The sequence below is a fragment of the Melospiza melodia genome, chromosome 19 (genome assembly GCF_035770615.1).
Source record: "Melospiza melodia melodia isolate bMelMel2 chromosome 19, bMelMel2.pri, whole genome shotgun sequence".
Classification (NCBI taxonomy): Eukaryota; Metazoa; Chordata; class Aves; order Passeriformes; family Passerellidae; genus Melospiza; species Melospiza melodia.
Window position 1 is genome coordinate 13699023 of NC_086212.1, and position 129992 is coordinate 13829014.

At 47.2% G+C, this 129992-nt stretch overlaps 7 protein-coding genes across 10 annotated transcripts; 2 read left to right on the forward strand and 5 right to left on the reverse strand.

The window, feature by feature from the left end:
* Positions 1–21335: 21335 nt before the first annotated feature.
* RTF2 (replication termination factor 2) lies at positions 21336–46089 on the reverse strand. The gene is made up of 9 exons (XM_063172609.1): positions 45976–46089; positions 44626–44720; positions 43753–43846; positions 42953–43092; positions 41762–41840; positions 27888–28001; positions 24467–24521; positions 24284–24376; positions 21336–22509 (listed from the first exon to the last, which is right to left on the reverse strand). Exons 1-9 carry the CDS (start codon positions 46042–46044, stop codon positions 22328–22330), a joined length of 921 nt encoding a protein of 306 aa, XP_063028679.1. The 5' UTR covers positions 46045–46089; the 3' UTR covers positions 21336–22327.
* LOC134427086 (beta-1,3-galactosyl-O-glycosyl-glycoprotein beta-1,6-N-acetylglucosaminyltransferase 7-like) lies at positions 31698–39338 on the forward strand. The gene is made up of 6 exons (XM_063172608.1): positions 31698–32000; positions 34477–34783; positions 35285–35377; positions 36053–37083; positions 37499–37594; positions 38329–39338. The coding sequence occupies exons 4-6, from the start codon at positions 36108–36110 to the stop codon at positions 38553–38555; spliced, it is 1299 nt and encodes a 432-aa protein (XP_063028678.1). The 5' UTR covers positions 31698–32000; positions 34477–34783; positions 35285–35377; positions 36053–36107; the 3' UTR covers positions 38556–39338.
* A 1081-nt stretch (positions 46090–47170) lies between the features above and the next one.
* CASS4 (Cas scaffold protein family member 4) lies at positions 47171–68058 on the reverse strand. Of its 3 annotated transcripts, XR_010030044.1 has the most exons (7): positions 67748–68058; positions 56835–57242; positions 53237–53341; positions 52033–52179; positions 50221–51540; positions 48130–48796; positions 47171–48080 (listed from the first exon to the last, which is right to left on the reverse strand). XR_010030044.1 is itself a non-coding variant. In XM_063172014.1 (6 exons), the coding sequence occupies exons 1-6, from the start codon at positions 67790–67792 to the stop codon at positions 48383–48385; spliced, it is 2439 nt and encodes an 812-aa protein (XP_063028084.1). In that variant the 5' UTR covers positions 67793–68058; the 3' UTR covers positions 47171–48382. The 3 variants fall into 3 exon arrangements, 2 of the variants coding, with proteins under 2 accessions (XP_063028084.1, XP_063028085.1); XM_063172014.1 differs by having other exon boundaries at positions 47171–48796; XM_063172015.1 differs by lacking the exon at positions 67748–68058 and adding an exon at positions 64147–64264 and having other exon boundaries at positions 47171–48796.
* Positions 68059–69164: 1106 nt separating this feature from the next.
* On the reverse strand, positions 69165–78814 carry CSTF1 (cleavage stimulation factor subunit 1). The gene is made up of 7 exons (XM_063172610.1): positions 78503–78814; positions 77529–77690; positions 76646–76841; positions 75008–75285; positions 73731–73928; positions 72847–73237; positions 69165–70573 (listed from the first exon to the last, which is right to left on the reverse strand). Exons 1-7 carry the CDS (start codon positions 78620–78622, stop codon positions 70314–70316), a joined length of 1605 nt encoding a protein of 534 aa, XP_063028680.1. The 5' UTR covers positions 78623–78814; the 3' UTR covers positions 69165–70313.
* Positions 78815–79616: 802 nt separating this feature from the next.
* Positions 79617–84648, forward strand: AURKA (aurora kinase A). 2 transcript variants are annotated; one of them, XM_063172611.1, is made up of 8 exons: positions 79617–79796; positions 80459–80750; positions 81239–81314; positions 81925–82116; positions 82343–82481; positions 82818–82966; positions 83504–83678; positions 83970–84648. In XM_063172611.1, exons 1-8 carry the CDS (start codon positions 79743–79745, stop codon positions 84153–84155), a joined length of 1263 nt encoding a protein of 420 aa, XP_063028681.1. In that variant the 5' UTR covers positions 79617–79742; the 3' UTR covers positions 84156–84648. The 2 variants fall into 2 exon arrangements, with proteins under 2 accessions (XP_063028681.1, XP_063028682.1); XM_063172612.1 differs by having other exon boundaries at positions 80459–80738.
* Positions 84649–85062: 414 nt separating this feature from the next.
* On the reverse strand, positions 85063–91056 carry FAM210B (family with sequence similarity 210 member B). The gene is made up of 3 exons (XM_063172614.1): positions 90928–91056; positions 88965–89137; positions 85063–87504 (listed from the first exon to the last, which is right to left on the reverse strand). Exons 1-3 carry the CDS (start codon positions 91054–91056, stop codon positions 87288–87290), a joined length of 519 nt encoding a protein of 172 aa, XP_063028684.1. The 3' UTR covers positions 85063–87287.
* A 32949-nt stretch (positions 91057–124005) lies between these two features.
* On the reverse strand, positions 124006–125209 carry MC3R (melanocortin 3 receptor). The gene has a single exon (XM_063172016.1). It carries the CDS (start codon positions 125182–125184, stop codon positions 124093–124095), a length of 1092 nt encoding a protein of 363 aa, XP_063028086.1. The 5' UTR covers positions 125185–125209; the 3' UTR covers positions 124006–124092.
* Positions 125210–129992: the final 4783 nt, after the last annotated feature.

Consider the following 129992-nt stretch of genomic DNA (forward strand, 5'->3'; position numbering starts at 1 on the left):
TGTCCGGATTGTCGCCTGGGCTCCTGCCGAGCTGCACAAAGGCGGGGGCTGCCCCGCGGCCCCGGGACACTGCGCGGCTTGGGGCGCAGATTGGGGACAGGACCCCCGCCCGCAGCCCAGGGCCGGGGCAGCTCCGGGGGGCTCAGGGGGTCCCCGGCACCGGGGCCGCGGTACGAACGTGCCAGGGGATGCTCCGCAGCACAGCCATGGCCAGCGGAGGGAGCATCCCCACCGCACCCCGTGCCGCTGTCCTCCCGTCCCCAGCCCAGGCACCGAGACCCAGCCCGGCCGGAGCACAGCCCGCACGTTCCCAGGCTTTTCCCCCGCTGTTCCGCCGTTTCTCCTCCCTTCGGGGCGCTCCGGGCGTGCGGGGGGCGGTGTCTGAGCATCCCTGGAATCCCCGCCTGCCGGGAGCCTCTCCTCGCCCTGGCCGTGCCCCCCCGGCCGCAGAGCCCCGGGCGGCTCCCCCGAGGCTGCCGCGGCCCGGAATGGCAGCCCGGGGGCCCCGGGCACCGGCCCCGCTGCCAGCCGTGCCCAAGGGCGGCCTGGACGGGGCTCGCAGCGAGCTGGGCTGCCGGGAGGGGCCCCTGCCCAGGGCACGGGGCTGGAGCTGCGCCGTCTGCCAGGTCCCTCCCAGACAAACCATTCTGTGATTCCGTGAGTCCGTGATTCCGTGATTCTGTCGTTCTGTGAGTCCGTCATTCTGTCATTCCGTCATTCTGTGAGTCCGCACCGGTGTGGGAGGCGCAGTCTGCACCATCAGGGCTGTGGGTGGGCTGGGTCCCCCCAAAGTGAAGGTGATGGGGAGTGGAGAGGGGCTGCACTGCAGGAATGAATCTCTGCCCAGCTCCCAGCCTCAGCTTCCAGCCCTCACCTCTGCAGGGAGTGAGAAGTGCCCACACTTTCTTCATTTCCCCCCAAACCTATCAATTTGCTTCATAAACACCATCCCAGCTGTGTTTTCCTCCTGCTCCCTCCCTCTGGAGCTGGAGGAGCAGAGTGCCCTGGCCATGGTGTGCCCTGAGCCTGCAGCCCAGAGGGTGTTTGGCAATTCCTGGGCAGCAGGGACAGGCTCTGGCAGCAGGCACGGCTGGGCCCGGGGTGAGATGCTCCCTGGCATGTGGCAGGGGCTCTGCAGCCATGGGCAGCTGCCTGGGGCTCCTGCAGAGGAGTTCCTCTGGCTTTTGTGCACCAGAAGTTCTGTCAGGCTGGGTGGTTTGAGGCAGGAGGGGGACACCTGGCAGAGAGAGGGTTCCCAGGAGCCTGCCTGCAGCCACAGCAGGGCACAGGGCACAGGAACAGCCAGATCCCAGCCCAGCCCTGGCCCTGAGGCGGGGCATGAGCACAAATGTGACAGCAGCTGCATTTACCCTGCTCTGCTCATTCATAGAACAAGGATGACAATCCCAGCAGTGGCCAGAGCTGGATTCAGCTCTGGTGGAAGCAGGAGAGGAGTGGGGGCTGTGGTCCCTGATCCCATGTCTGCCCAATGACCCCGAGATGCCTCCTCAGGGCTCTGATCCTTCCATTCTGGAGAGATGCTCTGATTTTTTTAAATTCCCTCCTTTTTAGGTCCATCAGGAGCTGTTAGCCAGTGTTGCTCCAAAGGCTGTCATTGCTGGACTCTGTGTAACCAAATCCAGCTCCCCTTGCAGGGAACAGGCTCTAATTAAAAGATAAAAAACCCCAAACAGCCAAAGCACCACAATGCTAAAAGTGAAATCAGGACTCATATATTTAGTTAGGCTGTTTCCTGTAAGTAAAAAACATAAACAGGCTCTTGGCTCAATAGACACAATTCATATTGTAAAAAATAAAGGTTGGTGATGATGTTTCATGCAAACAGTGGCTGGGGCACACTGCTGATGTTTGGGGAAGGTTCCTCTGTGGACAGAGATGGGCACCAGGTACAAAGGGTCCTTTCCATCCCTGCCTTCGAGGGCTCCTGCAGCCCGTGCACTGCCAGGGCATCCATCAAGCATGTAAAATATAACTTTTAAAACATTCTCCATGTACATCCACAGACACACACAGACATGGGAGGAAAATTGCCCAAACGCCTCCCAAGGTGACTTTGGGCACAATATAAAGTAGAGATGCAGACAGTCCCTGTGCAGGAGGGAAGGAATTTCCAAATAAGTTTCCTTATTTCTTGTTACCTTTAACTGCTCAGGGGTGATGAAAGAAGGGAACTGACCTTGATGCCAGGACAATGGGCCGTGTGAGTTGAAGCTGAGGATTTTCCCTGCAGGCAATTTAAGTAAAGAAAACGTATTCAGTTACTCTCTGACTTCCATGGTCCAGTTTCTTGAAAATTCCTAATCCCTCTAAATGGCCATTTTTTCCTGGAGCTCTCCATCAAACTCAGCTGCACAAAATCTGAACTGCATCACAAATGGGGGACAAGCTCTCTCAAGTTGATTTTGGTCACTCTAGCCAATGCATGCAGGGGCTGAGTGGTTCTTTAACAGATTTATTTTTTCCATGTAAAATGATTTCTGACAATTCCTGTACACTAGTGCTGCAGAGGCACAGAGGGGATACCCCAAGGTGAAAAAATTCCCATTGGTTTGAAGGCTCTTATCCACGTCCAGGTGATTTCATGCAGGTGGGGCTGCAGAGGGACACAGGTTTGGGATGTCCACGTGATTTTTCTTCTGTTAAACCCCCACAAAACAGAGGCAAGATGGCTCAGGGTGCTTCAGTTCCAATGTGAATTCAGGCAGCATCTCAGGCATCTGCATTTCTGGGTTTCCTGGGATTTAGGAGCCACAGTCCAGATACCACCAGGGAACAAGTACAAGCAGCTTTAAATCTCTTCCTCCTCCTACAAAAATCCAACACTGGAAAGCCCTAAGTCAGTATAAATTCACTGTACCAATGGAAATGTATGGAAAATGAAGCTGGCAGTGACTTGCAGCAGTTTAATGCTGTGTGAGATGTCTCTTGCCCACCCCATTGCAGCCTGACCTGGTCTGTCCCCCTGTCCCCAAAACCAATGCACAGAAGCTCCAAAGCTGACTCCAGCCCTGTGCTTTGAGTGGCTCGGCAGGAAGGCAGCCCTGATCCAAATTGGGATTGTTAGGGAAGCTGGGTGTCCAGAGAGCTGGGATTAGCAATGCTGGGAGCCTTGGACAGCAGCTGAGGGAAGGAAGCCTTGGGGACGTGAGAAGAGCTGCTCTGGGGCACGGGGAGCTGTGCTTTGGAATGAGGGGGAATTTGGAGGGCAGGGAAGGTGGATCTTGCACTGAGAGCTGCACTGGTGTGAGGTGGATGGTGCCTTTGAGAGCCAGCCCTGGTGCTGAGACAGGAACCAGGTCACCCCTTCCTTGTGGTGCTGCATTAGAATGGAAAACAATCACAGCAGCGAAACAAAACCAGCTCAGCCCCAGGGATGCAAATGCAGCGGCAGACACGGCTCCAAGCAGGTCAGGCTGCACCCATGCAAATGCTGGGGCAGCCCAGAGCTCAGCCAGGCAGCCAGGAGGGAACAGGGGGGCTCAGGGTGACCCCAGCCCAGCCCGGGATCTGGGGAGCCTGGCACAGAGTCCTGGGATGGGATGGGGTGGGATGGGGTGGGGTGGGATGGGATGGATGGGATGGGATGGGATGGGATGGTATGGGATGGGATGGGATGGGATGGGGTGGGATGGGATGGGATGGGATGGGATGGGATGGGATGGGATGGGATGGGATGGGATGGGATGGGGTGGGATGGGGTGGGATGGATGGGATGGGATGGGATGGGATGGATGGGATGGGATGGGATGGGATGGGATGGGATGAATGGTTCTCCCTGTGCCCGTGGGGAGCTGTGCCAGCAGAGCAGAGCCATAAAGGCTGCTCTGCCCTGTGCAGACACAGAACAGCCCAGCTGAAGTGCTCGTCCTTCAGTGGGGCTCAGCCTGGCTGCCTCCTGCCAAGGAATCCTCACTCCTTCTGCCGGGCTGGGCTGGGATCTGCTCACAGAACTGGCACTGAGCTGGGCACCAGGGTTGCTCCCTGCTCCCAAATCCCTGCGGTGCTCCCAAATCACCATGGTGCTCCCTGCTGGGAAAAGGAGTCGAGGCTGCTCCCTGTTCCCGAATCACAGTCACCTCCTCTGCCCCAGACATCAACAAAGCCATCACGATGGCCAGGGAAATAAGGCCCTGTGTGAGGGTCCTCCAGGGCACCAGCAATGCCCAGGCTCCCTGTCCATGCTCAGGAATGCCCAGGCTCCCTGTCCATGCCCAGGGCACCAGGAATGCCCAGGCTCCCTGTCCATGCCCAGGGACATGGGCTCCATGCCCTCTGCCCGTGGCTCATTCCAGCACAGTCAGCCCGACCTCTCCATGCCCTCAGTGCCTTCTGGAGCCCAAAGCTGGCCCTGCTTAATAACACAGGGGTGTGGATGGTCACAGGGAGGCTTCCCAGTGCATGGAGGGAGGGATGAGTTCACACCTTGCTGCCACAGCTTTTGCCCAGTGCTGGTTTCCTGGGATGATGAGTGGAAGAGCCTCATGCTGTTGATTGTCTGAATAAAACTGCACAAACTGGGAGGGGAAGAGTTTGAGCACTCTCCTTTTAAAATCCTGAGCCCTCCCTCCCTAAAATCCCCCCTCAGGCTCTCAGGAGAGCGTGCTGTGCCCATGGTCAGCGGCGAGGATCCCGTCTGCACACAAGCAGGGGAGGAGAATGCACATCTCCAGCAGCCCCAGAGTGAGAACGTGCCACGCTCTGCCTGCCCTCAGCAGCCCTGCCCTGCCCACACACGCAGGAGCACCACCAGCCCTCCTGGGCTGAGCTGTTCCCTCGTGCAGAGCAGGGCAGCAGGAAGCAGGCACACATAAAGCGTTTCTGTGAGCTACAAACCTGCAGCTCACCCTGCCCTGAGCCCTGAGCCGGGAGCTGCGGAGCCCCGGACGCGCTGGGACACCCAGGAGCTGTGTCAGGGCCTCTGCAGCTGCGTCAGCTCCCCCTGAGCTGTGTCCCCAGCCCTGGCACACCCAGCCAGCCCTGAGCAGGCCCAGGGACAGCGCTGCCCCTGCAGATGTGCCCAGAGCACCTCGCCCAGCACCCAGGCGATGCTGACTCCCGGCGCGGCCTCATCCCCTCCCCGGGACATGGAAAACTCTGGGTGGAGGCTGGGACATCCCCAGTGAATGCTGGAAACAGAAAAGGAGGGCTTGCAAACACTCTGGAATGGAGATCCCATCAAAGGAAATGCGATGGAAGGGGAAAAAAAAATTGGTAAATTTTGTGACTACAAGAAAGCGGACTACGAGTGGACCGGGATTACATGAGGTGCATGCAAAGGATCAAAAGAGGCCAAAACCAACCTCAGAGATGGTGCAAAAGCAGGGGAAAAAATCAAGGAGGAAGGAAAAAAAAACCAAGGACACAACTTTGAGGGGAAGAGATGAGGGACACGGTGTGGATACTTTAAAAAATAATAAAAAAATCTTGGCCAAAGTGAAAGCCATCAAAAGGCACGGGAAGCCATCAAGTGCAGGGACATGGACCAAAGCTTGCCCAATTGAAATTGCAAGATTTCGTTTCCCTTCCCGAAAGGAAATTTCATATTTCTTCCTTTCAGGCAGGGAAATGAAATGCTGGAATGGGCAGGAGGAGGCTCTGGGCAGGCTCCCCACACACACCAGGCTGGGACAGCCCTGCAGGCTGCAGTCTCAGCACAGCCTCTCCCTGCACCCTGCAATTGCTGCTCCTTGTAATTTTCCCCGAGCTGGTGCCATTGCAAATGCCATCCTTATCTCCCTAAGTACAGATCCTCTCCCCAGCCATGTCACACAGCAATTTGTTACATAAGCTCATTAAGTTTTTTAATGTATCTATGTTAATGGGCACATAAATATGGAAATCTTAATTTCAGGCCTGTCTCTGAAAAGCATTAGCTGGGAAACTGGTCTGAGGAAAAGCAAACAGGGCCCAGGGACAGCCAGGGATTTATCCAGGGTTTGGTGGATGGAGCAGGAGATGTTCTCTGTCACCTGTGACCCTCCAAAAGCTCATTCTCAACAGAGACCCTGCAGTTGCTTTGTGTTCCTCCCACCCTCAGCAATGCTGCAGTGGCAGGTTGGATTTATCTCTGTGATTTTTCTCTCTTATCACAGGGGCACTATTAGCACAAATAAAAGGACTCTGGCTCTCCAAAGCAAACAGAGATGTTGGCTGCAGCCCAGGGATCCCCAGTGAGCAACTGCAGCCTGCAGAGTGGCTCAGCAGAATCCCATCCACGTTCATTTTCTGCACCATTTACAGTAGTAAATACCATTTCAGGTGTATTCCTGTTTGGCTCCACACCTTCAATTTGGCAATTTAACACGGGAGAACATTTCCACACCTCGTGATCCTTCCCTGCAAGGATCCTGGCAGGACAGGAGCTCCCAGGCCAGGCTGTGCTCTCTGCATTCATCCCACAGCCCCTGGGACACGCACCAAGCACTCAGGGCCTGCAGGTGAAGCTCACTTTAATCAACGACACGGATTTGCTGCCCCAGAGTGACTCCCTCACTGCCAGGAGATGCCAAACCCTGTCTGGAGGCACCCAGGGCCAGGTGAGCCATTCCCTGCCTGCCTGGTTCAGTGCTGTGATGGTTTTTGGGGGCCAGCTGGGGTGTGCACAGTGCTGTGATGGTTTTGGGGGCCAGCTGGGTGTGCACAGTGCTGTGATGGTTTTTGGGGGCCAGCTGGGGTGTGCACAGTGCTGTGATGGTTTTTGGGGCCAGCTGGGGTGTGCACAGTGCTGTGATGGTTTTTGGGGCCAGCTGGGGTGTGCACAGTGCTGTGATGGTTTTAGGGGCCAGCTGGGTGTGCACAGTGCTGTGATGGTTTTTGGGGGCCAGCTGGGTGTGCACAGTGCTGTGATGGTTTTAGGGGCCAGCTGGGGTGTGCACAGTGCTGTGATGGTTTTTGGGGCCAGCTGGGGTGTGCACAGTGTGTCGATGGTTTTTGGGGGCCAGCTGGGTGTGCACAGTGTGTCGATGGTTTTTGGGGGCCAGCTGGGTGTGCACAGTGCTGTGATGGTTTTAGGGGCCAGCTGGGGTGTGCACAGTGTGTCGATGGTTACAGGGGCCAGCTGGGTGTGCACAGTGCTGTGATGGTTTTAGGGGCCAGCTGGGGTGTGCACAGTGTGTCGATGGTTACAGGGGCCAGCTGGGGTGTGCACAGTGTGTCGATGGTTTTTGGGGCCAGCTGGGTGTGCACAGTGCTGTGATGGTTTTAGGGGCCAGCTGGGTGTGCACAGTGTGTCGATGGTTTTAGGGGCCAGCTGGGTGTGCACAGTGTGTCGATGGTTTTTGGGGCCAGCTGGGTGTGCACAGTGTGTCGATGGTTTTTGGGGGCCAGCTGGGTGTGCACAGTGTGTCACAGCGTGTGCCCCCCCAGCAGGGATGAACCCAGGTGTCCCTGCACCCCTGGGCTGCTGGATGGGGAGCAGTGCCCACATTCACTGGCACTGCCCACGGCCTCAGGCTGCCCTTTCCTGGGGCACCAACAGAGCCAAAAGGGACCGGGAATTTCTCCTTTTCCTTCTTTCCCTTCTCTTTCTCAGCTCCTGGGTCACTCCATGCCTTTTCTGCTGGGTCAGTGACTGGAAGTGGCTCCAGGGGGCTGCCATGGGCACCAGGTGCCCATCAGGGGCAGTTTCTGCTTTGCTCTTCCTGCACATCAAATTCACTTCCCTCTCCCACCGCTCTCCCTGCCAGGCAGAGATAGAGCCCATTCCCAGGCACTGTGTTTGGGAAAATACAAATACGAATTTCCTCGTGGCACAGCTGGGATGGAGGCACCTCTCCCGGGCCTGGCCGTTGCCCACGCTGGAAACAAAAATGCTGGAAACAGAAAAGAAGGAGTTGCAAACACTCTGGAATGGAGTTCCCGTCAAAGGAGATGCAATTGAAGGGAAAAAAAATAAAGAAAATTGGGAAATTTTGTGACTACAAGGAAATTTTGTGACTGCCCGGTTTCTCAGGGAAATGCCGAGTGCTCCGCAGCCCCCAGCCCTGCAGAGGGCACCCGATGTCATTGTCACCTTTGTGAAATATTGCAATTGCTAATAATTGGGCAATAATGACCAATGGGAAGGGCATTTCCCGGCTGGTAACTGCAGACTGCGGGCCTGGAAGGTCGCTATCAGTCACCCAGGAGTTACTGAAGGATGGAGGAGGAGAGAAACAGACCAAAAAGAGCAAAATCCTCATTTTTAAAGCGCTTTTCCATTGCCCTGCCCAGCAGGGAGGGAGGGCAGGCGCCCCAGGGCTGCTCTGCCCCTGCCCCTCTCTCCCAGTTCCTCCCATTTCCCAATTAATCCCCGTGCTCATGAAGAAACAGGACATTAAATACGCAAGGATTAGCTCATTTTTTAATATCTGGCCAAAAGGTGAAGCTGCAATTAGCAATAATGGGGCCCGTGTGCTCTGATCCCTGCCCACTTTGAGGGGAAGGTTCACACCCACTCTGCTCCCAAACCGGGACATTTCCCCCATTTCACACCCCGGTGGGGCTGGCTCTGCTCTCCCGGGCAGGTGACTACATTTCAGTGGCTCTCAGTTAATTAAACTGCTGTGAATTGCTGCCTTTCCTCGGGGCTGACCCTGCAGAGCCCCGTGGGTGTGTTTGTGCAGGGGAGCAGCTTGGTTAGGGAGACACAGAGCTTCTCCGCTTTGGTTAGGGACACACAGACACACAGCACAGACATACAGAGCTCCTGCACCTTGGTTATGGACACACAGACACACAGAGCTCCTGCACCTTGGTTAGGGACAGACAGAGCTCCTGCACCTTGGTTATGGACACACAGACACACAGAGCTCCTGCACCTCTGCTTGGGGACACACAGAGCTCCTGCACCTTGGTTATGGACACACAGAGCTCCTGCACCTCTGGTTATGGACACACAGACACACAGAGCTCCTGCACCTTGGTTATGGACACACAGAGCTCCTGCACCTCTGGTTATGGACACACAGACACACAGAGCTCCTGCACCTCTGCTTGGGGACACACAGAGCTCCTGCACCTCTTGTTATGGACACACAGACACACAGAGCTCCTGAACCTTGGTTAGGGACAGACAGAGATCCTGCACCTTGGTTATGGACACACAGAGCTCCTGCACCTTGGTTATGGACACACAGACACACAGAGCTCCTGCACCTCCTCAGCCCAGCCCTGGGGCCACCTCCGAGGGACAATCAGGGACAAAAATTCACATCCCGTGCCCTAATTCCCCACTGAGGGCCTGGCAAGGGCAACCTGCTCTAAATACAGGCAAAGGAGAGGCAGGAGGGAGAAAAGGAGCTGCCAAACAGACATGGGAGGGGATGGGGTGGGATGGGATGGATGGGATGGATGGGATGGGGTGGGATGGGATGGGATGGGATGGGATGGGATGGGATGGGATGGGATGGGATGGGATGGGATGGGATGGGATGGGATGGGATGGGATGGGGTGGCATCCCTCTCTCTTTCCCTGGCAGGGAGGATGCTGGTGCTTGGATTTTTAACAAAACCCCAATTTTCACCCGAGTCCCCAGCTCAGATAACAGCAAAGGGTCAGAAGGCTGACATTGAGGGGACCCTCCCTTCCCCCTATAAATCATGGAATCACAGAAGGTTTGGTTGGAAGGGATCTTAAAGCTCCTCTCATTCCAGCCCTGCCATGGGCTGGGACACCTTCCACCAGACCAGGCTGCTCCAAGCTGGCCTTGGACACTGCCAGGGATATCTATGATCTATTATCTAATCTATCTATCTATCTATCTATCTATCTATCTATCTATCTATCTATCTATCTATCTATCTATCTATCTATCTATCCATCCATCCATCCATCCATCCATCCATCCATCCATCCATCCATCCATCCATCCATCCATCCATCTATCTATCTATCTATCTATCTATCTATCTATCTATCTATCTATCTATCTATCTATCTATCTGTCTATCTATCTATCTATCTTTTCAATTCCTTATGGTTGTATACCTTGGTAAAAAGCATAAAAATAAGAGAAATCAGAAAATGCAGATGAGAAGGTGCACAATTGTCAAAGGCGGATTTTGCTCTCCTAAAGGGGTGTCCGGAAATATTCTCCAGTCCAGGATCACAGCTCTGAGATGTCTCCAGAGCAGCAGGAGATCACACACAAAAAGCAGATTTCGTGGTCAAGGTTGGCTTTTGGCTAAAGGAAAAGTGATAAAATTGCAGAGGAAATGCCACTTGCAGAGCTTTGAACATTCAGCCTTTTTTGAGAACACAAATGAGCAGAAAGCTCCCAGTTTGCAGGCTGTTTCGCTGCCCTGTGCTTGGCACACCTGCAGGCAGGCAGGGACTGCTGCCCCTGGCTGGGAGCTGCGGGCAGAGCTGGGCAGCACAGGAATCCCATCCTCACACCCTCGGCAGGGTGGAATTCTCCCTCTGGGGAGAAGATGACAGCAGCCAGAGGGAATATGGCAAAATGAACCATTCAAGCGCACAGATTGTTTTTTTTTAATGCAATATTTCCTATTCCCTTGGCCCAAGGGATGCTCTGAGCATCCCTGTCTGACCGTGAGTGCATCCAAACGATGCCAGCTCACCTCACCTGGATGCAGGCACGGGGCAGGGTGTTCCTCCCCTCCCCTGTCCAGCTTCTCCCATTCCCAGAAAAAGCAGGAAAGTCCTGTTACCCTGTCTGGATAACCCTGATTATTTAATGTTCAAACCAATCATGATGGGCCCACAGGAGCCACGAGAGGCTTTCCTGGAACTCCTCTTGGGGACCAAACCCTGCTCATTTCCCCCCAGGTGGAACCCTGCCCTCGGTGGGGCGTTAAACCAGCAGCACCAGTGGCACAATGACAGGACCTGTTATTCCCCAGTGCGAGGAGGTTTTCCCACTCTTCACCAGGAGCAGGAACCCATTAGGAATCATACAAAGCAGGATTTATGTGCAGCCTAGATTGATGAGCCATGTTATGCTACCTTTCAAAAAAAATCCCAGAGCAGTCCACACCCAGCACAAATCAGGGGAATAAAGGCTTTTAGCAGACAGTCTGCGAATTCCTTAAAAAAATATTCCATCCCGCCCGTACAAAAGGTCGGCGAGGAATTTACAAACGGTCCTAATCCCCCCCTAATCCTTTAAAACACCGAGCTGTGATCACAGATGCTGCTTGGTGATTATGTGTCTTCAAGGGCTTGTTTGGATACTTATTTAAGAGATACCAACTCACTTTCGTCATGGAGAGATTCACCGTGGCTTGGCGTGTTTTTGCAGCACATTTTTGTGAGGAAGAACCCAAGAGAAACTCCAGGTCTGCTGGGAAAGGGCAGCCACCCCCTCCTGGTGCCGCTGGCTCAGCTTTTGGGGACAACCAGAGCTCAACAGAGCTCAAACCCATGGGGGATGCGAGGGCAGAATCCTCTCCTTCCTCCCACCCTCAGCTGCTGCTTCCTTGAAAGTGGGGAGAGCAATGGCTCATCTCATCTAAAAAAACACTTAAAGACTCATTCTAAAAAATATTTCAAGATTCGTTCTAAAAAATATTTCAAGACTCATCTCATACTAAAAAATATTTCAAGATTCGTTCTAAAAAAATATTTCAAGACTCATTCTAAAAAATATAAGACTCATTCTAAAAAATACCTCAAGACTCATCTCATTTTAAAAAATACTTCAAGACTCATCTCATACTAAAAAATATTTCGATACTCATCTCATACTAAAAAAATATTTCAAGACTCATTCTAAAACAATATTTCGATACGCATCTCATTCTAAAAAATATTTCAATACTCATCTCATTCTAAAAAACACTTCAAGACTCATCTCATTCTAAAACAATATTTCAAGACTCATCTCATTCTAACAAATATTTCAAGACTCATTCTAAAAAAACACCTCAATACTCATCTCATTCCAAAAAACACTTCAAGACCCATCTCATTCTAAAAAATACCTCAAGACTCATCCCATTCTAACAAATATTTCAAGACCCATTCTCAAAAAGCTCCTCCATTCCTCCCCAGCAGCAGCTGCAGAGGAGGCACAGTGTGTGATTGCTCTGGTGGTGCCTTCAGCGAGCTCCTAATGCAGACTTTGGCTGCTTTGGGTTGTGTGTGTGATATTTCTGTGTGCGCAGATAACCAAGGCAGAGCCGACTTTTGACTGCTCATATGTGTTTAATTAGAGTTGCATTTTTAATCCTTTTAATTTGTATCTCTTTCTTAATAACCTCAGCTTGGCAAGGGTTGAAAAGGAAAGAAGTGTCATTTGAATATTGGGTAAAACCTGGTAGCAGCTGAGCAGATTGTTTAGCAAAAAGGTTTCAGAATGTTCTTTAAAGACTGTGGGTAGCAGTTGTAGCTAAGCCGAGGTTTGCATCCTTTGGGAATAATTTCAGAGCAGCTTAATAAAAATCCTCTGGAGATCAATATATCATCCAAGGTATGGGGTGTTTAGCAAGTGTTATCTGTCTGTAATCTCCAGGCAGGTAAGATCACAGCAACTTCGATTTTTGCAGCCCGGTTCTGAAATCTCAATGCAATCACGCCATAAATGCATATTTAACTTTTGCACCAAAGGAGAAAAAGTCATTGCAGAGTTCTGCAATTGCTGCTGATGAAAGGAAACATGCTCAGAGGTTAAAAATCCCATGGGAATGCTCCAAGCTGAACGAGTGAAAACACTTTCAATAATCTCTGAGTCTTGAACCCAGCTCTGATGGGGAGGAATGAACTCATTTCACAAGCACTTGCTTCTTTGCTTCAGATAAATCTGAAATTTTATCTCAGGAAAAAACTCCCCCTCTCATTAAATACAGGATAACCTGAAAAGAAGAACAGATAAAATCAGCAAATACAGTTGCAGATGCTACCATGAATTTTACCCAACACTGTGGATGGATCTCAACTCTGAGATAGCCCAGACTCCTCAGGCAGGTGATTTCTGCTTTAGAAGAAAAAAGGCAAAGAGATCATGTGAAAAAATAACATAAAAGCACTGTGACACTTTGGGTGTCTTATGTGGCATAATCTCCTTCTTGGCAGTTTTGCGGTAACACTAAAATCCAGTATTTTGGTGTAAAAAATGGTCAGTACTCTGGGCAGTGTCTGTGCCCCTCAAATGCAGGATTTGCTGGGTTTGCTGTTTCTGACCAGCTGCTAACAGAGGCCAGCTCTCAGCATCTCCCACTTTGATTCCTCAGCCTCCTCCCAGCGCATCTGAGGGAGCAGCACACAGTGAACAAAAGTTTATTTTTCTTTGCTATCATGCACAGGCTGTTTGCAAAGGGCCCGTGAAGGCCTGAGCTGCTGGAGCTGGCTGGAGAGTGCACATTTCCAAAAAGGCCAAGTGTTAAAGCAGGAGCTTCATTTGTGCTCTGGCAGAACACAGCATCCTCATCCTCATCCTCAGGACAGCTCCCAGCACCAGGAGCTCACAAAGCACCTCATGTTCCATTTCTGAAGACAAGAGATAACTCAGGGAGGAGGAAGGAGATAACTCAGTTCCCAGCCAATGACCAGAACTGTCACCTCTCCCTGAGCGGCCCCAATCCTGCAGGAATTCTCTGCTCCCTGCCAATCCTGCAGGAATTCTCTCTGCTCCCTGCCAATCCACCCAGCATTTCTCCCCTGCGTGTGCCCCTGCCCACACTGCAGCCCAGCCAAGGCAAGTCCCTGCAGGAAGCTCTGCAGCTGTGGATATCTGCAGGAAGGGATCTCTGCTTTGCTCTGCCTGCTCCAGTTTTGCCCTGCATTGCTGTGGCCACCCGGCTCTGGGAGGTTTTGAAGTCAATAATGGTTGCTCTGGTCAAGGCTCTTGCCCAGCGCTGTGGCTGAGGGGATGTTCCATGCTGGGGGTTGAGTGAGGCTTCCCAGAAGGCTCCAGAGTTCTCAGACACAATTGCAGAGTTGTGTTCATTCCTTTTGTCCGTGCCATTGCTGGGCTGCTCTCATGTGGGTCATTTTGTGACTGGGAACCAGGGATAACCCTGTGATGGTGACAGGGGTGACGTGCCACCAGCCCTGCAGAGCACTCAGAACCCACCACAGCAGTGAGGGCTGAGTGGGAGCAGAGTGTTTTATTCCACCCTGCAGGAAAAACTCACTGATGTGACACTGGGAATGCAGCTGTTGAGGGGAGCCTCTGCTCAAAGAGCTGGGTTGGATTTTCACATTTTCACATTTTCACTTTTTCACATTTTCACATTTTCACACCAGACTGCTCCTGCTGATGGATATCCTGCCCTGGGAGGTGGCAGGGGGTGTGATGCCATCTGATGTCCTCGTGTTGGGTGCGCAGTAAAATGTGACAGACACAAAATGGCCCCTTGGGGGGCTCACGGGGGTGTCCTGCCTTTCTGGGGAGGGTTTCTCTGGTCCTGCTGGAGTGGAACAGCCGAGGATTCCATTGCTGGGGCTGTTTGAAGGGCAGCAGTCACGCCCAGCACAGCTGCAGGTGCATTCCCAAGGGGAGCACCCAGAGCAAGGCAGGGATGCCCTGGGGCCAGGACCTGCCCCTGTCCTTTCTGCCATCACCCTTCCCACTGCACCCCCAAACTCTGCAGCCCTGCTGGGGACTCAAACCCTGGGAACCCCTGCCTGCCTTGAATTTACCTCCTGTCAATAATTTCTGACTGATGTTGAAGCCATCCTGAGCCACCTCTCAGTGAGGGTGTGCTGGCACCTGTGAGGAGGGATCAGGAGGGGATGGCGCTGATTAACTCACCCAGCACTAATTAACTCACCCAGCCAGCAGCGCCAGCACACTTCTCCTTAATGTTTCAGTTATTTTTTTAAACCAGGATGGTGCCACCTCTGTTTGGCCAGAGCTCAAACACCAAGGGAGGATTGGAGCACAATTAATCAGCCTGAACCGAACCCAATGGGAACACAAGGAATGTGACAAGAGCAGAGCAAGTGCCACCCAAATTCATGGCCTGAAATCTCCTCCAGTGCCAGCAGCTCCCCTGGGTGCCAACCCATCCTTGTGCCATCTTCTCCCCAAATCCTGCCCTGCCTTTGATATGTTAATCCTGCATAAAGCAAATTCTCCCATTAGAATAAAGTCCGTTCTGGTCTGCCTGCAATCTGCATGATCCAGTTCAAAGTTAAATTAAAAATCCCAACCTGTGTGAATGTTGCAATCGCATGATGAAATCTGTAACTCTATTTTTAATGTCTTAATGCTGAACGAGGCAAGGCGACTGCTGCATGGCATTTGCTTTACACTTTTTGGGATTCTCATGCACTCATTAAATATTCACTCTGCAGCCTTTGCATTTCCAGTACTGCAGGACCCTAAAATAGAAGACAAGTTTTTCTTTCCCTCTTTTGTTTCTGAAATTCCAACTTGACTCCAAGATTTCTCCAAATCAAACGTGAAGCACTAAACACTGCAAGGAGAAAATGTTTCAAATTAATACAGATGCCAGAAAATAGGATTTAAATCCTAAACATGCAGCTATTTACATTGTTTTTAGGAGGTGACAGAGCAAAATGTTTGATTTCGTTTCAACTTTAAGATATATGCAATGTTAATTCTCTGAGTAGCTTGTTTTTATTAAGAAAATATTTGAACATTGCTGGAACAATTCTCCCAAATCATCATCTTACAGAACATTTCTTGGGGGAGCAGTTTGTGCTTTTCATTCTGATCTGGGACGGAAACAAGCTCTGAGAGACAGGAATTTTCTGTGTAACAAACTCTTTATTTTCTGACCGACTGACTTTGCAAAATCAGTGTACGAAGCAGTGAAATGAATCCTGCTGCTGTCAGCTGGGAGCTCGGGCTCTGCCTCTCCCTCTGTGCCACCTCTTTGTCACCATTGATGTCCCCGCTGGGATGAACTCCTCGGTATGAGGTGTGTACAAACATCGGGTGTGTGAAACAGCCGAGGGAGCAGGGAGGGAGGGCAGAGGCGATGGCTTTGCCCCGCAATCCCGGCTTTTCCCAGCAGAGCGGCTCCTGCAGCGCCGCCCGTGCCCCGGAGCCGCGGGGCAGCGGCACAGCCCGAGGGGGCAAAGGGGAGATTGGGAACCGCTCGGGATGCCCGAGGCTGGGAAGGGACGGGCATGGACAGGGCGGGGATGGACAGCCCTGCCGATCTGTTCTCCTGCCCCTCTTTGTCCCCTCTCTCGTCCCTCTCTGTCCCCCCCCGTCCCCCGTCTGTCCCCTCTATCCCGCTTTGTCCTTCTGTCTCCCATTCCCTCTCTGTCCCGTCTCTACCCCCTCTCTGTCCCCTCCTATCCCCCTCTATGTCCCCCCTATCCCCTCTCTCTCCCTCCTGTCCTCTCTGTCCCCTCTCTGTTCCCTCTCTGTCGCCCCCTGTGATTCTCTGTCCCCTCTCTCCCCTCTGTCCCTCCCTCCCCTCTCTGTCCCCGCTATCCCCTCCTGTCCCCTTCTATCCCCTCTCTATTCCCCCTGTCCCCTCTCTGTCCCCTGTCCTCTCTCTCTCCCCCCATCCCCCATCTATCCCCTCTCTGTCCCCTCCCTGTCCCCCCCTATCCCCCCCGATCCCCTCTCCATTCCCGCTGTCCCTCTGTCTGTCCCTCTGTCTGTCCCTCTGTCTGTCCCCTCTCTGTCCCTCTGTCTGTCCCCTCTCTGTCCGTCCCTCTGTCTGTCCCTCTGTCCGTCCCCTCTCTGTCCCTCTGTCCGTCCCTCTGTCTGTCCCCTCTCTGTCCCTCTGTCTGTCCCCTCTCTGCCCGCCCCTCTGTCTGTCCCCTCTCTGTCTGTCCCCTCTCTGTCCCTCTGTCCGTCCCTCTGTCCGTCCCTCTGTCCGTCCCTCTGTCTGTCCCTCTGTCTGTCCCCTCTCTGTCCGCCCCTCTGTCTGTCCCTCTCTCTGTCCCTCTGTCTGTCCCTCTGTCTGTCCCCTCTCTGTCCCGGGGCGCTCCCGGCGCTGCCGTGCCCGAGCCGCTGCCGCCCCCTCGTGGCCGCCTCCGGGAAGAGCAGCCCGGCCTCGGCCCGCGGGCTGATTTTGGCTCCGGACTCCTTAAACAAAACAAAATAAACCCAAAAAAGTCTCGAAGAAACTCAATCCACGCCCGTGCTCAGCCATTCCTCCGGGATCGATGCATCCCACAGCATTGCGGGATGCTCCAGGCGCCTGCTCCTGCTGCGGATCCCGCATTGCCCGGGCTGCATCCCCAGGAGCGCCCCTCACTCATTTACTGTGCTCGTTCGCAGGGAGCTGGGGAAAAGGTGTGTGCGGCACTCAAACTTGGTCTGTTCAGTGAAATTCCAGCTTTTTTTGGGGATTTTGCCCACTGGAGCGCCGGCTGGCGCTGTCCATGGAGCCTCCCCGCTGCATCCATTGGGACCAGAGCGCTGGGATGGGTTTAATGATTCCTAAAGCAATGGGAACATGCAAACCGAATGAGCTTGGGGCAGCTGAAACCTCAGTGGGGGAGTAAAGGGCTGCAGTTTAAGAGATCCAAGCAGCCCAGGCCGGCCACTGCTGACAGCAATTCAGATTGGGCTGCACTGAATGAAACAACAGCGCTTGTTCAAATACTAGGAAAGACAAGGGGGAAAAAAAGCTCTTGGAGAGAGAAATCCTGCAGTGCTGGATGAGCTCCACGGGCTGACTAATGCGGAGCTCTGTCCCAGGAGTGAGCAGCACCAAATACCTGAGGAAGGTGCGAGGCGTGGACACCTCACCTGCCCCGGGACACTGGAATGGGTCAGGGCAGCACCATCAGCGTGTAAGAACTGGGTAATCTAACGTGAAACACCAGAGCTCAACTCCATCCAAGTGAGCAGACAATGCTGTTTGAACGGCCGGCTCCTCAATTTTGTTAATTGAATTTATTGGTGCCAGGCAGCGAAGAGGAGCTCAGAGCCAAAGTTCAGCGCTGGGCTCACTAAAATTCCAAGTGCTGCCATTGGGAATGGGTGTTCCCAGCAGCTGGGGCAGGCAGGCAGCAGCTGGAGGTGGCACCGGCCGTGCAGGGCAATCCAGGGCTGACAGGAGCATTTATTCGCAGGTATTGTGGTTGGCCTGGCCAGCGCTAATAACCATTGCCATTCACAAGCATGAAAGAGTCAAGTATTCCCACCCCCCTGCTGCCATTTGAAAAGTATCTGACCTAATTATTACTATCCCTGTTGTGTAAATTCAGCACTTTGTCAGTCTGAATAAATGTACATTAGCCTTAACATGAGTGAAACAAGTTTAAACAATGAAGGCAGCTTTGTAAAGCTCCCTGCTTTTTAACTTATTTGACACCACACTAAAGAGCCCATTTAGACTAAAGAGTTCAGCACATTTTGGGACCCATTAAATGCCCAGGTTGAGACTAGATATTCTCCTTTTTCTTTTTTTAATTTGTCCTCCCCGGTTGCTAAAGTCAGCAGAATTGAGCAATAAGCTGCTTTGCATTTCTTTAGCTTTGTAGGCAAGTTGCAGAAAGCTGCACCCATCCCGGCCAGCACAGGGCAAACCTCACTTATCACTGAGACCAAGGCATTCCTTGGAATTAGTTTTAATTAAAAGAAATTGCTCTTAATTAAAAAAAAAAAAAAAAAAAAAAAAAAAGAAAAAAAGAAAGAGGAAACTCATAGCACAAAAATGTGATATTCATGACTGCTAGGAAAACTTAGACTGTCAAATTGTTTCTATTTTAGGCTAACAACATAGAATTCAGAGTCAGGTCAGCCTTGCAGAGCATTATGGAATTATTATGGTTGGAAAAGAGCTCCAGGACCATCCAGTCCCAGCTGTGCCTGATCCCCACCTTGTCCCCAGCCCAGAGCTCTGGGTGCCACCCCCAGGGATGGATGGGCACCCCAAACCCCCCATGGCAGTTCCAAGGCCTTTCCATGGGGAAATTCCTGCTGATAGAGGAGTGACAAACTCCAAATCTACCCTGACTCCAGCCCTTGTCACATTGAGGACATGACCTGGAACAAGGAGAAAATTTAGCCAGTCTTGGCTGCAGGACAAATGGAGATCAGCCCCAAGGGAGCAAAAGGGGCTGAAAAACCAGAGGATCATCACCCTCGTCATTCCCTGTTCCCTGCCCTCCTCCATCACTGAGGACATTTCTGAGGGCAGCAGAAAGAAAGAGACAAAAGAGACAAAAGAAACAAGGGGAAAACTGGGTGGAAAAAGCAGCAGAGCTGAACACATCTGCAAGGGGAAGGGGTTTATCCAGCAGCGAGCCCCTGAGTTTTGAGAAAACCTCTCGGAGATCCCACACAAAGGCTGGGCTCTGCTGGATGTGTCACAAAGAGCTGGCAGGGAAACATTTTCAAGAGAATTTCATTTTACTCAAAGCCACAACGAAACCGGTTCTTTCCCAAATGAGATCTGTGGTCAGTCTGTAAATTGAATTCTGTCACTGACCTGTAAGAGATCCTTGGATCCACAAGAAGTTCAGTGCTTGACAAAGCCACAGCTCTGACGTGGGCAGCAGCTCCTCCCCAGGATCTGGGCTCTGGGATGGATATTCACATTAAAACCCTGGTTTACAGGCAGAGCTGCAGAGGGGTTTGGATTCCATCCCTCTTACTCATTTTGAAGCTTGGTTTTAAGAGAAAAAACCCAACTCAATTATAATTTCTAGCTGTCAGGAAGGAATTCCATCAGCTCCATCCTCCAGAAGGAAATCCACACTGTCTAGCAGTAATCAGTTCCATTTGTGACCCTCCCAACAAAACCCTTTTTGTCTGTGATTTGTATTCAGCTTAGGACACGCTGATTTCAGCCCCTCTGTGGATTGTAATGTCTAAACAGCCTTTTTATTTTTAAATGCAACCAAGAAACGATTTGGCAGGGTCTGAATCTGAAGCAGAATCTCCCAAGTGCACTGGGGTCTGGGCTCACACAAGGCAGGACACTCACAGACAACTCTGTTTGTTCAGTTCAGCTAAGAATAGGACATTAGTAAGAAATATTTTAATCTAACAGGCATCATGTTTTGAAGGGAATTTTCAGCTTTCTTGGCCAATTTGAGTGGCATGTGATGATCTCATGGTGTGGCAGCTGGAGAACAAATGAAGCTGCAGCTCTGACCACTGAGGATGGGCTGGGTGTGGGAACTCCCAAACACAGTTTTGGGATTCAGAGGCAGCAAAGTGGAAAGAACTGAGGCAGCTCCAGGATGCTGATTCAGGACACAGAACCTTCCCCTTGTGCATACCTGGGTCAGCTTTCACCACCAGAGTGAGAAGGAATTTGCTGCATTTCAATCCCATCCCCAAATTCCACACCAAAACAGCCCCCAGTTATACAACTGGCACTAACTGGATTTTTTTTTAGATTTTCAGAAGGGAGGCCAAGGCTTGAGCAGCATGGAAACAAAACTGCCCCATGAATTCCCCAGCAGTGCCCCATGGATGCAGTGCTGCCATGTGGCACCTCACAAAACACAGATTTCACATTCTGAGGCTTCTGCAGTCTTCAACTTTCACCAGCATTCAAATTCACCTACATTAAAAGAAAATTAAATTGCCCTCTCCAACAAAGAGCAAACCACAACAAAGCAAACATCCTGCAGCAAACTATTCCCTTGAATCCATTAAAAATTGCCAAGTCAACGTTCCAGAGCCCATCCTGGGCTGCCAACAGCACCAGTGGCACTCTGGGCTCCTGTCTGCCACCAGCTGTGGCAAGAACTGCATCACAGACCAGAAATATTTCATATTCCAACCAGATTTCATATTCCACATGCCAACAATACATCACATTCCTTCCCAGCTGGAGCTCTGTAAAGGGAAGGAAAAGCCCCCACTGCAAACACCTCCAGAAACCATAAATGGTGTAAGGTGGGCATGGGGGAATATTGGACACAGCCCTGGCAGAGGGACAGAGCTGATGGACCCAGGGGTACAGGAAGAATCAGGCAGGAATTTGTTCTAATGAGAAAATCAGAAGAAAAAGAGTTTCTGTTATGGCCCAGTGGGCAGGAAAACCTGGGACCAACAGCTTGCCTGATTTATCACTAACAAAGACAAATAAACTGAATATTATGTTTCTCTGTGTATTTTTAGCAAAGTATTAACTACATCAAAAGCATTAAACTAATTCCCTTTAGGATTTATAACTGCTGGAAGTAAAAGAAAAGTGCAGTCCTATAAAACACAAATAGGATTTTAACATGTGTTGTCAAACAGAATTAAACTGCAAATAAAAACCCTACTGTGGGACACCTTTAGTGCAGAAATTTCATTATCTGTAAGCAACAAATAATAAAGGACCATAATGAAAAGAATACAGAACAAGAACAAAGCTGATCCCCAGCCATGCATACAAAATGTGCCTGAGTGCTTCCTGGAAGCTCCAGCAAACCTCAAACTGTTTGATGTGCTCACATCTCTGGGAAACAAAAAATTCTTATTACCACCATAGAAACTCTGCAGCAAACCAATTTTTAATTATACCTATCAAAATAATAATAAAATCCCAGCAGTTTCATTCAAGCTGTTTGAATCATGGAGACCACCTATGCAAATATCAACAGAGCATTTGAATCTCCAGGTAACTACTGCCAATTATACATGGGGACACTTTTAAAATTATATTACAAAGATAATTAATCATTTTCACACACAAAGGTAACAAGGTAATATCATGCAGCGGTTTTTAAAGCCTCCTACTTTCTGCATTTCTATTCTGGTTAGTTTGTGCCAGGATTAGAAAAGCAGATTTCAATTTTAAAAGAGGGAGAGAGGAAAGTGAAGAAGTTCCAGCCTTCCCTCTGGTCATTCCATGTGGGTATTATGGGATTCAGACATTAGCAAGGGAATATTCTGCTGCTAGAAACAGGCTACAACAAAGTGGACAAGGACGTTGCACAAACATTTTCATGACTGTGCTCTCATCTACTCTGTCAAAGGTAAATTATTTGAAAAAATCTGCAGAAGCTTTTAGAAATATAAAGTTCTACTGAGGGCCCAGTTGGCTTGACAAAAAAAAAAAAAAAACAACATTAACGACATTATTTCTATTTTTGCTGTCAGAAAGTTACAGAGGGCTTGAATTCTGTAGTAATACACTGAAAGCTGTAATTACACAATTATTTTGTGGCACAAATCAACAGAGGAGGAGAGCAGGAACTTCTCCTCTCCTCCTCCTGAGGACACTGTGAGGATAACATCCAGCTGGGAGGAGAAAAGGAGAATTTTTGTGCAAAAATTCCAACATTTCAGAATGAAATCTGCTGCTACAACGTGGATTCTGCTGGTCTGCTTATATTCACCAGAAGCTGCAGCTGCAGACACAGGTTCTCCAGCTATGGCCAGGTTTGTAATCAACTCACAAAGAGGAATTGCAGCACAAAAGTTCTGCACAGAGGGAGCCATGGGGAAGGAGGGAAGGAGCCAGGGTGCTCCCCATTGTTTCAGAAATAGTAAGCTGTGTGAGTAACCCAGTTGGAACACTCCTCCTTGGAACGCTTCGCTGAGCTGTGAGTTGTAAAAATAGATTTGTAAGCCTCAGACTTGTCCTCGCTGTCTGCAATGGATCTCTTGGTGCTGCTGGAAGCTTTACTGACTTTTCCTGGGACTGCTGGGTTTCCATTCTCTGAGGGGAAAAAGGAACACAGTGAAGCATGACAGCTTACAATGGACAAAGGTGGTTCAATAAAGATGAAAAACGGTGTTTGAAAATTTAAATATATGCATTTTTCAGCTCTCTCATAAATATTTCCCGTAACTGGATGCAACAGCTTTTAGAATTCACACTCAAAATAGATTTAGAAATTTGAGAGAGGAATTCTGCAAATCTCTTGCACTGCAATTCAGAACTGACAACATTTATTCCTCCAAGTGAAAAATGCCCGATGAGCTCTGGTGTTTAGCAACATGAAAGCCCCCACAGCCTGCAGTACTGTTTGGAAATCAGCTCCCAAATGCCAAAAACTGAGCTTGTGCCACACCTTTCCCCAGGGAACCCCTCTGCTCCCTTCATTCTCTGCAAAGTTATGGCCAACAACAATGCTCAGCATCAGGAGATGTCTGCAGTGGGGAAATGCCCATCCCCTGCTCCTCAGACCATTTCTCTCAGTGTATTTTATCTCCTGCTACATAAAAATCCTTTTTTTTTTTTACTATTTCATCTCCCAAGTTGAATGGATGGTGTTTGAAAAAGCCAAGTCTCTGGTGCAGAGAAATGAATGCAGAAATTCAACATCCTGAGTCAAAGTAAGGCACAGGGGTTCCCAAGAATTGGGTGTGCAACCCTAAATCCTCACAGAATTAATCCCAAATGCTCACAGAATTGGGTGTGCAACCCCAAATCCTCACAGAATTGGGTGTGCAACCCCAAAATTGTGTGTGCCACCTCAAATCCTCAAAGAATTGGATGTGCAACCCAAATCCTCACAGAATTGTGTGTGCAACCCAAATTCTCACAGAATTGGGTATGCAACCCCAAATCCTCACAGAATTGTGTGTGTAACCCCAAAATTTTGTGTGCAACCCTAAATCCTCACAGAAATGAGTGTGCAACCCCAAAATTGTGTGTGCAACCCCAAATCCTCACAGTTTTGTGGGTGCTATGCCAAATCCTCACAGAATTGTGTGCCACCCCAAATCCTGACAGAACTGAGTGTGCAATCCCAACAGAAACAGTTTCAAAAAGCACTTTTTTTTTTTTACACCCTCAGAAAATAAAAACTTCATTAATATTATTAAAATTACAACATCCAGGAGCAATTCTCATCAGCTGGGATGAAATATTTTTACAAGTCTCTCCTGTATAAAAGCAGACAGTAGAGGGCAGGTCAGGCATTGCTGATGGAATTTCAGCTTCTCCCAGTTTATCTGCAGATCATCATTCTCAGATTCTTCCAATTATTCTGATTTTTTAAGGTACAGGGTTTAATTCTTCCCACAGAAACCTCAGACTTTAAAGATGTACCTATTCTGTTTGAAAATATCAGTCTGGGGACATTAAACAGCAGAATAAATAAATATTAAATAAAGAGAAGGCACCATTCTTTGGATTTAAGGCTGCTGTAGGTTCATCAGTTCATCCTAAAGTTCTATTCCAGTGTTCCCAAGGTCCCACAGCAAATCAGCAGGTAAAACAGAGGATTAGAAGTTAAATAATCAGGGTTTTTTAACAAAATTCATTCAAATAAAATGCCATACCATAGTTTTTGATCAACTGTACATCAGGAAACTGCAAATTCTCCCCCACTACATCACAGCCAGGAAAACAGACACAGCAAACCCAAGAGTGTGTAAATAAGAATTTCTAATTTCATTAAGTCAAGTTCCCAACTTAAAGCAATATTAGAATGACATAAACAAGCAAATCTGGCCCCATTTTCACATCAGGATTAATCACCAACCTGAACTTTTGGTGAAGATTATCTGCCTGCTTTCCCCAGAGCTGGAATTGACACAATCCTTTCCACTCTTAGCTTTTGAAGGACCTGGAGAATCTAAAAAAATAAATAAATTTTAAAAAACAGAAAAATGAAATCCTGACAGCTTCAGGACTCAGAAGGTGAGACAGAATTTGAGAATATTACCTGCAGAGGGCTCTTGCTGAGAAGCTGCTGCTGCTGTCTTGCCTTTCTTTGATTTCTGAAACAACACAAGCAGAAATCTGTACAGACTGAAAGGAGATAAAACTCCCAATTCATATTTGATACACACACAATTGAATTCACAACATTTTTATTTCTTACCCAGTAGAACTCTTACTTCCACATTTTTTTGTATTATTTCTACATGGAAAAAATAATGATCTTGAGAACCCTGCAGTTACATTAAAGAAAACTATGCAGGACAAAATTGGATTTGTCTGGATTTAATATTTTGGGTTGCATACTTTGAAAAGGGGGGTGTGTTATTTCATTAAATGATCATCAGAACCCACCCAGCAGCACAATAAATTGCACAACATTAATAAGACACAATTAATTGTAATAAATAAAGATGGTTTTCAATAAAAATGTCGGAAGAATCTGGAATCTTGTATCCACTCAATTTTGTTTAGTCCATAAAAAATTCCTCCTGGGCACCTGCCAATAACTGAACCCTCTGCTGCAGGATTGTTTGGGAAGAAAAGATGCAAATAGTTAATCTAACTATTTAAAAAGCATCTGTGCAGCAGATTTTCCAAATTAATTTATGTTTGTACAGATTAAGAAACAGAAAAAACAAGAAGAATCCCATTACTGGCTTTGATTACATAAAAAGATGCATTATAACAGTCATTAGCATTATTCTCACTGGACACATTCTGAATTGTGAACATGTTGTAAGACACCTGCACAAACTCAAAGAAAATAAATATATTGAATTCTGTTCTAAAGCTCAGGAGAGCCCCTGCTGTGGAGCAGAGGAGCAAATGCCACAGCCAGTGTTGCTGCAAGGCTGCCCCAGGAGGGGGTGGCAGAGGATCAGGGCTGGGCTGGGGGCAGCTCCAGGAACGCTTTGGGTGGGCAGGACCCCAAAGCTCATCCCAGCCAACCTTCCCCAGACAGAGCAGTCCTGTCCACTCTGCCCTCCAGGCTCCTGGGAAACCCCAGTGACATCTTCAGACATCTTCTCATGAAAAATCCTTTCCTTAGGACATTGATTAAACATTGATTATCTGCTGCTGTGGAATGCAACAGGTGCATCTGGGATTGGTCTCATGTTGGATGTTTCTAATTAATGGCCAGTCACAGTCAGCTGGGTTGGACAGAGAGCCAAGCCACAAACCTTTGTTATCATTCCTTTCTATTCTATTCTTAGCTTAGCCAGCCTTCTGATGAAACCTTTTCTTCTATTCCTTTAGTAAAGTTTTAATGTAATATATATCATAAAATAATAAATCAGCCTTCTGAAACATGGAGTCAGATCCTCGTCTCTTCCCTCATCCAAAAACCCCTGTGAACATGGTCACAGTGCAGGGGACTCCCACCTTTTCTAGGGGTGGATTCACCAAGAAAAGTCATTTCCCAGATGTTTGTAACTCCATGGATGCATAAATTCACCATGCAGAACACAGACTGGAGAGATTTCAGTATGGGCACAGTGACAGCTGAGCTTGAATCATTTTTATCCTGATCCCAGCTGCATCTTCCTGAGGCTTTGTCTCATGGGGATAAAGAAAAGGGGTTTGTGCTTCCTGCCCCAAACAGGGAAGGGAAGGGAAGGGAAGGGAAGGGAAGGGAAGGGAAGGGAAGGGAAGGGAAGGGAAGGGAAGGGAAGGGAAGGGAAGGGAAGGGAAGGGAAGGGAAGGGAAGGGAAGGGAAGGGAAGGGAAGGGAAGGGAAGGGAAGGGAAGGGAAGGGAAGGGAAGGGAAGGGAAGGGATCTGGATAACAGCACCAGGACAGTGGGAATTGTGCTGCCACAGGCACTGGGGCTCCCAGGCTCAGAAGTGCAGGGACAGCAGAGCTGGTTCCAGCTGCAGGGACCAGCTGGGGCACCAAGGTCACCACCTGAGGCTGAGAGATTTGCAAATCCTGTCCTGTAATTCTCCACCAACCAAACAAATCCCATTTGCATGTTCCTCCAGGGCACACAGAGCCCCAGGAGCAGGGCACGGTGTCCTTTGTGCTGTCACCCTAAAGCCACAGCTGCCCTGCACACTCAGGCACTTTGCTGGGCAGAAATTGTGGGCAGCATCACCTCCCAGATTATTCAATATTATTTGCTCCAAAGCTGCAGGTGCTTTGTTAGGGCCCTGTTCCTAAAGAAAACCGAGTGCCACCAACCACTCACTCATCTGCTGAGATCTGCAACAGTCTAGCAGCAAATTATAAATTGATTTTTCACCCCAAACTTTTAACTACCAAGCACTGAGGGGAAAAAAAAAGAAAAAACCCTCTGAACAGACACCATGAGATTATCACTTTTATGCCAGAAGTCATCAGACATGAGATGCACAGACTGTGAAAAACAGGAAGCAGAGCAGCAGGATTTTTATGGAAAAGCATCCTTTTGATGTATTGCCCAGGCCCAGAGATGCTGCACTGGCACAGATGAATACAGCCCCTGTGATGAGGAGGAATCATATGCTCCCCAGCAAGTAAACAAGCATTTGTTTGAAAACAAACCAGGGAAATATTTGCATGGCAAAATCAAGGGATGAAACCTCCATCTCAAGTCTCAGAGGCTGAAAGCATCAGATTTATGATTTATGATTTATGTTCCTGAGATCCAGCTAAGCCTGAGCACCCTGAACTGAGTCAGCACCAAAGGTTTGCTTGCTCTGGCATCCTCCAGGGAGTTCAGGGAAAACAGCAGTGCTGACAAATCCCCAAATGCAGAAGTGCCACTGACAAGCACAGAACAGCTCCCAGCTCACAGGGCAGAGCTGAAGGATTTCATTTCCACTGCATTTTACCTGGGCAGACAGCAAAATGCAAAGGCATGAACAGCACGGTGGGAATTAGGGCAGCAGTGATTGCTGAGGACTCTGAGAACCACAAAACATCCTCAATTTCCACACTCTTACAGCACCAGCCCAGGAATGCACAGACCCCAACATCCTGGTTCTGACAGAGGCCAATAAGAACCATCTTATTTTATAAGATCAAAAAACTGATGCTGTCATCAGGAACCGCCACAAGAAATACAGGAATGATGTAGCTCATTACTAGAATGAATTCATTCCAAGAAAACCACAAAATATTGTTCCATTTTACCCCTTTTGAGTGCACAAGGCACTTCCTGCTGGTCAGGAGAAAGTTTAGGATGTACAACTTCGAGATGTTATTGGTCAAATACACACAAGAAACCCCACTGCTTTCCAAAGTAGTGTCTGAATACAGCACAGCTCATGGAGTAAAGTCCTCCATCTTTATAAAGATCAGCAAATCTAAGAGCAGATTCACTGCAGACAAGAATTCTTTTCATTTTATAATAAATTATAATTATATAATAAATGTAATTATATAAAATATATAAATCTAATTAGATAATAAATAATAATAAATAATGTATAAAAATCTCACCTTTTCCAATTTACTTTTAAGTCTTCTTTCCTCCATCCTTTTCTTCAGAATTTCCACATCCTCTTTATTACCATTAAGGACAATCACATCTTCCTCTTGAAAGGGAACACCACACTTCATGAAAGAAAAGAAAGGACAAAATCACATATTTCTTTTTCTGTCTCCTATAAACAACAGTCTGAACTAATTATTTTATTTGTGTATTTTCTTTTCATGGTTTCCTTGTTTTACTGGCACAGATGTACTTGAAAGTATTCCTAATTAATATTGACTCAATTTACTGAACCCCACAGCTAAAACCCAAAAGTACCTTCTGATTTTTAGTTATGAGTGTATCTGATTAAGACCTGGATGCCATTCTGCTCTTGAATGTGTCTTTCACCTTAGTGAGATAAGAAACAACAATTGATGGGAGCAAAGGTGTTATTCCTCCACATGTGGAACAGACAGCAAATTTTTCTCTTCAACTGGTAGACAGAAAAACATGAAGGGTTTTTTATTTGGGTTTGTTTGGTTGTTTTAATTTTACTGTGGGAATAAAAAGGAGTCATAAAGGCAGAATAATTCATTACCCTTGCCTTGCTGCCTCACTGGATTGTATCACAGAGACCATACCCTTATCTGATTTATCAAACACTCCCAAGTTTCCAACTACTTTCATAAATTAATCTGGATAATGGCTGTAATGTGCTCTGTGTACCTCCACATGTTTCATGGTTGAAGGCACAAATGTTTTCCTGTGCACATTTGCAATAATTTGATGTACCAGCCCATTGACCATGATGTTTTCTTGTCTAAGATCTCAATTTGCCTTTTTTTTTTGTTTATTTGTTTTTGTTTTGGGGGGTTTTTTTTGTTGGTTTTTTGGGGTTGTTTGTTTGTTTTTGGGTTTTTGTTTTTTGCTTGGTTGGTTGGTTGGTTTTGGGTTTTTGTTTTTTTTTGTTATCTTGTTAAATGCTTTCTATTAATCTGCAAGATTAATTTATAATCCTACCTCTGCCATTACTCTCCTTTTTCTAAATGAAGGTTTAGAAAGGTTACTCCTGTATTTGCAGGAGGAATTAAACAAATGAAAGGACATGTGGGCAGGACTTTGCTCAAGTGCTGAGCACAGCTTCAAACACGAACCTGAGACTGAGAGGAGCACCAGGGTTAGAGAGAGGCACAGCAGGCAGGAAGAGGAGAAGTCACACCCAGGAAAGGGGGGAGTAGCTCACATTTCTCCATTTCTGCTCAAGGAGAAATCCCAACCTGGGGTGATCTCACACTTGGGAGTGAGAAGAAAAAAAAATCAAGAATTTCAGTCCAAAATCAAGAAATTGATTGTCAAAATTGAAAGTCAAATCAAGAATTGACGAAATTGAAAGTCAAAATCAAGAATTTCAGTCCAAAATCAAGAAATTGATTGTCAAAATTGAAAGTCAAATCAAGAATTGACGTAACTGAAAGTCAAAATCAAGAATTTCAGTCTTCATTCTGTGACAGGAGCTGGCAGCTGACTTGACTCTAAAGAAGCCCCACAAATTCCTTTTCTAGGGTGGTTTCCTAACACAGCATTTTTCAAACATATTTTGTCAGCAGACTAATTCCATTAAATGTTGCATTTTTAAAAGAGCAACCAAATTCAGGTTCCCTTCTGGAAAACACAGGCTGAATTGTTCAAAACTGAAAAGTATTTACAAGAAACAAGGAAATGAGGACAGTGTTCTTTCCATTCCCCGAAAAAAAAAAAAAAATTTGCCATGACAACATTGGATTATGTCAGAGACCATACCCTTCCAAACATCTTAATGAGATAAAAAGCAGAAAGAAGTTTCAGTTCTGCAAATTCAGATGTTTCTTCCTTCAGATTAATTAATTAAGGTCTTGGGGCAGATGTTTCTTTTATGATATCACAGGGTCTCCTCTGCTGTGCCTTGTTTATCTTGGGCCTTTAAATATAGATGAAGATACTTGCTGAGTTTTTAGCACCTTGAATAGTGGACATTCCTAAATTACATTAAAGTATAAAATACAAGATTTTTAAAGTACTAATGAACTCTTAATTTAAGATGACTTTCTGAATTCTAGAGTTTACAGTTTCAGCTGCCTAAGACAAAAGTTGTACATTATTTCTTGCTGTAAACTACATGGACACATTTATTTTTTTATGGCATCTAAAATGCAGTTCTGTACATGACTACTCCAGTCTAAATGTAACACAAATAAGCAACAGATAAAAAAACAGATAAAAACACAAATAAAAAAACAAATATGTTTTCATACCTAAATATTTACACCAGTGTTACAGCCTGGTGTCTTCAGAGAAACCTAAAGGCTCTTTCCCACATTTTAACAGTGAATTCCTGCAGTTCTCCTGAACATAACCATTACCAGGAAATGCAAAATTCCCACCAGGACATGGGACATGGATGGCCACAACCTGAGCGTCCCTCTTCAAACGGGGACATTTAGGAGGAGGATTGATCATCTCACTGTTCATCTCCCAGCCACACAAGCTCATGTATTAAAAATTATTCTTGCTTGCCACATTTAACTAAAACTTGTTTTAAGAGAGAGAAATTTCCAGAGGTTTAGCCATTAAAAGTTCAGGAGCGTAAGATTTGCTGAACATGTTTTTTTTTAAAATGTCACCTAAGCCAGACATGCAATGGGTCAGGGAGCAAAGGACAAGTTGGGAGCAGTGGAAATTTCCCACTTAGTCATTCACAGAATGTGAACTTCCACTCAGGAGCTGCAGCATTTACTTCCAAACCAGCTCAAGAAAAATCCTCATTTTACAGAGTTTATCTTAAAATCAGTGATAATTTTGTACCTGTCGCACCTGCAGCTGTGCCTGAACTTTGAGGTTTTCTCTGTTTATTTCAGACCAACATGCTATTTTTATCAGAATGTTTCCTCCCAATCCCAGCACATATAAGCTCAACTTTCCACTTATTAAAGAACCTTTAAAAGGCTGTAACAGCAAACTGTGTGTGTGTGAAGGATGGTTCAAAGAAATCTGCTCCACACCTTTCTGGCACCAGAGAACACATAGGGTCAACACCTCCTACTGTATTTCTGCCTGGGGTTCATTTTACACAGACTTTTGAAATTTTACAATTCGGGGGTCTGCCCTTGTTTGTTTGCTAATCTAAAAATTAGAGTTTGAAGGGCTGGGGTCTTACAGAACTTGTGGTTTCTTTATCTGAGTGTTCCAAGCATGGCACACGGCTCTATCACACACATTTACCACACACACCTCCCTTTACTGCTACAACACTTACATTCTGTTTATTTACATTCTGTGATTTATAATTATTATGTCCTTCTGCCTCCCATCCATTACCAATCTATTTTTCTAGCCTTTTGTATCAGCTCTTCTCATTTTCCTGGCCCAGCAGGGCTGGTCCTTTGCTGACAGAAGCATTGAGCCACAGCACTCACACCTAAACCTGCTCCTTATCTCCTGACCCACCAGGGTCTGCACAAGGGCCAGCAGTTCCATCCAAACCCTTTTTTTCTTATCTCAGGGCTTGATCCCCGTTTTGCAGAGGCTGTTACATTTATAAGAGGCACTCACGCTGAATTCTTTCGCTGACTTACACTTTAATTCTTTCTAACTCCCGCTAAGCCGCTTCTCCCAAGTGAGGTCTGTGCTTCCAGGAGATATTTCTCTTTTCACCAGAGATCCTTTTCAAGGAGATTTATTCTCTTTTCAGCCGCCAGCCCCTGCGAATGCCGGGCAGCAGAACCGGAAAGTTTCGGCAGGCGAAGAGTTAAGGTCAGGAGGAGGAGGAGGAGGAGGAGGAAGAGGAGGAGGCAGCTGCCAGTGCTGCAGCCGCAGCTCGGGGGGCTCAGGTGGGACGAGGGGGCACACACGGCGTTGTTCCTGCTCCTGGGTGATATTCCCAGCCCCGGGCGATATTCCCAGCTCCTGGATAACATTCCCAGCCCCGGGCGATACTCCCAGCCCGGCTCCGGCTGTTGTGCGGGAAGGCAGCAGCGTTCCCGGACAGCACTGCGGGATGGAGCGCTCCGTTAATGGTTAATTGCCCTGCTGAAGGACAATGAGCCCCCAAATCATCTTTTTTATTATTGTAATTATTATTATGCTGCCGTCTCCTGGACCAGGTAAGGCTGCATCTCTTTCTTCTCGCTTTTTCCTTATGTAAAGTGGTCATTTTACTGAGAAAACGCTGCGCCAAGCTTTACACTTCCTTTCCTTCTTTACGAAGGATGGAGGTCATTAGTGCTAATTGTATTCTAAAAATCACAGTATTTATGCAACTTATTATTTTTACAGCTCTAGAACTTAAGGGTTTAAGTAGCCTGCATTGTTTTTGTTTTAAATTACTGTGAGGTCAAATACACAAGGGGAAAAAAACATAACAGGAAAAGAGGAAAAATAGCAAAGACAAACACTAAAACTTCATAAATTGGCTGTATATGCAAATTACGGAGTGTTTTTAAATAATTATTTAAATAACTGGGTTTGATGGAGAACTGTTTTTACTCAATGCATCTCAAAGTCCAGAAGCAGACTCCATGTTCTGACCCCCTTTTAAACAAAAAGCAATGGGAAAAACGTTTAAAAGAACTGATTTTAACATTTTAAAAAGGATTGAATTAGTCTTCTCTTGTTTATAAAATGTCTACATTAATACCTGTGTAAATACCTTTCAAACAAAAAAAATCAGCTGTAAAAAAGTTGAAATAAGTATTTAATGCAGTATTTAATGCTTTTTCAGCATTTCATTAGTAGATGAAGCATTCCCAAGTCATTTGTCTCACTAAATTACAAGGTCATACGAAGCAAACTTGATCTAAACTTTAATATTAGGCAAAAGCAAAGAGCACAGAGAAACCAGAATGTTTCAAGGTGCAGTGATGCAGTCCTAAATGCAATGGCAAAAAGCAAATGGAGTTGTTACCACAAAAGGCACAGTGTGTGCTAATGGGGTCTCCATTTCACAGCCTTTTCCAGTCATCATCATAATTCCCCTTTCCTCTAGAGTTTACTTTGTTAATTGAGATGGAGTATCTTAGGCTTACAGCAATTTTCTGTAAAGCCATGTCCTTAAAAGCATCCACAAAGGTGCTTGGAAATCTCTGCTGTTTTTTCTGTTATTCCAAGAATGTCACACACTACTTGCAGGAGTTTTAAAAATTCATACAACTCTAGATTTAGAAAACCTGTGCACAAGGTAGGAAATGCTGAGTTTCAGAGACATTCTGCTAACAGAAAATCCTTGTCATGGCACTCTTACATAATGAGACTCAAGGGCAAGACAGTCCCAGCAGGGTCATCGTGGACAGTGGACATTCCCAACAGGATCTCTTGCTCCTCAAGGGCAGCAGGAAATTTGGGATAAAAATCCTTCAAGCAGATAGGGCTGAGAGAATGCTGCTAAACAACAAATTTCATATCCAGTGGCACTGACAGCTGCAATTCCAGCTCTAAGTCTGGTACCAAAAAGCTTTCATTCCATAATATCCTCCCGAGGCTGAAAGATGTCAAATGCTCTCGCAGTTCCCCATAAACATGTTAACACTGGAGAGGAATTGCTGCCTCTTACCTGATTATGGGCTGTTTGTGTATTTTTATGCTGCCATAAAAATACAGTTTCTAGATGTCACACAGTCCAGTAGGAAAAAATCCATGGTAAGCACTTAACAGCCTGAAAAGCCCCAGAAGCTATTACTTGCAGGGTAATAAAAATTCAGGGGTATGAAACAAGCAGCTTACAGCTTGGCTCTCTGGAATTACACTTTGCAACCTGTCCAAAATGTATTTAAGGAAAAAAACCTCCCAAGCACCCTCATTCTGGACAGGTTCAGAGAATATTCCAAGTTGGAAGGGACCCACGAGGATCACTGAGTTCAACCCCCAAGTAAATGATCTGTACAGTGATGAACCCGCAGTCTTGGTGTTATTTTATATTTAATCAGGTATAAAATCCTAAATATTTTTACATCTGCCTGCTGTTTTTAGTGTAATTCTTATATTCAGAATGAACCTTCCCTGTGACACCACAGAGATCTCATGACATTCACTAATTCAGAGGAATCTCAATGTTCCTCCTGCCAATTATTCCCTCAGAATAAAGAGTTTATCCAAGTCCAGCTCTGTTAGAACCCTAGCTGCTGAGAATTTTAAACTTTCTGTACTACCAGACACTAACCCCCAAGAGAACACTACATTTAACCTGAAGCCATAAAAAAGCTTCCAAAATTAAATAACAGAACTAAGATTCTAAGTGTGTCGTTTGAATAGAAGTGTGCAATATCACATAATAGAAAACCTAAAATTTAAAGGTTTAGAATGTAGTAATATATATATAAAGCAAAATAGAAGTTTTAGAGCAGAAGGTAATCCTTCTTCACATTCTTCTTTACCTTCTTCTTCATAAGTTTAAGTAATATTGTGTAATGATGGTAATTAGGGCTCCACAGAAATCAGTGTTTCCCCAAATCCAGCCCCTGGGTATGAACATCATGGTCCTCAAGAAACCCCTCTGGGCTCTGGCACAGAGAGGGTTCTGTGAAAATCAAATTAATGGATTTAATGTCATTTTTTAATGCAGAAATGCTGCTTTTCCCCTTGCAGTGGCATCCCTGCTCTCCTGCTTTCTGCACAGCATCCAGAGGTTGCCCCGGACCTGATTTGCTGCAGCGTTTTGCTCGGGTGGATGGATGGAAGGCTCCCATCAAGGTTGTTTACCCAGTAAATGGATCCCTGAGGAGCTGCAAGGCTGAAATCCCCTCCTGGGAGCTGCCTGCCTCCTGTTTTGCTTTGAGCTGCCTAAAGAGCATCCCAGGATGGTGGAGGAGCCCTGCACCTAACAGGCAGCTCTGCTCCCTGGAACGTCAGTGGGAAGGAGGCACCATTCCAGCATGAAATCCAGGGCATACCAGTAAGGAGGAAAAGATAAATACATTCCTTCCCAACAGCCTAACAAGATCTTAAAAATGTGGGAATATGGAGGATCCCTTCCCTGGCTTCAATTTGTTTGCTTGATGCTTTTTGAATTTCATGTCTCATTGGTGCTTTAATTACAATGCCCTCTTTATTTTCAAGCTTTTAAAGGACATACTGAATGTTTTATTAAAAAAAAGTATTTTCCACTTCTTTCTAATGAAAACCTCGAGCCTTCTAACCACAGCAGCATTCTTCTAATGAAGCTATCTTTATAAAAATCTATTTTTCTCTGTTTCTGTTTAAAGCCAAATACTTCATGATTTTGATAGCTGCAACATGTAAAATATTTCAAGGTGACATGCAAATTTTGTTTAAAAAATCATTGAATGAAAGAAGAGAAAATTAATTACCTTTAAAATAAATTTAAAATGTTTAAAAAATTAAGTATTGAGCTCAATGGGAATTGATGCACCTTCTCCTTGGTATCTTTCTCTAGAATTTTGTGCTTCAAGGATAAAGCCTTCATGTAATTGCTGTGGGATTCAGGACTGCTGCACTCTCATTCTTCTGACTGTTCAACAAGGCAAAGGTAAGGAAAAACCACATTGGAAAAACTCCTGTGCTAATAGTGCTGCAAATTGGTTATCTCAGAATGCCAGTACTGGCATTGTGTCCCTATCTCAGGGTATGCACAAATACCAAAAATAAGAAATGAGTGTTGTCCCCTTGTTCAGTTTTCCAAAGCTCAAATACAAAGATGTCAGAGGAAAAAAAAATAAAAATCTCAGAGTCAGAAACATTAGCTGCCTTTATAAGGATAAAACCCAGTGTATTTTCTGGATTACGTTTTAGCCTCTTCCTTCTGTTTATTTAATAAATTTTCTGTTGATTTAATTTACTGAATTCTGATCCTCTGGCAGAACTTCAAGTTTCCCAGGCCTTGAGGAAATCTCAGCAGCAGCTGCTCCTGAACACTCAGAGCTCACTTCTGAGCACAGGGATCTCCCACCTGAGGGGCTCAGACCCTGGTCAAGCAGTGAAGAATTCAAAGCCATTTTGGGTCCTTTTGTACCATTTTGAGATCATTTTGTCCTGGAAAGAAAAAATTCCTGCCTTGTGGCTCTGCATTCCCAGGGCTGAGTGCTGAGTGGGCACACACAGTTCCTCCTGGTCACAATCCCAACATTTATAAATGCAGCACAAACGTGGCATCTCTTTAAAAAAATAAACAGGTTCTTTCCCTCTTTCTCACTTTTCCTTTCAGATGATCTGAATGTTTAATTGGACTATGATAAGAAGACAGGAGCTGGAAGTAAAAGATGAACCCACTTCATGCAAAGAAATCCAGATTTTTAGTGTGTGTTGCTGCCTGTATGTCCATCTACACCTTCATTTACCTTACGGTTCCACTTTATGACGAGTCAGATGAGCAAAAATTCCAGGTCAAAAGAGCAGAGTGTGGTTTTTACCCCGATGAACTTTGCTCTGCTCTTTTTGTGGGGAAACCTGCAGCCTCTAAAATTGGAAACTTTTGTCAGAAGTCCTACCAGCCCAAAGCCCTGAGCTGCATTCAGACTTCCTGCAGCTGCTCCACAGTGCTGAAGACTTTGCATTTTATCACCAGCCCACTGTCAGAGGAAGAAGGAAATTTCTCCTTGGCATACATTATTACAATTCACAAGGAGCTGGAAATGTTTGTGAGGCTGCTAAGAGCTATTTATATGCCTCAGAATATTTACTGCATCCACATTGATGAAAAGTCACCCAGAGGTTATAAAACTGCTGTACAGAACATCGTTAACTGCTTTGAAAATATTTTCATTTCCTCCAAAAGAGAACACGTTGTTTATGCAGGGTTTTCAAGATTACAAGCTGACATTAATTGCATGAGAGACCTCGTTAACTCCAAAGTTCAGTGGAATTATGTTATTAATCTGTGTGGGCAAGATTACCCCCTGAAAACAAATAAAGAAATCATAGAATATATAAAAACCAAGTGGAATGGTAAGAACATCACTCCTGGGATAGTGCAGCCCCTGCATGTGAAGCACAGGACAGAGGTCAGCTACAGGGAGTTTGTGCACTCAGGAGTGCCCTACGTGTACCCAGCAAAGGTCAGGAAGGCTCAGCCCCCACACAACCTCACCATCTATTTTGGCAGTGCCTATTACATCCTCAGCAGGGCCTTTGTGCAGTTCACCCTGAGTGATGCCCGGGCTAAAGCTCTGCTGGAGTGGTCCAGGGACACCTACAGCCCTGATGAGCACTACTGGGTCACCCTCAATCGATTACCTGGTAAGAGTTGGCTATTTGTGCTGCAAATAAACCCAGCAGGGCAGGGAGAGGCTGTGAGCTCGGAGCTGAACAGCTCTGAAATGCAGAAATAAAATAATTTCTTCAGCTTTGCTGCTGCCCTTTAGAAAAGTCATCTCTGGTGGCTGAGAAACAAAGCTTGATTGCAGGAAATGGCTATGGCAGTGCAGAGCAGGATTTGGGAAAATGCTAGTTAAAAAGAAGTTTTTTGCTGCATGAAAGCTTTTGCTCTAAAGAAATTTTAAAAAGCAGTAATACTGAGAATGATACCTGTTCTTATGACATAAATATCTGCAAATAAATAGTTAATGTGACTGCAGTTAAGAAATGTCCAGCAGTGAAAATTTTCCCTGTAAGAAGTAGAAAAGAATCTTATCAGAGCCTTTTGTTTTGAAAGATGCTCCAGGGGCTACACCCAATGCAGGCTGGGACGGAGACCTAAGAGCCATTAAATGGAAAGATCAAGAAGGGCTCTCACACAAAGGCTGCAAAGGTAACGTCAGTTTTGATCATTAACTTAAATTTCATTCACTGGTGAGCATTAATTGTTTACATATTATTTAAAGCAGCTGTTAAATGTGCCTCAGTGGTCATATATAATTGATTTTGGAAGTGTTAAATAAAACAAGGCACCCTATAAATTACTACACTATATCCAATTGAAGAGATTTTAGATAAATGTTATATTAATATATGTTAGTTGCATATTTTATATATTTTGAGATGAGCACAGTATCCATACACTGACAACCCTTCTTTCAGCCCCTAATTACCAATGCACTAATTTGACTGATCAGGTCTCAGTGGAGGGGCTTTACCTGACAAGGATGTTTGTCAGGAACTTTCATCAATATTAGCTTGAATCCCTTCAATTTGAGCAACAATAGGACAGAATAGTGCTGGCCACATGGAAAGCATGCAGAAATAATTAAAATCCCCAAGTGTGCAAGCTGAGCCCGGGTGTGATTGAGCAGGGAATCCCAGCAGGAGCTCAGAACATCTGATGCCCACCTACAAGATTTTATTGAGCAGAGCAACATGGCAGGGAAGCAGCTGGAGGTAACAAACATCTATTTATGTAAAACATAAACATTCTAAATGTCTTTATAAATTGTGGCATTATCCTCCAGCTCCATTTCTATGGAGAAATCCAAAAAAACGCTTTTTAAAAAACGCTTCCGCTCATCTTCCCGCTGCTGGCACACCTCTTCCAATTTATCTCTGCAGGTCATTACGTCAGAGACATCTGCATTTATGGCCTGGGGGACCTGCAGTGGATTATTGAGTCCCCCCACCTGTTTGCCAACAAGTTTGAGGCTGGCAGCAACCCGCTGGCCCTGGAGTGCCTGGAGCGGCGGCTGCGGCTGAAGGCGCTGCGCCAGGCTCGGGTGCCCATCGAGCAGCACTGGCGCCTGCAGGAGCACAGCCCCTTCAACATGCAGCTGGATGTGTGAGCCAGCCCCTCACAGCACGCCCTGGGCAGCAGACAGCAGGAAATGTGGATGTGCACAGCCACAGCTCTGTGCATCGAGGGTAAAGCACAGTCCTGCACATAAATGGGTTTATTTATTCTGGTAGCGATGGGTTCGTTCCCAAAGAATGCCTGAATTCAAAGGGGGAAGTTCATAATTCATTAAGTGACTTGTTCAGCTGGAAAATTAATATTCCTCGTGTTCACAGCCAAAGCATGAAAATAATAAAATGGAAGCAGTGACTGAACAAAGATAAAATACGGAGAAATAACAGATTAAAGTCTTGGCCACTGCACGTCTCGTGAAATGTTTTGAATAATGAAGTTGATGTTAAAATTTCAGAGCTTGTACATAAGTGACAAGCAGCTTGTGACACAGCCCATGCCACTGGGGGGTGAGGGGTTGTTTTTGTTTCCTATGGCCAGCCACATCCCTAATTTCATTTTGTAGCATGGCAACATCACTGCTGCCCTTCCAGGCTTTGCTCCTGATGACAGAAGGATCCTGCAGCACATGTTTATCTCCAAGTCTCTGTTCTGAGTCTCTGCAGGAGTTTAGGGCAAGGAGACAGGGAGGATTTGAGGCCAGGGATTACAGGAAAACTGAGCAAAAAGCCATTTTTCAAATGTTTTTCCATCCCAGTGTACCTGACTGAGAGAAGCAAAGAGCCTGCAGCAAGTGCAGTAACACCTGGACAACTCACTTGATTAAAAACTGCAGATTATTAATAAAAATGAAATAAATAAATAATAAAAATTTAAATGGGGCAATTTCAATGCAATCTTCAATATGCACCCAAACCATCCCTGAGTTTTTACAAGAAAACTGGCCTATTTTGATTGAGCCTATTCCCAAAAAAATCAAATGACCCAACAACAGGACATGCAAGTTCCTTGTTCCAAACTTATTCCCAGATTGCTGGAACTTTACTCCTCATTTTCCCACACTAGTTTATTGGAAACATCATTTCTGCAAATGAACTTTAACCTAAAGAAAGGCCAGCTGGTCCCTATTTATTTACAAACTCAACCCAAAGGCCTGTGCTGGGTTTCATGGATAATCCAGGACTTATCCTGAGGCTAAATATTGCTGAAGATAGTTTTTTTATGGAGGGAAAAAAAACTAAAAAAGAAAAGGAAAATAAAAGCCAGGCACATGTTCATGCTGAGCTTGTTGAGAGTCTCTCTCCAAACCATGACTGAAGCTAATGGGTGTCTGGCATGTACTAATCACAGCAATATTCATAATTAATTTCTCTCCAGTCCACTGTGGGGCACTGCCAGCATTTATCTACTCCATGATGTCTTTTACAATGAGAATGGAAGGTTCCTCATTGCCATCAGTGCAGCAAATCCAGTCTCCAGCTTTCACCCCTGGCACCACCACACAGAAAAATTGTTGTGCATCACTTGCAAATTGAATTAAAATGAAAAGTTCAATAGCCAGGCACTGTGTATCATGGGCTCCTTTTGCAGAAACTGGACCAGGCAAAAAACCTGCACAAAAAGGCCTCTGAAAATACAGTTTTGGTATGACTTGGAATTTCTTTGCAGCATGACCTTCTTTGCTTAAAGGATTTTGGATTTGAAACAAAATTTTAGGAAAATCATCATTAAACCATTCTCAAGTAATAAGAAATAATATTCACCTCATTATTGTGATTACATGACCACATCACCTTGAAACACATGGAAAGCCTTCACACATGAATTCTGTGTTATTAAGAGTTTCTCAATCAGACCTCAGCAAATATTTGTTAATTTGGTGCCCTAGGAGCAGAAAGTTCCAAAGTGACCCAGGAACCACTGCTGCACACCCAGCTCTGCATCTGACAGCCATGGGCATAAATTCAGAAAAGCTTCATATCTAAATTAAACCTGGGGTTAAGTGTTTGGTATGGCACAGAGCTGAATATTTAGGGCACTAGTTCAAGTTTGTGTTTACTTGACTGTGAAAACAAGTCCAGAATAAACTTTGGAGTGATCCAAGAAAGTACATTTTAAATGTAATCTTTGATTACATTTTTGGAAGTTGAATGTAACTCTCAAAGTGACCCCCAGAAGGACTCCAGCACCAATCCCAGAACCTCATTCCTGTCCCCACACACTTCTAACATATTTTACATGCACAGGAACTTCTTTATCAATTATTTCTAGAAGAATCTTTCTGAATATTATGAAGAATTTCCAGTTGCATGCTAAATACTCATTACTGAAAAAATGCCAGGAAAAAATATGTGAGATTCATTTGGTTTTTATAAAATTACCAGACTGGCCAAACCATGGGCAAAACATCTCACTCCTGCATTTTATGCTCTGGTTACACCCATCCATCAACAAAAATTTAGATGCAAACAAAAAAACCTCATTAAAAATAAATGAATATCTGCCAAGAGGAAACAAAGCCATTAAGACAGAACAAAATGAGCACTGAAAGCAGCAATATGAGACTAAACCTTACAAAATTCAACAAATTGCCAAGACAAAAGTGTTTCTCTCCCAAGTCTTGTTTAATATAAATATACTCCATGTTTTATACAATATCAGGGCGTTCACAGAAATTAAATAACTGCCCAATCTTGCTGATAATGAAAGCAGTGATAGGAAAAAAGGGTATTTGCTCATTTTCTCATTGTCCTTAGCTACAAAAAAAACCCCTGTACAATGAGATCAGCTATGTGAAATTAGATCAGTATTTTCTACAATAATTTACAGAACTGCTGAGAATTCTACAAAGTTGGCCCCACCCAAAAATAAAAAAAAGCAATGCCCAGTGTCCTCAAAAATACAAAACATAACCTGAACATACAACCAGTTTAACCATAGAACAGGTACTGAGAAAACACAAGTAATGTGCATTCAGGAAGAAAAAATTACCAAACAAAACCCCCAAAACCAAACCAATCGCCCTTTAAAAAAACTGAAATTAGTATCAAATATTGGGAAAAAAAAAAGTAGTAACTGCACAATATAACTCTGAGAACAAAAATACTGATTTTTATAATTATTTAGAATATTTTTTTAATTTAAAAGGCCATGTAGAAATACTTAAGGCAATCATGGAACAGAACTTTCACAAGTTCCATTTCAACTTGCATACTGAGATTAAAAACTCCCTTTTTAGAGCAGTGAATGCAATTGTATAAACACACACATGGCCCAGCTGCTTCCACAGCTGGCAAAACTCACCTTGTGACAAACTTCTGCTTTAATTTCCTTGAGAGCACGCTCAGAGAACACACAGCCACAGTTCCTCAGGAAGCAAAACCTGCCAACAAAAGACAACACACAATAATTTTGGGGGAATTAAGCGAAATCTGTGCAGTGCTAGCAGGTCACAGCCCACCTTCGTTACAAGTTCTTGCACCTAATCAAACTACCAGCATAGCTAAGTGGGTAATTAATTTATTATTAATTTGCACAATGTAAAAAATGAATGAAAAATACTGGCTACATTAAACCACAATAGGTATTTTGGTTTTTTATCTTGTGTATCTCCTGGCTAATCCCTCTCTGGAGAAGAAATTCTTTGCAACCATTAAGCTGTGAACTCCTCCTCTTGTCATCCCTCAGGTGACACAGAAGTTGCTGCTCTGCCCAAACCAGGCTGTGAGGAAATCTCCTGGCCCAGAGCAGTAAAAAACAGATTTACTGCAGGGCTGGGACAGAGAATCCATCTCCAGTCTGATCTGACACAGGGAGAGGCAGAATGTGAGGAAAGGCTGGGAAAGCTGGGATTGTTCACAGGAGAAGCTTTGGGCTGAGCTCAGTGTGGCCCTGCAGGGCCTGGAGGAGCCCCAGGAAAGATGGAGAGAGGTTTGGACAGGGATGGAGGGACAGCACACAGGGAATGGCTTCAAACTGCCAGGGGGCAGGGATGGATGGGATACTGGGCAGGAATATCCTTGCCCAGAGCAGCTGGGGCTGCCCCTGCATCCCTGGCAGTGCCAAGGCCAGGCTGGATGGGCTGGAGCCCCCTGGGACAGTGGAAGGTGTCCCTGCCATGGCAGGGGTGGCACTGGAGGAGCTTTAAGGTCCCTCCCAACCCAAATCAATCCATGATTCCAACTCCTTGGTGTGACTCTAAGGGAGGTCACATCCCATCTCCTGTGCTTCAGCCCCCAACAACCTTTAGGCATTTTCCTCTGCCAACACTGCCCCTACTCCTTCATTACACATCTCAATTCATTCAGGAAAAGGTGAACTTTTACCTTTCCTCTTAAACATACCATGAAAGAACACCCAGAAGCCTCTTGAGCTCTGAAAGTTCAAGCTTTAAAGCTGCCAGCCAGGCAGATATTCCCCCCAGCCCTGGGTTAGCTGCTGGTTCCCATTCCCAGGCAGTTTCCCTGCTCTGAGTGCAGCCTGCAGAGCCCTGACCTGTGCCTGCCGTTCATCTCCAGCCCCACCACGGAGCAGATGAAGCGTGCAGCCTGCAGGTCGTCGTACTTGTCCCCCTTGATGCTCTCCTTGTCCCCACCCCAGGCTGGGTTATCCACCAGCTGCAGCTCTGTCACGTTCTGCAAAGGAAAAACACAAACCTGCATCAGAAACAGGAGGGCACTGCTGGGGACACAGCTGGAGTGCTGTGCCAGCTCTGGGCCCTCAGTCTGGGAAGGACATGGAGGGGCTGGAGAGGGGCTGGGAGCACAAACCCTGAGGGAGCTGGGGGTGCTCAGCCTGCAGAAAAGGAGACTCAGGGGTGCCCCCATCACTCTTTAAACCCCCCCTGAAAGGTGCCTGTGCTCAGCTGGGCTGGGCTCCTTCTCCAGGAACTGACACAACCAGCTCAAGCTGTGCCAAGGGAAATTTAGGCTGGATTTTAGAAAAAGGTTTTTTTCCAGAAAGGTGAGAAAGTTCTGGAATGGCTGCCCAGGGAATTAAACACCCCTGGGTGTGTTTAACAAAGCCTGGATGTGGCACTGGGTGCCAGGGTTTAGCTGAGGTGCTGGGGCTGGGCAGGACTCAATGATCTGGAAAGTCTCTTCCAACCTGGTCATTCTGGGAATTCTGTGAAACCTTAAGCTTTTATTCCCTGTGATTTTTGAGCCATGATAACAATCCTTAACATTTCTGCCATTGTGTTTTGTTGTTTGAACACATTAATCTATAGTTACAGCAGGACTCATGAATTAACATTTTGTTTTAACTTCTCACAAAGTTAAACACAAGCTGTTTACCTTAATGCTCTTGATGTGGGATGCAGATTCCATGGGGGTTTTATCAGGGGATTTGTCCAACAAATATTCAATGATGGCATCTTTGTTGTACAGCCTGCAACATAAAAATCCCAGTGGTTATACTGGGGTGCCATAATGTTTCATATATATAATTTTATATTTCTAACTTTAATAGCTCTTATATTTTCGTATTTAATTAATTTTACTATTTTAATATAATGCTATAATATAATATATAATTAGTATTTAATATAATACATGGGGTTTTATTTTAATATATTTAAATTAATTTTATATCACTTAATTTTGTGGTCAATATTTTATATTTATAAGTTCAATAGATTATTAATAAATTAAATAATTAAATATTTAAATAATTTATTATATATTTATCTAATTTTAATAGACTACTATAACATTATAAAAATCTATTCCATAATTAATATTTAATATACTACATTAAATTTGATCTCAATATATTTCAATTAATTTTATATAATTTAATTTTGTATCTGTACCTTTATATTTATAATCTTAATTTATTTTATATTTTACATATAAAATTATTTTAATATATTTTTGTTAACTTTAAATTATTTAATTTTGTAGTTATAAGTCATATTTATAATTTTAATTGATTTTAAATAATATAATATAGTAATATATAATATAAATTATATATATAAATAAATATATTTATATATATAAATAAATAAATTATTATTGAAATATAATAAAATAATAATATGATTTTTAATTGATTTTTATATAAAATAAATGTAATATACTTGAATTAATTTTACATTATTTAGTGTTGTATTTAGAATTTATAATTTTATTTTAACTGCTGAGGAGTCCCTGGCACATTCCCACCTGCCCAGCTCACAGGCCACGATGGGCCGGCGCAGCTTCTCCTGGCTCAGGGCACAGTAGAACCACCTGGCCACCAACTCAGCAACTTTGTCAACCTGCAGGGAGAAAAACACTCATTAGCTAAAAAATTGTAAATTATTTAAGCATAAAATCAGCTCATATGTGAAGCATTCAACAACCCCCAAGTTTCTTACCAAACCTGCTTGGTGCACTCACAGTTAATTCATAAAATAACTTCAGCCAAAGATTTTGGCAAAATTCCTGATCAGTTCTACAGCACCTCCCTGGGCGGTTCCAGTTCCTGAGCCCCTGTCCATGGGGAAATTCCTGCTGTGCCCACCCTGAGCTGCCCTGAGGCCGTTCCCTCTGCTCCTGTCCCTGTCCCTGTCCCCTCCTGGCAGGGAATTGCAGAGAGGGAAAAGATCCCTGGGGATCCTCCTGTGCTCCAGGTGAGCCCCTTCCCACTCCTCAGGAATTCTCCATTCCCTTCCCACTCCTCAGGAATTCTCCATTCCCTTCTCACTCCTCAGGGATTCTCCATTCCCTTTCAGCTCCCTCAGGAATTCTCCATTCCCTTCCCACTCCTCAGGGATTCTCCATTCCCTCCCCACTCCTCAGGAATTCTCCATTCCCTTCTCACTCCTCAGGAATTCTCCATTCCCTCCCCACTCCTCAGGAATTCTCCACTCCCTTCCCAGTTCCCTCAGGAATTCTCCATTCCCTTCCCAGTTCCCTCAGGAATTCTCCACTCCCTTCCCAGTTCCCTCAGGAATTCTCCATTCCCTTCCCACTCCTCAGGAATTCTCCATTCCCTTTCAGCTCCCTCAGGAATTCTCCATTCCCTTCCCACTCCTCAGGAATTCTCCATTCCCTTCCCAGTTCCCTCAGGAATTCTCCACTCCCTTCCCAGTTCCCTCAGGAATTCTCCATTCCCTTCCCACTCCTCAGGGATTCTCCATTCCCTCCCCACTCCTCAGGGATTCTCCATTCCCTTCCCACTCCTCAGGAATTCTCCATTCCCTTTCAGCTCCCTCAGGAATTCTCCATTCCCTTCCCAGCTCCTCAGGAATTCTCCATTCCCTTCCCAGTTCCCTCAGGAATTCTCCATTCCCTTCCCACTCCTCAGGGATTCTCCATTCCCTTCTCAGTTCCCTCAGGAATTCTCCATTCCCTTCCCAGTTCCCTCAGGAATTCTCCATTCCCTTCCCAGCTCCCTCAGGAATTCTCCATTCCCTCCCCACAGAACACAGGCCCCGCCCTGAGCCGCCCCCAGCGCCACACTAACCCAGGGGCCCCTGTGCCTCCCCGTCCCCGCAGCCCCCCAGCCCTCACGGATATCTCCCCCCGGACCTTCTCGACTTTGCGGGGCCCCTTGACCAGCTCGTGCCGCTTGGGGATGGTGCCGCCATCGCATCCCATGGCGCTTCCGGGTTCTCCTTCCTCGCGCACTTCCGGGTACGCCGATCCATTTCCGGCGCACTCCAATGACGCTATTGCCTAGCAACGATCACTTAGAAGCGTTCAGTGTTGCTTAGCAACGGCTGGCTGGGGGCGTGGCCTTGCTGCCTGGGCGGGGCGAGGCGGACGAGCCCATCGCGCCGGGACCGGGTGTGTGCGGAACGTACCAACTCAGCGCGGGGGGGGGGGGGAAGAGGTGTTCCCAGCGCCCTTCCCGCCCCTTTCCCGCAGGTTTATCCTTTATTTTTATGAGGAAATCCCCCGGGATGCCCATTTCGGGAGGATTTGCGGCCAAACCAGGCGCTCCCGGGGCGGTGAGGGCTGGCGAGGGCGCTGAGGAGGCGCGTCCCGCCCTCAGCGCTGTCACCGCGGTACTGGAGCGAGTTTAACCCACAGGAATTCCCTGTGGGGTGCGAGCGCTGCCCCGAGAGCGATGTCGCGATATAGTGACCCATGTCGGCGATAAATCACCCGAAAACACGGCGGGGACAAGGAGAACCGTGCTGAGGGGCCAGCGGGTCGTCGGGGCTGCTCACACCGTGATTGTCCCTTGCGAGGGCGGACACCCATCAAAGGCCGGGCCTTGCAGCCGTAAAATAAATTAATTAGGACTACAGTTAGCACGGGTGTAGCCCCGCGAGGCTGCAGTGTCTTTGTCACACCCAGAAATGTTCATGTCCAGAAAATTAAGGGATAAAGTTAAAAAGCTGCACAGACCGAGGCTCTGAGGGCTGGGCTGGAGCCCCCAGCAGGAACAACATCTCCTGTCCAGCTGCCCCAAGCCTCTGCGCCTTTAGTGATTATTTATTTAGAAATAAATGGGTTTTTCTCAGCTGGGTAAGTGCTCTGAGCTTCGGATTGTGACAGGATGGTGTGCTCCCTGTGGATTTATCAGTCAGGGCTTCTCCCAAAGTTTCCCTCTGTGCTCAGGTACCAGCCTGGTGCATTTCCTATTCACCAGACTTTGTACTGTGTTACATTTGTTAAAACCAAAAATTAGCTTTGCAGCTGTTTAAAAAAAACAACAAAACAACCCTGTAATTAAAACCTTTGAGTAAAGTCCTCGAGAAACAATCGATATTGGGATATCATAAGTTACAGAACATTATGCAGCTACATTTAAAGACAGAATTTACAGGAGTAGAAAAAACAACTAAAAAGGAAAATACATTTATCAGACATACATAGAGAACAAAAAAAAAAAAAAAAAAACCAAGAAATCAGTCCAATAATCAACAACTTTTGCTCCAATACACAGCAAACATTCCCACCCAGCCACTGTGACAATGACATTTCCAGGCAGGATGTGAACACTGCAGAAGAAATTGCAGATTTAATTCTTCTGCATTAGCTGCCGTGGGGATCTTCAACTGCAGTGGCACCCAGGGAGCTCCTGGTGGGAATTCTGAATGGGGGGATCTTCACCTGCTACCAGGGAGCTCCTGGTGGGAATTCTGAGTGGGGGAGATCTTTACCGGCACTGGCACACAGTGAATTCCTGGTGGGAGCTCAGAATGTGGGGATCTTCACCTGCTACCAGGGAAATTCCTGGTGGGAATTCTGCTTGAGGGGATCTGCACCTGAACCAGCACCCAGGGAACTCCTGGTGGGAATTCTGAGTAGGGATCTTCATCTGCTACCAGGGAGCTCTTGGAGGGAATTCTGAGTGGGGATCTTCACCTGCACTGACACACAATGAATTCCTGGAGGGAATTCCAAGTGAGGGGATCTGCACCTGAACCAGGGTATTCCTGGTGGGAATTCTGAGTGTGGGGATCTTCACCTGTATTGGCACCTAGGGAATTCCTGGTGGGAATTCTGAGTGTGGGGATCTTCACCAGCACCCAGGGAGTTCATGGTGGGAATTCTGAATGTGGGGATCTTCACCTGCACTGGCACACAGTGAATTCCTGGTGAGAATTCTGAGTGAGGGGATCTTCAGCTGATACCAGGGAGTTCCTGGTGGGAATTCTGAGTGAGGGGATCTTCATCTGAACCTGGGAATTCCTGGTGGGAATTCTGAGTGAGGGGATCTTCACCTGATACCAGGGAGTTCCTGGTGGGAATTCTGAGTGAGGGGATCTTCACCTGAACCTGGGAATTCCTGGTAAGAGTTCTGAGTGGGGGTCTTCACCTGTACTGGCACACAGTGAATTCGTGGTGGGAGTTCTGAGTGAGGGGATGTTCCCCAGAGCCAGCACCCAGGGAGTTCCTGGTGGGAGTTCTGAGTGTGGGGACCTGCACCAGCACCCAGGGAGTTCGTGGTGGAGTTGAGGTGCCCAGGAGCAGCCGCGGCCCCTCAGTCCATCATGGCCCTGAACTGCTGCGTGTACTGGGCCAGCTGCTCGGCCTGCTCGCGCAGCTCCCGGCTGGCCTCGGCGTTGGGGAACTTCAGGGCGGCGCTCTTGGTGGCCAGGGCCAGGTTCTTGAGCAGGCTGCAGAAGCGGCTGCTGCTGTGCAGGATGTCGCTGCGGGCCTCCCTGTCCTGGCTCCCCTGGCACAGGGAATCCACCAGCCTCTGGCCCACCATGATGATGAGCTTGCTGTGGGAGATGAAGATTTCGGGGGGCTGCTGGCTGCTGAGGCTGGCGCTGAACACGCCCAGGGCCTTGTGCAGGGCAGCGAAGCACAGCCTGCAGTGCTCGGGGAGGGGCATTCTCCTGCCAGGCTCCTGCCTGCTGCCGTTCTCAGTCTTTTTTGCACATGGCGAGACCTGGAGAAAGAGTTAAAACAGGAAAATATTCAGCCTGGTGTCACACGCTGGTGGTTCTTTGGTTGCTCTACCCTGAATTTTTGTGGTCTCCAAATCGCCACACCCTGGAGCCTTTACAGTAATTTCTCTTTCCATAAAGTGTTGGAAATTCTCCTGATTGCTTTTTTCCCCTAAATACAGTTTTAATATTGGATAGCACAAAGTGCTGCAGCTGAACATAAATCCTTTACACAGTCTGGCCTTGAAGCTTTCAAATAATACAGAACATTGATCTTTAATGGACTTAATTTGGGTTATGAATGATTAAAATGCGCAAAACAAGAGTCAGTTTAGTGCCAGTGCATGATAAGATACTTTGAAATACTGATTCTCACAGCCTTATCTCAAATGATGCTGAAAGGCAATAAAATAAACTGTATGACTCTAAACTGGAGTTGTTTGATTGAGGAAAATAAGTGCTCTTCACAGGTTCTCAGCAGTAATTCTGGGAAAGGATCTCTGAGAAGCAGATAGGTCTGTATGTGTAGAGATGCATGTCTGAATGCAAATTACTCTGAGTTTTAGCAAGCACAGAAATCAAGGACTAAAAGCCCTCTTAAATAATATTTTCAAAGTCAGAAATACCTTTGGGTTTGACTCTGTACTCTTCTTTGCTACTTCTTTACCTGAAATGACTTTCTGTGCCTGTTGCAAATTAAAATGAAAGCAAAGTTGAAACAACTACATAAAATATTTAAATATAAATGTGGTTTTCTCTTATTTCATAGGGAAACAACTACTTGTTCTGCAGCCTTCATGTTGCAAATAGAAATGGGGGATTTTTTAGAAGGAGCTGCAGCTTTTTTCCTCCTAAAAATGATCCTGCAAGATCTGAGACTGAAACCAACATCAACAAAACATTTCAGTGTAACATTCCCTAAATATTAAGGACAAACAGCATTTCTTTGGGAAACTAAGGGAGATATTCTTAGTAGATATTTTAGTGATTCTAAGGAGATTGTTACAATCATCCAGAATTATTCCAGCAAATAAATGTGATAATTCACAGAGTTTAATTTCTATGCAAATGGGATTTCCATCCAAGTTAGGAAGGAACATCTCTTGTCGTGCCAAACACAGTGTAGTGGCAGGAAGAGAAAAAAGAGAAGTAAGGTATTGCTAACTTCCAATGAAACCTACTTCCCAAATGAATTCAAGCTGGCAAGAATGATAAAAATGCTTTATTTCCTCTGTTGATTAAAATTACTGCTCATTGTACACGTGCCATCCAGCACTGTCCCAAAATCCTGGATCTGTGTAAATCTGGAAAGGGGGATGTAGTGCAAACTGAATGTGGCACTGCAAAGTAAAATAGAGCTGCTAGTGAACAGCCCAACATCTGCAGAGGGTGAGGAGTTCAGAGAGGAAACCCCGGCGTCACTGACCTGTAACTGGACATAATCACAATCCTCACTGCAGTTCTCTTCTGGTTTCTGCACAGGGACCTGGCTTTGGCTGGGTTTCTCAGGAGCATTTCTCTGCAGTGACTCAATTTCTACTCTTCTTGGCATTGGGATCTGTTTTGCCATTTTGCATTCTGGGTTCACTTTTGGTTGCTTCTCTTCTTGCTCCTTCTCGTTCCTCCTGAAGAGCAGCTTCCCGTTGGCGATGATGATGGACACAAACCTCTTGATATCATCTGGAATTGTCCTGGCCACCATAACAAAGCGATCCAGGTCATCAGGGTTGTTCTGGGGCTTCCTGAGCACCAAAGCCTCCAGGGCCCAGCTGCAGCTGTTGAGCGCTTCCCTCGTTTCTGTCAATATTTTGTAGGAGCTCATGAGGATTTCCAGCTGCTTTTTAATTCTGGCCTGCAGGTTGCTATCCGTGAGGTTGGAGGCGTTTCCCTTCAGGGCTTGAGCAAAGGCCAGGAACTCTCCCAATGACACCTTTATGTGGTCCACTGCTCTGTGGATCTCCTCCAGGTTTTTCTCCAGGTGCTCCTGCAACCTCCACTTGCTGCTCACAAAGATCATTAAACTGGCGACGGAGCTGGACACGCCGTGCTGCAGCCGGGTCAGGGTCTCAATGGCTGCTTCTAGCTCCAGTTTGATTTCTTGGACAGGCTCTGGTGATGGTGACAGCCTAGAAAACGACTCAGCAGAAGAGCTGGAGGATGAGGAGAGAGTGCTGCTTCTGCTTTCCACACTAGCGACACACAAAGTGTCATTTTCCGACTTGGCATCCATGGAGAGCTGTGGAGAAGCACCGTGTGCTTGGTCCCTGTTGTTTTCCACCTCTTTCTTGGAGTGCCCAGCACTGGGCAAACCTTTGGGAATATCATAAACGCTCTCCTCAGAGATGTGACTGTCAGCCTTGGCAGCCAGGAGCCTCGGGGGCAGCTCAGAGGTGCCGTTCTGTGGCAGGAGCAGCGCGTCCCGTGAGGGTGGGACGTCGTACAGGGGGATTTCTGGAAGCGTTAATTTCCGCTGTGCTGGTGGTGGAATGTCGTACAGCTGTGGGTTCCCAGCCCTGCCTTCAGCTGGAGCCTTGTACCTGGCTGGGGGAATGTCATACAGCACCTGCTTCTGCCCAGCCTGCCCAGGAGGGCTGGCTTTGAATCCGGAATTTTCGGGGGAAACTGGAATATCGTAAATCCATTCGGACTTCCGAGGGTTTGGCAAGGTGTTGTAATGGCCCCAGAACTTCTTCTGAGGTTTATTTTCTGAGTCACCGAGCTCTCTTTTGGGAGGGACATCATATAACTGCAACAGAGCACAGAGGGTTCATAAGCCATCTTTATAAACGAGAATGAGAAGCAGAACTGAATTCTCAGGGCACACAAATGTGTGCAGCTCCACTGATGTCAATGGAACAGCACCACAGAAAGGCTGCCTGTATTTTTTATTCTTCAACATGCACAAGCTGCATGTATAAAAGGTAAAATATTTGGAGCACAGGTGATTAGATCCTACAGCAGAATCCATAGCCAGTGAAATCTGTAGACACTTGATTTTTCCCCACTCACATGCACACCCTTTCAAGCAATAAATCACCAACAGACACCACTGACTCTGCTCAAACGCCTTCAATAAATTTAATTTTTGCTTGATACAAATATTTGTGTGTACAGCTGGAGTCTAAGCTGGAAAAGGGGCCATTTGTTGTGTAAGAAACAGTGGGGAAGAGATGGGAAACCTGTCCCTGCTCCAAGGCAGGAGTGACAGATTATTGTGTGCCCACCAAGCCTTACTTACACTGCCTGCTGGTGAGTCCTGGCTGCCAGCTCCTCCTCTTTCTGCCTTGGATGGGATCTTGTAAAGCTGCTTCTGCTCTGCCTGGAAGCTCTCAGTGGATCTGCCCAGCATGGAGCCCTTCCTTGTGCTGGGGGGAGTGGCACCACTCTGCTCAAAAGGAAAATAAATTGTTTATTTTAATCCTTTTAGAGCCCACTGGGGCCCTGAGTGGGATCAAAGGCTTTGGGCCAGACATGAGTGGGTTGGGTCTGAGCAAGGATCACCCAGGAAATCTGTGGATAATGATGGGCTCAAGCCTGCACTCTAACATTTATAGATTTCCAAAGTGACAGTGGGTTGGAGGGTGACAGTGCCATCTCTCCAAGGACACTGGACAAACCAACAGTCCATCAAATTTATCCTCCTCCATAAAAGAATGCAAAACAATGAGTTATTTACATAAAGTGTGTGAGAAAGTTTGTTACAGGAATGTAACCATCAGAAGGTTTAGAAAATCTTAAAAAAATCAGGGTGACATGTGACATTCACTGAGCCCAGGGCAGTGGGACAGCAGCAGGGACAGGATTGTGTAACAGGACACGTCACAGTGGTGTGACCAAATCCAGGGTGTGTTTTTCCCAGGAAGAAGGTGAGGGGGTGACATTTAATTTCTTGTGGACGTGGGCTTGTGACTCTTCTCTGAACACCCCCAAATCACCCCCAGCAAATGACAGCACCACATTTCCTCACGGATTCCAAGGCAGAATTTGCTTTCTGTAAAATTGGGAAGAAAATAATCTATATTTAGCTCAAAACCTCAGTTCTCCTGAGTTTCTTAGAAATTTAGAGAGCAACGTGTCTTAAATCTGGTGCATTTCTAGTAAGCGCTTCCATTTTTTTTATTATAATTCTGGGGCAGAGAGAGTGACACTACTGATGTCTTACTGAATTTTCTGTATCAGTGTCAACCCCTCTGCTTCAGAATCCATGGGGAAATGCCTTGCTGACAGAAAAAAATGGAAATATCTATTAGATATGCAGCAGACTTAAGACACATTGCTCTAAATATTTAAGAAACTCTGGAGAATTGAGGTTTTGAGCTAAAACCAGATGATTTTCTTCCCAATTTGGCAAAAAGCAAACAGGGTGGGAGTAGGACTGAGCTGCAGATGTGCTCTGAGGTGCTGCAGGGTGGCAGCTGCAGGGAGGGAGGGACAGGACTCACCTGTGGCAGGGGAGACCCTCGGTGCTGCGAGGAGGGGACATCGTACACCTCACCCCTGATGTTGGGGGCTGAGGCCCTGCAGGGTCTGGGCAGGGTAAACAGGTCCTTGGAGGGGAGAAAAAATATTAATGTTAATGTTAATAATGATAATAATAATAATAAACAACAATAAACTGCATCATCAGGAAGCTTGGAAAAGTCATTCACCTGAAAAATCCACTGATGTAATCACAAAAATCCACTGTTGGAGTAATCACTCTTAAGTGATAAAAACCTTCAGCTCTTCACTGAAAGTGAGAGACAGGAGCTGACGTCACAGGCAATAGCATGTTTATTCTCAAATAATTCTCCCTGACCAGCATTTCTGGTACGTTTTAGATAAGATCTGACCTGGCACAAAGACAATCTGCCTTACTAACCACAGGGCAGAAAAGATTTGGAGAAAATCCAGCTGCAGTTATCACTTAAAGCTTTAAACTGCCCAAAAGCAGAACCACTTAAAAAAGGAAGTGGGGAAATTTTAACTTCTCCGAGGCCACAGTCATTGGGTCAACCCAATTTAATGTCAGAGCAGCAGAAAAGTGCAGGCTGAGCATTATTCTGTAGTTATGAACAAATGACTCATTTGGAAGGATTAAACCTTGATGTCCTGTCCAGCTCCATAAACAGGGAACTGTATCTTTGCAGTCAGATTGATTAAAACATAATTTGAGCAGCCATGACCAGATCTGTGGGACAAATAATGTCACAAAATATGAATGCTGGGTTAGGACTTTTCTTTTTTGAAATCGACCACCAAAAGATGGAATTTTGTTCATCCAACCTGCCTTGAGCCTGGCTGCCCTGATTTATAAATGGGCCCTTGCAAAGCACTGACCTCCAGAAACTGGGGTGAGATATTATGGGAAATGTTAAATTGGTTTTAAACTGGAGGGAGTGATTCCCATCGTGCAAGTCCTGCAGCAGGTAAATGTAGGGGAAATATGGGAGAGGAGGAAGAGTGCAGCTTCACTCTGCCTGGTTCAGCTCTCGTGTGGGAACAGGGAATGAGGAGTGAGCACAAATCCCCCGAGTGCTGCGATAGAGAATCACAGAGCCACAAAATGCTTTGGGTTGGGAGGGATCTGCAAGACCATCTCTTCCACCTCCTGCAAAGGACAAGGACACCTTCCACCATCCCAGGCTGCTCCAAACCCCCTCCAGTGTGGCCTGGAACTCCTCCAGGGATGGGGAATCCTGGGCAGCCTGTGCCTGAATAGGAGCATCTTCCTCACAAACAGGGGCACAGCTTCCCTGAGTGAAAGGGTAAAAGGTAAAAGCCATCTTTAGGCCAGGTCTGCTTCCAGATGGACAAATCTGACAATCCAGCAGGAAGGAAACTCACTGGATATCACATGTTGGCACCTTTGGAAGTGGCAGTAGAACCAGAAAGTGCCCTGGGTGTGAGGCAGAAGCAAGGAGGTTTCTCTGAGGGGTGAAACACCCCGGCTCTGAGGGATTCATTCTTGTTTCACTGCTTTCAGTCAGCTCCCCCAAAGACTCACAGTGGCTTTTCCCAGCTGCTCAGAGCACAGCTGAGTATGGCAGGAGCTTTGCCAGCTGTGCCACAGGATCTCTGTGGGATGGTCTGGATTGCTCTGTGCTCCCTGAGCTCCCCTGCCTTGGGGACAGCCTGTGACCACCGGGGTGCAGCTGGTGTGGGGACAGCTGGGACACTGTGCCACAGGCAGCCCCACTCTCAGCTTCTGGATAACCATCAAAAGGGACATTTCTTTTTCATTCTTCATTCTTTTTCATTCTTCATTCTTTTTCATTCTCCATTCTTTGTCATTCTCAGACTAGGCACAGCTTAGGTGGATAAATTCATGAAATGAGGCAGGGAGAGCCAAGGAGCTGCTCTGCCAGACCATTCATCCACATAATGAATAGATGACATTTTCCACCTGATTTGCTGGCACAACATGGAAAATGGATGCCAATCTCTGGTACAGTTTGCCAGAGGCTCCTTTAGGGTCAGGAATGTGGGGAAATCAATGACAGCAAGTGCAGAAGAGTCTCGTGTAGCTGTACTCGGTTTGAGTTTGAGCTGTGGTCGTGCACTGCAGCTGAAAAGGAGGTTTTGGTCACCAGGGATGCCCTGAGTTTGTTGTTTTCCAGCCCCCAGCTGGCACCCAGCAGGAAGCAGCAAGGAGGTTTCCATCACTGGCCTTCCCCACAGCAGGAGGCAAGGGGGCTCAATGAGCCCCATAAATCACACCATCATTAAATCAGCCTAAAACACCATATAGCTGAATCTTCTTCCTGTTCCTTTCTCAATTAGAATTTCAAATGTGATTTCCATACACAGGATAAAGAGCCACCCAGGGCTGGAGAGCTCACAGAACTGAACAAAAGCTCACACTCAAACTCTGTCCCCACCTGCTCTATTTCCCTTTCATTACGAAACGTTCCCCACTCATTTTTTCCTGAAGAAAGCACAAGGTTTTGATGGTAAAAACCAGTGAGATGTAATCAAATTGCATGTTCCATGTATGTTTGAGTGTCAAACACGAGGAGCTGGGAGAACGAAGAGCCAGGCCATGGAGCTGTAATGACACCCTGGAAAACCAGTTTGTTCTCCTCTATAACTGGGGGAACTGGTGGCAGCTCTCCTCCTGTACACCTTGGTCAACATCTCAGCAGCAGCAATAAAGGGCTGGGAGAGAAACTGAGGGCACAGAGCAAAACTTTGTGTCCTTCTGTGTCTGGCAGGGGCTGCTGCTTGGTGCAAGCCTAGGGACAGCACAAGAGACAGGCAGCAGCATTCTGAGCTTGCTGAGCTGCTGGAGACAGTAAAACCCAGACCAAATCCAGCAATCACACACCAAAGGGCGATTTTTTAAAAATTATGAATCATGTTCCTGTGCAGATGGATGTAAAGACTCCACATGTGCCCGGAGGGCTCTGGATGGCTGCTGGAGAAAGCTCTGTGTCTTGTTATTTTAACTCTGTAAATAATTTATAGATTCTCCCAAACAAATGGTATATTCTTTACTTCCTGCCCTGTTTTACAGCTGTTTCAAACTGTCAGAAAGGTGAGGGAGCACAGAACGTAGAGACTCTCATCTGTCGCCCAGAGCAGCATTTCTCACCCTATGCTGTAAACTGATGGGAATTTCCTAAACACCATCAATTCTTCTGCTGCAAACTGCACTGAAAATCTCAGGCTTCCTTATTTCCCTGCTCCCAGCCATTGTTTTAACAACAACATCTGGGTTTTTCAGAGCTCACCTGAATGGTGCGTGGAGCGCTTGGTCCTCTCATTGAGCAGCTGATGGGAGTTTCCTAAAAACCATCATTCCTCTGCTGCAAACTCCACTGAAAATCTCAGGTTTCCTTAATTTCCCTGCTCCCAGCCATTGTTTCAACAGCAACATCTGGGTTTTTTAGAACGTGCATGGAGCATTTGGTTCTCTCGCTGAGCAGCATTTCTTAACCCATGCTGTGAATTGATGGGAATTTCCTAAAAACCATCATTCCCCACTGAAAATCCCATCGTCCTTATTCCCCCCTCCCAGCCATTGTTTTAACACCAACACCAGCTTATTCCAGAGCTCACCTGGTGCGTGGAGCGCTTGGTCCTCTCACTGAGCAGCTGTGCTGGCAGGGCTGGCACCTGGTACACGAGCTGGGGCTGGACCCAGCCCTCCATCTTCTCGTAGGTGGCCGAGGGCGCCGTGGGCGCTGTGGGCGCTGTGGGCACTGTGGGCATTGCTGGCGCGGAGGGCACGGAGGGCACGGAGGGCACCTGGTAGATGCCGAGTGCGGCTGGCGGCTCCGGGCAGGGCGGCAGGAGCTGCAGGCGGTTGGCAGGGGCCAGCCCGTGGTGGCCGTGCAGGGAGCAGTGCCACCAGCCCTGGCTGCCCGCCACGTGCTGCTCCAGCACCGTCACGATGTCCCCTCTGCGGAACGCCAGCTCGTCCGAGCACTCGGCCTTGTTGTCGTAGAGAGCCTTGGCCAGGCTGTGCTGGGGACACGAGCGCACGCACGGTGTCACTTTGTCGCTTTGTCATACCCGTGCCGGGCTCCCTGCTTCCGCCCTGCTGTTCCCACCCTGCTGGCGTCCTTTCCCCACCTGGGTCTCGGTTTGATTCACCCACCCCTTTGCACATTGAACAGCCTCTCTGCAGCACTGAGCTGGAAAATCATCAAGCAGGGTCGGTGGAGCTCTTAGGAAGAAGAGATTAGAAAGGAAATAAAACCCAAAACACAAAGCCTAAAGGTTTTCCAGCCAAGGCAGGGCTTCATTAAATGCCAACTTTCAGGACAAACCCTCAATACTGTGGAGCTGGAGAGCACATCTGTGCCATCACAGTTAAGTGTGGCACTTCGTTGTTGCAGTAAGGCAGGAAAATCATCAAGAAAGGCTTCATAAAATCAAGCTGCTCTGCTGTCTGTCATTTCTTCTAAGACAAGATGGCACTTTGCAAGTTCCCATGTAAAGCAATCCTGGTGTGAGCAGTTAACATAACAATCTATTCCTGGGTGAAAAACAACCAGTTTTTACACCATTAGATAGAAAAATGAAAACTATCCCTCACAAACAACTTTTCCTGCATGTCCACACCAGGGTTTGAGTGACCAGTCAATACGGGATAACAACTTGTTAATGACCAGAAAGCTCCTGACCAGTTGGAGTCCTACACCAGGTCTGTAAAACTGTATAAAAAGGAGTTGTGTGAATAAAGAATGGGCTTGTTCCACCATGAAGAAAATGGAGTCCATGTGATTTATTCCCATACTTTGTGTCTGCTATGGTCAGTGCAATAAAGAAATAAATAATAATATTACTGTGATACATTTCTTCATCACCTTTTCCTCCTCAAGGCCTTTAAAGAGCACTCCTAATCATTATTTAGATTTATTATATTAGACTCACATATATTGAATTTGCAAGCTAAAACACAAGAAGTTCCACCTCAAAATGAGGAAGAACTTCTTTCTATGAGAGCCCTGGAACAGAGTCCAGGGAGGATGTGGATCTGCCTCTCTGGAGACACCCAAACCCACCTGGGTGGATGCATTCCTGCCACCTGCTCCAGGTGACCCTGCCTTGGCACTGGGGCTGGACTCGGTGATCTCCAGGGGTCCTTTTCAACCCTAATGGTTTATATAAAAAGCTGGGATCTATTCTGTGATCCCTATATGAAAAATGGGGATCTATTCTGTGATCCCTATATGAAAAATGGGGATCTATTCTGTGATCCCTGTATAAAAAATAGGAATCTATTCTGTGATCCCTATATAAAAAAATAGGGATCTATTCTGTGACTCCTATATAAAAAATAGGTGTTTTTCCCATTGCCATTCTGTGAATTCTTCATCTCATAATTATTCATTACAAGATCACAGAATCACGGAATGATTTGGGTGGGAAGGGACCTTAAATATCATCCCATCCCACCCCTGCCATGGCAGGGACACCTTCCACTGTCCCAGGCTGCTCCAAGCCCTGCCCAGCCTTCCAGGGATGGGGCAGCCAGAGCCAGCAGGTAGCTTTAGTCACCTGAGGCATTTTTGCAAAGGGTAGAGAAAGCTGTGGATGGCAATTTTTAGGTTTCTTTTCAGTACAAGATAGATTTTGCTTTTAGCTTTTAAATGGACTGTATCCTCCCCGGTCAGTGGGACACTGGCTGTGCCTCAGCATGAATTTCTTATCAGAAAGTGCAAGTAATGTCCAGAGAGACAGCACCCAAATAGGAAACGTGATGCCTTGTATTTTTGTGCAGAGCATTTGCTGTGGGGCAGCAGCTGGCCTGAGGCTGCAGCACAAGAACTCAAACGTGTCAGCTCAGCTGGCGACCAGGGCCCGCTGCTGGCTGCAGGCATTTCCTGAACAATGGCTTTTTGTGGGACAGGGCAGCTGCCAGGGGGGACAGCAGCCCCCTTGGCCTCCTGCTCCAGCCTGGCTCGTGCCTGGAACACGGGAGTCACTTTGGATGGGGACAATGCCAAATGTTGGAGTCAGGAATCCCCCCCTGGGCCAGGCCTGGGCTCCACACTGACAAAAAATGGAGAACAGACAACTTTTCATGTTATCCATCAACACTGCTGGCTCCTTGGGCTGGGTGCTGCACAGCCACACTCCTGAGGGACAGACCCTCTAAAAAAATGGAGAACAGCCAACTTTTCCTGTTATCCTTCAGCACTGCTGGCTCCTTGGGCTGGGTGTGCACAGCCACGCTCCTGAGGGACAGACCCTCTTCTTCTGCCCCTTTTCCACATGAAGAGCCTCATCCAGGCACACACAGGAAAAGGGTGAAGGGCCAGCAAGGCTGGGCTCGGGGTGAGAGCCTGGTGGGGCACACGCAGCAAGGTTGCCCTTCCTACGTGCACCCACACAGCTGAGAGAAACCTTTGGTTCACACTGTGGTTTTAGAAGGCATCTAAATATTGACATTTCCCTTTTCCTGTGGAAACAGCACCCTCAAGATGCTGCTGAGCCTCATTTTATAACCAGAGACCCAAACCTTTCCATCAGAGGGGTCCCTGCTGGAGGCACAGCACACATTCTCTTGGTTTGGCCAATAAAAATGTGCAAATGTCCCAGGGCCAGCAGCCCCCAGCCCGAGCCAGGCTGAGGCAGGACACTGTGGCTCAGATTTTGCATTTCTGGAGCTCACATCTGTGATCAACACAAACCCAGGAACCTCTAGAATCATCCCAAATCAAGCCAAGCAGGAGATTATTAATGAATCAATTAAATCATAGGGCACTCTGGGGAACCTGACCTGGCTAGAGAACAGATCTGTTCATGGATCATCTCATATCCCATCCAGAGAGATGGAATGGAAAAATGAAGGCTTTGACCAAAGAAGTGATGGAGAGAAGCTCTAAACTCCAGTCTGTAGAACATGACTGAACTGAGATTGTCAGAGCATGCACAGGCAGGGTCAGTGGAGCTCTTAAAAAGAAGAGATTAGAAAGGAAATTAAACCCAAAAAACAAACCCTAAAGGTTTTCCAGCTAAGGCAGGGCTTAATTAAATTAAATTCCAAGTTTCAAGACAAACCCTCAATACTGTGGATCTGGAGAGGACATCTTTGCCATCCCCCGTCGTATTTCAGTATTTCAGCAAAATGTAGAGTATTTCAGGAAGGTGCAGAGTATGTCAGCAAGGAATAGAGTGTGTCAGGAAGGTGCAGAGCATTTCAGCAGCCCAGCAGCAGCTCAGGGGTGAGTGCTGGCTGCCCCTGTGCCTGCAGGGCCATGGTTGGGGTTCCCTGCAGGGCTGCGAGGCAGAGCCCGGCCCTGCCTGGTCCCCCTGCTCCCCGGGGCTGTGTGAGGGATCCCCCCTCCTCTCCTGTGAGCACCACATCCCTGCCCTGCCCTGGCTCCAAACTAGGGCTGCATTCCCAGATGCCAAGGCCTCCAGGATGCTCAGCGAGCAGGGGCTGTGCTGGGGGCACTGGGAGCTGCATTTCCCCGATACCCAGCACTGATACCTTGATATCCCTGATATCTGGCTGTGCAGTGTTCTCTGGTGCCTTGTGTGTTGTGTCCTCAATACCCAACGTGTAAAGAGCACTAAAGCAGCACAGGTGAGGTCCAAGTGATTTTCCTTCTTTGCTTGCTGCCTCATCCCCGTCAGCAGCCTTGTAAAACCTCTCCTAAGACAGAGAACATCAAAAAGCCCCACAAAAAGCACCTTGAGAGGCAGTGCTGGGGCTCTGCTCTCGCTGGGTGGGTTTACACGAGGGGCTGACCAAGCACAGACCTGGAAAAGACCAAAGAGTGTCCCCTGCAGCCCCTGCCGAGGCACGGGGACCCCCAGAGCCCACAGGGCAAGGCAGGTGGGTCCCACGCTGGGGGATTGACAGTGCAGGTCCCTGCAACAGCTTCACCCCAAAATTCTCATCCTGCTGCAAATGCATCTCCTTTATTGGATTGTGGCTCAGATGTGGACAGAGTAATTCCCCTCCAAACTGGGCTGGTCTCGTCTTTGTTGTTTGCAGATCCTTGCCCAGCCCTGCTCCCCTACAAAGCCCTGGCAGCCCCTGGGAGCAGTAGGGATGAAAGCTGCTCCCTCATGTTTATTAATGGAGAAATTGTAATTAAGGGCAGTAAAGCTGATCAGTGCCCAGGTCTATAATGTAAAATTTTATACCCTCAGAGCGACATCTGTGCTCTGTGTACACAATAGATATTTATGCTAAGGATGGAACATCCCACTGTTACTAAAATCTCCTGGTGCCTCTCCTATCCCAAGCCTGATCTTCATGCAACAGAGAAAAAAACATCATTATTAAATATATAAAAACATTGCTAGAAAAATCCAAGTGGACACAGTGATGTTCAGCACGTGATAATTTCAGCATCTTGCCCACAAGCCTCACAAAATAATTTCTCTATGCCCTTGTCCCACTCAATTTGTATTTAGAAATCTCAATTTGCTACCCTCTATTATTCCATGTGAATGGGTACTGCACTATTTCACAGCATTTCAGATAAAAAATATATTTTTCATTTATTATCTTCAATTTGCTTCTTAAAAGCCCCTATTGAGATCACGTAAATAAGCTGGGAGTTTATTCTCTATAAACTGAGAATAAACTCCCAGTTTAATCCTGGGAGTTTTTGTGGATTGAAATATTTCTCATGTTGCACATCAATACATGAGTGAGCTCTTTTACTGCAGGAAAGTGGGACTTAAAATATTTGAGGAGGAAGAGATAGAGGGCTGTGTTTGCTAAACAGTTCTGCTCATCCATCAGAGACACCTCTGACATGTTTACAGAGCAGCTTCCAGTTAATCTCTTCACCTCCCAGCAAAGCTGCAGAAATAAACATTCCCCAGCATCCCTGAGCTGGGAACAGCTTTCCCTGAGAATTCCCTGTAAACCCCAGACCACTCCGAGTCACTGAAGTTTTGCTCAGTTAATTGTAGAGTGTTCACATCAACATCCACAGAAAAAAAGGAAAATTCACCTTAAAAGCTCAGATCATTCTCCACCTGCATGTGCAGCATTTCCTGTGACCTGCACAAAGTCCTTCTGCATTTCTTTGCTTCGTTTATGTATTTTGGAAAATAAACGTTCAGCTCATGCAGAAGTTTTGTGTGAGCTTTGAGGAGGGATGAACATCAGGACTTGCTTTTGTTGCTTTAATTGATTTCGTGGGGGTGGAAGCAGGTGCTGATCACAGGTTTTTGAATTCCAAATTTGATCAAATACAGAAGCAGCACTTAAAAAAAGGATGCTTACAAATCCTGCAGCTTCACATGGCACTGCTGCAGAGGTGGGAATTACAAGCTGGAGTTGTGCTAATTTGCCCCAGACTCTCTTTTCTCCACAAATGAAGTCATTCAAATTCTGTTTGTGTTAAAATCACAAGAAGGGGGAATTGCAGCCAGGATTTCACCCCACTCAGAGCATTTTTACAGGAGTGCTCTCATGCCCATGCTCAAGGGAAAATAAACTGCCCATTCCAGGGGTGTGGGTCCTCAAACCTTTCTTTTTCCCATATGCACCCAATCACTTCAGGGTTTTTAAATTTTTTTAAACCTTTTCGTATCTTAATTACACCTGACTACATTTATTTCTAAATTTAGTCTATTTTATTTCTATTTGTAGTCTAAATGTGGTTTATTTCTTCTACAGCAAGTCCTGCTGAGTATAAGTGTCCTCCTCAGAGCAGCGTCCTCACCCTCCTGTGAAACCCAAAGAAACTCAGCAGGAGCAAATGGACATTTTTCATTGAAAAATAGAATTTTTCAGGAATTCCTGCTGCTGGAGGTGCCAGGCTGCTGTCCCTGCATGCTGTGCCCTTTTTCCCTGGTGTGGCAGCAGTGGGGAGCTGAGGGCAGGGTGGGGGACTCTGATCCACCAAGAAGCAGCAGCAGCACAACTCTCACAGCTGCATCTTCCTGGCTGCACTGAGCAGCCCCCAAAATCTTGTTCTCACCCCCAAATCTCGTCCTCACCCCAAAATCTTGTCCTGACCCTGCCCTCTGCACAGCCCTGCAAAGCTGGCGTTTGTGAGACGAATGAGATGCACTGAATAAACTGAGGAGTGGATGGTTTCTGCGCGAGTATCGCTGAAAGTGTCACGTTTCTCCGGGCAGAGAGGGTTTCCAGCTGGGCTAGTCCCTGGTGAGAGTGCCCAGGGCAGCAGCTGGGCTCTGCTCCCGGGCTGTCATTAGCAGGGACACACGGTGACAGCCCAGCCCTGCCTGCCTGCCCAGCTGAGCCAGCCCTGCCACAGCCCAGCCCTGCTCTGCACAAAGCCCAGGCACAAACGGCTGCAAAGTGGCTTTGATCCATCACTCATCCCCCCCAACGCACCAGGAGAAAAGAGCATTTCCCAAAAATGAGTATTTCCCAAAAATGAGTATTTCCCAAAAATGAGCACTGCTTTCCTCCCCGGCAGGATGTGGCCAGTCCTCACCCTCGAGCGCAAAGGCTTTCCCAGGCTCACAGAGCTCAGACTGAAATTACTTGGCTTTTTCTTCATCACACAGTGACCTCAATTCTTGAGACATTTCCATTACCCATTTTCTGGGAGTCAATGCAAAACCATCATCTCTTTTGAGGTAAAGCACTGCTCAACTCTTCACCTCGTTTTTTTTTTTCCCAAGAAAATGTGGAAGTGACCAGTGTGAGTCACTCATGATCATTTCTAATAAACTTGTCATTACTCAATGCCCACAGAGCAAACCCTCACCCTCCTCTGCCACGCTGGTGCTCTTGAGAAACAGTTAATTTGGGTTATATTTTAAAAATTCAGTTAGTGATGTGCAAAGCAGCTGAACACACACACTGCAAAGAGACCCCACCAGACGCAGATTTCACTCTCTGTCCACTACAAATGGAATCAGCAAAGTCCATAAATCAACTGCAGCAGAAAGAAAAGAGCCCAGTACTCACACTGACCTTCATTTTGCTGTGTGTCCCTGTTAGTCCATCGCCTGAGGAGGAGGAGGATGAGGATGAGGATGAGGATGAGGATGAGGATGAGGAGGATGAGGAGGAGGATGAGGAGGAGGATGAGGAGGAGGATGAGGAGGATGAGGAGGAGGATGAGGAGGATGAGGAGGAGGATGAGGAGGATGTCCCAGCCCTGCCGGCGCTCAGGCAGCTCTGGAGGCTCTGCCTGGGAGCCTGGGGAGGCAAAGCTCAGCCTCTGCCTGCCCCTGCTCTGGGAGCCCCAGGACAGCAGCGCTGGCCATGGGGGGAGCTCATTACGTGGCAGAATCGTCTGCAGGGAGCTGTGGCTGCAGCTGGTGCTGTGCAGGACACACGGGCTGCCCTGCAGGGAGAGCCTGCCCTGCTCTGACACAAAACCCGGGCTGCAGGGCTGCCCCAGGGAAAGGGCTGCATTGGGAAGCGTTTTTCTGCAGCGTTTTTTTACTCCTGCTTTGTTGTGTTTGGGGTTTTGTTTGTTTGTTTAGGTTTTTAAATTTTTTTTTCAACTTCAAAGTGCTGTGAGTTTTGATACACTTCTAATCAGTCTTTAGAAAACGGAACAGATCCCCTTTGTGGTTATAAATCCCCTGCAAAACCACCTCACCCTGCAGAGGCAGAAAAGCCAAGGAGGAAAGCTAAACATGACCTGCAGCTGAAGGGCTTTCTTTCTTAGACTATTTAAAAAAATCCTTGAATATTATTAAGATATAATGTTATTTAAAATTATTACTGGTTGCTATTTGCTTGGCAGCAGCTGAGTCCTGGTCATGCTGGTGCACAGGTTTTACCACTTCGGACTCAGGATATCTTGAGGGTTGGCAAATTTTTACTGGTTTTGCCTTTGTACACGTTGGCTTTTCTCTGGTAAAAGCCTCTTCCTTCCTCTTTCCACAGTAGCTTCAAGATTAAATTAGACACTGGCTCCCAAAGCCACAATCCTGCAGCTAGAAAAGACTTTAATAACTTGAATAGAAAATGCTGAATTGAAAACCTTCATCAACCAAATCTACACCTCTGGGGTGGGAGCTGCTGTCCAGAGGAGAAAGAATTCCTGGCACAAACCAGCCCATTTCAATGCCTTTGTGGTTTTTCTCTTCTTTCTTTTTTATGTTTTAAACATCAGGAGCAGCAGTTTGAGCCCTTCAGACACCTCATGCAGCTGATCAGGAGCCGTTCGTTTGCTGCCCTGGAGTTTCTCAGGTGCTCCAGCATTTGAAGTGGTGGGGTGGCATCAGTTACAAACCCACGGCTTGTGGCCACAGAACTGCTTTAAAATGCAATTAAATGTTCCCATGAATGAACCCCAGAGGGAATTCCTGCTATGCAGGGACACCTTCCACTGTCCCAGGGGCTCCAGCCTGGCCTTGGGCACCTCTGCCAGGGCTCAGCACCCTCACAGGGGAAGATTTTTTCCTAATATCCCACCCAAACCTATTCTCTGTCCCTTTGAAGCCATTCCCTGTGTGCTGTCCCTCCATCCCTTGTCAATCCTCCCTCTCCATCTTTCCTGCAGCTCCTCCAGGCCCTGCAAGGCCAACCCTGAGCTCACCCCAGAGCTTCTCCTGTGCAGGTGAGCAATGCCAGCTCTGCTCCATCCCTCTGCCCATCCTGGAGCCTCCTCTGGGCCCTCCCCAGCAGCTCCAGCTGCCCCCAGGTGCCAGGGCTGGGCAGGGCAGCTCTCTCTGACCTGGGCACAGCATCTCTGTCACCCCCGTGCCTGTGTTTGTGAGGGTGTGAACCGGGAGAGAAAAACTCCAAACCCACTTGGAGCACCCCCAAATCCTCTCCCATTTTCCCTCAGCCAAAGCTGGGGCCCTGCAGGAGCTCGGAGGGGTCTGAGGTTGCAGCAAGGGCTGCAAGGCTTCCTGTGCTGGCCCTGGAGACGCAACAACAACAACCAAACACAACAACAGCCCTGCTGAACCCACCCCGAGCTCCTCACAGGGGCTTTCCCCTGCAGGTGCAACAGCTGGGGCACAGGGATCATCACTGCAGACATTTCCTGTCACAGCAACGCTGCTGAGTCCAGAGAGAAAGAAAAAAACCCTTTGTATTTTTATATCATTCAAGCATGGTAATAAACATACTGCCAGGGTGGTAGGGGACTTATAAAGAGTTCGTAAATGATGTTGCAGAAATAATTTTGGTGTTTTATTACTCAGCTGAAGTTGACTGGGTGGGCTCTGGCCATGTCTACAGTGCTCACAGCAGAACAGGCAATCAGTTTGCTACCATTACATTGATTTATTGGCAATCCACTCTAGAGAACTGGAAATATATGTAGAAATAGAAAATTCTTCTATACAGAGATGAAAAATACCCTGCCTCAGTTACTGATGACTCAGTGTGAAAAGTTGCCCCCTAATCTTTACAAGCCTTGATGGAAAATTTGGAGTGTAAAAAACATGACTCATTGAGCTCCTACTAAGCTTTCCCCCCCCTACACTTTGTGTTAAATTTCCAGGAGGCAGTTTGTTTACAGTAAACACTGGGATCATAATCCACAATGAAAATCCTAATTCCAGTCACTTATTAGACTTGCAGACAGCAGGACAGCAAGGCATTGACTCTGAATCAAGATTTCAGCATTCTCCAACCCTTACAGCTGCAGCAGGGCCTCTGATCTATAGAGAATTAATCTAGGTGGAATGTGGATACAGAAATAAATGCAACAAACCTTATACACTGGGTCCTGTCTTTCAAAATAGGAACACAGAATGTTTCAAAATGTTTTCTGGTTTGCATGTAACAGAAAGAAATTCTGTCATGCAAGAGGGCACCAGGGCTGGCAGAGAAAGGATCTGTGTCTCTGATGTCACTGCAGCACAACAGTAAGGTGCAACCTTGACATTGTATCTTTATAATTTCACAAACGTGTTTATTTCCAGCACAATTCTGCTTTATCCAGCATCCTCACCAGAAGATGTTTCTCCCAGTCAGTGGTTTTGTCAGCATGAAAAGCACAGGGGGACATCAGGTACAGGAGCCTTCTGTCCCTTGAGATGAGGATCCCAAAAACTTCAGAGCCACAGAACTGAGGCTGGCAGAGCCCTCCGAGTCCCAGCTGTGCCCATCCCCACCTTGTGCCAGCCCAGAGCTCTGGGTGCACCTCCAGGAGTTCCTGGGGCACCTCCAGGGTGGGCACTGAACCCTCCCTGGGCAGTTCCAGTTCCTGACCCCCTGTCCATGGGGAAATTCCTGCTGGCCCCACCTTGAGCTGCCCTGAGGCTGTTCCCTCTGCTCCTGTCCCTGTCCCTGTCCCTGTCCCTGTCCCTGTTCCTGTCCCCTCCTGGCAGGGAATTCCAGAGAGGGAAAAGATCCCTGGGGATCCTCCTGTGCTCCAGGTGAGCCCCTTCCCACTCCTCAGGGATTCTCCATTCCCTTCCCACTCCTCAGGAATTCTCCATTCCCTTCCCAGCTCCATTCCCTTCCCAGCTCCAGCCCCTCAGTGTCTCTCTGGCCAGGAAGAGCCAGAACTGGAGGGCTCTCATTGCTGCCACTCCAACATCACTGAGAATCCCACTGAATTCAAACACCAAACCCTTCCCTGCCCATAACCCAGCCCTACCTTTGCAGGTGTGCTGCTCCTGGGGATTTTGTCCATGGTTGTCATTGTGCACCTGGAGCAGCACAGAGAGCCAGAGGAACCAGAGGGATGGGGACCCTCGAGCCGTGCCCGTGTGGGGAACTCCCCTCAGCAAAGTCCATCTGACAGCTCTGCCCTAGCAGCACTCACAGCCTGCAGACAAGCTGCTCATGTGAGATAGTATCTGAGACAGCAGAGATGAAAGGAGGGCAGAATGAAGCCCAAGAAAAGCCCTTTTGGCGACTGAAGTAAGAAAGCGCCGCGTCAAGCGGGATTTTCCTTGGTCTCCCTGCAGCAGCTTGTCGCAGTTGAGCAGTGGGAAGTGCGAGCCCTCTGCCCGGGCTCCTGTTTCCTCTTTTGCAGCAGTGAGAGCAGGGCCGTGGCACAGCGAGGAGCTGCACAGCCCTGATAAGGCAGCCCTGCCTCAGGGCCAGCAGGGCAGCATTCCACTGCAGCTCCTCTGGCTCTCCAGGCAGCCTCAGCTCTCACAGCACGAGGAGCAGGAGCATCAGGAATTCCTGGCACCTCCAGGGAGCACAGGAAAGGTGTTCCCAGAGTCAGGGAATGCTTTGGCTTGGAGGGGCTCAGGGACCACCTCATTCCATGGGCAGGGACACCTTCCAGCAGAGCAGGCTGTCCCAAGCCCATCCAGCCTGGCCTTGCACACTGAATTTCACCCTGGGGTTTTCTCCCTCAACAGGATTAGTTGTTTTTCCCAGCCCTTCTTTCTCCAACAACCTCGTGGCCTCAGGAGGATGCCGAGGATATGGAAAGGCAGTGGGGTACCAATGGCAGGATGGTTTTGTGTTATAGAAGTGACTTTTTGCTCTTGCCCTGCGAGTTCAAGCCCCCAGAGCTACGGAAACTTGAGGTGAGAGCTCCCCCAGTTCACAGCCACAGCGGTGCTTCAACACATAAACCACAAAAAGAGGGTGGTAAAAGCAGATTCCAAACACCAGTAACAAGTGCATGAAGTACAGACAGGTGCTTTAGCAGAATTACAAAGAAGGTGGCACTCCAAAACTAAAAAAGCCACTGCTGTCACCCATCCCACATCACGCCTCAGTGACTGTGCCAGGACTTCCCTTTCCCTGCCCCCAGCTCTGCCTCTCCTGGTTTCCCCAGCAGCACCACCATCCCTTGGCACCACTGCCCCTGAAGGGCCAGAACACAGAGGCAGAGCAGGAGCAAAGAGGATCCATCCTCAGAAATGTTCTGCATAGAGGGAGCTTTCAAGAGAAAATTAAATTTCATTATTTAAATAAAAATCTCCCACATTCTACATCTCGAGTCTGTACCTGATTCAGGTGGAACACAACAAATGCATCATTCCCAAGTCCCAGCCTCCCATATTTGACCATTTCTCATTTGTTATACAGAAAACAAACACAGTTCCCTCTTTATGTATCAAAGAGCTTTTTAAAAGGCAATCTTTATTTAAATACAGACAAAACCTGTACCCTCACCAGCCCTTGACAATTCCTCAGTGTAATAATGGAAGTTAATCCAGCAGCAAGAACCACCTCAATTTCAAAACCCTCACCAAGGCAAGTGCTGAGCTCTGACCCAAGGAGCCTCCCAGCTGTGATGCCCAGGAGCTCTGCATGAGGAGGCCTCAAAAAACAAATTTAAGGCTCTGCTCAGGCAGATCTCTGGGAGAATAAGTAGTGAATTTTCCAACTTGGAGAAGTTTTAAGCACAGTTTCTCAACAATGGGCACTGGGTTTGTGACTAATAAAAAAAGAATGTCATTGAAGTGCTGTGTAAGACATAGATGAAGATTTCTCAGTCAAATGAAAGTGACATTTCTGAGGTACACATACAAAAATTCAGACGCACAGGTTTCTTTCTTTGAGAGGATATTAAAGGTCTCTAAGGCAAAATTACTTTCACTTGCAGCAGCACTGTCACATTTAATTGCAATGTGGATATTCCTTAAAACTATTAGGAATTCACTTTGAGGTCCCACTTGTTAAGATAAATTCAGAAGAAGATGAGATGAAGTCTGACTTTAACACGAGAACTAGAAGACCATTTCTTGAATTCATCTAAACAATTGAAAATCCTGTTTGAATTCTTATGGCACAACTCAGAATTGCAGGCCTACTCGGCCAAGAAACAAAAAACACAAAAGAATTCACCAAAACCCCAGACTGAAGGATACAAACCAGAGCTTTACAAATAATGAATTGTGGCTGAAGGCAGCTTAAGGCTTTGTTAAAGTTTCTACACCAAGTTCTGCTGCTCTTTGTGTGATCTCTTCTCTGCCAGAGTTCAGAGGGATTGCACAGACACAACACAGAGCAGAACTGGCTCCTTCTGAGCAGGACACAGTCCCATAATCACGTGTGTGATTCCAGGCAGGGGAACAAGCTTAGCCCTTCCTGCCAGGATCATTTCATCCTCCACCCCCTCCTTCAGGACAATTAGAGATGACTTACAAAAATTAAACCACGCACGCTAATAAAAAAACTAGCGTGGGGTGCAAAGTCTCGATATTTGCTATTTCCTGCCAGGCGTGACAGAATCCCAGCGCCGCCGAGCTGCCTCAGTCCGTGGTGGATCTCCTGTACCAGAACCGGGCCCGGTAGTCGTCGCTGCAGGTCATGAAGCCGGGGTTGGTGGGCGAGTGCACGATGCAGCGCACGATGCTGTTGTGGCCCAGCGACAGCAGGTTCCTGCGCTCGGCCGTGCGCGAGTCCCAGCAGCACAGGCTGATGGTGCGCTCGTCGGGCAGCAGCACGTAATCCTCCGTGTGGTTGAACACAGCCTGGGTCCTGTGCACCTGGCGCCCGCTCAGACCTGCACCTGAGCACACGCGGCACAGCGGGGTCAGGAGATTTCATACATGTGTCATGGATGTATGTTATACACACACAGCACAATGGGGGTTAGGAGATTTCATACATGTGTGTCATGGATGTATTTTAAACACACACAGCACAGCGGGGGCATTAGGAGATTTCATACATGTGTCATGGATGTATTTTATACACACACAGCACAACAGGGGCATTAGGAGATTTCATACATGTGTGTCATGGATGCATTTTATACACACACAACACAATGGGCATTAGGAGATTTCATACATGTGTGTCATGGATGCATTTTATACACACACAGCACAATGGGGGTCAGGAGATTTCATACATGTGTCATGGATGTATTTTATACACACACAGCACAATGGGGGTCAGGAGATTTCATACGTGTGTGTCATGCATGTATTTTATACACACACGGCACAGCGGGGGTTAGGAGTTTCCATACATGTGTGTCATGGATGTATTTTATACACACACAGCACAATGGGGGTGTTAGGAGCTTTCATACACGTGTCACAGACATGTTTTATACACACACAGCACAATGGGGGCGTTAGGAGTTTTCACACATGTGTGTCACAGACATGTTCTATACACACACAGCACAATGGGGGCGTTAGGAGTTTTCATAGCTATGTGTCACGGACGTATTTTATGAAAAATCCTTTCTCCTGAGTGGCTGACAGGAGAAATTAATTCAGAAATGAAATATAAATAATGATTATCCACTGCTGTGGAATGCGACAGGTGCATCTTTGATTGGTCTCACGTGGTTGTTTTTAATTAATGGCCAATCATAGTCCAGCTGGCTCGGACTCTCTGAGAGTCACAAGATTTTATCATTCCTTTCTATTCCTTGCTAGCCTTCTGATGAAATCCTTTCTTCTATTCTTTTAGTAGAGTTTTAATACATCATTCTCTTTTAATATAATACATCATTCTCTTTTAATATAATATATATCATAAAATAATAAACCAGCCTTCTGAAACATGGAGTCAAGATTCTCATCTCTTCCCTCGTCCTGGGACCCCTATGAACACCACCACATCTGTGAGTCGTTTTCCCTAAGCATCAATTTTCTATCAATTTTCTCTGCTGTTCAACCACTTCCACAAGCAACAGGTGGTGAAATAACAAATATTCTTTGGTAGTTGTATCACAGGACCAGAAAGATTTGGGGTCCAGCCTGTGCCCCATCCCCACCTTGTCACCAGAGCACCGAGTGCCATCTCCAGGTGTTCCCTGGATACCTCCATACCTCCCTGGGCAGCCCCTGACCACCCTTTCCAGGGGGAAATTCCTCCTGCTACCCATGTATATATGCTAAAATTCCTAAGGGGACAGAAGGAATACCTTCTCCAGCTGTGCCATGTCCAATCCTTTACCTAGGAGTATTTCTTCATGAGGCTTTCAGCTGTGACCAAGGAGAGGAGAACCCAGAGAGCCTGACAATCCTTGAGGACCTTTCAGTGTGTTTCTCACACAGCACAGGCAGTATGAGCTGCCTTGGCCGTGCCCTCAGATAAAGAGTGTTTCCCACAGACCCTCCTGGGATCCTGCACGTTTCCCGGGAAGATGCTGCTCCCTGCTGGCTGCTCCCAGCAGAGCTGACTGCAAACAGGGACCTGCAAACCCCAAAAGCTGACACACACCATTTCCATTTCCAGCATCTTTTGTGCTCCTACTGCTTAAGCACCTCAGTGCTTGACACCAAAGCCTCTCACACAGCTGCTGTCACATGCAAAGCTTCCACAGCCTTCATTATTCCCTAAATCCTGCTGAGATCCAGGCACAGCACTGTCAGAGTACCTTGCACACAACTGCATCCCTGGGGAAAAATACACGAAAAAGGGAACAAACCAGCTGCAGGTACATTTCAGAGCACTGCCATGGCTACAGAGCCACAGAGTTAATGGTTAAATCAACTGCCCTGAGGTAGCCTCAGTGTTTCTTCTTATTTTTCCCCAATTCAGTGATAACTTCCCTCCAGAATAATGGAGTGGAAAATGATGTCAGAAAATTCTCCAAAATCTACTCAGACTGAAATATTTGTACACTGATACAGAGAAGCTTCAAGCTTCTCTTCTGGAATTGGTCTAATGGAAATATTTTTAAAAATCCTGGGCAATTTATTCTCAAAGCAGCAGTTTCTCCATTGCCTTTAGGAATTACTATTTTCTGACAGTATTTCCAGCCCTGCCACAGCTCAGCACCTGGAAAAGAAGGTGTCTGGAAGGTCACCTGCCACATACCTGTGTATTTCACCAGCGTCCGCCCAGTGGATATCTCCCAGAGCTTTGCCACAGAGTCTTTCCCACTGGACAAAATATACTTGGAATTTTTGGAAAAAATAGCAGAACAGACTTCAGCTCCATCGTGTGCCTTCTCAAAGGTGGTGATGCAGCGGTTGGAGACCCCATCCCAGAGTTTGATGCAGCCATCCTTGCTGCCTGTCACGTACATGTTGGCGCTGGCGTTGTAGTTGACGGAGCAGATGGCGTCCGTGTGCTGGTCCTGGGGGTTGCAGGACACGAAGCACTGGAAGGTGTTGATGTCGTACAGACGAAGGGTTGGGTGCTGGGTCCCCACCAGGATGAAATCCCCAGAAGGGTGGAAAGAAATGGAGCGTAACATCTCTGCTTCCTGTGGGGTTACAAACACACGGCGGGGTGAGGAGGGGAAAAAGTTCAGCTGGAAGGGTTGGTGCTGGTAAAGTGCTAAAAAACCTTCTGGAATTATCAGCACAAAATGGAAAATGTTTCCTGTGGGATTGAAATGACAGGCTGCTCCTGGCTGCACTGTTTCTGTCCTAGAGCAGCCTGCAGTGCCCCCTTATTTTAGGACATCACCCTCCCCAAGTCCAACACCTAATCCCAAATGCTCCTCCAAATCACAGATAACAGAACTGACTTCCAAGTCAATTCCGATTAGAGTTGGTCTAATGAATAAAAAGCTGGCAGGTTCTATTCTTAAATACAAGTGTCCATGATGCACAGAATTAAGACACAATCTCTGTAAGCTCTGCAAATGCTGTGCCTGTGTGCTCCTGCACCCCTGATCACCTGAGGCACAGCTCAGCCCACACCACCTCAGCACTCAGACATCTGAGCTGTGCCTGCTCTGAGCAGTGTCTCACCTGGATGTACTTGAAGGCTCTTTTGGCAGAAGGCTTTGAATAATCAAACAATTTAAGTGTGTAGTCCCTTGAGCCAGAAGCCAGGATCTGTTCTGTTGGGTGGAAAGCCAAACACGTCACCTCATCCACGTGATCGTACAGAGTCCGGATCACCGGGTGGTTCTCCATGTTCTGCTGGGCTGTCTCATTCATCATCACCTACAAACAACATTCAACATGTTGCTGCTCTTGGAAAATAAAGCAGCTTTCTGACAGGAAAAGTAGGTTTTAGGCTTGCCAGAGTGGCTGAACAGCAGCTCCTCTCTGACACAAGCAGGCACACAATCTGTTCCCTTGGTTATCTGAAGGCCCTTTATATGTCAACAAATAAGATCCTTGTGTCTTTATGAAGGTCAAAACAACTTGGCTCAAGGACAAACTACTTCAGTAGCAGACAACTGGTGCAAGAAAACATCACCTTCATAAACAGCCCAAAGCAAAACACTGACTGCTGGGAAGAATCAAGAGAAGCTGCACCAAACCTGCAGCTCTCTGCTGAGAATCTGGTGTGCTCTGTGCAAAAAGTCTCACTTTTTCATTGCCACCTGATAACTGCCTTGGAGAAAGATAAAGCAAAGCAATGTGTGAAACAGTTCTGAAATACCCAGAGAAAACACAGGTGGCCAGGGGGGCTGCAAGGCCACAGGTGGGTTTTACATGAACCGTGCTCAGACATTACAGCCACCATCGGCACCCAGCAGAAGCCACTCCTGCTGCCAGGGGTGACACCATGTCCTTGCTCTGGTTCTTCCTCCTTCAAAGGGACTTTATGAGCAGCTGCTGAAGTAGGGAATATGCTGAGACAGGTATTTAGTCCAACCCACGGAGGCAGCCACAAGGTACAGATATGAAATGGAGAGAACTCCCAAAAGTGATTACAATCCATTATCCCAATGGGCATAGCAAGAATGGGATTCCAATTGATTACAATTCATTATCCCAATGGACATGGCATGGATAGGATGCCAAAAGTGATTACAACCCATTATCCCAATGGACATGGCATGGACAGGATTTCAATTGATTACAACTCATTATTTCAATGGGCACGGCATGGACACAATTCCCAGCCTGGTACAAGCCCTCACCTCGATGGGCATGGCACACACACAATTCCCAGCCTGGAACAAGCCCTCACCTCGATGGGCATGGCACACACACAATTCCCAGCCTGGTACAAGCCCTCACCTCGATGGGCACGGCATGAACACAACTCCAATCATGGTACAAGCCCTCACCTCGATGGGCATGGCGCTCTTGGCCAGCATCCTCTCGGTGTCCAGGATCTTGATGGAGGCGTCGGCCGAGCCCGTGGCTATCAGCTGCCCGTCCCTGCTGTAGGTGGCCACGCGGCAGGGTCCCTTGTGGGATGTCACATAGCAGGTCTCGTACTCAGAGGCCTCAGGGGACATGGTCTGCACGTCAGCATCGAACTCCAGGTCAATGCCGGTGCCCGGCGCCACGGTGTCCGAGCGGCCGATGGCGTACTGCACGGCACTGTCATCGTTCTCCATGCCTGGGGACAGCAGGGTGGCACTCAGCACTGCTCCTGGGAAAGGCAGCCCTGGGGGGAGAGCTGAGCTGGCAGAGCGGGTTGGGTCCCACAGCTCTGGGCTGGAGCAGGCACAGCTCCTCACGAGCTCTGGGAGTGCCCCAGTGAGGACTGGGAAAGGCTGATCAATGCTCTGGGAATACCCCAGTGAGGACTGGGAAAGGCTGATCAATGCTCTGGCAATACCCTATGAGGACTGGGAAAGGCTGATCAATGCTCTGGGAATACCCCAGTGAGGACTGGGAAGTGCTGATCAATGCTCTGCCAATACCCCAGTGAGGATGAGGAAGGGCCCATCAATCAATGCTCTGGGAATTTATCAGATTGGGAAGTGCTGATAAATGCACTGACCATCAGTCACAGGCCAGGTCACAGAGGAGCAACAAGCCCCAACCCCATTACGTGAGTTTTAAAGTATAAAACCCAAAGTATTTACTGATTCTTTTCCTATTTAATTACTCTGAAGCCAAACTATCCCTGCACTGCAAGGGAAAAGCTTGCTGGTGTCCAAGCCCACTTCCCAGACTTTTATCTTTATTTCCAGGATGCAGCTACAGACCAGAGTTCAGCACTGCAAGAGGCAACAGGGCAGATACAAGAGTTTTCAGCCCAGTGGTGATCTTTTTGCTTCTTTCATGTCTAGAATTTGCATTTCAAACAGACACACAGCTTCACAGATTCATACCCTCAGAACTCAGCTAGTTCAGGCAGCAGAACCAGTTGAGTTACACATGGTGTCATGGCCAGAGCTCTTCCAGGACTTGGCCAGCTTGTTCCAAGAGCAGCTCAGGGGTTCCCTTGCTCTCCCCACACTGTGGCACTTCCAGAGGAAGCACAGGGAGACAACAGGTGACAGCCCTGCTGAGACCCCAGAGTGTGCAGCTGTTCCCTGGGGACTGATCTATAAAAGCCAGCAAAGATTGCCAATGGAAGGACTTGCTCCCTCTCCGACACTGTCAGGAACAGCCAGATTGGAATTATTTCTTTCTGAAGTCAGCAGAACTGTGAGGGTGTGATCTTCCCTCAGATCTGGGGGCTCAGTGACCCCATTCACTGGGATGTTTTGAGAAGACACCCAGAATCCTGAGTGTCCTTAGAGGAGTCCAAACAGATTTGGGCAGCACTCAGGGATCTGGTTTGTTGGTAATGAAACAGGAATGCCCTTCAAACCCCACAGAGGCCAAGGCTGTACCAGATGTACAAGTGCTGTGCTATTACCAGACACCACCTTTGCATCAAAGGTGTCTTTGCAGTGACACCAACCTCTTAATGCACTGGGGAATTAGAAACTAGACTTTTATGTCAGCTTTTGATTCCAGCTTACCTAACTTAATTAGGTGCAGCAGTTGTTCAGAGGGTGCACACACAGACTGTGGTTTGATCTCATTTATCAAGCCATTGGCAATGTTGATGTATCCATCATAGAGCAGCTGGCTAATTATCAGTTTGTAAAGTTGCTGGCGGTCTTTCAAACTGACTTTTGTCCTATACATTGTGAGCAGGGACTGCCTTGGGGGGGCCTGGAATGAAGAACAGAAATCACATACAAGAGAGTTGCATGAAACCACCAGAACCTTGGAACAAACCTCAGGGCAGGCACTAAATACTGCTGTGGTTTTGGTGGAGAGCAGAGATGAGGAGAGGAAAGTGTGGAGAAAGAGGAGGGAAAAGGAAGAGAAAGAAGAGGAAAGGGTGAAGAAAAGGTGGGAGAAAGGGAAGGAAGAGGGAGAAGTGGGAGGAAGAAGCAGGGGGGAAAAGGGCAGGAAAAGAAGGGAGATGGGGAGGAAGACAGGGAAGAACGGGGAAGAAGAGAGGGAAGAAAAGAGGAAAAAGAGGAGAAAGGGGAGGAAAATGAGAGGAAAAGGGGGAGGTAAGAGAGAGGAAAAGAGGGGGGAAAGGCAAGAAAAAACCTGTTGCGCTTGTTTTCTGTGTCAATGCAAACCTGGCCCACACAGCGAGGCGGGCCGTGCTGCGCGGAGCAGAGCCGGCAGCATGTGCCAGCGGAGCCGCCGGTGCTGCCGGCGGGCCCGGGCTCCGATGGATGGATGCACGGGGCGCGCAGCACAGCACAGCACAGCCCAGCGCCGCGCCGGGCCCGCCGCCCGCCCCGCGCCCTCCCCGCCCTCCCGCTGGCGCGGAGGGGCCGCGGGCCCGCGCGCGCGGTGCCGGAGCCGCGGGCGGGCGGCCCCGGCGGTGCCGGTACGTACCGAGCCTTCCTTCTGCCGCCCGCGCTCTGCCCCTAAGATGGCGGCGGGAGCGCGGAGCGCATCGAGCGGCGGCGGCGGCAGCGGCGGGGGCGGCCGGGCTCGCAGGACGCTCCTCCGCGAAGGCTGCTGCATCGAGCGCCCGCACATCGATGGGAGGCGGCTCTTGGGGGGGGGGCGACACAACGGGGCGGCGTCACGTGAGCGCCACACCCCCCGCGTCACGTGCGGGAGGCGGGAGCCCCCCGCGATGGGGGACGGGGGGGGAGACCGCGGGGACCCCGGTCCCGGTTTGGGGACCCCGACCCCGCTTTGGGGGCCTCGATCCCGTTTTGGGGACCCCCATCCTCAACCCCGCTCCAGGGACCCCGACGCCGCTTTGGGGACCCCCATCCCCAACCCCACTTTGAGGGGCCTCGATCCCCGTTCCCGCTCTGGGGGTCCCGATCCCCGACCCCGCTTTGTGGACCCCGATCCCTATTCCGCCCCCCTCGCCGCGCTGGCGATCCCGGGGTCCTTCTCGCCGTTCCCCCTTCCGGGGGTCCTGGGGGCCCCTCTCGCCATTTCGCCCCTTCCGGGGGTCCCTTCTCTCCATTCCGGCCCCTGCGGGGGTCCCGCTCCCCATTCTCCTTTCCAGGGATCCCGGGGGTCGCTCTCCCCATTCGTCCCCTTCCGGGGATCCCGAGGGTCCATCCACGTTCCCCTTCCGGGGGCAGCGGGGCCCTGGCGGAGGCCGCAGAGCCGCGCTCGGGGCGGGACCGCGGGCGGGGGAGCGGCGCTGGCCCGGCCCCCAGCGGGCGCGGGGAGAGCCCGGGGCTTCTTTTGTGTCGCAGCGGCAAAGCTCCGGAGCGCCGCTTCCGCCAGACCCCGGATCCCAAACACGGCGACGTGAACGGGCTGGGAATGAAGCGGCTGGCGCTGCTGCCCGGCCCGGCCCCGTCCCCAGGCAAACCGTCCCCTCCCCGAGTGCTACTCACGTCAGCCTCGAGAAAGGGCAGCCGGAGCGGGCGCGGGTCGAGCAGCGGGGCTGCCATGCTCCCCATGCCCCGGGGCAGCTGTCGTCTGTCACACGCTGCAGCGACACGGCGACCCGACATCTTCTTTTTACCTATCCTGAACCACTTGTAAACACCAACACACACAACCAGGCTCTCCTTCGCTCTTGTTTTCAGCACCGCGGAGACACTGAAAAGTTCCCTTGGATCGCAGTTCTTCGCAAGCCCCGAGCGCCGGCTGGAGTTTCCTCGCTCCGCGGCGCCTCGCAGGGACCCGCGGGCTCCGGGCAGGCAGCGCCTCACGCCGCGCTCGCTGCGCTGCTCGCGGGCCGCGTTCGCTGACCGGCCGCGCTCCCGCTGTCCCGGCGTCCCCTCGGGAGCCGCGCGGCTCTGGGCGCTGCCGGGGGCTGCGGTGCGAGGGGTCCGGCCCGGGCGGTGCCTTGGCGCTTGGCGCTCGGCCCGCAGCGCTGGCGGCACGTGGCGCTGCCCGGGGCCGCTCGGCCGGGACGCACCGGGAGGCTCCGGCCCTGCTCGGCCCGTCCGGGGGGGCACCCACACAATGGCCCCGCTCGCGCTCGGCCCCACGCGCGGTGGCAGCAGCGCCGCTCCCCGGTCTGGCCCGGGGGTGGACAGGGGTGTCTCGGGGGGAGTCTGGCGGCAGCGGGACTGACCTGGCGGCGCTCCCTGGCGCGGAGCGGAGCGGAGGCGGCGGCGGCCACAGGTGGGAGCGCGGCGCGTTACGCGATTTGCGTAGCGGAAGCGGCAGCTCGGCCGGCGGGAAGTGCGCGGGCGGCGCGCGCCGGGGGGAGCGGCGCTACGCAAAGTGCGTAACGCGCCGCGCGGCGACAACGCCGGCCGAGGGGCGGGCGAGGCGCGTGCGCCCCTCACGGCGCGGCGGTGCGCGTCCGGCAGCCAATGGGCGGGCGGGCCGCCCCCGGGATGAGCCAATCAGCGTGCGCGGGCCGCGGGAGCGCGGCCAATGGCGGGCGGCGGGGGTTTAAAGGGGTATTTAAGGCGCGGCAGTTTGAATTCAAACAGCTCCGGCGGCCCTGAGGCGGCGGCGGCGGCTCCGCGGGAGCGTGGGGCGGGCAGGGGGAATCGATCCCGGCCCACTGTCGATAACGAGTGGTAATCGATAAGGGACCCGGATTCCCTGTGCTCCGCTCACCGAGCCCCTCTCGCCCTCAGCCCGAGCCGCACGGGCCGCTCCCGCTCTGGCGCTATGGACAGGAACATGAAGGAGAACCACGCCGCGTACCCAGGCCGCGCTGCCAAGGTAAGGTGTGAAATACGCGGTTTGTGTGCCTCTTCCTGAGAGCTTCCTCTGCTGCATCCTTGGTCTCTATGCCTGGGAGTTTGCCATTAAAATTCTGGTCTGTTCAAGGGGTGATCTTTAGTTTTTACTTTTTGGGTTTGTTTCTCCCTGTTTCATATTAATTACAGGTTTCAAACTAGTAATTTGTCTTTCAGTAGCTTTCACCTAGAGAAAACAACCCATAGCTGACTTTTAAAAATTACTGTTAATGTTAGTATATTTTATTATATGGGGAAATCTTCTTTATATTAAAAGTATTTAAGAGCCCTTAAAGAGAAAGTGCATGTGTATAATCAAATTGTTTTAGATACAGTTTCTAAAAGCAAGCACTGTACAAATGTTACTATGGATACACGTGTGCAGCAGTGCTCAAGATCACTCTGATTTTTGTCTTTTTTTCCATTTAGAAATACAGACACTGTCTGACTAGTTTATATAAAACTAAATAGGCCTGGTAAGTTTTTGGAATAGCATAAGCAAAATTTCCTTTTGATTAACTACTCAATGCATGTTTTTTAGTGTTTCTGTTGAAGTGCTTTTGTGTGGTTTTGCCATCCTGAGTGGGGCTGCGAAGGTTCTGCTGTGCTGCTGCACAATTAACACGTTCTCCTTTCTCTCTGAAGGTCACCAATCCCATCGGGGATGCCCCCAAACGTGTCCCTGTGTCACAGCACTCAGCCCAGAGCCGCTCACTCACCAGTGGAGCTCCGGCCCGAGTTCTGTGTCCTGCAAACTTCGCCCAGAGAGTCCCTGTGCAGCCCCAAAAACCTGCACTGACAGCCCAAAAACCACCCAGCAACAAAACAGTGCAGCAGCCCCGGCCCAAAGCGCCCCAGCAGGCCACTGTGAGACCTCAGGCTGCCAGCAAGAGCAGTGAGAAACCTCCACAGGCTGCAGCACCTGGTAATTGTGAGGGTGAGCCCAGCTGTGACACTCAGGATGCTCCTAAAGCTGCTGCTGATCCAGGGATGGTCCTGGAGGGAAGTTCTTGGTGATGCCCCCAAACAGAAGAGCAGCACATGGTTCACTTTGGGTGTTGCTGCACCATCCCTGTGAATTTATCTCTGAATTAACCAGTTAGAGCCAATATGGTGTTAAAAACTTCCAGGTGCTCAGCAGCCAGATGGGAGCTAATGTCATTTGCATTGAGACCTCACAGGTTCTCCAAGATTCATGCACAAGGATACTTTTGTTTGGGGAGGGGAAAGAATTCATGGGTTTTTATGGTCAGAAAGCTTTTTAAGTTGCATTTTGCCAGGGCTGTTTGTTTCCCAGCAGTCAGCTGTGCTAGGTTGCTTAAACTGACATGGAAAGGATTCTAAAAGCTGCTCCAGATGATGCTCAGGGGTTAGAGGTGTTCCCATGGGTCTGGTTCGTGAATTGATTTCCTTCTCTGTACACAGCACAGAATCCTGAAGGAGAAGACACCTCAAAACAGAAAACTGAAGAGACCAAGAAGAAAAGTGAAGAGACTAAAAAGTAAGTTCTGTGCCTAACCTCTAGATAACTGAGCCCTGCTGGAGCTCCTTTGCTCTGGAGCTTGGTGACCCCCACACTGCAGGCACACACAAGGAAAGCAGCCTTTGACCTGGTAATTGCCAGGAGCAAGGACTTGCTGTAATCTAAAGAAAACTTTGGGCTAAATGCAGAGTAGCTCATCCCAGGGGAGAGAGAGCACTGATAGCTCTGCCCCAATCACGAGATGTGCTCCTGAAAACAAAACCTCCTTCATCTGGGCAGGAGGCTGCAGGCTAACTTGGGATGAAGCTGGGTTTGTTTATGGCAACTTTAGGTTGTTTTGCCATGCCCTGGTGATGCGTCTGGGTTAGGAGTATCTAAAGAGCCCAGCTTGGTAAACAGTCTTCATTTTGTTCTAGTGTGGTTGGTGCAGTGTCTGCAGAAGCCTCAGGAGGGAAGAAAATAGCTTTCAGAACTTCATTTTGAAATCTCAATGCCTTCATTCTCTTGGTGTTTTCATAAAGACTAAAATCTAGTTTAGAGCACCTAACATCTCCTGAACAGGAATGTTGTAAACTGTAAATCTGAGTCAAAGCCAACACAACTCCAACTTTTAACTTTCCTCTTGCAGAAGACAATGGTCTCTTGATGATTTTGAAATTGGTCGTCCTCTGGGGAAAGGAAAATTTGGGAATGTGTACCTGGCACGTGAAAAACAGAGCAAATTCATTCTTGCACTGAAAGTGCTCTTTAAAACACAGCTTGAGGAGGCTGGTGTGGAGCATCAGCTGCGAAGAGAAGTGGAAATACAGTCTCACCTTAGGTAAGGTTTAGTGGCTATTTACTCTGCTTTGTTTGCATGCAAATAAACAAAGTAACCTCCATTATGATAAGATTTCTTTATGATAAAATTTTGTGTGTTGTGAACTGAAGGAACAGGGATGAGCTGAAATTCCTGTGCTTGCCTTGGAAGTGGGGGGAGCAGGACAGGGAAATTAAAGGTTTTGGACAAACACCTGGTTCAGAAGAACACTGAAATCTCTTTGCAGGCACCCCAACATTCTCAGATTATATGGCTACTTCCATGATGTGACAAGAGTCTACCTGATCCTGGAGCATGCACCTCGTGGGGAGGTCTACAGGGAGCTCCAGAGGCTCACCAAGTTTGATGAGCAAAGAACTGCTACTGTAGGTTGTTCCAGCTTCCTCTCCATTCCTCTTCTGTCTGGGATCTCTGCAGGACAGAGCCAGCCCTTCTGTTCTTGGGGAACTGAGATTCCTTAGCTGCTGGTTGGCATCTGGGCAGGGAATGACTGGGGAGACGTAGGGCTGTGCAGGAATTTATGTTCAGAATTGTTTAATATTGCAAGGCAAAGCCTGTATTACCAGGCTTCAAGGGTTAAGGAATAATTGCTTTGACTAAAAATTATAATTATGGGTCAAAAAGGCTGTGCTGCAGCCAGATAAACTCAGGTGACAGTATCTTAAAGATTGTGGCTTAAAGGCTGTTCTTTCTGCCCCCAGTACATCACAGAACTGGCAGATGCCCTCTCGTACTGTCACTCCAAGCGTGTGATCCACAGGGACATCAAGCCAGAGAACTTGCTGCTGGGATCCAATGGAGAGTTAAAAATTGCTGACTTTGGGTGGTCTGTGCATGCTCCATCCTCCAGGTGAGAATTCACTCTCTTGTGCACTGAAATCCTTCTGTAGAGTCAGTTTTGTCACACAGCTGTGGAAGGGAGGTACGTGGGAGCTTCTTGAAATCCTGGGGAAATGCTGCTGTGACAAAGGGCCTGACAGGCACCTGGTGTGACAGAGGGTTGTTATCCTGGGTTTTAGTTCAAACCTTGCTGACCCTCAGAGGAATGTTGGTGTAGGGTTACCGTGGTCTCTGAGATGGCAAACCTGCACTTGGACTCAAACATTATTCTGGCAATTTGGTTATTTCTGAGACAGTGGGAAATTGCACCCTAGAAGGGAGGAACAGGTTTGTTCTAGCATGTGGGATGAAGAAAGGAGCTAGGACTGACTGATTGCAGGGACTGAGATACTTTCAGGAGAAGTAGAAAATGCCCTGCTGGCTTTTCTTTCTCAGCTGTTCTGGGTGGTGCTGAGGTGCAGATGATTACCAGCATTACTTCTTATCTGGCTCTTGAAATATATCCTCTAATTATCTTAATCAATAATTAACTTGGACTTTTCTTCAGGAGAACAACTCTCTGTGGGACACTTGACTACCTACCTCCTGAAATGATTGAGGGAAGAACACATGATGAAAAGGTGGATATCTGGAGCCTGGGAGTTCTGTGCTATGAGTTCCTTGTAGGGAAACCACCTTTTGAAACCAAAACCTATCAAGAAACCTACAGAGCTATTTCCAGGGTAAGTGCCAGAGCTTATCTGGATTAGCTGGGCTATGCTTTTAGTTCTAGAAAGGTTTCAGCAAACTCTGAAGCATAATGAAGACAAACACAAGAATATACAAATACTTTCACAAGCAGTGAGAAGCTTGTATGGGGTTATAATGAAATTATTTTAGCAATAGGCAGAAAGTGCACAGCTTACAAGGCTGGCACCGCTTTCAAGGGGTAACTTGAGTAAAGCCCTTTGGTTCTATCATTTGGTTATTGCTAAAGAACTTTTGCATCATTTTTAATGTCCTTTTTTCCTTAGGTGGAATTCAAGTTTCCTCCATTTGTAACAGAAGGTGCAAGGGATTTAATTTCCAAGCTGCTGAAGCACAACCCCTTCCATCGGCTGCCCCTGAAGGATGTGCTGCTCCATCCCTGGATCACAGCAAACTCCACCAAGACTCCCACCAGCAGGAAGAGTGATGGTGCTGCCCCCTCCAAAACATAGCTTGAGGAGGGTGACCTGTGGGATGGACAAGAGGAGCCCTGTACTGTGACTACTGTAATGCTTACAATAGGAAAAGCAGGTCTTGGAATCTAGTGGCAATTGGGATGCAAATCCTTGGGTTGTCTGGTGTCTTAAACTCAAATTGCAGCATAAAATTATTTGACTTTTCTCTGGAGCTTGTGGAATATTTCATGTACTTGAAACCAGTTCCATGTGGGCCAGTTTGCTGGGCTAAGTATGAAGCTGTTGGAGGCTCTTGTGCTGAAATGGTTGTTGTTCCACCACGAGGAAGTTGTTCTGGCTTATGGAACAGTGCAATATCCTGGAGATGCCTGCTCCTCCCTCCCTGGGCTGCTCAGGGTGTAACCTGTGGTGTAACCTGAAACTGAGCTGAATGCCTTTTTCAAGTGTTCCAAAAATGATGTGGCAATTGGTTTTGTCTCTAGTTTTAAATGTGAGCACTCAATTTGTAAAATAAAGACTTGTTATACTGCACCCAGCAGGGTGAGCTTCCTTGTGGCACTGCTTGGTCAGCACCAGCACAGCTGAGCTGCTGCTCCCAGGGGTGAATTCCCAAAGTAGAATTCCCACCTCTGTCAGAAGGGAAGCTCAAAGTGCTGGTGCCACACAGTCATTGACCATCCCACAGCCCCAAGGTAAGTACCAAATGTGCTGCTACTTCACCTGCTTGGTTTATTGAGAGCTTGGCCTGCTCTGTCCTTTTTCCAATTAATTTATTCAAACATTTTCCAGCCCTTTCTCTCAGAAGTACTTTCAGATTATGTTGGGTAACAGCAAATAGCAAGACCAGATGTTTATAGGACACTCCTTAAAATGCACCAAGGGTCAGGCCCCTTGCCACCAAAATCGATGCCAACTCTTTTCCAGGAAAACACTTAAAGCAAACTAAGAGAAAGCAATTTATTGTCTTTTCAGAATAAGACTTTGCTATTTTACAAACAGTTTTAAAAAATGATCCTTCTACAAGCAAGGATTCCAGAATTCAAAATATATTCTCAAATTAATTTAAAATATACTTTGCAAAAATCTTCATCTAAACAAACTGCCAGTAGTTTATACAACCACAAAAGTAATCAGAATTCTGGCCACAATTTATATGAAGCTGCTTCTTTACAGAAGAAAACTCTAGTGCTGGGTGCCTTCTACTGGCTTGTAAATGATTTTATTGTTTTAAATAATTTCGTATGATTTTGAAAAAACTTTGAATATTCCTTATTACATTTAAGACAAAGCATCTTTCTCAGAAATTATTCTAACTGAAGTAAAGAAGGCTGCCTCGGAGTTATTTTGGAATTCTTATCCTTGATCCATATGAAACCTGGGCATTTCTGGGGGGGAAGGAGTTAAGGTGCAATTTAATGTTCTGGTTGAGGGGAGGCAAGAGGCTGCTCATAACAAGAAGTTATTTGCTCCTTGTTCTTCCCTCAGCCAGCTCCTCATTGCTACATTCACCAGTCTCAGCCCAAAGCACAGGAATTCTTCCTGGGAAGCTGGGAATTGGAATGTTTGCAGTTAAAAAGTGTTTCCAGCACAAAGCCAGATCTCAATCTATTAAAAACCCCCAGCTCCTTTCTGCCCTGATGCTGTTTGGAGTATGTTCACACGGGTAATTCTGGTTACACTGATTCCAGTAGGCTCAGGGTTTCTTCTGAGTCTATAGACATTTAAAAACAAAGGGACTTTACTAAAGCTGGCTCCCAGCCAGCACATTTTCAAACAATAAAATCTTGGACTATGGAAGCAATACACATAGTTTCAGAACAGTACTTCACCTATTGTGCCTAAACCAATTATGACTGCAATAATTTTTCATGTGGGTGCTCCTACTGAAGTCAGTTCAGTGCCTGTGTTGTACTGCAAGAAGGGCTATAACAAAAGCCTCTTCTAACAAAAGAAACACCCACCTAGTTTAGATTCCAATACCTACCCTTATCAAGAGAAGTACCCAGCTAGTGAGATTTTGTTTATTCTGCTAGCAAGAGACTCAGTTTCTCAGCTACACAGCAATAAATGAAAGCTATGACTGTTTTTAAAAGAAAAAAAAAGGCTCAAAAGCTGGCTTATAAAGACCCAGAACTGTGCTCACTGTCAAGCATTTATATTCCCATTTGAACAGGTTTGTCCTAAGAATAAGCAGCAAAAGGGACAGGAGACAAGGACAGCACTTTTCACAGTGACATTTACCTGAAGGAACAAGTGAGAAACCAAGATGAGATCGACCTGAACCCAGAGCAGTCTTTGAAAGAAACGTTTGCCCTGCAGAGCTGTGTGGCTGCCCCGGAGAGCAGGGCAGAGACTCAGGGGCTGGAGGCAGGGGGTTTGAAGAGGCCGGCCAGGAGCTCAGGGGCTGGAGGCAGGGGGTTTGAAGAGGCCGGCCAGGGGCTGGAGGCAGGGGGTTTGAAGAGGCCAGCCAGGGGTTCAGGGGCTGGAGGCAGGGGGTTTGAAGAGGCCGGCCAGGGCTCAGGGGCTGGAGGCAGGGGGTTTGAAGAGGCCGGCCAGGGGCTCAGGGGCTGGAGGCAGGGGGTTTGAAGAGGCCGGCCAGGGCTCAGGGGCTGGAGGCAGGGGGTTTGAAGAGGCCGGCCAGGGGCTCAGGGGCTGGAGGCAGGGGGTTTGAAGAGGCTGGCCAGGGGCTGGAGGCAGGGGGTTTGAAGAGGCCGGCCAGGGGCTCAGGGGCTGGAGGCAGGGGGTTTGAAGAGGCTGGCCAGGGGCTGGAGGCAGGGGGTTTGAAGAGGCCGGCCAGGGGCTCAGGGGCTGGAGGCAGGGGGTTTGAAGAGGCCGGCCAGGGCTCAGGGGCTGGAGGCAGGGGGTTTGAAGAGGCCGGCCAGGGCTCAGGGGCTGGAGGCAGGGGGTTTGAAGAGGCTGGCCAGGGGCTGGAGGCAGGGGGTTTGAAGAGGCCGGCCAGGGGCTCAGGGGCTGGAGGCAGGGGGTTTGAAGAGGCCGGCCAGGGGCTCAGGGGCTGGAGGCAGGGGGTTTGAAGAGGCCGGCCAGGGCTCAGGGGCTGGAGGCAGGGGGTTTGAAGAGGCCGGCCAGGGCTCAGGGGCTGGAGGCAGGGGGTTTGAAGAGGCTGGCCAGGGGCTGGAGGCAGGGGGTTTGAAGAGGCCGGCCAGGGGCTCAGGGGCTGGAGGCAGGGGGTTTGAAGAGGCCGGCCTTGCGGCAGGCGCGCACCACGAAGGGCACGGACACCACGGTGATGCTGATGCGCACGGGGGCGAAGAGCTTGTGCACAGCATAGGCCAGCACGAAGGTGCTGGTGCCAGCTGCCATCCGGGACTGCAGAGAGGCCTCGCTGAAACCCAGCTTCAGCAGCACCGCGCTCATGTCCACGCCGCTGCGGAGACAGAGGAGGTGCTGCTTTAGGTTAGCATGAAAAATCAAAAATACAAACTGCTGGGGGTTTGCTCATAAAGGCTCGTGTGTCACGGCTCTACTCAGCCTTCAGAGATGAAGTTTCTCTGCAGTGATTCTTAAAGAGTTACTGTGAAGTAACTTAAGTGAAGTTTGCAGAGAGGAGATGCTGCTTTAGGTTAGGACTAAAAATATGAACTGCTGGGGCTTTGCTCACAAGGGTTCATGTGTCACGGTTCTACTCAGCCTTTGGAGATGGAGCTTCTCTGCAGTGATTCTTAAAGAGTTACTGTGAATCTATATTACACTTAGCAGAAATTATGAAAGAAGTGTCTTGCACACAGAATGATTTGGGAAGACAAACTCACTTCTGCTCCTCCCCATCAGCACAGCAGATGCAGTGGCAGAGCCCATGAGCACTGTGCTCAGGTCCACGCTGCTGCAGAGACGCTGCTTTAGGTTAGGATTAAAAATATAAACTGCTGGGGGTTTGTTCACAAAGCTTCACGTGTCACATTCCTACTCAGCCTTTAGAGATGAAGTTTCTCTGCAAAGTGATTTTTAAAGAGTTACTGTGAATCTGTGTTGGAATTTCATCTTCCCAAATTTATATTAAACTATATTCTGCGTCTTGGGGAAATGTATCATCTAAGCACAAACCACCTGAGGTATCTGCTGGTAGGGCTTAGTGTTACAAAATGATAAATTGTCTAAAATCTACCAATTGAAGGAGGTGTTAAGGAGCTCAAATAGGCATTATCCACCAAATTCATTAATACAGACATAGCAGATTTCATCAGGGATTCAACCATACCTGAAGGAAAAAAAATGTTGTCACCCTGTGCCACAGTGTAGTAAACAGGAGAAATGAGGCATTCACCTATTCCCACTGGAGTCAGGAATGAGCAGCAGGGAATGTTTGGGGCAGTAACATGTTTCTGTCTCCTCAGCTGGAATACCTTGTGTAACATGTATTCCAACAAAGCCACACACAATTCCCCACCTGACTCCTGTATTTTCACTCTAATCCTCTTCCAGTGGCTGTTATTTTCTGCACTTCAACTGCACAAACTGTGTTCAACACCCTGAAAAATACCTTTATCTCTAAGCCCCAGAGAACTTTTGCATGGCTCTATCTCCCCAGACCAAACAAGAATAAAAGCTATCTGCAGAACAAATACATTTTCTGCCTGGTCAGTTATGGTGGTGCTGTGCCTGCTGTTTTCCCTGCTGATGAACCTGTGCAAAATGTCCATGTACAACTCTGCTGTCTCATGCCTGATGGGAGATCAGGTCCATTTATGGACCCATCCATACTCAAAATGCAGGAGGGAAGGTCCAACAGGCATGAAGTGCCTGTCTCCTGTCAGGGATGAGCACAATGGTAAATGTATTTTACTTTTACCACTATCTAGAGATGACAGACAGCTGTACAAACCTCACCTTGACACAGCCAGGTAGAAGATTCCCAGAGATACTAAGGAAATTCCAACATGGAAGGAAACTCCTACAGCCCCATACTCTTTAAAAACTTGCTTCAGCTGCTGGGATTTGTTGAGTTTCTTGTTTTCAGCACTGGGATCAGTGGCTGCATTTTTGAGGGGTTCAGCTGCATCCTAAAAAGAAAACAATTAGAAGTATTTGTTAGCATAAAGCAAAGATCATATTACAGTTAGCTGAAATTATGAAAGAAGTGTTTTGCACACAGAGTGATTTGGGAAGACAGAAACTCACTTCTGCTCCTGCACATCAGCACAGCAGATGCTGTGGCAGAGTCCAGACAAGCTCCCTTCTCCCACCTATTCCTGTCAAAGGAATGCACTGACCTTGGTGTAAATTCTTACACAATTCAGGTTTCATAATTCAAACCAGATTATTTGATCCCAATGTGTGCCAAGGCACGCCCAGACAGCGGCTGGAGCCATGAGACTGAGGTGTGAGAGCTTTTTGCTTCCACCCACTGCCCAGCTTCACCCAGTGACTCCCCGGAGCACAGCTCTTTGTTCCAGGGGCACTGCAAGCCCACCTGGTACCACTTCACAACAGCTCCCCGACGGAAGAGATCCAAAGTTTAAGCTCCTTTAAATCACCCTTAATGGATGAGCTGATCAAAGGGAGAACTGCAAGTGTTGACAGCCACAAGTAACTCTGTTGCTGCGGTGTAGGGAACAACTGCAGGGACATGCCGGGGCTGGTGCGGCGCGCCCAACTGCATTGAAAATATTTGTCACAGCAGAAGTCATTGATAGATTTCTATTTGGGTACCTTTCAAGTGCAGAACTTTGTACTAAGCCATATCCCAAAGCAATCTGAAAAGAAATCAAAGGAGGGCAGTTGTGTTGGAAACTCCCCATGCTCGCCGGAGAAGAAATACTGACAAGAAGAAAACATTTCCACAAAAACCTCAGGATTTGTCTCTGATTAGTCAGGAAACATTAGAGAAGTCCTTTCCTTCCAGCTGAGCTCAGCAGCAGTTGTGGCAATGTGACACCACCACAGGACAGGTAGAGCCACCAGGTGCCTGCCACCACTGTCCCACTGTGGTTTCAAGGCATACAAACCCGAAGAAAAATATTCTTGATTAATTATTGCACTTGCTAAGAGTGTAAATTAGCATACAAGACAGTCTTATAACCCTCAAGGCAAGCACACCACCCGCCCAAACCCTAACCCCACATTTGTTTGCTGTTTTTATCTTTTGTAATTATTTGTGTAACTTTGTATTTCATTTTGACAGGAAGTCATACAAACACAGAAACAGGAAGTTGTGTAGCTTAGCTTATCCTGATTCTTGTCGTTTTAAAACTTTAGATTTTTCTTTTGTGACGCATGAGCTCTGGGTCTTTGGGATGGATCATAAGGACTGAAAAATTGTTTGTTCTGATCTTTCAAGTCCATTCCAATTCCCCTGTATTCACAGGCTCACACACCAGGAATGGTATTGAAACAAAACGTTAAAAAGAACCATTTCAAGAGATATTATTTGGAGTACCCAGGGCAGTCACGTAGGGAATAATGCCCAGCTTAGCAAGTAAAGCCGCTGCCAATTTCCATGTCACTCTGCGACAATATTTCAGCTAAAAAGCCGATTTTATTCGCATCATTCAGGCGATGATTCAAAGCATGAAAACACATCTAGAACACCCCGTGACCCTTCACAACGAGGCAGCAGAAACCACGCTGCAAATTACACTGCAGACATTAAAGCTCACACTGCCAACGCGCCCACCAGCAGGTGCGAACCAGCTCCCACAGAAACACGATAAACACGATTTATTGATCCCATGGGCGCTGGGAGAGGGGATTGAGGTTAAAAACACTGAAATACACCCCAAAAAGCTGAGGAGCAGGGTGAGATCGCGGCGTGCAGCGCCGCCGGGCAGGCGGCCCCTCAGCCCTCACGTACCTTGGCGCGGGCGCGGCGCGGGCCCGGCCCCGGCGGCAGCGCGGCCCAGGCGGGGCAGGGGGAGCGGGGCAGGCGGAGCGGCGACAGCAGCGGCGACACCAGCGGGGACGGCCGGCACAGGCGGTACATGGCGGCACCGCCGGCACACGGCAGCGGCCCGGCCCCCCGAGCGGCGTGACGGGCCGGGCACACGCCCCGACCGCCTCCTTAAAGTCGCAGCGTTCGCGTTGGTGAGGCGCGGATGTCCTGTGGCACAGCGGGTTCGTCCCGGCCGTGCCCAGCCCGGCATTGGACTCCTGAGGGATGCGGCAGTCACGGCTCCTCTTGGCAGCCTGTGTTAGGGCCTCACCGCCAATTGTTTCGTCCTAATGATCCAGTCTAATCCTTCCCTCTTTCATTTTGAAGTCATGTCCTCTCATCATGTCACTCCAAGCACTTATAAATGGTCACAGAGCTACAGAATATCCCGAGTTGGGCTGCACCCACAAGGATGATCCAGTTCAGCTCCAGGTTCTGCACAGAACGCCCCAACATTCCCCAATAAACGAGAGGGATTCTTCCTCAGGAACTGCAGTGACAGGGCGAGGGGGGGTGGCTTCAAATGTAGAGGGGGGAAATTCACAGCCCAACAATCCCAACAATCCCATCTGGGCATCCCTGACAGCGCTGTCTGAATGTGCACCTTGGGCCGTGCCCATTCCCTGGGGAGCCTGGGCAGTGCCCAGCATCTCTGGGTGAAGAACCTTTCCCAAAATCCAGCCTAACCCTCCCTGGCACAGCTCCAGCCCTTCCCTGGGTCCAGTCACAGCAGCTTGCACTTGGCCTTGCTGAATGAACTTCACCAGGTTCACAGTCTCACCTCTGAAGCCTGTCCAGGTCCCTCTGGATGCCATCCATTCCTCTAAGACCATCTGACACAGCTGGGAGCTGGCACAAGCTTGCCTTCACAACTGTGGTCACAAGGGTTTGTTTCATCCCTGCATTTTTCTGAAATGCAGAAAAAAATGCATTTTGCTGTGCCACCACAGACACGGCTGCTCATGGCAGGGTGAAGGGTGAATATCCCTGACACTGCCTCCCCAGGTGGAGCCCCAGCAATGAGATCCTGCTCTCTGCCAGCTGCAAAGCCTGTCCTCTTCAGGCACGCTGCGTTTCCACGGCCATGCGAGCACACAGGCCTGAGGACAATGGGAGGACTGTGTCCATAAATAAGAGGAATTTGCCGTTCAGGAGCCCGGAGTGGAGCTGCACAGGCCAGCACGGCGTGGTGCAGTGCTGCTGGGTGGCTGCTGTCAAGTGCAAGGCTCCACAGAACAGATGGGTCTCAGAAAGGATCTCAGGGGAAGAGAGGTTGAGAGCTTTTCTTGTATTGAAACAATCTGTTCTGTCTCAACAGCACTGCCAGTTCCACGCTTTACACTGCCTGTAGTTCTTGCTTCATAACTCCAGCCCCTCTCTGGGTGCTTTGGAGAAGAACACAATTCTCAGAACACAATCTCAATGTTTATTACTGCTGCAAAGCAGTTTGCTGTGTGATTTCTGTGACTGCTTGCACACCAACACCACTGGAGCAGACAGGTGATATTGGCATGGCACTGCTCTGAGCAGACCACACTACAGCTCTGTCCATTTTCTTTCTAAATAATAAAAAGATCCCAGGAGTTAATTCTGGTCTCAGTGAAGGAGATGTCAGGGGCAGCTCTGGGCTCTGCACAGGAACACTGTGTCTGTCTGGGAGATCCATCAGAGCCTCTCTGGGACAGAGACCACGGAGCTGCTCTCCTGTGACAGATGTGTGGCTGCTTCTGGACAGCCAAAAATCCTGGGCAAGTGCAGAAAAGAGCAGGAGGTCACTTAATGAGGCATGAAAGCATTAGGGCTGGCACTTGTATATGCACAGCCTGGCTGTCTGCTGCCCCCAAATCTCAGTGGGAGGTTTTGTTTGGAAGCAGGAAGGAACAATATGATAAACAGCCAGTGATATATGCTCAGTGAAAAGGGAGCAAACAGCCAGGCTGGAGACACCTTAATGTGAAGATGGTTTATAAGAAAAAGACATTAGATCTGTCCTGCTCATTGTAACTAAAACCAAGGGGAGAAGGTACAGCTTTCAGAAACAGCTCAAGGAAAGGCTTCTGCACAGACACACATATTTACAAACACATCTCAAAATGTTTTGGTGTCTGCACTAAATATAAGATAAACTGAAAAGAGGCATGCTGCAAAATGCATGCTGCTAAAAAAAATGCACAGATCTCAACAGTGTGTCCTGAAACACAAGTGTGGGGTGTGGAGATGTGAACCCCAATTCCAGATGGCTCAGGGATATGTTATTTAAAAATAAACCTAAATTACTGACACACTTTATCTACTCCATTTGTGCTCTCTCTGAACCCCTGTTCCATCTCTCAGCCTGTCCCTACATAGATGAACTCCTATTTTCCATTTGCAATTTTCCTACAGGCAGAGAGTGCTGCTCTGGTTTTGTGTTATTTGTGTTATTGCAGTCACTGTTTATCATCAGTAAAAGGGAAGCTGGGAATTGAGCTGAGAGCTATTGAAGAGGCAGTAGGTAAAATGTCACCAGGAGATGCATTTGAATTCCTGTGAGGCAAAGACTTTTCCATAATGACCATCCTCTATAATTTGTCAGAAAGGTTTGTCATGTTTTTATCAGAATGTGTATAATGTAGTAACACAGGGGGTACTCTTTATCAAGGTATCTATTATAAAGCTCTTAGATAACAATTTTCCTTCCATAATTTGACTTTCTGAAGTCAAAATCTCTCGTGGTTTGACAGCGCTGGAGGAACAGTGCCAGAACTGAAGTGTGCTCTGATGTACAATTTCTGTAACCAGAAATCCAGGATGCAGAGTTGTTCAGTCTGAGCTTTGCTGAGAGCCCAAGCTAAATACAACCACTGCTGCCTGTGGGACTGCAGTGAGCAGCTTTAGGAGTTAAATCCATTTGCAGGGATAAATGAGATCAGTAATTCAGTAACAGCTTGGGAGAATGTCTTAGCCAACCTACAAGGATGTTTTGATGATGAAGAAATCTTAGAAGTCTGCTAAGTTTTCTAAATTGCATGAGAGCAGATTCATTACATGTTTTTAGAATTATTTAATCTACAAATAATTCAGGGATTGTGAATGTGCTGGCACCAAAATTTAATGCCTTCTAATGGACACGTAGGAAGTGGTTCCTGTGTGAGAGTGGGAGGCAATTTCTTCTTCGTGCTGGAAGCTGTGTCATTTAGCATTATTACAGATGTAGTAATGTCATGCATAGAAATGTAATGAGATGAGCTGTGAACTGATCATGAGCCTCATTTAGAACAGAAGCTAAGGTAAATTTTTTCATATTATAGTAAATTAAGGGCATGGCATGTGAACTAGTTTTAAGTAGCCCTGTTCTTTAGTACATTGGCTTTTTCACATCATGTTCCCAGAGTGTTTGAATCATGAAGACAAGATAATGGGGTAGTTGATAAGTTGAATAAGAATAAAAATGATATCAGGAAAGGAATATCCATCTGCAGTTGATAAACATACTTATTAGTGAAGTTCTGGGTCACGGATCCTTGAGTACATACAATCAGCTTTCAGGGACATCTTTCTCCTCAAGCAAAACCAGTAGAAAGTCATTAACTCTTGGGGAGAAGACTGCAGTGCTAGGATTGCTAAATCAAGTGAAATCCAGCCCAGGCATTTTCATCTTTGAGAGGACTTCAGGGCAAGAAAAACTTCTCAACAGGACAACAAAGAAGGAATTATTTGTTTATTTTACCTGGAAATCCTTGAAGAACGGGGCTGTGTGGGCCTGTCCTGGAGATGTGGGAATCCCTGATTGTCCAAGCAAGGGGAACTGTGGGTGCAACTCAAATCCTCCTTAATCGGGAAATTTACATGATCACTTGTGGGATCCTCTGCACAAGGGGGAACTTCCCCTACCAAGCAGGTCTTGCTCTTTAACCCTACTCTATTTCTGGCCACCATGCTGTTCTGGCCAGGGTGTATCACAGAAATAATTTCATCTACACACAGCCCGGGTATGCAGAGAAAATCATTCTGTGACACATGGATTTGACTGGATTTTCCACCAATTTTATGCAGTCAAAACCCACAGAGATTCATTGGTTCAAGGTTGATTGGTTGCAAGCCACGTAGTTCTCAATGTTTGGTTTCCTATTGGGTACAGATCGCTTCTGATGCTAATTTGCTCCTCATTCTTATCTCTTCTTCCCTGACCAGGTGCTCAGACCACCCCAGGCTGTTGTTTGGAGCTGATGGTTCGTTAATTGCTGTTGATGAATGTTCTCCTTTGAGTGTCTTCTGTGCCACTCTCAGTCTGTTGAGACAATGCCCATGGATAGAAACTCTAATTCCCTTCCCCAGGGCAAAAGCGAACACAGGCTGTACTTGATGATACCAAAAGCCTTTTCCAACCCAGTTCATTCTGTGATTCTGCGAAAACTGAATAAAGTTATAAAATAAAAAAAATAAACTTGGTGTATTTTCCAACACCTTGGTTGACACAAGGCAGCAGCATTAATTCTCCTCTCCACAAGATCCTCACCAGGGATCCTCTGATGAGATGTTTTTCCATTTGGCCGGTGTGATGTGCAGCCTTTTGGGTACGTGTGAGTGCAAATCACAACCTGCCGGGTGTGGGATTGATAGTCCGGCAGCGCAGGGAGGTTATTTCCTCACGGAGCAGCTGAACTACAGGAGTGACAGCAGAACCTCTTCCTTGGCACCCGCTGTGTGTCACCCTAAGGGTGGCTCAGCTCCATGTCCCAACAGCTCCTTCTGCCCCGGCTCTGGCAGCTCTGGGGCACACAAACCTCCCTTCACAGCAGCACTGCAGCTCTCACCTTGCTGAAACCATTCACCTGGGCTACGTGTGAGGAGCAATGACTGCTGTACCCACTGCTGGCTCCTTGAGATGTGCTTGCCATGGAGCCATTCCCCACTGGAACACAGGCTGTAACATAAACTCATCTTTTTTGGTGCTGTCATCTTATTGCAAAAGTCCCATAACTCCTTGGTGATTTCTCATGTACAGCTCCCCACAGCACTGACCCCTTCTTCTTCACAGTGCAGCCAACAAACTCCATCTCTCTCTCCTCACCCAGCTAACCCACTCTTTTGCAGGACTCTTTGTATTGGACACAGCTGTGGCCCATTAAGGGCAGGCCTGTTCCTGATCTTTGGTGATTGGTACAGCTGCAACTCCTCAGGTGTGAGACCACCTTCTGCACTCTCTTTATTTTCTTACATTCTATCCCTCCACATTTTGGTACCCAGCAAAGTTTGCATAACTCATGTCTGTGAAGAATTTATCATCTTCTACCCTTAGATTGATATTTATGTTACACCGAAGTGCAAACAGTCACTCCTGTACCTGGGCTTTGGCATTTGGAGAAGATTTTTGATGGTTATTTATTTATCATTCAGTGCAGCCCACTCTATTTGTCATTCAGTGCAGCCCACTCTGAGGTGAGGTGTCTGCTCCAGACCTGCACCTCTAGAAATGAGCTTTCAAACTTGGAGCAGCCCAGCAAAAGAGCAGTGTCTTGTGCTGATTGCTAAACACAGAGAGGCTGCAAATGATGCTGTATGCTGAGTTCTGTTTAACATCTGCTGCCACTAACACAGGCAAAGTGGTATTTTGTGACGTGAAAAATGATGGGGCCAAATTTGGCAGCTGAGTGCTTAAACTGCTTTGCCTCACCAAGGCATTTCACACCTCATTTGATTCCCATGGACTTTTAAATTTACATTGAGATTCTTCTTTAAATTTAAAAGCTTCTACTTTAGATTTAATTTTTGATTCCTCTCACTACTGATGATAATTCAGCTTCATGAGAACTTAAGAAAAATTAGGCAAGAAATGTTCCAGGCAGTTAGGGAACAGATTGTCCAAGGCCAGGTTGGACAGGGCTTGGGGCAGCCTGGGACAGTGGGAGGTGTCCCTGACCATGGTGGGACTGGATGATCATGAAATTCTCCTCCAACCCAAACCATTCTACGTGGTTTGTGTTTGTTTTTCTAAATGTTCAGCAATTTCAAATTGTTTTCCCAGTATAAGAGCCCGTTGTTCTTTCCCCTTCAGGCTGGAAAGCTGTGTAAATAGTTGATAACATCCTCTTGTAGCAGCCCATAACTCGCATTCCCAAGGGCAGATTTTGCTGCCCTCTGCTCCTCTCCAATATTACTGTAAAGCCAATTGTCAGTCCATTTAGATGGAACAAGTACCAGCCAAGGCCACATTCCCTCTTTTGCACCTCTCACTGCATAATGCCATAATGAGATTCTGGTCAGACGGTTCGGTGCAATGCAATATTCAATCTGTACTCGCTGTGAATTGCTGGGCACGGTGATTAGCCCCTGTTTGTCCGAGGTTACTGAAGATTGTCACATCTTGCAGGTGCTGTGCTGGGACACGGCCTTGGGGAGGAGTGACGCACTCTGTGCTCCAAGGAACACACACCTTTGTACAGCAGGTCCTGGTGGGACTGGCCAGGAGAAACCCACCTGTGAACAGCCCTACAGCAGGAGAAAGGGACCAAGGGGTCCTCAAACCCCGCCAGCCCTACGCTCTGCAGAAGGACAAACAGCAAGTTCTGCACAAGGGGAGGTCCCAGGCTTGCACCTTATCTCTGTTCTTGCACCTGGCACAGGGTTAGATGGGATATTAGAAAATAATTCATGTCTGTGAGGGAGGTGAGGCCCTGGCACAGGTGCCCAGAGCAGCTGTGGCTGCCCCTGGATCCCTGGCAGTGCCCCAGGCCAGGCTGGACATTGGGGCATGGAGCCCCCTGGGACAGTGGAAGGTCCCTGCCATGGCTGGGGTGGTATTTAGGTTCCAACCCAAACCATTCCATGTTTCTGTGATTCTGAGTGTCCTGACACCACCAGGAGAGGTGGTGCCTTCTTTTGGTGTCCTCTTCTGCTCTCCTTTTCAGCCAGAATTTGAGATACACCAAAAATTGTAACTACTTGAATAACCAGACTCTAAATAATGATAATATTGCATCTATACAGGCATTTCACAGATGTGAGGAGCTTAGAACGAGCCCATGGCTAGGCAACAATGTCAATTGCAGCCACAGCTCTAAGCAGCTTTTTGGTCTGCTGATCTTTGTAACATTTAACAATGGGGAACATTCTGTTAAAGCATCTAACCTATCATTTGTAAAAGATTTATGCCATGTTTTCAAGTGTGAATTGGTGAAGTAGAACCACTATAAACAGAGTCATTGTGTCTGAGGTTGTTGGCTTTGAGATCTTACAAAACAAGGAACCTTTCCTGGGGCTCTGGGTATGCTCCCAGCTGTGTTACAGTGCCAGAGTGTTCTGTTCTTGCTTCATCGTGGTGCTGATTGTGTGATCTCAGGAGGAGCAGAGAGCCTGCTCTGCGGCTCTGGGAGTGTGCCCACCTGTGATTTGGTGTGTTCTCTGTCACACTGGCACAGGTGCCCATCCCTCACACTGGGTGTGAGCAGAGATGCTCTGTGTGTATCAGTGAAATCCTCTAACACCTGACAGCTGACACATCCTTTAACATACCTGGCACATCCTTTAACATATCTGACAGCTGACACATCCTTTAACATACCTGACACCTCCTTTAACATACCTGACAGCTGACACATCCTTTAACATACCTGACACCTCCTTTAACATACCTGACAGCTGACACATCCTTTAACATACCTGACACCTCCTTTAACATACCTGACAGCTGTCATAGCCTTTAACAAACCTGAACAGGCACTGCAGGAACTTGCTGGAGACCAGGCTCCAGTCAGGAAGACTTTGCCAAGATCCCTGCACCAGAGGGATGTTTCCAGCCTGCTGATGGTATTTGTGCCCTGCCAGCTCTTGCCTTACATCCTTCAGTCAATGGATGGCACTGCTGGCTTTCCACAGCTGGGCTGCTTTGGGGAGCTGAATTGTGAAGTGCATTTGTGACTCACTGCTGGCTGTGAAACCAGCCGGTGGGAAGGGGCTCCTCCAGCAGCCTTGGGGCAGCCAGATCCTGGAGCAGGGATGGGGACAGGCCCTGGGCTCTGCCAGGGTGAAAGTGGCCCCAGCACAGCACCCTCACTGCCCAGTCCTTGTGGGGAGTGGAATGGTTCGGGTTGGGAGGGATTTGAAAGACCAGCCCATCCCACCCCTGCCATGGACACCTTCCACTGCCCCAGGCTGCCCCAAGCTCTGTCCAGCCTGGCCTTGGACATTCCAGGGATCCAGGGGCAGCCACAGCTGCTCTGAGCCCTCTGTTCCAGGATCTCACCTCCCTCACAGTGAGGAATTTCTTCCCAATATCCCATTGTTCATTATTTCTTATTAATAATGAGTAACACACTCTTCATTATTTGTTATCCTATGGGATAGGGCATGAGAATTCACTTATTATTCATGGATTTAGCAAATTTATTGGTTTGTCGCAGACTGCTCGCTTGAGCTCACTGAGGCAAATTCTTAGTTACACCGTTGTGATCCCAGAGTAGGTAAAATGGGAAAGAAGAGCAAGGACATAGAGTCAGGTGAATTTAAAAGGGGAATCAGAAAGGAGAGCTGAAAAATGGAAAGCTATAAGGACCTTGAATGTTGTACATAGTTTTTAAGCATTCAAGGCAAAGAAGAAACAGGAGAAGTGCAAGGGAAGGTCAGAAGAAAAGCTGTCTGTGAACAGAACTTCTTTTTCCAGAAACCTGGATAAGTCCTAAAAATAACCCAATTCCAAAAGATCCTAAAGAAACAACCTGCAAACACTCTTGGTTTAGCTGGGTGCTACTCAGTGACACGAGTAGTGCTGCAATTATAAAATGGATGTAAATCAGAGTGATCTGTGCCTTAACTGCCAGTCTGACAGAGGAGCAGATCCAGTCCTGTGCAAGCCCCAAGTGGTTTCTGTGGTGTCTCACCCCACAGACTAATTGGTCACTTGCCTTCTAGAAATGCTTTCAAGATAATTAAGAAAAATAATAAATTTGGAGAATATTTTGCTTCTAATTGGGTGTCAGATGTATTAAACCCTTGAGAAACTGAAGAGTTTGCTAATAACCAGAAACCCTCAGCTTTCTCTGGTGCTGCCTGCTTTGTTCTGAGTTGTTTGGGGAATAATCAGCTTTTAATGGATGTGACATTCACCACAGCTAACCAAGAGGCTTTGGTTTGGGAGAAGTCCTGCTGCTGCCAATGTGGGAACAAATTTTGCTGGTCTGAAAAGAAAGAATTCCTCATTTTTGGTGTTACAAAACCCAATTTTGCCTGTTATTTAAAAGCTTTCAGCTGCCTCAGACAGTACTGCAGGACAAGTAATTGTACTGGAGAAAAAGGCCTAAAATACACATTTTCTGCTCTAAACTTCTCTGGGCTAAGCAGCTCTGTTTTCTGCTGGCTTGGGAAGTAAATAAACATCAGTGTGTCTCAATTGCTGGGAATGGACCTTAGGAATTCAGCTTGTTGATGCAGCCTTTGGGGTTTGGAGCTCCTGGATGATCCTTGAACCCACAAACATCAGGCATGTTCTTCTGAGTGGTTTCCATGGAAATAACATTAAAAGCTATTTAAAGAATGGGAGAAAAATGTACACATCTTTTATGGATTTTTACACCAAAATAATTGATTCTAAAAGCTGGGGTGAAGCGGTTCACACTCTGATGCAATGGGGCCCAGAAATGTTTAATTCTGGTTTTGTGAGGGGTGAAGTGTTTCTAAATGCTTGTGACAGGAGAACACTGTGCAGACAGAAGTTTCATGAGCATTTATAATTCTGTTTTATCTTCGTTTTACTTGCAGAGGAACCCTCCTGATGAACATGGCAGTTTTTGTAAGCCAGTATTTAATATCAATATTTAATTCTCAGCAAGCAGAAAGGGCTTGGGCTTAGTTCAGATTATTTCTTTTTTGTTTCCAGAATCAACTCAAGAATTTAGGAGGAAATGATGAACCCTTTGGTGCATTTTGAAGTTGAGGAGATGGCACTGAAGTGACAAACAGAGCATTCAGCACTCACAGAGACCCCAGAATAATAACCTGGCATGTAAACAGGCAGTGGAAAAAGGAGGAAACCAGCCTGGAAAAACCCTCTGCCTTTCCTGGTAACTGCAGGGGCAGGGAAGGGAAAGAACAGGCTGGGGATGGGGACAGAAATGATCTGAGAAGCAGCTGCCAGGGGATAGTGACTACAGAAAATGTCCTTTATCAATGCAACGAGACTGGAACTGCCTGGGCAGTGTGACTTTTAGCTGGGTCACTGTTGCTCCAGTGTGACATCACCACCTGGGCTGGGGATGATGAAATTAATAGAAACTGGGCATGTTAATTAAGAGCCAGGTCAGCTGTCCTCTGCTTTTGGTGACAGTGTCATCCAGCTGTGATAGCTGAGTAGATTTTCTCACCCACCAGTGGCAGACAGGAATTTTTAGCAGCTGATAGACCCCAGATCAATAACTTACATAAAGCAGCTCCTGAGTCACCTCCAGTAAGTGCACACATGTGAAATTGGGAAGGAATAGTCTGGAGCTTGTGCTGCTCTGATATCACAGAGTGGGGGACGTTCAGAGGGCCCACAGTGGCTCTGGTGCAGCTCTTTTCTCTTTTCTCCAGTCTCCCACAGTTCCTTTTGGAATAGGAATTCTCCCCAGATGTCTGTACAGCTGTTCAGATATTGTACCCAGGTGTCTGCATAGCTGTTTCTCTTGAAACCAGATGTTCTCCCCAGATGTCTCCCATAGCTGTTTATCCTGGTACCAGATGTTCTCCCCAGGTGTCTCCCACAGTTCCTCTTGGTATAGGATTTCTCCTCAGATGTCTCCACAGCTGTTTTTCCAGAACCAGATGTTCTCCTCAGGCGTCTCCCACAGTTTCTCTTAGAACAGGGTTTCTCCCCAGCTGTCTGCACAGCTGTTTCTCCAGAACCAGATGTTGTCCCCAGAAGCAGAGAGGCAGCCCTGGCTCCCCTGTGTCCCTATAGGACAGGAAAGAACACAAGCTCACACTGCTGTTCTCAAGGTGAAGGAAAAAGGGGAAGTTTATTTTCTTTAACATTTATAGATTTCCAAAAGTGACAGTGGATTGGAGGGTGACAGTGCCACCTCTCCAATGACACTGGGCAAACCAACAGTCCATCAAATTTCTCTTCTTCCATAAAGGAATGCAAAACAATGAGTTATTTACAGAAAGTGTGTGAGAAAGTTCACTACAAGAATGTCAACATCAGAAGGCTTAGAAAATCTTAAAAAGCCAGGGTGACACCCCTGTGCCACTCCTGCCTGCTCCTCTGAACTGTTCTGCACAGAGCAGCTCCAGCACCAGGAACTGGAGTTTCCCTCCTTTCAGAAAGTTTCCCTTTTAGGCTGGAACAGACAGAAAATGTGACCCTGGGTGCACATGGCAACATTTGCCTCTGCCCACGCTGCCAAACACAGCCTGACCTTGCAGCAAACCATGGTCTAAGCAAGAAATGCTTAAAAAACCTTGGGGCTGTTCAGATTTTTAGTTGAAGGAATGAGGAGATAATTAGTTCACAGGAAATACTTCAGTGGACAATGCCAATCCAATTGAAATGTTAAGCTGTATATTCACGGTCAGCAGTAGATTTTTTTTTTTTTTTAATGATGTAAAATGCCAGCTAGAAAAGTGTTTCCCATCTAGGTTAACAATAGCGGTTCTTGCACAAGCCACTGGAGCTTTCAAAAAGTGCTTAAAATAATTTCCTGCAAGCTTTAAATGGAGTGAAGATAAAATTTGGAATAATTTCTGTGGGTACCTGCATTATATTTAACTGGTTGGTATCAACATCTGAATTGAATTTCTAAGGCAGCAGCCATAGTTGGTCACAAATTAGGGTCTCTATTACATGATTACATGCTTTTAATTTAGTTGTTACAAATGCTCCAAATGAATGAAGGCATCTGTATTTTTAGGAAAAAAAATTCCTAATGTTAACTTAAAAACCTCACCTCATCTAGCTTTTTATTTCCTGCTGTGGAATACCAGGGGCAAACTTTACATTTTTCTTCTGTAGCTGGAGAATTTGTGTATTAGAAAGGTCAAGAATGTCCAATATTCAACTTTCTGGACATTTTTTGAAGATCATGGAACATCACCAACTGTTTTTCTCTTCTAAATATACAATTTTATTCTAAACATGCAGTTGTGCGTTTCATAAAGGTTACAGAGTTTGTGACATTCCCATTCTCATATCTTTGTTAATATGAAAGGACCTGAAGGTTGCACATTTGAGTGCTCAGTGGCTGGCAACTAGAAAACAAACCCAGATAAATAACCTGTAATGAATACTGGTTGTACTTTGGGATTTTGGGGTTACTTGGGGTGTGTAAGCACAGCAAAAAATCTGATTAACAGATTTGTCACTGGTTTGCAAACAATTCAGATTTCTTCTTCACTTTCTTCCTTAAACCTCAGTGTAAGACTACTGTGAGCTCTCAGGCTCAGGTTTAATTGTACCTCAGAAAAATTTGGTGGCTTTTTTTGAACACTTCTTGAAGCACATAAAAAGAATTCTGGTGGTGAGCAAGTACTTCAAAGCTGTATTTGCATCTCTGTAAAAATCCCAAACAACTCTTGTCCTCTGCTGCAGAAATGTTTGAACGTAGCTGCTTCCTCATTCACATGAAATTTTGCTTTTATTGAAGAATAAATCCTTTTGTAAAGTGCTTTTTAACGAGCACTGAGGGCTGCTTGGAGCTGCCTTGTGTCCTGCTGGCTGCCCATGGGGTGTGGGACAGCTCCTTGCTGGCCAGCTGCTCCGAGCATTAATCCAATATGCAGATCCCGAGCCTTAATGAAGGACTAATTAATGCTCTGGCAGAGCCTCAGCAGCCTGGTGCACCTTCAGGCTCTCACTGGGATACCTCCTGAGCTCTGGGCACTCTCTTGGCCAGGAAGGTGAGGGAGAAAATCATCCAATTCCTTCAAATTCCCCTCGGAGCTCAGCGCCAGCTCCAGAAGGTGCAGCTGTTAATGACCTAGATGTGATTCATCCATTATCAGGTAATCTGAATTTAGCTGAAGTGATTGAAATTCACGGAGCTGAAGTCAAAAACCTCATCTCCTTTAGCAGAGAGCTGCCCATAGAAATGAGCAAAGAATTTGAAGTTAACAGAATGATTTCCAGTTTGAAAACTCTGGCTGCTTTGGACTGCCCGGTGGAAGAAAAGCTGAAGAAAATGTGATTTCCCGTGGCTTTGGATGGGCTTTTTGGGATTCTGGGGTTCTGAGAAGGCAGAGAGGAGGCTCACACATGGATATTCTGAATTATCCCCAGGGAGGGAACAGGCCGACTGCCCCATCCTGCAGCTCTGCTGGCAGCAAAGCTCACGTTAAATCCTGGCTTTCCCAGGAAGAAGTGATAGTCTGGCAGAGTACTGACCAGTAAATAAGTCATCTCCTGGTTTTACAAAGCTGGCATTACTGCATGAGCAGCTCCATGTCTCATTTTATGTCCCTGGATGAGAACGGAGCCTGGACAGTGCTCTTAAACACAGCCTTACTGTCCAATGGAATACTCACAATTTCAATTGCTTTTGTGTTTATAAAAGAGTACATGGATGACACAAGCTTTTGGAAAGACCAGGGAATATTTTAAATTTTCTTTTGTTTTTCCATGCTTTGACATCTCTCTTTTGTATATCCTGGCTCTGAGTCACCCTCAGTCTGCAGCTAAGCATTGCTGATGAATTCTCCCCTGTATCACTCATAGGTCATTTGTTTCTTTGTCTCTGTGTTTGATTTTCTTTTGGCACTGATGAAACCTTGCACGGGCTCTCCAGGGTGGCCACCCCAGCCTCCAAACTAACACAGGATTTTTCTCCCTTCACATATTTTTGCCATTTTTGAATTGAAGCAGCCGTATCACACACACAGAGCTGGGATTGAACTGCCCGGTGATAACTCCCTGCCTCCTCCACATCCATCCTTTGTTCCCTTCTTCCATTTTCTGTGCTCCTGTGGTTTTGTACCCTGGGGTGACAGAACTGACCTCTGCAAGTTGCCAGCTCTGGAAGAGTCCTTAAAAATCCTTTATGTGATAAAGAGAAATTCCTGCCACGGAGCCCTTGATTACTTTTTTGTCTGCAGAGAGCAGCAGCCTCTGAGTGCTGGGACACGGTGAGGTTGAGTCCCTGAGTGCAGGCAGAGTGAGAGGAGGTTTTGAAGAGGGATCCTTCCCATGGAGAGAGAATATTGCATGGCAGAGGGCAGGAAGGAACTTCACTAGACTTGAAACAACGCCTGTTCCTTTGAATCAAGTTGTGAAGTTATCCTATGAGGGGAGGAGGAAAGAAGGAAGAAACAATCTGTGGGTTTCTTCTACCCACCTTGACCCCACAAACAAGGATGGGTTTTTCTTTTTTTGTGCTTTAAAAAATATCTGTGGTTAAAAGAAATCAAACAACCAAACAAACAGCCCACAATAAAGCAACACGAAAAACCTGTCAACCAACCCCCTCTAATAATAAAAAAAGTTCCTTTCTTGCTTTTCTAGGGCTGAGATTAACCATGGAGCTTCCAGCCTGGGGGGGCTCTGTCAGGGTTTGGGGGTGTGGAGGGATGAACTGCAGAAGAGCTGGGACTGGGATCTGCTCTCAGGGGACCCAAAGCACATCCAGGCTGTGCAGGGCTGTTTGTCACAGCCAGGGCTGACCCACAGAGGGCTCTGGGGGTGACAACTGAGCAGGAAAAGTTTCAAATGTACCACGTTATTTTCCCTCTCACACCAAGGCAAAAGCACCATTCACACCTTAGAGCAGTCCAGCTGCATCACTGCAGCATTAAGTGAAAGGTTAAGTGATACACAAAGCCACAGACAATCCAGAACAATTTCTTCTTTTGAATTCTTATTAATTCTTTTGAAATTTTGCCTTTTGGCTCAAACTTTGAATTCCAGGCTCTGGGAAACTGGACCTCAGCCCTGCTCTGAGACTTTCTGACCATGTCCTGTAGAAGACCTGAATCCCCTCAGCATCCAGCAGGATTCCTCCTGCCCCAGCCTTGCCTGCAGCCTCAGCAGCTGAGAACGCCCAGTTAGGCCATGATAGTTTCAGGTTGTATCAGGATGAACTCTGTACTTTCAATCTAATCTAATGTTTGATCTTTCCGACCCCAAATCAAAGCTATTTTCTGAAGCATTGCCATGGTGATGCACAACACGGAGTGTTGTCATTGCCAGGGCTTTTAGAGCTTTATTGAAATGCTTTTGAGCTGCAGAAAAAGATCTATGGGAAATAATGGTACATTATGTCGGAGATTGATTTACAATGGGCTGCTCTATAAAATATTTAATAGAATCTCTAAAATTATATCAAGACAAGTTACCAGAAAATTAAAAATACCGAAGTATATAGAGCTGCAAACATGGGCATTAGTGAGTGAGCACAACCAGGCCTCTCCTTCCAGAGCTAGGAGGGAAAATATGTTTGCTGGCAAATTGAGTAATTGTTTCTGAAAATTGGCAGCTCCCCATTTCTGGGTAAGCCTTCAGCATTACCTATTCCTAAGAAACTTCTTTGTATTCACAGAGTGCTTACTATTGTGAGGCTAATAGATATGTTTTTGATGAACACATTTTTCCATTTGAACTGTGAGAGCAGTAACCTTTAGTCATCCACAGACAAGATCATTTAAATTCTAGGCTCAGTGCAGCAAATTTGCTCAGTTCAGAATCTGATATGCACATTGGCTTAATTATTCTTGGTTTTGGCTTTTTTTTTTTTTTTCATTGTGATGAATCTTGTGTGATGATCAAATAGCGACGTTTATTTTACCTGCGTGGCAAATTCATTTGTGGTTTGATGGATTTATTTCTCCCCTATTCAACCCTGCTCTTTAAAAATACACAGGATTGCTTCTATTGCTTTTTCAGAGCAGCCTTTGTAAACATGTAAAGATCCTGTACATCCAATTCCACGTCTCCCAAAAAGCAGCAATGTGGATGTGGAATCCCGAGCCAGCCGAGGATTCAGCACAATCTTGAACCATTCCCAGGCAGCTCAGGCTCCACCCAGTGGGGATGGGACCCAAACCCACCCAGTCCCCAGGTCGGGCCGGGTCCTGCAGCTGTTCCTGAGCTGATGAATCAGGCTGGGATCCAGGCTGCCAAAACAGCACTCAGGGCTCTGCCTTTCACCTTGCAGAGCATTCATTCAAACGTATTCTGTCATTTCCTCTCAAACTTCTCTTTGCTGCTGATGGCGAGAGAAACAGTAAATTTGCATGCATCAATTACTAAGCAGTTATGTTAACCACATTGTTAGGTTCATTAATACTGCTGGAAAGTGAGGCTAATTATATCCAGCTTCCCATTTGGGCTGTTGTTTCTGTCTGAGTTGTAATGTGACTAAATTATTATTTTGATTATGCTGATGAGTTAGTTCATTCTCATTTATCTCCTGATTCTTTTCATTCAGAAACCTTTGAAATCTGCACAGATGCTGCACTCTGAGAAGCCTCCCACAGAAATTCAAGCAACACAGTTCTGTTCTTCCCAGTTCAGAGTTATTGGAAACTGGGAGGGGGAAGAGAATGGGCCGTTCTCCATCCATAAGGATATATTAGGTCATCAGATGGATTTTCTGAGTGAGTTTGGGCAAGTTATTACAAATCAATGCAAATTAGTTCAGCTTTGCATCCAAGCAGCCCAATAAATGGATTGAGGCAGCAGATTTGAACTTGCTTGTGCTAACAGTTACCCTGATCTGCTCCTTTTTCCAGCAGGCCCTTACCAGGTCTGGAAAAATCCTTTCCCAAAGATCTTTGTTTCCCATTCCTTGTGAAAAATCCATTTCCAAGGATCTTTGTTTTCCATTCCATGTGAAAAATCCTTTCCTAAGGATCTTTGTTTCCTATTCCTTGTGAAAAATCCTTTTCCAAGGATCTTTGTTTTCCATTCCATGTGAAAAATCCATTTCCAAGGATCTTTGTTTTCCATTCCTGTGTCATTTCCCAGCCTGAAGCTCTGCCAGTCTGTCGGATGCTGTCTCTCCTTCAGGAGGCACCTGACACATTCACGGGGCCATTTCCTAAATATAGGCAGAGATTGCACAAGTCCTTTGGTGATCAGCAAGAGCTCTCAGTGCTGAGGCTGACACCACTGCTGCCTGTTCCTGTTCTCTCCCTGCCGTGTCATGGAGCTCCAGGGAATCAGGAGGGAGCAGAAAACGAAGCTGAGTGCCAGCAGAGTCTCCAATCCAGCACACACCAAGGAAGTGGCACAGCTCTGCCTTTCCTCGTCCATTCACAAGGCTCATTAGCACTTGGTTCACCATGTAAAAATAAAAGAAAATGGAAGCAGAGCAGTAAAGGAACAAATTGGCAATTACAGAATCGTGTCTGAGCACTTTTGGTCGCTTGAGGGCCGTGACTTGATGTGTTTGGGGTTGGTGCCCCTCTGCTTTCCCACCCCTGCAGGTGTCCCAGGAACCCCTGGATGTGGCACTCTGTGCTCTGGGCTGGTGACAAGGTGGGATCAGGCACAGCTTGGGCTCTTGGAGGTCTTTTCCATCTTCAGTGATTCTGTAACAACAACAAAATTTTCCAGCTATAAAATCTTCCAGCTTTGCCAAATCTCTCTTCTTCCTGCCTGTGACATCCAGAGAGGCCACGAGCTACAGAGAAGTGACAGAGCCACCACAGCTGTCCCCCACACCCTGGGTCTGACCTTGGCATTGGTGCCACTGACTTCTCCATTCTCAGTGAGCCATAAGGACAAACCACCAGCCACGATAACTTGTTAATTAAACCAATAAATGGATTAAACACTGCGCTTCTTTACACACACACAAAAAAAAAAAAAAAAAAAGAAAAAAAAAAAAAAGAAATTATTCAGATTTCCAAAGAGCTTTTTAGGTTTTGGATATCTGGACCCCAGTCCTGCTGCCTGAGTAGCTGTAGCCAGGAATTCTGTGCTTGCAGGCTCTTCTCACAGGAACACCAGCTCCTATTCCTATTCCTATTCCTATTCCTATTCCTATTCCTATTCCTATTCCTATTCCTATTCCTATTCCTATTCCTATTCCTATTCCTATTCCCATTCCATTCCATTCCCATTCCCATTCCCATTCCCATTCCCATCCCATTCCCATCCCATTCCCATTCCTGTTTCTGCCCATTTTTGTTTCTGCCTCTCTCTGAGCTCAAATGAGGGCTGAGCACTCTCTCTGTGTCCCTTGGCAGGCTGGATACAATGCAGAGTAACTTCATTAAGTTGCTCTGGGGGGAAAAGCATAGTTTGCAGCAGCCAGAGGAGAGCACAAAAAAGCAGAGCATCCTCTGCAGCTAAATGATCAGTTATCCTGCAAAAGGAATTACAGATCCAGCTGGGGAAAAGACACTCTGGATAAGCTCAGGGATCCCACATTATGCTCAGGATCAGCTCATTATGAAAAAGCAGTATAAATGTTGGGCGTTTGTGTTTCTTGGTCTTTCTAATTGGGCAGTGGCATTTAATGAAACTGTGATTTTTTTCCTCATTAATAATGCAAAGTATTTAAGCAGCATGTAGCAGTGCTTTTGGCGGCTTTGCTGATAATTTGTGCTGCTCGGAGCAGGGCTGGTCCCTCTCAGTGAGAGGAGAAGCTTGGGCTGGTCATGTCAGGCAGTTCAGGAGCTGCAGGAGAATCTCCAGGTGGGCTCTGAGGACCTCATTTCCCCCAGGCTGTACAAACAGCTCTGCTGCCCTGCCAGCAGTGCCCAGCACCCTGGCTGGAGCCATCCCCAAGGACAGCTGGGCTGGCAGTGCCCAGAGGTGCGGGCACATCTTCCACCCTGGCATGGATTGGCTTCTTCTCTTTTAAGGACTTTTATCTCTGTGTGTGGCACAGGATGCTGGGTCAGAGATTGAACAAGTCTCCATTCTGCTGCTTTCCTTCTCTCACAAAACTTCCTGATTCCCTGAGGCTTTTAGAGGGAGAAATAGCGTCTAAGTTGTTCTTGGACAGAAAATAAAATGCCCACAGGCTCTCCACTCTGCTTGGGGCATCATTAAGGCAGCTATAATTGCACTAATTTTAGTGGAAAGGAGCCTACTTCAGTTCCCTGAGTGCAGCAGGAGTTTTGAGGTTGTTGTGATGCTGAAATGATTTTAAAAGTTAAGCACTGCAGCTGTTTCAGAAACTGGCTTACAAAAGTATAAATCCAGACTCCCGTTGATGTTAATTGCACTGAACGATGTACTGAGCTAATTGAAAGCTTTTAGCTGGTTTGGTTATCCATGCACTCCTCACTTCCTTATCCAGGAGTCCCAAATTACATATAATGAAAAAAATGAAAGCATTAAATGGTTGCTGCAAGTGCTTGGAGTGCAGTGTGCCATAACATCCACGTCACCAGCACAGGAAACAGAAAATGTTCTTGTCTGGAACATTTCCATTCATAGAACGATTTGCTTTGAGAGGGAGCTTAAAGGGATCTCCACCCCTGATCTCCCACTGTCCCAGCTGCTCCCAGCCCTGCCCAGCCTGGCCTTGGGCACTGCCAGGGACCCAGGGGCAGCCACAGCTGCTCTGGGCACCTGTGCCAGGGCCTGCCCACCCTGTGAGTAATTAAAGAATTTTTTCCTTGTAATTAATCCCAGTCTTCCCTCTGCCAGCTTGAAGCCATTCCCTGTCACTCCTTGTCCTTGTCCCTATCCCTCTCCAGCTCTCTTGAAGCCTGTTTAGATACTGCAAAAAAAAAAGTTCCTCTACAAGACATGGGGAAGGATTAACACTCAAGTTCTACATGAAAAATTATTTTATCTTTAGATATCATGAAAAAAAAAAAGAAAAAAACCCAAAACACAAAAAAGCCAAACAAACAACCAAAAAAGTTTTCTTACCGTATATTTATGATTCTGGAAGGTTTCTGAAAGCTGTAAATTTCCAGCTAAGGATTGTAGATTCGGCAGTAAAAAGCTTGGGCAATAACAGAAATCCCTCAGTTTTGGTGGTTAATATTGAAGCACCATGTCTCCATAGAGGAAGGGATACAGCACATTGTCACAGCACAGTGTCACAGCACAGTGTCCCTGCACATTGTCCCTGCACAGTGTCACAGCACAGTGTCATTGTCACAGCACAGTGCCACAGCACAGTGTCCCTGCACATTGTCCCTGCACATTGTCACAGCACAGTGTCATTGTCACAGCACAGTGTCACAGCACTGTCACAGCACAGTGTCCCTGTACATTGTCCCTGCACATTGTCCCTGCACAGTGTCACAGCACAGTGTCATTGTCACAGCACAATGTCACAGCACTGTCACAGCACAGTGTCCCTGCACAGTGTCATTGTCACAGTGTCACAGCACAGTGTCATTGTCACAGCACAGTGTCACAGCACAATGTCACAGCACTGTCACAGCACGTTGTCCCTGCACACTGTCCCTGCACAGTGTCACAGCACAGTGTCATTGTCACAGCACGTTGTCCCTGCACACTGTCCCTGCATGCTGGGGAGCCTGTCTCTGTAAGCAGACACGGACAAGGACTCCCTGTTCCCTCTCCAAGCACGGAACTCTCCAGTGCAAGGCCACCAGGCCGCTCCTGTTTTGAGGCCGGGGCTGATGAGAGGGTCTGGAGGAGTTTCAGGTGTGCCCACCCGCACACGGATCCAGCTCTGGGCCCCTGCAGGGGCACTCACAGCCTGCACAAAGGCCTGGATGGATCCCAGAGCTCCACCAAACCAAGCTCCTGCCCAGCTGCTCAGGCTGGAGCACATTTCACCCACTGCCAGGACCCACCTGGTTTTCTTCTTGTGCAGGTGAGTTTCTCGTAGAAGCCGCAGAACTGAATGGCTGCAAAGATTCCCCCAGCTTTAATTTCTCTGTGGTTATCCAAGTAGTGCTTGGTTTGAAGCTTCCATCAAGAATCCCATTTTCACCATAATGAAAAACAATCTGCGGGAGCTATTTATCTTTGCTTCTGTTTCCTACATGCTGGTCTTGGATTGTGTAACCAACACCAGGTGGACACTGAGAAGTTTTTCTGTGATAAACCAGAAATATTTGTTAGTGATTTATATATTCAAGATGATACAAGCAGCCCCAGCACCTGCCAGTGAGCAGAGCACTGCTGGAGGGCTGTGCCTGCCTGGCTGTGTCAGCACAACCATGATTAATGTATTGATGGTGCTTGGCAGGGACCTGAAAACAATTTTCCTTGAAAACAGCGCTGTGTTATGTCCTCCAGTCACCTCCTCCCCTGAAACTGCTGTGAGGATGATCTTTGCTATTGACAGTAGAGGTGAGAAGATGAAAAAAACCCCACACCATCCTTTTGTGCCAATAGGTCCTAGGAAAGGAAAGAACTGAGTGTTCGTGGTTCTTGGAACTTTTGGTGTGTCCTGTTTTACTCTGTAGTTACACCCTTATCCCTGCAGCATAAAAATACCTCCATAAAACATGAATTCATCTCCTGGAGGACAAGAGAACTGAAGAGAAGGAAATATTAAGTCTCTAAATTAAATTAGTGTTTGTATTACAGCTCTTCCCAGTTCCGATGTGGAGCTGCTGGTCTGTGGCATGAGCTGCACCATGGCATGGCAAAGCTTTGGCATGAGCTGCACCATCAGGGTGGGTGGGGAACGAAGAGGATGCAAGCCCTTGGAACAGCTGTCAGGGGGAGTTTGTAGAGCCATGGAATTACTGAGGATGGATCAATAATGGTGAGGGTGCTTTAAGCTCTTCTAATTGTGAACCCAACACTGCCTCTAGACATCAAAGTCCACCTCTAAACATCAAAAACAATCAAAAGCCTTGGCAAGGGGCAGGAAAATGGTTGATTCTTCAGTTTTTGAAGGGGTTGGAGGAACCTCTTGCTTTGGGCCTCCCCACTTGCTCTACCAACAGGAATTCTCCTGCAGCACCTCCTGAGGGGAGTTACCTCAAACCTGTGTGGAAAACTGGCAGCTGAACAAGGTATTGAGGAAAAGAGGTCTCTTAGATAAATTCAGCATGAAATATTTACCATGTGTGGCACAAGCCTTCCTCCTTTAACTATTTAACTCTTCTCAGACCTAGAGCTCGCAGCAGTAATCACAAAATCCTGTCTTGGTCATTTTGAAACGTGTAATGAAATTTGCTGTAAAGTGTGTGAAGTCTGCTTTTGATTACAGATGCAGCAGGAACTTTCCAGTCTTCCTTCCTTTTATTTGGAGGAGGAAAAAAAAATCCCTTTGCGGTGCATTATGGCAAAATTTTAAGTGTCAGCATGGCTGCAGTGAAAATGTGATCAGGCTGGCACAGCCAGGGTAAATCAGAGTGAAATTCTGAGATGATCTCTTCCCACTGTTCAGAAACACCACTGTGAGCCTCACAGCTGTTTTTTTGTCTTTGCAGGAGCCCCCCCAGAGAGAGAACAATCATCTGTTGTCCAAAAACCCCCATTTTCTAACAGGAACAGGAGAACGAGAGGCACAGATGTGGAATTGTGGCAGCGTGTCACAAACGAGAGCAGCCAGGGGACAACCAAAGCACAAATCTGCTTCCTGAGGGAGCACAGGGAAGGTGCCACTGCCTCCACCCAGGACAATAAAAGCAGCATGAACAGAACCACTGATGATATAAGAGGTGCTGATGCACTGGAAATTATTTTCCCCCATGGGCACTTCCTTCAATGTCCATGGCCAGCAGTGGCTGTTTGATTTTGTTTGGAAAATGTGAATGGAGAGTTTGGAGTTGTAAATATTTGCATTTCAGCAGCCACACCACACAGTGACCAGTGGTCCATTGCTGTTGTGGCTTGTGGCTGCTCCCAGTCCCATTTCTGGGCTTCTCCTCCCAGTGAGGCTCCCAGCAGCACCCTGAGCCCTCTGATGGATTTTGGGAGCAGTTTTTGGGCATTCTCAAGCATTTTTGTTACTGATGTGGGCCAGTGTAACAAGTCAGAGCTTGCAGCGTTTTTCAGATTAGAAAACCCCTGCCAGTCTCTCACAGTGTGGCATCAAGCAAGCTTTAATTATCATGTGCTTGACAGCAAGAGGTAATTGATTTGTAATTTGTCTTGGGCTTGTGGTTTGGTTTGGGTTTGGCTTTTAATAAGGAACTGCTCTAATTGCCATTTAATGTGCACTGTTCCATCCAATACTTATATTTTTCCACTTGAGTGACTCTTCCCATACTGGTGTCTGTTTAAAATGAAGTTTTTTGTCAAAACAAGAATTGTGACGGGCCACTATCTTCCTCCCTCGAAAGAAAGCAATTATTCAGCCAAAATATGTACACTCTGGTGATTATGTGGATGTATCACTTCCTGCTGGGTATTAAACTGTATGATTTCTGGAGTCTGAACTGGGAATATGATTAATAACAGCTTCTGATACAGCAGATAGCAAATGAAGGCCGAGCAATAGTAATTTTTCATTTGAATCTCAGCCAAATTGGCTGTTTTGCAGTACTGGTCTGTGGCAATTATTTGTTGTTCTGCTTCCTAATGCTGATTTCCTTCCTGAGTTGATCAGCATGACTCTCAGGGAAACACTGAGTCCATAAACACTTGTGGCCAGGTGGAGAAAGCAGAATTGCTGATGGGAGCTGCTTAAAACCAGGCCCTCCTGCAGGACAGGGCCTTTGTGGAGAGCCTGTGGAGAGCCTGGTCCTGGTCCTGACCCTGATCCTGGTCCTGGTTCTGGTCCTGGCCCTGGTTCTGGTCCTGGTCCTGATCCTGGTTCTGGTCCAGGCCCTGGTTCTGGTCCTGGTCCTGGTTCTGGTTCTGGTCCTGGCCCTGTTTCTGGTCCTGGCCCTGGTTCTGGTCCTGGCCCTGATCCTGGTCCTGGTCCTGGCCCTGGCCCTGATCCTGATTCTGGTCCTGGTTCTGGTCCTGCTCCTGCTCCAGGTCCTGGTCTGATCCTGATCCTGATCCGGTCCTGGTCCTGGCCCTGATCCTCATCTTGATCTTGATCCTGGTTCTGGTCCTAATACTGATGCTGATTCTGATCCTGGTCCTGGTTCTGGTCGTGGTCGTGGTCCTGGTCCTGGCCCTGATCCTCATCTTGATCCTGATCCTGGTTCTGGTCCTAATACTGCTCCTGCTCCTGCTCCTGCTCCTGGTCTTGGTTCATCTTCCTAAGTAAATTCTAAATTGCTTTGTGCCAGTCTCTCTTCAAATGACCCTTGTAAATGTGTGGGTCTCGTTTGTTTTCCACATTTTAATTGAAACTAGCTGGGTGTAAGGCAGCAGAACGTAGGGTGCTTAAATTCTCGTTAAAACAACACGAACAAAAACAGCTTTCATGTGTGCAAGGCACAAACGTGACTGCAAAACCCAGATAATTCCAGATTTTCTGTGAATTGTCAGCCTCTGATTCCAAGTGTGGCTTCATAAGGAAAATGAAACATGACTTGTACATACACAGGTATAAATGCATATATATATATATATATATATAAATTTGTATAAATGCATCTATTAGTCATGTTGACTGGAAGGTTCTGCTGCTGCTTTTCACTGTGAGCTACCAGTTGCAGGATGTGAAAATGCCCATTTTGGCTTCTTAGACCCCATAAATATCCAGTCAGAGTGGGTGTGATTATCCAGCTTCCAGCACACTGGACAAGGCTCTGTTGGAACCACAAAGAAAACAAAATGATGTTTGAAATCCATTCATTACAGCATTAACATGAGCATGCCAAGCAATTTTTTTGGGAACAATTACAACTTTTCAATCAGAAAAGGCCTTTTCCCAGACTTTTCTCCCTTACAGAAATTACTTTTTTGCTTTTAACACATGCTCACTGATTATGCAGATGGCTTAATGACCTTGTATTCACTGCTGCTTCAATGTGGGAGCTGTACTCTTAGTTAATTCCATCTTTGCCTTTATTGAGAATATCAGATTGCTCCAGGTTCTTTGATCTGGTGGTTTTGATCATGGAGGGCTCTTGCTCACCATTTACAGAGCTGCCCAGATGCACTTATCTCTTCAGAAAAAGTAATATTAGACCTTGTGTTGCATGTCCTGCTCATTCCAGCTCCCAACAGGGCAAGGAAGGGGCAGTCCAGCAGTGATTTAATTTTCCCAATAGCAATATTTGTGCATATGCCTCACAAGTTATTTGCCTTTTCTGCTCAGCAGTTAGACAGCAAATTGGTAGTAATTATCACATTAAAAGGAAAGCATTACTTCAGGGTAGCTGAATAATTTTTCATTAAGGAGAACTTCCAAAGGGACAGCATTTAAGAAAACAAAGCACAAAACTGTCACACAGCTCCAGCTCTCCCGGGGAATTCTGCTCCATGAGCTCTCTACTGAAAGTGCTGCTAAATATCCACCCTGCCAACTTTTCCAGCTCCATTATTTGACTTTGATGAAGGTGTGGGGTCCCCTGCGTATTCCCTGATATCTCCCCTTGCAGGATGAGATCTCCTGAGCAGCAGGTTTTGGTGGCTGAATCAGAAATCCTGCTCCTTCTGTCCATGGCGCCACTTAAGTCCCACTTTGGGTCTGCAAGGCATCAAGCAGAGGAAAGCCAAGCCCTTTCTGCAGCTTTCCTGAAGAAAAGCAAACCTGAGGTGCCCAGTGGGAAACCCAACACCTCTCCACATATTGCTTTGCACATCGTAATTGAGCCGGGCTTGAATATTTCCCCTTGGTTCAGCCTGGCAGTGATTTAACAGCTCTTAGATTCTGCTAAGGAGCTGCACGAGGTCAAAAGATGATATTTAAAATCCACCCTGCCTGAGAAATAATGAGTTCCATTCAGAAGGAGAGCATTGATTTTCACTGTGCTTCTGCTATCACACAGAACTGAGACACCTGTTACAATATTTTTTTGTTATTTGAACAAATCAAAAAAATGTTATTTGTTATTGAAATTTGTTATTTGCTCTTGGGTGCTTTAAATCTCTGTATTTTAAGCTTTAAGTTTGAAAGGATTATTGGCTTATCTGTCATCTAACCCTTACAAGTACAATAAGTTTTTGGCCAGTACAAATTAACAATACCAAAATAGAAAGGCCAAAGCCACAGGGCAAGATTTTCTGGAATCTTTTGTAGGTTTTCCTTTTGGGAATGAGCAGTGGTAGATAAAATAATATAAAAATCTTCTTGCTAAGGGAGCAGGGTGGAGGCAAAGGCTCCCTTGCCTCATTTCTGGGTTTGCCTCTGGAAATAGCTGAGCATGGCAAGTGCAGCTTTTCCTGCCAGCCAGCAAAGGAGGGATTTTAATACAAGAGAAAAAACCCTTTACAAGGAGCAGTCACAGTGGTGTGTCAGCCCCTGGTGAAGCTGCCAAATAAACAACCAGAGAAGGCAGAAATCAATTCCAGACCAAGTTAGGTAATTTGATACGAGAAAAGAAAGCGATGAAGTGAAACTTGGAGAACATCTTGTTTTTCCTGCTTGGTGAATTGGTTTGTAAAAAGAATATTTGGTCACTTATGTGTGCCCTGTCTGATTCCATGTGTGCCTGGTTTAATTTCAGTAGATTTTGTACCTGTTTATTACCCACTCATAGAAATTATGGAAAAGAAAGCACACTCCTTTATCTCTTGATAAAAATGTACTGTTCTGTGATATTTTGCTTGTTTCCAATGTCATTCCAATTTTCCCAGCATTTAAAACTTAACATTTAGTAGTTATTATCTTTGTAACAGAATTTATGATGTGTGGTTCCTATTTTAAAGAGATGTGTGTTAAGTACAAAACAATCTATGGATTTTGGGCAATAACAATAGGATAGACTTATCAAATTGCACCTCAGATCATCCACAGAAAGGCTAAATTCCATGAATCAGTGATGGAAACAATGCTTGCACTGTTATTACACCCACAAGTCCACTTGTACTTGTTCTCAGTTGGAAATAATTTCAGTTTCAACTTCTCTTGCTTCGTTAAAAGCAAAACCCCTGTGTGTTTTTTAATCTAAATGCAGGTAGCCAAAGAGAACAATGGCTCATTAGTAAAAGCTTTTTACCACAGAAATATGCAACTGTCCCTTTGTCTGCCAATACACACAATTCCTGATTTAACAGGAACTGTTAAACTGCGTCTCAGTGCACCTTTTTCTGCTGCTTCTCATTTTAATAAAAGGGAGCTTTGATTCCATGAAGAATCCCCTGCGGGGTGATGCTGGCTGGTTGAATTTACCTGGGTGGATTTTAAATGTTTACTTCTGGCCTCTCCAAAGTGGGTTTGCCAAGGGGAAGATGCTCCGAGCTGCTCCTGGGCACACATCTGCAGCTTTTGGGGATAGGAATGACATCCCAGCAGCTGGAGCCACACAGCTGCAGGTTCATTTATGGCAGGGCAGCTTTGTGCCACGTTACACATGGATTATTGGGGTTTTCTTAGGTGTTCTCCCGGCATTAAACAGGGAAGCCCTGTCAAATATTACTGAGGGGATGGGGGGAATTATTTATCTGTTGAGTTTCATTTGAGAGCGGTGCAGAGGAGCAGGGGGAGAGCAGAGGGCCTGCCCAGAGCTCTGGGCTGTGCCTGCCAAGGGGCACAGACACCCAAAGCAGCCTCATCCACCCCTTGTTGGTGTCCCTGTCAGCTTAAACAAACCCGAGAGGAAAACTGATTTTAGAGAATTGTAGCTGATTCTGCTTTAAAAAAAAAAAAAAAAAAAAAATCTGTTTTAGCACTCCTTTGGCGATCACTGATGAGCACTGTGTCCATTTCTGCTGTTGCCTTCCCCTGGAGCTGAGTGTTGAGGTCACAGCACAATGCAGGGGTTGCTGCTCTGCCTTGATTTGTGGATTTAAATAGCCCCTGTTCCACTGAGACACACTGCTGTCCTTCAGGAGAAATACACGGATTGTTATTACATAAACATCCAAGACAATGCAGCTCCCTTGTGATGACAGCACTGAAGTGTTTGGGTTAAGTTTCGTACACCAAGCTGGATGTTCAAACACATTAATTACTTTCTTACAAATAAATTTACTGCACGCCTCATATTCGGTCCTGCCTCCTTTCTGGTCTGTTTTGCCAAAAAGTTTTGGATTTCCCAAGTCAGTTCCTTTCATGCAGAGAAATTTGAAAATGAAAGATGACATTTATTTACTGTCCCTGTGCCATTTCAAACCCTGAAATTACGAGTCCTTGATTTAGATTTAGACCTTTCCAAGTACATGCTGTACAAATTTAAGATTACTAAAGGCAAACTTGTTCACGAGCAGCACATAATTGACTGGAAGCAGAGGCAATAAAAGGCTGCGAGTGCAAGGGCTGGTGTTCTGCCCAAGCGAGGAATAAGCTCAGACTCACTGTGAGAGACAAGGGCTTGGTGAAGAGCTTCTCTGGTCTTGAAGGCTGAAGACAGGAGTAACGTGCAGGCTCTGGGAGATCAGACAGGAACAGGGATGGTCTCTGTCTTAATCAGCTGCAGACTCTTGATTTCACACTTGTGGAGCCCTGATTGGCACCACAGATACTCACCCTCAGGGCTCTCCCACACCTCACACATCCCCAGGTGCACCCAGGGCTGTTTGCATCCTGCTCACACTCTGTGCCCACCCAGCCTTCTCCTGCCTCTCATTTCACCTGATCTTCCCTCTGAGGTGTTGAGGGAAATCTGCATTGCCCTGCCAGGGGCAGCTGTGCTGTGCTCACGTTCCTGCTGCAGGCAGGGCTGGGGGATCCTGGCGTGCTCTGGCTTGGGAGGGACCTCAAAGCCACCCAGTGCCACCCCAGCCATGGCAGGGACACTCCCCCTGTGCCAGCTGCTCCCAGCCCTGTCCTTGGGCACTGCCAGGGATGCAGGGCAGCCACAGCTGCTCTGGGCACCCTCCCAGGGCAGAATTCCTCCCCAGTATCCCATTTCACCCCCTCTGTTTCACTTTGAAGACTTGAATCATCCCATGAGAGTGGATTTTCCCCTTGGAGGTGGGGCAGGGAGCTGTGGGGCAGCTGCTGCTCCCCGGGTGTCCCTGTGCTGTGCAGGGCTCTGGAGCTGAGACTGGGCTGCAAACAGCAAAGGGGTTCCCCGTGTCTCTTGTGACACCCCATCTGTGGCTTCCTCCCAAATTTAGGTTTAGGTGAAGCCACCAAACAGCAAACCCTGGTCCCCACCCAGCCACCAACAAATAGAAGCTTTTTATTTCAGTGGCAATGCAGTGTTTGTACCAATGGCCTGAACAATGACCTTGTTTGACTGCAGAGTTCTGTGCCTGACTTGGTTATTTGCCCATTAATACAAATGCTGTCAATTATAAAATATTTAGACACTTATTGATGGGGAAATTGCCTGCACAGTGCTGAATTTAATGTGAAAGAAACAAATCTGTCTGTAATTGGCAGAATATGCTGTGTGGAGTTGACTTAGCAGGATAACTCCTGTTCTTAGGAATTCAAATATTTGTCTTAAATATATGAGGATTTCCTAACACATCTTTGAGCAAATGGCAATCCTACAATGTCTGTGAACTTCTCGATTTTCCTGCAGAAAATCTGACTGAATAAATCCATAATAATGATACCTTTAGAGGCAAAATATATAATTTAGCCTGCCATTTCTTAGACCATCTGGGGGGAAACTGCACATATCTTGTTCAGCCCAGCACTCTCCTCAAGGAAGAAACATTTGTTATTATGAGCAGGTTGTATGTTGGTATACAGGTGGTGATTACATGTTGGTATACAGGTGGTGATTACATGTTGGTATACAGGTGGTGGCATTTCCCTGCAGCCCTGAAGCCCCAGGGGCAGATTCCCAGCTGGAAATGTTGCTCTGGGTGCTCCTGGGTGGCTCCTGCTGGAGTTCTGACCCTGGGGGTGGCTGAGCATCACTTCAGGGCTCCCTCCTCATCAACATGTTTATGTCTGTCCTGCTGCCTGCAGTGCAGCCCTGTTCTTCCCTTCCCTTCCTTTCCCCTTTTTCCTTTTCCTTTTCCTTTTCCTTTTCCTTTTCCTTTTCCTTTTCCTTTTCCTTTTCCTTTCCTCTTCCCTTTCCCTTTTCCCTTCCATTTCCCTTTCTTTCCCCTTCAATTTCCCTTTTCCTTTCCCCTTCTCCTTCCATTTTCCCTTCTCTTTCTCTTCAATTTCCCTTTTCCCTTTTCCCTTTTCCCTTTTCCCTTTTTCCTTTTCCCTTTTCCCTTTTCCCTTTCCCTTTTCCCTTCCATTTCCCTTTCTTTCCCCTTCAATTTCCCTTTTCCTTTCCCCTTCTCCTTCCATTTCCCCTTCTCTTTCTCTTCAATTTCCCTTTTCCCTTTTTCCTTTTCCCTTTTCCCTTTTCCCTTTCCCTTTTCCCTGCCCCCTGGCTCTGTAGCTGTGAGCATTCCCTCTCTCGCTGCTCTTTTGGTGTTCAGCCCCATGGACATTCCCTCTTTCCCTTCCCACCAGGGCCACCCTTGCTGTGACCCTGCATCCCTGGGTCCATCAGTGCCCCACAGAATTCCAGAGCGGGCTCAGAGCTGAGGGTGTGCACAAACCCTGGGGCTGAGCAAACCCACCCCTCTCCTAGGTGCCACAAGGGGTCAGGGATCTTTGGGGGTTTTATGGACTCTCTTCCTGCGCATGGCACTGAAAATTTGGCTTTCCCCCCTCATTTTTGTGAAGATTTCCATGCCAGGAGCAGCCTGGGGCAGTGGGAGGTGTCCCTGCCATGGCACTGCCTAACCAAGGTCCCTTCCAGCCCAACCCATTCCATGATTCTCTGAATTGAGAGGCCTTTCCCCAGTGTTAGGCTCTGTTTTCAGCTTTATGAGCCCCCAGACTGGTTTGCTGTGCGTGGTGCTCTGACAGAAGCAAACATGATTCCCAGTGATCTCTCCAGATTTTATTCAGCAGAATAGGTTTTGCTTAGAGGCAAAGCACTGCATCAGTCCTGCTAAAATTGCTTTTAAAAGAGAAAAAAGAAGGACATCAGAGAAATAAGGAGGACATCAGGTGCAACAAGAGCTAAGTACACAATAACCTGAGGCAGAACATCGTGGCAAACCATGCTCCAGAGCGTAGGGGTACAGAACACTGAGGAAAAGCAGAGGTTTTTTACAACAGGCAGGCACAGTCCGTGCACACCGCAGAAGTTTTGTGGCTCCCTGTGCTGATTTCACCTCCTTGTGCCGCCTCAGCTGCTGCAAGGTGGGACAGGCTGGGCCAGCAGGACACAGCTGAGCTGGGCTTGGGGACACACACACAAAGCTGAAAGCTTTCGGCTTTGCCAGTCAGTGGCATTGTCTTTGGTCTCTTCTTGAAACAGGGAGAATTTCCATTTGTGCCTGCTCTGCTCCACAGTGAGGTTTTGCTTTTTTTATTGTTTTAATTTGGCCTTTCTAAAATGAAGGGTTGTAGGATTGGGTAAGTGCTGGAACAGAAGGAGTGCTGGAAAGGGGGAAATCTGGAGGATGTGATTATGAGAGGAAGTGAGAACTCAATTAAGGAATTTTGGGTGTGATGAGAGGAAAGGAGAAATAGGGAACATGAGGTTGGTTTGTGGTGGGACAGAGTGTGGCTGGAGCACAGAGTGCTCCAGTGCAGCAGTTTTAGGTGAGTAAATAGCTGGGGATTTGCTCACCAAGTTGCACAGGTAATATGCTGGGATAGGAGAACTGGTTCTTGGCCCCAGGAGGATTATCCAGCCCGTAAGAGTGGGAAATGGGGCTGTTCCTGTGGGATGCTGAGGATCAAACACAGGCCAGGAGGTGCAGGGTGGGAAATGAGACTCCCCAGAGGCAGCAGGGCTGGGTCTGGAGCCCCTGAAACAGCAGCACCAGAGTGGGGCAGAAATGGGGACACGGGAGCTGGGGAAGCTCTGCGTGCATCAACAGATCCTCATGAACAGATTCTCACCTGGCAGAGAGGAGTGCCAGGGGGAAAAAAAACCATCAACCCAGCAAAACCAAGAAGGAATAAACCAGAGAGTTTTAAGCCAAATGAGATCTTTGAGATGTTTGAAAGCATCAGACAGCTCTGAGGGTTTGGGGATGCCCCCCTGCTGAAAGCGAGGTACCAGCAAGGTGCCAAGCAGCCTTTGGGATGGCTCGGGGCGCTCTCAGCCTGGCACTGGTGGTGTCACTGCCCGTGCTGTGTCTGCAGCAGCCCCTGCTCGGGGACACTGAGCTGGCTGAAGGCGCTGCAGGGTTTGTGGGTTTGTTCTGCAGAAAGCAAAGGCTGAACTGGGGCAGCTGCAGGAGCTTGCTGTGCATGGCACTGACACCCAGGGGTTGGAGAGGGTGGCACACAGCCCTGGGGCTCTCCTGTGCCCAGGGCAGCAGCCCCCAGCCCCTGAGTGCAGCCTGGAGCTGAAGGAGGGACATTTATTATTGTTCTGCCCCAGGAAATTAATTTCTCAGTGGATAAAGTCCTCTCTGCCACACACATCTGACTCCTTCCAGCTGCTGAACTTGGAGGTGGGTATTTCTAAGGACTCCCTGCAGATTTTACACAAAGCTGCATTCAAAGTGTTTTGCATTTTAGCTCTTTCTGCTGTTCAGATCCGTGGATCTCATTAGTGACGGTTTATCAAAAGGAGGCTTCTAAGAGTTTTTACAAACGTAGCAATTACTACATTGATCAGGGCATTCCAGCTTTACAAAAATAATCAGAAATTCAAGGGCATAATACTCTTATATCACAATAAATAATGCAAAAGCCTTCACATGAGTCAATCCTATCAGGCAGCTGTTGAAGCCACGCTGTCACTGACACTGTAGTGATAACTGATTTCAGAGCAATAGAATTGTTTGCTTTCACCCTTTGGAAACTGTACTCAGGCTGCTTTATGGCAATCAGCAAAAATGTCATTCTATTCTTTCATTGAAAGGTGGGTGTAGAACAATGCTGTTACCTGCTGGTGTTTGGAAAAATAGCTTTCCACAGAGGTTACTAACGAAATCTTTTAGAAAACACTGACTTGCTGGCAGTGGCACTGAGATAAAGCAACAGGCACAAACGAATGCTAGAGGGAATGTTATCTCAGTCTCTAGAAAGTGGCATTCCCTTTCAGGATTCCTTCCTCCCAGTAAGTGTTTTGTAACCACTCTGGATTTCTTTCCATTATAACCATTTAAAAAACTTCAAATAATTCAGTTGAAACCGGTTTTCACTCTAAAAAGTAGGAAACAAGGCATCATGTAGGAGGCTTTTGTCTTTCCTGCACCCTTCCTTCAGGCACTGCGTTTAAAGTGAGCTGCTCTGCATCTCGACATCTACATAAATATATTTATATTTATACACCCATGCCGTGTTTTTTCCACCCAAAACCAGGTGTTTACAGCATGCACTGTCCCACACTCATGCCATAGCAGCAACACACGATTTCTTTGAAAGTCTTCCTCATCTCCAGGCTCCTGAAGGCGTAAATGAGCGGGTCAATGACGGAGTTGCACATGATCAGCACCAGGTAGGTGTTGAAGTGCGCCGTGTAGCAGATGCAGTAGGGGTTCATGGGGCAGGAGATGATGAGGATGAGGTGGAGGAAGAAGGGCGCCCAGCAGACGATGAAGACCCCCAGGAGGATGGTGATGGTGACGGCGCCCTTCATGCAGGTGCGCTGGGCGGGCACGCCCTCGACGGGCAGCGCCGCGATGCGCTTGACGTGCAGGCGGGCAAACAGGAACATGTGCACGTACAGCGAGGCCATCAGCAGCAGCATGGTGAAGAACATGGTGATGAGACACACAATGACAGTTTTGCTCTCCGAGTAGGCAATGAAAATGATGCCACAGATGATGCACGCCACCCAAATGAGCACAATGAGGGTCAGGGCTTTCTTCACCGTCATGATGCTGTGGTAACGGAGGGCATAGAAAATAGTGATGTACCTGTCGATGGCTATGACCAAGAGGTTGCAAATGGAGGCTACCAGAGAAATACAAATCATGGAGTCAAAGACATTGTCCATGTGCTGGATGAAGTGGTCGTCGATGATCAGGTAGCCGCTGCTGAGGATGGCGATCATCACGGTCTCCAGGGCGTTGGACATGCTCACCAGCATATCTGCCACGGCCAGGCTGCAGAGGAAGAAATACATGGGGGAGTGCAGGTTGCCGTTCTTCAGCACTGCCAGGATGACCAGGATGTTCTCCAGCAGGCTGATGATGCCCAGGGTCAGGAAGACCTCGGCTTTGATGAAGACCTGCTCGCAGAACCCGTCGCCGCTGCGGTTGGTGGGGACGGAGTCGTTGAGGTCCTCGCTGGCGTTCAGCAGCAGGGGCTGCAAGGAGAATGCAGAGCGTGTGGTGTTCATGGCCAGCACAGCAGCTGGGCTCACCCCTGGCTGGGCGCCTGAGGCAGCACAGGTTAAAAAGAGAAAAAAAAATACAAAATGGAAAGCAGGTCCTTCCAAGCTGCTGCTGTGCATGTGGGGTGCGATCGAGCAGGACTTTAGTCACTTTTACAAGGGCAAACATCAAACAATCTGCATTTACAGTGGGTTCTATGCCAGGCTGCTCTTTCCTTTAGAAGAAAGCGATCTCCCAAGCCTGTGGGCAGCAAACAGCTGCGTCTGCAGGGAGGAATCGGCAGCAGGACATGGCTGGGCTCAGCTCTCCTGGTGATGAGAAGCAGAGAGTTTCCCCTTCTGCCGGGGCAGCCGGCATGCTGCAGCTCAGCCCAGCATCTGTTGCTATTTCCGTGGCAAGGAAGGAGCCGAGAACGAAGGGATTTATAGATGCAAGAAAGAAAAACCAACTCCTCCTGCAGCGTGCGAGCGGAGCGTTGGCCATTGAGAGCGAGCACCTGGGTGAGTGACAGCCGGAGCACCTGGAGCGGCATCCCGAGCATCCCAAACCGTCTGGCGCCCTCTGCAGAGCCCGAGCAGCCTGGACCTGCCCCAAAATCCCTCTGGAAAACCTAAAATCCATCCCGAAACGCTTCCTGCCCGCTCCGTGGCAGGGTTTTGGTGCTCGGACACCCTCCGTGCACCTTTGGGTGGCCACTAGGACTGGGCTGAACTGGGATTGTTCCCATTCAAACCTCGGCAGGACTGGGGAGATTTTCATTTATCACATGTGAGCAGGCAAGCATAAGGCAGATTCTCCTTGCGCTTCATTCCTTGTGTATTTCTGTGGTGCAATTTTCTTAGTTTGATTTTTTAAAAAGCGCTTGCTGATGGCTGAACCCTTCCCACCTCATGTCTTTGCAGAAACACTTTGGAATCAAGTGCAATGTCACTTATATTAATGTTTGGGGCTTCTCTTGCAGGTTTGTTAGCTTAAAAAAGTCACAAATCTCTCCCAGTTTCATTGTGAGCTCACAGAATTACTGCCTTGCACCCACAATTCAATACCAAGAGGCAGCACTTCTCAAATTTAACCTGCAGGTGACAGATTTACAAGGACAGGGTCCAGTGCAGCAGTTTAAAGTGAATAAATAGCTGGGGATTTGCTCATATTACCAAGTTGCACAGGCAATATGCTGGGATAGGAAGTCATTAAATGTGTTGCATCATGAATTTCTGAACGTATGTGACAGCAGGACAAGCTACCATTTGCACTGAGGTGCAATTTGAGGTGGAAATGGAATTTCGTACACCCAAGTGGATTAATGGCACCATCAGCTTTGCCATTAAGCACTAAAAATAGTGGGCTGGAGCCTCCTGCGTGGCAGCAAACTCACACTGGCTCTGAGGCCAGTGCTGAGGGGGGAGAGGCTGTGTCTGCACCAAAACCAGCAACGTGGCAGCCCTTGTTTCCAGAGAATTTCTCTGCTCAGCTCTGGAAAACCTCAGTGATCTGAAATGTCACTAAATATTTTGTATTCTCCTTATTTTCCAAAGGGTTTCTCTGCTCAGCACTGGAAAAGCTCTGTGATCTGAAATGTCACTAAATATTTTGTATTCTCCTTATTTTCCAAAGGGTTTCTCTGCTCAGCACTGGAAAACCCCCATAATCCGTCACAAAATATTTTATATTCTCATCTAATAAATTGCTGCTCCTCAGCTGCCCGTTCCTGCTTCATGTCCAGGGATCCAGGGAGTGACTGGGATTATTGCAAGGCAAAACCAATGGCAATTGCAATTACTGCAAAGCAGGCGGGTTGCTCTCACATCCACCCCAGTGCTGCGGTGGATTTTTGTGTCCTGGATGTGCAGGACCCAATTCCCATTCCTTTCTTGGCCAGAAAAATGAGATTTCCTGAGCACAAAGATGGATTTGTCAGCTTTGCACTGCCAGACCTTTCCTTCAGCAGCAGCCTCTGGTCCAGCCCTGCCACCATCTCTGCTTCTCTGCCCTTCGCTGTCTGAGCCTTCCAAACTTGAAATTGTTATCCAGCCCCAGAATCTCCAATCAAAGTTTTGTGTGCTTCAATCACAGCAGATGGGTCCCTCAAAGAATCCTGAGCAGCCCTTAAATAGAGGTCAGAACAACCTGCCCTGAGCCCACAGAGATGCAGCAGGTTAAATGCGGAAATTAGATTTATGGTGATGTCTCTTACATTGCTCTCATTTGTGTTCTGTCCTAAAATAATTCCTTTTCTAAGAAAAATAAGCTGTAAATAAGAGGATGTCCGCACAGTTAATGAAATATTGGCTGTGATGAAGGCAAAGCAAAGGTTTGGCTGTTTTATCCACCAGCAGAAATGAACAATTTTCCCAGGTAGGAACCTCTGCCGTGTTTTACAAAGCAGTTAAAAACAAGGCTGGTTTTATTTTTTTAAATGCTGTTATTGCTCAGTTGTTTCTTCACTAGTGAAACTGTTTAATCCTCAGGGAAAGGTAAAGGGAAAGTAGCATTTACTGCTAAATGTGGATCATGGAATTTCCTAAGAGAAATTATTGTTTAAGGCTTGACATGAGACTGGGCTGATAATGGCTGATAAATGTGTATCACTTTCCTTTATTTTCACTCTTTTTAACAGTGGTTTCTACCAGACAAAAGTGGAAATTTTAAAGGAAATTAGAGGATAATAAGCAGATATTTTCTCCTGTGCAGCAGGGAATTATTGTTGTCCTGAAGTTTCCAGTAGCCAAACCAGTGAGTGAAAACCTCTCAAGGACTTTTCCTCTGTGTTGTTCTTTATGGAAAAGGTCTTAAAAGTTGAAATATTTTCTCTCAGCAAAGCAAACAATGCTGATTTTGAATTCTGTGCACATTTCTGGAAGGGGCTGCCTCAGCACAGTTTAAATTTCTGATAATGAAATATTTGACAAAATAAAGGAAACTTCAGATCTGATTCAGCATTTGTACAACATGAACCGCTTGACTACTGACTTCGAGAAAAAATCTCTTTAATAATTTTCACTGAAACATGGAGATCACTCGTTATGATAAAGAGCAGAAACACACTTTGGGACATTTTCTATGATTGTATAAAATGATTATAAAATATAAAAAATATATATAAAATTATTTCTAATTCTAATTTATTAAGCTCAAAAAAATCTGGACATAGGAGCCTCACAAGAGCCTGGCAGGTGAGGAAACCAAAGACACGGTGATTTACTGAAATGCTGTGTTTTTCTTCAATATCTTGAGGAGACAGCTTTCCAAGAGCAATTTTTGCCCTCTCAGAGTCACAGGCTTCAGGATCCCTTGCCACACCAGGTCTTGGATGTAATAATGGAGAGATTTCCATGTCTTCCTCCAAGAAGTTGCAGTTCCTGCAGCTCCCATCATGCCCAGAGCTAATAATGTTATTTTCTGAGGCAAGGATGAATCTGACATCAGCTGTGGTCAGAGATGTTAAATCTGCTTGCACCACTTTGCTGGCAGAGGTTTTCACAGTGGAAGGGCAAATCCTCACCTCATGCAAGGGGCTGAGTCCCTGCTGAAACCAAGCCCCAGGAGTTTGCATCCTCTGGGATGTTATCCACTGAATGCTCCTTCATCAGTGAGGGGAAGGAGCACCAAATCCTGATTGCAACGAGGGGGCTCTCAGAGGAAGATTTCTATAATTGCAGCCAGTTAAAAGGTTAATTTAAACAGCCTCAACTTCGGGACATTTTGGACAATTTTCCTTCCCATCCCTGCGTAAGAGGAGACAAAGCAGACCTGATTGCAAAACACTCACCAGCACCTGCAGGTGCTCCTCATGTGAAAGGGAATTGAAGTGTTTCACGCCGATAATGCTCAGTGTCAGCTCTGTTCTCTGGTTTGCAGAGTGAGACACAAGCAGACGTGATTGATCCAGCTGCGTTCTGCTCTTCAGCTTCACCAGGGCCAAGCATCCCTGGAACATCTTCCCATCTGCCTGGAAGCTTCAGAAACCCCCTTGCCCTGTGCTGCTGGGGCTCAGGGATGGCTGAACTTGGCATTTTCGAACCCCAGCAGCAGCACTGGGGTTTGAAAATGCCAAATTTTCAAACCTCGTGCCTAGACCAGAGAGAGCTGAAGGATTTCGGAGGCTGGCAAGGTTTAAAGATGATTTTACTGAGCTGTGGATGCTGTGGGTGGATGGATATTGGGAGAAATTGCTCTGCTAAATGCTCAAAGCTCCTCAATTTGTTGCAGCACTCGCAGTCCAGTGTTGCTGCTTTCATGACAAGAAGGACAGAAAAAAGCCCCACAACCAGACCCAATCCTTTAATTTTATTCACCAGTTAGGTTCAACTGTTGCCTTTCTAATTTTGTCCAAGGGTTTCCTGCTCTATTCTTTTTGTGGGTTATAAAAATTCCAACTTCAGTGCTTTTATCTGTGTTGTTTTTGCCAGTAACTTCCAGGACAGAGAAAGGCTGGTTATTTGTTATGGTTTGGGGGTAACCAGGAATTTCCTACCCTCCAAAATGCTGCTCCTCAACAATAAAATGGGATTTAAATGCTCTTCAGGTTTCGAGAAGTTGTTTTTCTTTTCCCAGATTCTGCAGTTTGCGAAGTGAGCCAGCTGTTTTGAGTAATGTCAGACTACTGGGCGTCAATACAGAATATTTTCTGTCAGAAATGGAAGGTCCTTAATTTAGAAAGCAAGGTAGATTTGGAAAGCCAACATGATTCATGTAACCTTTCATGAATTTCTTATGGAAAACAGAAGTGACAACTACTTATTCTGCCATTTCTTTCCTTCTTTTTATTTTCCCTTGAAGTCTACAAGATGATTTACACATCTTTGAGTTCAATAATAATCTAATAATAATAATAACAATAACCTAAACCTCTTAATAATAACCTAATCTATAGTTAGGTGTTTCTGAATAGCACATTTTCCTGTTTGGCACAAAAGGAGAAGCTGAG

What these genes read in the sequence shown, in the direction of transcription:
- LOC134427086 (XM_063172608.1), top strand. Translation starts at nt 36,108, where the DNA reads ATGAACCCACTTCATGCAAAGAAATCCAGATTTTTAGTGTGTGTTGCT. An exon ending in CACCCTCAATCGATTACCTG is followed by an intron (nt 37,084 to 37,498) that starts GTAAGAGTTGGC and finishes TTGTTTTGAAAG; the next exon opens with ATGCTCCAGGGGCTACACCC. An exon ending in CTCACACAAAGGCTGCAAAG is followed by an intron (nt 37,595 to 38,328) that starts GTAACGTCAGTT and finishes TTATCTCTGCAG; the next exon opens with GTCATTACGTCAGAGACATC.
- RTF2 (XM_063172609.1), bottom strand. Translation starts at nt 46,044, where the DNA reads ATGGGATGCGATGGCGGCACCATCCCCAAGCGGCACGAGCTGGTCAAG. An exon ending in GGCCCCGCAAAGTCGAGAAG is followed by an intron (nt 44,721 to 45,975) that starts GTCCGGGGGGAG and finishes TTCTCCCTGCAG; the next exon opens with GTTGACAAAGTTGCTGAGTT. An exon ending in CCCACATCAAGAGCATTAAG is followed by an intron (nt 43,093 to 43,752) that starts GTAAACAGCTTG and finishes TTTCCTTTGCAG; the next exon opens with AACGTGACAGAGCTGCAGCT.
- CASS4 (XM_063172014.1), bottom strand. Translation starts at nt 67,792, where the DNA reads ATGACAACCATGGACAAAATCCCCAGGAGCAGCACACCTGCAAAG. An exon ending in GAGGGTCTCCCCTGCCACAG is followed by an intron (nt 52,180 to 53,236) that starts GTGAGTCCTGTC and finishes CCTTTTGAGCAG; the next exon opens with AGTGGTGCCACTCCCCCCAG. An exon ending in AGGACTCACCAGCAGGCAGT is followed by an intron (nt 51,541 to 52,032) that starts GTAAGTAAGGCT and finishes GCTCTGTTGCAG; the next exon opens with TTATATGATGTCCCTCCCAA.
- CSTF1 (XM_063172610.1), bottom strand. Translation starts at nt 78,622, where the DNA reads ATGTCGGGTCGCCGTGTCGCTGCAGCGTGTGACAGACGACAGCTGCCC. An exon ending in GCTGCACCTAATTAAGTTAG is followed by an intron (nt 75,286 to 76,645) that starts GTAAGCTGGAAT and finishes TGCTGTCCCCAG; the next exon opens with GCATGGAGAACGATGACAGT. An exon ending in GACGCTGGTGAAATACACAG is followed by an intron (nt 70,574 to 72,846) that starts GTATGTGGCAGG and finishes GCGTGTGCTCAG; the next exon opens with GTGCAGGTCTGAGCGGGCGC.
- AURKA (XM_063172611.1), top strand. Translation starts at nt 79,743, where the DNA reads ATGGACAGGAACATGAAGGAGAACCACGCCGCGTACCCAGGCCGCGCT. An exon ending in ATGAGCAAAGAACTGCTACT is followed by an intron (nt 82,482 to 82,817) that starts GTAGGTTGTTCC and finishes TTCTGCCCCCAG; the next exon opens with TACATCACAGAACTGGCAGA. An exon ending in GTGCATGCTCCATCCTCCAG is followed by an intron (nt 82,967 to 83,503) that starts GTGAGAATTCAC and finishes ACTTTTCTTCAG; the next exon opens with GAGAACAACTCTCTGTGGGA.
- FAM210B (XM_063172614.1), bottom strand. Translation starts at nt 91,056, where the DNA reads ATGTACCGCCTGTGCCGGCCGTCCCCGCTGGTGTCGCCGCTGCTGTCG. An exon ending in CGCGCCGCGCCCGCGCCAAG is followed by an intron (nt 89,138 to 90,927) that starts GTACGTGAGGGC and finishes TTTTCTTTTTAG; the next exon opens with GATGCAGCTGAACCCCTCAA. An exon ending in TTCTACCTGGCTGTGTCAAG is followed by an intron (nt 87,505 to 88,964) that starts GTGAGGTTTGTA and finishes CTGTCTCCGCAG; the next exon opens with CGGCGTGGACATGAGCGCGG.
- MC3R (XM_063172016.1), bottom strand. Translation starts at nt 125,184, where the DNA reads ATGCACAGCAGCAGCTTGGAAGGACCTGCTTTCCATTTTGTATTTTTT.